The sequence below is a fragment of the Peromyscus maniculatus genome, chromosome 5 (assembly GCF_049852395.1).
Source record: "Peromyscus maniculatus bairdii isolate BWxNUB_F1_BW_parent chromosome 5, HU_Pman_BW_mat_3.1, whole genome shotgun sequence".
NCBI lineage: Eukaryota > Metazoa > Chordata > Mammalia > Rodentia > Cricetidae > Peromyscus > Peromyscus maniculatus.
The window spans coordinates 79,400,574-79,529,221 of record NC_134856.1 but is presented as its reverse complement, the minus strand read 5'-3'; the positions used below and the strand labels follow the sequence as shown (position 1 = coordinate 79,529,221).

The following is a 128,648-nucleotide window of genomic DNA, read 5'->3' as shown; positions in this document are numbered from 1 at the left end:
GATTATTTAGATTAGGTTATCCTCTAGGATGCCTGTGGGGGATTATCTAGATTAGGTTATCCTCTAGGATGCCTGTGGGGGATTATCTAGATTAGGTTATCCTCTAGGATGCCTGTGGGGGATTATCTAGATTAGGTTATCCTCTAGGATGCCTGTGGGGGTTATCTAGATTAGGTTATCCTCTAGGATGCCTGTGGGGGTTATCTAGATTAGGTTATCCTCTAGGATGCCTGTGGGGGTTATCTAGATTAGGTTATCCTCTAGGATGCCTGTGGGGATTATCTAGATTAGGTTATCCTCTAGGATGCCTGTGGGGGTTATCTAGATTAGGTTATCCTCTAAGATGCCTGTGGGGGTTATCTAGATTAGGTTATCCTCTAGGATGCCTGTGGGGGATTATCTAGATTAGGTTATCCTCTAGGATGCCTGTGGGGGGTATCTAGATTAGGTTATCCTCTAGTGTAGTGGGTAGCTGTTACAACTTTGACCTTGAAACACTGCCCCTAGTGTAGTAACAAGTAAGTGCCACACCTGCCTATGACCTGCCCCTAGGATGCGGTCCAAATAAGACCCTTTAATAACCCAGATGCATACGTGTTTGCTCTCCGCTCTTCGTGGACCTGTAGGCTGGATTGCAGACCAAGTCAGAGTTCTCCAGAGAACTATGCTGGACTGCACCTCATCTCTCCCAGATCCCTTAGAGGCTGTAAGTTACCCCTGAAATAAACCTCTTTTAATTACCAGATAAACCACATGGAATTGCCTCACTAATTGTCGTTATAACTGGCGCTTGTGTGGGGCAAACTCCAAACCCCCCGGGTGGCCTCCACCCTCAGCCTCTCTGGCTGCTGAGGCAAACTTTCCATGCTTCCCCATCTCTTTTAAAACTCCCGCCCCTCCTGAGGACCCAGCGCTTACCCTGTCCGCCTACAGCCACGTGGGTACCGCTGCTCCTTCCCTGCCTCCCTCCTCCCCAGCTCGCAGGCATGTAGCAGGACCCCCACCCCCAGTTCCATGTAGCCACTGACTACACCGAGTGTGTGCCAGTTGACATGCACATGCGGGCGCCAGGGAGCATCTCCCTGGCGAGTGTGGTTTCCATTCGCCGTACAAGGGAGCAGCTGTGTCCCTGCCACGCAAGGGAATGGCTGAGTCCGGTCCTGTGGCAAGCTTAGCCCCCAGACGGGCGATTCTGCCCAGGAGTGAGCTGCTGAGATCGGCCCCTGGCCAACAGATTGCAATCTCCCCCACTTCACCGCGGGTGCCTGACCGCGTGGCTGCGCAGTCTTCCACGCCACACCACGGGGTGCCTGCTGGCGTGTACCTGCAGCTGCCCCATTATTGAACTTGCTCTGTAGACTATTTAAGCAAAAACAGGCTCAAGTCTTCGATGGGACCCACTTTAGCGTCACACCAGCAACACCTGCTGGCCGAACTGCACGACTACACCAAAAAACCATCGCGAGGACGGAATCACAAGCAGGTGAGAGTACTCGATAATTTTACACTTTAAAACTGATTAATAAACACATCAATAAAATTTTCTTTATAAATTTTGAATTTTTCTCAGAATATGGCGGATAACATTATTTCACAAGATTTAAGAACCTTTTTGCTTATATGATGGATGAAATATTACAGGAAATATAGGATCTTCATGGGGGTATATTTAGCGTACACCATTCTGGCATTTACCATAATAATTCACATAGCACTGAAAAACTGGTTTAATAATAATAACAAAGGTGAGTCATTACTGGGACTGATACAGGCTTTGCAAGGTGGCAACAGAGACTTACATAAAAAAGATTCTTTTTACAAGGTACCAATACAGACTTGAATAAACAGATTCTTTCTCTGGAATCTGCTAACCAGGATTTACAAGGTAGTAATAGAGACCTACATAACAGGCTCCTTGGTTTGGAATCTGCTAACTTACTACAAGAACTTCAGCCCATTAATAATAAATGTAAAAAGAGATTTTATTTTATTTTTATAATTATGAATACTTGTCGGACAGAACAATAGCTCTTCAGGGTGATGTTGCTGCTCAGACACTTTATAAGGAAGAAAGATTATCATTAACTGATAAAATAAGGTCTATGGAATCATGTATATTAGAAGAACGTAAAAGATTGCATGATGCCATGAGGAATCTGGAATCCCTTGCAACAGAGGAGGTTCACTCACTGGGACAGAGCCTAGGTGCTCATTTGCAAGCCCTGGAAAAAGCTCTCAGTAAAGATGAGAAGGGACCTAATAAGCAGAAGGGCAAGACCATATAGGTTGTAACATCTCCAGATGGTTCTCATACAGTGGCTTATCCTGTCATCATCCATGAGAGGCCAGCAGGTGAACACACCCTGAGCCATATGTAGAATATACATTACAACCTTTTTTTGTTTGTTTTTTTAGAGACAGGGTTTCTCTGTGTAGCTTTGCGCCTTTCCTGGAACTCACTCTGTAGCCCAGGCTGGCCTCGAACTCACAGAGATCCGCCTGGCTCTACCTCCCGAGAGCTGGGATTAAAGGCATGTGCCACCACCACCCAGCTCATTACAACCTATGTTGATGAGATATTTTTTAAAACTATGAAAGAACTGGTAGTCACTTATGGCATACACTCAACATTTGTAAGACAGATGTTAAATTCATGGTCTACCTCAAATAGAATCATACTAGATGACTGGAATCAGTTAATTTCAGCTGTTCTGGAATATAGCCAGCAGTTACAATGGAAAAGCTGGTTGAGAGAAGAGGCAAGGAATTTGGAACAACAAGGTAAAATCAGAGGTTTTGAGATCTCCCAAGATCAAATCCTTGGTGAGGGACATTTCAAGGATACTAATGTATAAGCCACTTATGATGAGCATACAATATCCCTATGCCATACAGCAGCTCTAAATGCTTGGGAAAAAATTCCAGAACCAGGAAAACCAACAAAGATATTTCAGGGACTGAAAGAGCCTTTCACTAATTTTTTTTTACAAAGGCTGACCAAGGCTATAATGAAAGCTGTGTCAGATAAAGGGTTAAGGCAAGTATTAACTGAGTCCTTGGTGTTTAGCAATGCTAATACAGAATGCAAAAGAATATTTATGCTATTAAAGGTCAGATCAGCTCCTTTGGAAGAATGGATTCAGTATACTAACAGTGTTGAGTCTCTTAGCCATAATAATGAGCCTTGGATAGGAGAGGCAATTTCCAGAGGTGGAAGAGGGCCCTGGGTACCAAATGCTTTAAATGTGGTACACCAGATCATATAAGTAAAAACTGTACACAGGGTGCTTCTAGAAGTAATACTTCTTCTAGAAATAACCCAAACAGGAGACCCCAACCTTCTGAATTATGTAGAAGATGCGGCAAAGGCTGACATTGGACCAATGAGTGCAGATCAATAATAGATATACGAGGCAACCCTTTACCAGTGGGAAATGCCTCAGGGGACCTAAGAGGCCCCCAAATTGAATGTGGTCCAAACATTTCCAGCCACTGTGGAGGAAATTCCTCTCTAGGACTGAGGAGTAGGAAGAAGTGGAGGAGGAGGTGGTGGAGGAGGGGGTGGTGGAGAAAATGGATGTAGAGGAGGTTGTAGTGGAGAAGGAGGTGATGGTGGAGTTGCTGGACTGGGACGTAGTGGTGAAGGAGGTGGTATTGGAGGAGGTGGTGAAGGAGGAGGCTGTGGTATTGGAGGTGGTGGTAGTGGTGGTGTTGGAGGGTTTGAGGAGGTTGTAGTGGTGGTGGTTGGCATGGTGGAAGATGTCGTGGTGGAGGAGGTGGTGGGGGTGGAGGTGGTTGTTGTGATGGTAGAGGAGGTGGTAGAATTGGAAGTGGTGGTGGTGAATGAGGTGGAGGAGTCTGTAGTGGTGGTGGAGGTGGTTGTAACACGAGTTGCTAAACAGTCTTATTAATAAAAAACCCAGAGCCAGATATTGTGGTGAAAGCTCAAAGATCAGAGAAACAGAACAAGCTAGCCACATTCTTACCTCTACGAAATCCTCAGCCTCAAGAGAGTGAGTTCCTGTTTCCTCGCACATTATATACCTTTTTCTGCCCTGCCATCTTACTTCCTGGGATTAAAGGCGTGTGTGCTTCCCAAGTAAAGTCATGAGACCTCAAGTGTTGGGATTAAAGGTGTGTGTCACCGTGCCTGGCTCAGTTCCCGGTGTGGCCTTGAACTCACAGAGATCCAGATGGATTTCTGTCTCCCTGAGTGATAGGATTAAGGGTGTGTGCCACCACTGCCTGGCCTCTATGTCTAATCTAGTGGCTGGCTCTGTCCTCTGATCCCCAGATAAGTTTTTTGGGGGTGCACAATACATCACCACAGGTGGTGGTGGTGGTGAAAGAGGTGGATGAGTTAGTGGTGGTAGTGGTGGAGGTGTTGGTGGTTTAGTAAGAGGTGGTGGAGGAGGTGGTGGAAGAGGAGCTCATGGTGGAGGTCATTGTGGTTGTCGAGGAGGAGGATGTGGTTTTGGAAGAGGTGGTGGTGGTGGTGGAGGTGGTGGTGGTGGTGGTGGTGGTGGTGGTGGTGGTGGTGGAGGTGGTGGTGGTAGAGGAGGAGGTGGTGGTTTAGGAAGAGGTGGTGGTGGTGGTGGTGGTGGTGGTGGTGGTGGTGGTGGTGGAGGAGGAGGAGGTGGTGGTTTAGGAAGAGGTGGTGGTGGTGGTGGTGGTGGAGGTGGTGGTGGTGGAGGAGGAGGTGGTGGTGGTGAGGAGGAGGAGATGTTGGAGGAGATGGAGGTGATACTGGAATAGGTGGTGGCGGAGTTGGAGGTGGTGGTGGAAGAGGTGTTCGTGGAAGTTGGTGGATGAAGTGTTGGTGGAGCCAGAGGTGGTGGAGGTGGTTTTGGAGAAGGTACTGATTGTAACACAAATGGCTAAAATTGTCTTGTGATCAAAAACCCGGAGCCAGATATTGGTGTAAAAGCTGAAAGATCAAAGAAGCAGAGCCAGCCACAGCCACTTTTCCACACCTTACCACAGCCTCTTACCTCACCAACTCTTCAGCCTGAAAGAGCTCTAGCGGAAAGGGACACTTCTGCCCAAAAGCCTTTAGTTCCTGTCGCCTCACACGTTATACACCTTTCTCTGCCCAGCCATCACTTCCTGGGATCAAAGGCGTGTGTGCTTCCCAGTACTGGGATTAAAGGTGTGTGCCACCACTGCCTGGCTCTGTTTTCTCTCCTAGACTGAGTCAATCTCATGTAGTCCAGGGTGGCTTTCAACTCACAAAGATCCAGACAGATCTCTGCCTCCCGAGTGCTAGGATTAAAGGTGTGTGCCACCACTGCCTGGCATCTATTTCTAATCTAGTGACTTGTTCTGCTCTCCGATCTTCAGCCAAATCTTATTAGGGTACACAATATATCACCTCAGGTGGTGGTACTGGAGGAGGAGGCGGTGGTAGTGGAGGAAGTGGTGGTTGAGGAGATGTTGGTGGATGAGGTGTTGGTGGAGGAAGTGATAGTGGAGGTGATGGAGGAGGTGGCGGAGGTGGAGGAGGTGGTAGTGGTAGAGGAGGAGGTGTTGGTGGAATTGGTGGTGGTGGTGGAGGCAGTGGCGGTGGCAGTAGGGGTGGAGCTGGCAGCCATGGCAGTGGTGGTGGTGTTTGGGTGGTTGGTTAGGATCATCTTTCTGCCAACAGTTTCTTCTATATATTAGTCATGATACCTCTGGAGTTTAGCTCTCCCATCTATTCCCCTACCTTAATACTGCCTTATTTTTCACATTTCATGTGTTTCTGTGTGGCACTTTGTACATATGCCAGATAGACAGCTCTGGTGGCTCTCTTGGAGGATCTTCTTACTAAACAGCCGAGTCTTTCAGGACTCAGCGCCCAGTGTTACTTCTGGATGGGGCTTATATTTCTCTCCCACCTCAAATCAGGAAATCACAGCTGGGGCTGCATGTGTGTGTGGTTTCGATACTGTGGGTTGAACCAAGGGCCTCATACATGCAAGACAGTAGCTCTATCACTAAGCTAAAGCTTCCAAAGTTACTCAGGCTGACCTTGAACTTATTCTGTAGCCCGGGCAGGTCTTGAACTCATAATTCTCCTGCCTCAGCCTCCTGTGAAACAGGAATCACAGGCCTCTGCTGTTAGGCCATCCTTGCTGTACTTATTTCTCTTCAATGCAGCTCTCTGTTTTTCTGCACATTTCAGCAGTCCATAACTTCCAATAGGATTTCTGATAATTTTGTAAATTTTCTGTCTTTAGAATAGTATCATTTGTTATCTTGACTCTTCTCACTGATGGTCAGCTCCTAACCTACAAGATTAACGTAGGAAAACTGAATTTTTTTTCAATTCCGAATGCCGTTTATTGAAGGAGGGAGGAGGTCTTAAATACAGGCTTACAGCACAATGGGAGAACCCTGGAGAGCAGAAGTTTGCTACCAATGTTTTACAATCTTGTATCTAAGCTGTTAACACCCATTATGCAGGATACACACACAAGGAACTTCCCTTAAGCATTCAAGAGGAATTAGCATAGGGAGGATATCAAGGTCAAGGTCAGCAAGCAAGGCAACAGTTACCCAAAACAGGGGCCAGGACCCTACAGGTTCCCCTTTTACTAAAAAATGAGCTTCTGACTTAGGTTGCATGGGACGTCAGCAGGTCACCTTACCCGCCATCAAGATGCCTGCCCAGGCCACATGGGCGCTCTATCTTAGGTTGGTAAGTGCCCCCCAGGCATTACCCATCTCTGAATACTCATTATCATACAGGCTCAATAGTGTGTGAGTTGCAGAGTTAACTGCTGCCAAAGATCACAAAGTGGCGTTGAGTTTGCAATCTGTGTGTTCAACACATAAAAGACCAACAGAAGTCCTAACCCACCTATAGTTGTGAGACCAAAATGAGCCATCTTAGAAATAAGACCAAAATGCTTTCACCCTAAAACTAAGGCCTAAGATTTCTCCTTTTAGGAATAGACCATTAGTTACTGAAACCAGTCAGTTCAGATTCCAGAAACCAGGAAGTGTAAAAGTACAGAGTCACAAGATAGTCATGAGGTAATGCCTGCCAGACTATGGAATGTCCTCTCCCTGGTTTCCAGGGTAACTGACCACAGAAATGCCCCCACCTGAGGGCAGCCAATGAGAAATGGTGGCGGGCAACCACTCCCTTAGAAGTAATTTCTAGAAGTCCCTAGAAGCGAGCCAATCAGAATTGTATCCATATTAGCACCCCTAAATGATGTAACCTTGTGACTTTTCCCTTTAAAAACTGAGCTTGTAGACAGGTGGGCACTTCCTCCAGCCTCCACTGCATTGAATGTATTGGACGAAGTCCCTGCCTAGGCTTGTATTGCTTTTGGATATCCAGAATTAAACCTTGCTTTTGCATTCCGGCATGCTCGTCTTTGGTGGTCTCTCTGGGGGTCACGATCTGGGCACAACATAGTCAGTAGGCTAAAGGCAACTGAGTCATTCCCTTCCTTAACGAGCCTTACTGCAAATTGGAGTCCTTGTAAGATGGTATCCCAAAAGCAAATGGAACTTGAGTTTATAAATTTATAATTTTCAAAGCCAATCAAAATGTATATAACTATTGAATTAAATTTATCATGCCCAATAGAATGAAAGATTAACTAACTGTGGTAGCTACTTTTGCTGCCAGGGTCTCCACTGTGCTAGCTGTAGTAAGCAATTATGAAATGGTAATCCCAGAAACAGTAGCAGTGGTGGCCACCACTGCTATAACAGCAACAATGGCAACAGCAATGTCAAATTCTCTTCTGGAGCATGTGGGCATCCACTGGCATGGATACAACTCCAGGAACACAAATTGCCAAGGCCCATTAGGAAACCTGAATTCTTATCCAATTGGAAACTTTTTGGGTCCAGCCTCTATAGTCTCCTTCCCAGGGGTCCAGAAGAGATGCTACCAATGGCGAGAATAATCTGAGGGAATTAATCCAAGTACACTGAGCTCTATAGTCCATTTACTTTATTCCTTTGAGACAAGATTCTATCTACACAGCTTCAATTCTGTACTCATACTTAGATCCTCTATATCCTTTTTTTCTCCTGTTCTCTCATAACTCCAAGTTCTTTTCTGTCTCCATCCTCATCTTCATCTTCACTCTTCTCCATCCTAATTCCTTCCCGTTCTTCTTCCCATGACTTGGCTTCAATCCCCTACTATATGCAAACTCTGCCCTACTGCCTTCTGGTCTGGTGAGGTAACTCTGCTCAGAGCTAGTAAACCTGCCTTATAGCTTCACTGCACCTGATATGCAAAAAAAAACCCTTTTGTTCTGAGTCAATTGCTTGTAATGCCTTCTGGGTCTGAGCTTCATTTGCACAAGAAACAAAGCTATGCACCTAATTCTGCCTGTCTCCTAGGCCTAGGAGACAGGTGGTGTCTCTGTAAGGGTGTTTATTTTAATTCAAGAGACTAGCAGTTGGTCCTTCTGTCTGCCATTTGTCTTGGATGCTTGAGAGCTATTTCAGATAAAATACATTGTTATAAGTCCTTGGGGAGCTATGGGAACACACATGAAATTCATAGCAGGAAACAAGCTAATATAGTAAAAGCAAAGTAACACCAAATACTCCCTGAGATTTGGCCTTTCCTCTGGAAGAATTCCCTGATTCTTCCAGGTATAGTTTTACTATATTCAGCTGAATTCTTACTATGTTCCTGCAGTTTGTAACATTACCATAGAACTCAGAAATTCCCTTTAACTTATCACCCCAATACTCCTTTCTCTGAGAGGAGAGAAGGTGCAATTGCCGCTGGAAACTTTTAAAGAAATTGTTTTGTGTTTTTGTTAGAAGAGAGAGGTCAGCAGGAAACATGTGGCATTCATAGAGCTAATGTGGGTGGGGGCAGGGAGCTCTGTCCTCCCACAGTGAAGGACTTCTAAAAATTCATCCTTTGATAATTTCAGACACAGGAACAACACATTCTGATTATGTCACAACCCTCTGTCCCTCTCTACTCTTCCTAGGTCCCCTTCCCAACTTCATAACCTCTTTTCACAGCTCACTGAATCCTATCACTGCTGTTCTTACTTATGTTCATAGTTATGGGGCCCTCAACTATGAACAAGGGCATCCTATGTTCATAGTTTCTTAAAGGACTTCTCCTTTAAGAAACGTGGTGGTTTGATGAAAATGGCCTCCACAGACTCATAGGGGTGGTCCTATTGGGAGGTGTGGCCCTGGAGCATGGGCATCCTAACAGGAGCCACTTTAAGAAAACTGGCTCTCCCTATCCCAGAAGCCCTCAGTGTGCAAAACTTCTTGGCTAAGTATGGAACTCCATGACTCCCTCTCCAGTCTGTACTGGCATGTTGCCGGGATTGAGATTGTGTAGGTCTTGTGTTGGCAACCACAGCCTCTATGACCTCACTAGCACAATAGCCTGGACTTGTTCAGAAAACTGTTTTACATCAGTCCTCCTTAATTTCTGTCTCTTACAGTCCTTTGTCTTGTCTTCCTCAAGGTTCTTTGAGCCACGTGAGGAAGGGGTATAATATCAATGGCTCACTTAGGGCTAAGCACTTCACAGTTACTCATCAATGAGGACATTTTTATAGAAACCAAATAATGTCCTAGCAGAAGACTCTGTTCTTTATGAAGTTTATCATCTTTGGAGTTTTTCTGATGGGCAAGAAAAAGAACCAAGGAACTCTAAAAGGAAAGACAGTAAGAGAGAAGACCAAGACCCTACTGGTCTTGGTTTTAATAGTAGGTTGCTGCTGATGGTGAGAGAAGTCTAGCCATATGCAGGTTGTAATGAAGGTGGAAGCCACCTTGTTCTAGCATGTATATCCCAGAATAAACTAAAGAACAATAGCCTTGGAAGCCCATGCTAAGTACCCCATGACTTTTGCTAAAATCAGAACATATCTTAAACAGCCTGGAAAGAAGCACCCGAGTATAGGATCAGTCTTCCAAAATGAACCTGATGATGAGGGTGAGGACTAATGAGATTACTAGTGGATAAAGGCCCCTGCTGCTGAGCCTGACAACCCAAGTTTGATGCCCAGGATACCTAGATGATAGAAGGATCAACTTCTGAACGCTGTCTTCTGCCTCCCATTCCCCGCCACACACTAAATTAAAATGTAATAAAATATCCTTAAAGATGGTGGGGATGAGAGTTGTTAGCTGTACCTCCTAGGAGAGAAAGCAGTGGAGGTGGGGCAGGTGTACTGTAGGAGCATGGGGAAACAAAGAAAAGGAATGCACAACATAGAGAAGGTAGGCAGACATTGAACTGTGGCATTCACAATCCTTGGAAGGCTACAAAGGACATCATGCCCTTTGCTTTAGCTATAATTCTGAACCAAGAGCTTTTCATGCGTTCTGTTTTGCTGCATTGGGATGCCGTGAAGAGATACAGAAGAAGGACTTCTCCTTTAAGAAACGTGGTGGTTTGATGAAAATGGCCCCCATAGACTCATAGGGGGTGGCACTATTGGGAGGTGTGGCCTTGTTGAAGGAAGACTGTCACTGTGGGAAGGCTTTGATGTTTCACAAGCTCAAGCCAGGCCCAGTGTCACTCTCTTCCTGCTGCCTGCCAATCCAAATGTAGAACTCTCAGCTACCTCTCCAGCACCATGTCTGTCTGTGTGCCACTGTGCACCCTGACCTGATGATAATAACCTAAACCTCTGAACTGTAAGCCAGCTCCAATTAAATGCTTTCCTTTATAAAAGTTTCCATGGTCATGGTGTCTCTTCACAGCAGTAGAAATCCTAACTAAGACAGATGTTGGTACCATGATACAAATTTTGTCCCTCACCAAATAAAAAGTGATAAAAATACTTGCCCTCCTGCCAAAATTATCAGCCCATAAAACAGATAGAAACGAATGTTCTCTATTAAGGATTTGAAAGGGGAGAATGACAGACCAACCTGACTCCATCTTAAGATTAAAAGCCATTTTGTTACAAGGTCAAAATAAGTCCATTCCTGTTTTATGTAAAACTTGGGTTTGGTCAATATTTTTTTTTTTATTTTTATTTATTTATTTATTTATTTTTTATTTTTATTTTTTTTTTTGGTTTTTCGAGACAGGGTTTCTCTGTGTAGCTTTGCGCCTTTCCTGGAACTCACTTGGTAGCCCAGGCTGGCCTCGAACTCACAGAGATCCGCCTGCCTCTGCCTCCCGAGTGCTGGGATTAAAGGCGTGCGCCACCACCGCCCGGCAAGTTTGGTCAATATTTTTAATTAGTTTTTTTTTTTTACATACTGATCAGTTTCCCCCTCCCTCCTCTCCTCCTTCTTCCCCACCCCTTCTATTCTCCACTCCAACACACTCCTCCTCAGTTTCTGTTTAGGAGAGGGCAGTTCTCCCATGGGTATCAACAACACATGGCATATCAAGTTGCAGTAAGACTAAGCACCTCCCCATGTATTAAGGCTGGGTAAGGCAACTCAGTATGAGGAGTAGGGTCCCAAAAGCCAGAGTCAGAGACAGCCGCTGTTTTCACTGTTAGGAGTCCCACAGGAGGACCAAGCTACACAACTGTAACATATATGCAGAGTGCCCCGGTCAGTCCCATGCAGGCTCCCTGGTTGTCAGTTCAGTCTCTGAGCTGTGATGAGCCTCGGTTAGTTGATTCTGTGAGTTTTCTTGTGGTGTCCTTACCCCTCTGGCTCTTACAATCCTTCCTCTCACTCTTCTGCAGGATTCCCTGAGCTCTACCTAATGTTTGACTGTGGGTCTGCATCTGTTTCCATCTGTTTCCATCAGTTGCTGGATGAAGCCTCTCTGATGACAATTGGGTTAGGCACCAACCAATCCCAGCACATCCCATAGGCAGGACAGACTGTAGGTGGAAGGTTCTGTGGCTGGTTTGGTTTCCCACTCCCACCACATCAAGTCTTGGCTGGGCACCCATTTTCTGGAATGTAATATGTTCCATACCCTATAATAGAAATATAGGTTTATACTCTGATAGCATGTTCTGGCAAGTAATCTTCAGAAGTCCTGCTAAGTTCCTACATGACCAAAGACACTTGGAAAACCCCTAGTCTTGCAGTTTTTTTACGTGACAGTTGAGAGACTGACATGAGGCTCAAAAGAGACTTTGAACTTTGGACTTTTAAACGGGGTTGAGATGGATAGACTATGGGGACATTTGGAGTTGAACGGAATGCTTTTTGCATTATTACATGACTGCAAGTGCATGGGGCCAGGGAGTGGAATGTGGTGGTTTGAATGAAAATGGCCACCATAGGATCATAGGGAGCGGCACTATTGGGAGATGTGGCCTTGTTGGAGGAAGTGTGTCACTGGGGATGGGCTTTGAGGTTTCAGAACCCCAAGCCGGGCCCAGTCTCTCTTTCTCCTCCTGCTGCCTGCCAGTTCAAATGTAGAACTCTCAACCACCTCTCCAGCACCGTGTTTGTCTGCATGCCACCATGCTTCCCACCATGATGATAATGGACCAAATCCCTAAACTATGAGCTGGCTCCAGTGAAATATTTTCCTTTATAAATGATGTCTCTTCACAGCAATAGAAACCTAACCAAGACGAGGAAGGGGAGCAAGAGGATGACTTGCCATTTCCCAACTCAGAAGGTCACTAAACCACAGGGTTTATAGCACACATGTTGCCGTTCTTGTGGCCTGACACCCTCTGGCCTCACACCAACCCTGGAAGTGGTGAGAATCCAAGCACAGGGCTGTCTGTCTGCGGTGAGAAATCATCTAAGAAAGAACTACACAGGAGCCCTGGGGAGGCCTCAGCTCAAAGCCTACGTACACATGGATATCATGTCATTGCCTTACATTACATTATGATCACAATGGTTTCCTGGAAAGCTGAGTCCTCTATGACTTTTTAAAAGATTTGCTTTGATTTTTAATTACATTTATGCCAGCGGTGGGGTTGTACACACATGTGCAGGCACCTTCAGAGGTTAGGAGAGAATGTTGAATCCAGCCAGAGCTAGAATTCCAGGTGAGCTGCCCAACATGAGTGCTGGGATCCAAACTTGGGTCCCCTTCAAGAACAGTATGTGCTCTAACCAATGGTCCATCTCTCCAGCCCCTCTATGACTCTTTGATAGTAAGATGTATTAGTTACTCATTGAAAATGCAACTATTGGAGCCAGGGCCTATATGTGGGCTGAGCTGATATGTTTAGTGTCCTCCTAGATTGTACATAGCCTTTTTCATGAGCTCCCCTATGGTCCTAAGTTTCCCTGTGTCCCGGCCAGCTGGCCCAGCGGTCAGGACAAATCTCGCCCACTCGCATCCCCCAAGTAAAAATATAAAGGCTTATATTAATTAAAACTGTTTGGCCATTATCTCAGGCTTATTACTAGCTCTTACACTTAAATTAGCCCATAATTCTTATTTAAGTTTAGCCACGTGGCTTGGTACCTTTTCTCAGTTCTGCCTTGTCATCTTGCTTCCTCTGTGTCTGGCTAGCAACTCCTGACTCTGTCCTTCCTCTTCCCAGAATTCTTTTAGTCTGCTTGTCCCACCTATACTTCCTGCCTGGCTACTGGCCAATCAGCATTTTATTAAACCAGTGTACAAAAGCATTATCCCACAGCACTCCCCACAGGTGACAGTATCTGAGAAGGGCAAGGGATGGTATGAGAAATCCTGCATTGACCCAAATCCTCTACATTTGGAGTACAGAGGGCATTGAACCAAGTAGTCTCATCATTGGACACACTGCTCTTTATATCTTTGGGAAGAACTTCAACCCAGAAACCAATATAGTGAAGTGTGTCTTCTGTGTTGGCAAGATAGAAAGCCAAAGGCTAGGCACTTTGCCAGATGGATCAGGAAATACATTGTCAGAGTCTTGGGCAACTGGAGAGATGTAGGAGATATCAGGAGTAAAGGTGGGTTGTGTTAAAACTCACTGGGGAGGAATGTGGGAAACAGAGCATATGGAGGTTCTGTGACCATTAATAATTTAAAGGATGGTAAAAAAGTTGTCCTAAATGCATGGGATTAACTTCAGCATCTTGATTGATGGCAACTCATTAAGAAAAGCTGAATTTTCTCATGTCTCCATAAGAATAACTTCATAGGTGATTTTTGAAGTAGTGAACCAGCTCTCCTACCATTGTCTTTCATTGAAGAGTGGAGAGCCAAAGACCTTACCTCTGGTTTGAATGAAATCAAGTCTCTAAACTCACAAATTGATCACTTTTAAGGTGAGAACTTAGTGAGGTCATTAGCATTAGCAAATTGATCAGGTTGACGTCTCCAGGAGAAACCTGAGATGACCTATGATGGTTCTGTATGGTCCTACTTTGTTTTACTCTAATAAAGTTTGCCTGAAGAGCAGAGGACAGATTAAACATAGAAGTCAGGCAGTGGTGGTACATACCTTTAATCTTAGCACTCCAGAGGCAGAGATCCGTCTGGATCTCTGTGAGTTCAAGGCCAGCTGGGCTACATGAGATTGATCCAGTCTAGGAGAGAAACAGAGCCAGGCAGTGGTGGCACACACCTTTAACCCCAGTATTTGGGAAGCACACATGCCATTAATCCCAGCACTAGAAAGGTTGAGACAGGAAGTGATATGGCTGGGGAGAAAGGAATATAAGGCATGAGGAGACAGGAACTAGAGACCCTTTCAGCTGAGGACTCGGAGGCATTCAGTCTGAGGATTCGTGGAGTTGGCGAGGTGAGAAGTGGCTGTGGCTTGCTCTGCTTCTCTGATCTTTCAGCTTTCACCCTGGTATCTGGCTCTGGGTTTCTATTATAAGACCACGTAGGACATGCAACAGTCTTGCTACAGTCTGCCATGCTGTGATGGCGAGAGAGAACCTTTTCCAGACCCATGAGCTAAATAAGCCTCTATTCTTTATAAATTACTCAGCCCAAGATATTTTGTTTTAGCAAACAGAAAGTGGAGTAAAACAGAGCCTGCATGTTCTTTGTCTAGGAAGAAGGGGAGTTATTCAAGAGCTGGCCAAGAGCAATACTGTAAGTCAGTGTGGGAGAGAATGCCTGAAGAGAGAGCCCCCTTGTCTCTGCAGCGGTGAACAAACATAGCCTTAAAGCTCATTTCGCATTGAGTTGTAGAAAGAAGAGTGTCCTTTAGTATGGTGTGTTTAGCAGAATTGCTCCTTAGCTCTTGAGAAACTGAGAGTCTGCAGTGTTTATGTGTTGTCTGTTGTCTTTAACTCACTTTGATCAACCCTCAAACTTCAAAAGCTTTATAAGGTGCCATCAATATTATTTTGATTGCTTTGATCAATATTTAGAGGGACCTCACCTCCAAGTCTCAAAACCTGAGGTTTTAACTTGTTATTGCAGGTGCCTCATGACAATTTCTTCACCCACCCACCCACCCTCCCTCCCTCCCTTCCTTCCTTCCTATTGAAACTTGCTGTTTATTTCCATTACAAGTTCCAGCTCTGAGACCTGTCCCCTGATGGTCAGACTCCATTTGCTGTCATTTGGTATTCTCTAGTTACACTCCCGTGGTATTTTCTGTCCTCTCAGGACATCCTTAATTCTTTTTTTTTTTTTTTTTTTTTTTTTTGGTTTTTTTTTCGAGACAGGGTTTCTCTGTGTAGCTTTGCACCTTTCCTGGAACTCTCTCTGTAGCCCAGGCTGGCCTCGAACTCACAGAGATCCACCTGGCTCTGCCTCCCGAGTGCTGGGATTAAAGGCGTTCGCCACCACTGCCCGGCCACATCCTTAATTCTTGCTCTTCTTTGGCTCTCTGACCTTCTGACCTGCCAATTTTCAGGCTCATGCCTCCATATATATTCTGTTTCTTACTCCAGAAGCTCCAGAAACCTGAGCATCAGTAAGAGATGCAGCCTTGTAGTTCCAGGGTATTGGCAACTCTGAACTCAGCCCTTTTAGTCCCCCTCAGTGAAGAATGTTAGGAAGAGAGAAAAATTTAGGGGGATGTGAGAAGAAAAAGAAGTCCCTTCCTCTAGAATCTGGTTACATCTCAAGCCAGCTGAGAACCAAGGAGTTCAGGCCCCTGTTGTGAGTGTAGCTGGTGGTGAGCCTTTGACCAGAATGCACAAGGTCTTAGGTTCAATGCTCAGTACTGTTAAAAAGCATTTCAACACAGCTGATAAGATTGGTAAAGATTTCCTAGCTAGGGACGATGCTTATTTTTCTAAAGATAATTAAGGATGCTAGAGATGGCACATGGGCCTGGCAAGACAGTTCAGTTGGTAAATGTGGTGGTTGTGCAAGCCCGATGGCCTGAGTTCCATCCCTGGGACCCATGTAAAGAGGAGAGGAGAGAAAAGACCTCACAGACATGTTCTTTGATGCCCTCCCCCATGCCACATCATGTACACACACACACACACATACACACACACACACACACACACACCCCAAACAAATAAATAGAACAAACAATTCCGCATCGATGTTGCCGTGGTAAACTGCCTATACACCAGTAAATAACTTCCCACCCGTGTCCCCCAGCAACTCTCATTATACTCGGGCTCTCTCTCTCTCTCTCTCTCTCTCTCTCTCTCTCACACACACACACACACACACACACACACACACACACACTAAACCAAAAACAAACGAAGGAGATGAAAGCAGGAAGGGGCTTGAGGAGAAGAGGGGTTCAGTGCAGGCAGAAGGGGGTGAGAGGGTAACGGGGGCATAAAATGACAAAAACACACTGTACGCTTTATGAGAGCATCAACAAGTTAAAAAAAAAAAGAAACTGAACTAGAAACAAATGAACTGTGCTTACTTAGGAACAGAATATGTATGATCTGAACTTTATCACCACTCCTCTCGTATCCCTAAAGCTGAGCGATGTACTTCCTAAGACTACTTGACAGTTTTACTGAAATTATTTAGGATAAGAGAACTAGTTTATATATTCTATACTTACTTTTGAAGTTATTCTTGGGCCTTTATTTTTTTTCATAATCTTTGAACCTGATTGTAAGTTATATCCTTTAAGTGGTGTAACTTCAAAAGCCACAAAGTTGGGCATAAAGCTCTCGCTAAGTCACTAAGGTGTGACCCTTTTCCTCTTGATTAGCCCATACCCATGCTGTGGGTGTACACTGTGTTCCTTTTCTTAATGTGTTCTCTCTCTGCCTCTCTGCCTCTGTCTCTCTCTCACACACAAATCTAAAGCATATTCTATCTTGTCTCTGCTTTATAAACCCACTAATGCTGCTTCAGTTGAACACAGCCAGCAGCTCTCTTCTGTGTTGTATGTAGCCCAGGGCCTGGCGTTGCCTGATCACGCTCTAAGGTGGGAATTCTCCGCGTACAGGCAGCAATACCTGTACCCCACCAGAGAAGCTGTTGTTAGCATCCCCGACTCACCCTAATCATCAACCTCTCTACGGCTCCTGTGTTTTCTTCAGCTTCACTGAGCAGAAGGATCACAAATCTAATCCCTAGCTTTCTTTTCTCCAACCTCAAAATGTACCCATGTTTCATGCTTTCCATTTTCCCTTCTCTCTTATCTAGAGAAGTAGGCCTCTGTATAGCTGGAGTTTTCTCCAGTTCCACCCGGGCCCGCAGCCACTCAGACCCAAATAAACACACAGAGGCTTATAGTAATTAAAGCTGTATGGCCTAATGGCTCAGGCTTCTTGCTAGCTAGATCTTACATCTTAAATTAACCCATTTGTATAAATCTATACCTTGCCACATGGCTCATGGCTTACCAGTATCTTTACATCTTGTTTTTCATGGCGGCGCCTAGCAGCATCTCTCTGTTCTGCCTTTCTCCTTTCTCCTCTCTAGTTTTAATGTCCTGTGTAACCCTATTCTGTCTCACCATTGGCCAAACAGCTTTATTTATCAACCAATCAGATATTTATCAACCAAACATATTTTCACAGCATACAAAAAGACACTCCTATCATTTCCCCTTTTTTCTATTCAAAAGGAAGGTTTTTGACTTTAACATAGTAAAATTACATATAACAAAACAGTTATCAAGCAAGAATTATAGTTATAATAGCTAGTCTATTTATATTTGGCAAAATTAAAGAAGTTATCCTATCTATCCTATATTTGTGAGTCTAAAGTTTCATATCTAATTTATCTTTTATCATAACCAAGGAAAATTATAACTATCTACTCTTCAACTACATCAAAGACCTCAGAACGATATAATATTACCTAAGTAAACAGGAAAAGCATTGTAAGCAACTTCCAAAAATCTAGAATGACAGAGACAACTGGCTACCTGGACAGTCACCCAAAGTTCTTCTGCAAAGTTGGGGCATCTGTTCTTCAGCCCACAGGCCTAGAGTCTCTCAGTTGCTTCTTCCTGTGTCCTGTAGAATGTCTGGCAGTTTCTTCTGTGAAGCAGGAACCTAAAGGATCATCTTGCCTTGTAAAGTTCAGTGGTCACCTTCCTTTAGGTCCTGCATGTCCAGTTTATACAACATTTTGTCAATAAGTCCAGGCAAGAACAGTTTCTTGCCCAAATGGCTATTTGGCCAAGAAGAAGATAAACTCTATATGGAGTGTCTTCAATGCCCATCTTTCTCTCAAGTAAAACAGTGCTACCAGGAGCAGATATGTCTCACTGTTCAGAAAGTCTAAGTTTGGTTTTGGTTTTGGTGGTTGTTGTTATTGTTGTTGCTGTTGCCTTTTGTTTTTTGTTGTTTTGTTTTTTGTAATTCTGAACAATTTTATTAAATAAGAAACACAGAGCCAAATGCAGAGTTAAAAGCACAAGAGGTCAGAGCACCGCCAAGAGCTAAGACCAAGACTGCCTTCTTACCCCTCGCTGTCACTGTCATCCTTCCCCTCAGAAAGAGCTGTTTTTAAAACATTTTAAATGCCATATTCTGCAGGTCTTTGAAGTGTTTGAAGATTACCTACCAAACTGAATGATCTACGTATTCCTAGAAAACTTAAGATGACTATAAGTTTGACTAGAAGACTAATTGAAGTCTAATCATAGAAGACTAATTGTTAATCTGTATTTCTCAACTATACATTACATTTAAATGAGTTATATAAACATAATATCTTAAACAAGAGTGGAAAAATATATACAGTATAACAAAATTAACTTTAAATTTGTATCAATAAACTAAAAATTATACCAATATAAAACATTTCAAATAATTTGCTCCTTAAAAGTAAGTTCAACAATCCATCCTTTTATCCTATCAGATCTATATCCTATGTCTCCATATCACCTCTGTGTCCTTTTCTCATGATAACCAGGAAACCTGCCTCCTAACCTACGTTTTTATTGTTCATTCAACTGACCGCACAACTCCGTGGTAGAACGCAGTGAAGAACACCACAGTGAAAGAGTTCACAGAGGCCTTTACCTCCAAAGAGTGTGCCATCTGTCAGGGGAGAATAGCAATAGAGACTACAAAATCCTCCCTTTATTCAAGGACTTTTCTTCATCCACTGATTCCTCTTGCTTTCAAACCATGGTTTTCTTTAACTCTGCCTCTTTCGTAAGTACCTTCTCCTTCCCTGGACCATCAAATTATTGTAGGTTTTGTTTTGTTTTTTTACTTGATCATGTAAGTGTCTGATCTATTCTTCTTAGCTTCCTAAAATGTTCCTTTTAGACATAGTACTCAGTATTGGTGCTCTACCCAATCTTCTTCTTACCCCTTTCCACGTGTGTATGTGAGATGAGGGTGTGTTTGGGAGCCAGGCCTTCAGGTTATTGGAGCTTTGCCCGTGAGCAAAAGACTAGCACCTAAAACCTACTTCCTTCTTTATCAGCATCACAATGGAGCACTTTCAATTCTTGTTGTATTTGATTTCTTTGAATTGTTAAATGAACATTACAGGAGGCCATTGTTTAAAGTTAGGCTCCTGCACTGGTCCCCAACTGACTGAATTAAAGGTTAAATTAGAGTCGCTCATGCTAAGGTTCCAAGTTATTAAATGAAAATCAATTTGTGGTTTGAGCTTCCATGATATCAGGAGACAGAGGTAATAGCCAGACTTCTGCCTTCTTTTCCTAACTCCCCCTCAACTTCCTCCAACTTTGCTCCCTTCTGCTCTCTCTCTCTCTCTCTCTCTCTCTCTCTCTCTCTCTCTCTCTCTCTCTCTCTCTCTCTCTCTCTCGGCCTCACAGGTCTACTTTAGTTAGGCAATCATGCTTTAATGTTTTCAAAAGAAATGATGGTGAATGACATGATAGTGTTCAGTACATTATTCTTATATTGCTCTGTTTCCTGTCCTAGTTTTACAAAGAAAACTTACAAAATCAGACCTGTTTCCACCTTGTAGCTGTTTATTATTGACCTCTCAGTGATTTCTTATGCTCCCCACTCCTATTGCTGTGGATAAAATCCAGGGACTTGTACTGCTAGGTGAGAATTCTAGCAAAGAAGAACATTCCTCAGCTCCTAGATTCTCCCCATTATTTTTTTTTTTTTTGGATGTGTATGTAGTTTATTTTTTTTCAAATTTATCTATCTATTTATTTATTTATTTATTTATTTATTTATTTATTTATTTATTTATTTATTATGTACACAGAAGAGGGCACCAGATCTCATTACAGATGGTTGTGAGCCGTCATGTGGGTGCTGGGAATTGAACTCAGGATCTCTGGAAGAGCAGTCAGTGCTCTTAACCTCTGAGCCATCTCTCCAGCCCTGTAGTTCATTTTTTAATTAGTGCATATTAACTTTACAAACTAAGGTGTCAGTTCCATACATGCACGATCTATGTGTTGACTATATCTTGACTATATCTAGCCCCTCAACTACTCTTTCTCATCTTTCCTTTCTTACCCCTTCTCCCCTTTCCTGTCCAGATCCGTGGTGTGACTACCTTTTACTTTCCCTAGGAGGAGAAAATTGTGTCTTCTGTATCTGGCTCATCTCACTGAACATGGTGAATTCCAGTTCCAATCATTGTTCCTATAACTAACTTGATTTATTTTTTTCTTTATGGTTGAGTGAAGCCCCAGTGTGTGTGTGTGTGTGTGTGTGTGTGTGTGTGTGTGTGTGTGTGTGTGTACCACTTTTCATTAATGAACACCTAGGATAATTCCATAATTTGACTATCATAAATAGTGCCATGATAAATATGGGTATGCAGGTATCTCTGACATTTTTATTCTTCTGGTTGTGTACCCAAAAGTGATGTGGATGATCATACAAAGAGTCTATTTTTAATGTTCTGAAGAACCTCCATTGTGTCTGTACTCTTGCATTTCTGCCAAGAGTCTGTAAGGGTTCCTTGTCCTCACTATCCTCACCAGCATTTGTTATTGTCTTGTGTTTTTTTTTATTTATTTATTTCTTCTTAACAACCATTCTGAGTGGGATGTCATGGAACTAAGTAAGCATAGGTTTAATTCACATTTCCACACTGGCCAAAGATCTTAAACATTTCTTCATGACTTGGAACTCTTATTAGTTACTTTATCATTGCTATGACAAAGTCCCGGGGGGCGGGGGGAGAATCCACTGAAATCAAGAAGGAAAGATCTATTTTTGGCTCACAGTTTGAGGGTACAGTCCATCATGGCAGACAAGGCACAGCAGCAGGGGTATATGGTGGCTGGTATACTGCATCTGAGTCAGGAAACAGAGAGAGGTGAACTCCAGTACTGAGAGTGATTTCTCCTTTTTCTTTTTATTCAGTCTAATACCCCACCTCATGGAGTAGTGCCTCCCATATTTAAGGTTTATCTTACTAATCAGTTAAACCTTCCTGGTAATGCCCTTACAGACATTTCCAGAATTGTATCTCCTAGGTAATCCTAAAACCCATCAAACTGACAATCAAGATTAACCATCACAAGTCCACTCCCTGTCAACCTGATATCCACAGGTTCACAGCCATCTCATAATGCAAAAATATATTCAGCCTACCTTCAAAAGTCCTCCCAGTCTTTCAATAGTCCCCAAACTGTTCAAAAGTCCAGAGTCTCTTGTAGCAGGAATCTTAGAGAATCTTATTAATAAAATCAAACCTGAGGCCAGTTATTGGGGTGAATGCTGGAAGATCAGAGAAGCAGAACAAGCCACAGCTACCTCACCTTGCCAGTTCCTCAGCTGATCCTATTTCTTCAAACTGGATGCCTCTGAGTCCTCATCCAGAATGAATCTCAACTGAACTGCTGCTCAAAAGCCTGAAAACTTAACCAGCCAAATGCTTCTAGTTCCTGGTCTTCACGCCTTATATACCTTTCAGCTATCTGCCATCACTCCCTGGGATTAAAGGTTCACTTCTTGGGATTAAAAGCGTGTGTCACCATGCCTAGCTGTTTCCAATGTGGCCTTGAACTCACAGAGATCCAGAGGGATTTCTGCCTCTGGAATGCTAGGATTAAAGGCGTGTGCTACCACTGCCTTACCTCTATGTTTAATATTGTGGCTGTTCTATTCTCTGACCCCAGAAAAGTTTATTAGGGTGCACAATATTTTGGGGAACACAGTACCACTACATTTCCCATTTTTTCCCTAAAATTTAAAAAAGCTTATAATTAATACAAGAAAAACTATTCAATAAGTATATACAATATATAGTCAAGAATTACATTAACAATGTTGAGTCCATTAACATTTGACAGATATAGACGAATAACTCCATTAATATATAACAATGTCCAGTCCAGTAACATTTGATAAACTCAGACAAAAAATTTCATTACTTATCCTATTTAAAACAAGTAGTTCCTTTTTAAAAGTAGATTCAAAATTTGACCTTTTTATCTTATCATATTCAGTCTCTTCTGAGACTCCCAGCAAACTCTTAGCTGTGAACCTCTATAAGATGAAAACCCAAGTTATATACTCCCACTTATACAAGGGCACAGAATAAGCATTCCTATTCCAAAAAGAAAGAATAGAAAAATATCAAGGAAGGATCAAACCAAAAAAATACTGAAACCCAGCAGGGCAAACAAAAATCCATGAAGTTCCATATCTGGCATTAAGGACTTGTGTTGGAATCATCTTGGCATTATCATCTAGGTGCAGACCCAGTTATAGCAAATGTTATGCTCTTCATGACTGCAGCTTTCATGGGTGGACATCCCATAGTCCCAGAGTCTCCAGAATCCTGGGGTTTCCATTGTAGCTGGTGTTTCACCTTCACCGCTTCGTACAATGACCCCTCTAGGCCTCCTTCCAAGGGATTCCACTCCACCACATATTGACTGTCCTCAGCTGCATTCTAGAATCTTCATGCAAGCCTCCAGGATTCCCTCACATTTTCATTTTCCTATTCCTGAAAAACCTTTTAGCATGTGGATGATGTTGCCAAATCCTATTGCCAGTCAGAATGTACCCTGGTCCCTTGGACTACAGCTGCAGGATTCTGTGTGCCTTTGAGATTTACCCTGGGAAAACACTTCTTTAAATAGCCATTTTTGAGCAGGGAACTCCTGTGGTTGCACTCTCGGTTCAACTATGCCCTCCCAAATGAATGTGTACTGGTGTAAACTAGAGCTTTTGATAGGATCTTGTCCTCAGCATGCCTTTGAATATGGTCCTGCTATAGAGTATGAGATTTCTCCATAATGGTACCAATCTGATTAACAATACAGCTGTTCTCTCTGAACCTCCTCCCCCTTGCCTGCAACTTTAGACTTACAGTCCTTTCCTTACTCAACAGCATATTTTTCGTATCTTCTGCTCTTTCTCACTGGAGCTCTCACTAAGAGCAGTAAATAATAACCATGCCATAGCTTGGATGGTATGCTCTCTTGGATTCTCTCTGCCAAGCCACTTATCAAGCAATATTTTTAAAACTTATATTCCAATAAATTGAAAAAAAAAACTGCAATGGATGGAAAGATCCTAGAAACTTCTTTTTAATAAAAACAGCAATCATTTCTCTTTGCAACTGAAACTACCATTTATGCTTCCTGAAGCTTTCATCTCAGTCCTTCTGCTCCCTGGAAATCATTTCCCCTCTTTTGACACTACTCAGTGTCTTATAACTGATCTCATGGTTGGTCTCCCACCAACTTACCTCATGTTTATTTTCTACCTTACATTTACTCTCTGGAACTGGAAACCCTAAAATCTCCAGGAAGTCACACAATAATGTCTTTGTGACTCTTCCCTCCTGAAATGGGTCATAGGCTTGGGGTGTGAGGTTTCCAGTTTTTGTTGCCTGTTAGTGGAGTCTAGATGATTCATGGGCACTGTTTTTAAAAGGAAATTGGTAGCAGCAGACAGTGATTGGTACTCCAAAGTCATCATCATCTGAAGTTTTATAGCTTAAGAGTCTAGAAGACATTGTTTGACAAACAGGTTGGAGTGTGGGTCCCATGTCTCTAGAGATAAGAGACCTATTCTTGTAGCTGAAAGTTTTCCTGTGTCCCACCCGGACCTGTGGTCACTCAGACCCAAATAAACACACAGAGGCTTATATTATTCTCCAACTATATGGCTGAAGGCTCAGGCTTCTTGCTAGCTAGCTCTGCTGTTCTCCTTTCTCTCTCTCTTTAGTTGGAATGTCCCACCTAACCTTATTCTGCCTCACCATTGTCCAAACAGCTTTATTTATCAACCAATCAGAGCAACATATATTCACAGCATACAGAACGACATCCCTCAGCACTTCCCCTTTCTTCCTAATCATAAAGGAAGGTTTCAACTTTAACATCAGACCATTTTCCATCTCAGTTATAGAAAAGATCTCCCTGAAGAGCACTGTTATAGTTCAGGTTGCCTTTAAGGGAACGTGCTTCACTGTGCTCTAGATAGTACAGAGACTCAGATGTCACAAAAGAATAAAATTTGGGGGGGGGTATAGGGGTTAAACATCATATAGGTCTCAATTCCTTGGGATGCTTCTTAAAGGGGTGTCCACTGGTACAGAAAGCTGACTTCCATCTGGAAGAACATCAGGGATAAAGCTCACAGCTACCCTTGAGTGCCATATTGGTCCTTCAAGTTGCATCTAGTTCCTACTGTAGTTTGGGCTTCTCCAGAACTGGTTGTGATAACTGAGATGCCTGTGGGATCCCAAAGGTCAGGAGTAAGCAGTTTGTCTGGTCCCTAATTCCTTCCTGTACTTCCTTAGTGGCTTTCAGAAGATTTGTGTGGCATAGAAGCCACTTTATATTCTGCAACTCAGCATCTGGGGATTGGGCAGTTCAAAAAAAATACTTCTTCTTCTTTTTTTTAAAGATTTATTTATTTATTATATATACTGCATGTATGATTGCTGGCCAAAAGAGGGCACAAGATCTCATTACAGATGGCTGTGAGCCACCATGTGGTTGCTGGGAATTGAACTCAGGACCTCTGGAAGAACAGTCAGTGCTCTTAACCTCTGAGCCATCTCTCCAGTGCCCCCCCCCCAAAAAAAAAAACACTTCTCATGATGCTCATCCCCAAGTGAATTTTGTTAATCATGTATTTGGACCAAGGGAGGAGACTGACTGGGAAATACAATTCAGATCTGAGGGTTTAAAATGAACTGCTAGGATTCTCCTCTTAGAGCTCCCCCGCCCACTCTCAGGAGTCCTTTCTTACTTCTCCTGAATAAGTCTGCAGTCATTCTGATAAACAAATGAATAAATAAGCTGATGAAAGAGAGGAGTCAGTACAATCTCATAGGAGGGCAGCTTGTGTGAACCAAAGGTGACGTTCCCATGTTAAGCAGTTTCCTCATTCTTTCTGCTCATGTGGACAAATGAGGTCTTTCCCCTTAATTTAGTATTAATTTGGTTGGTATTCTGGTCCCATAGAGACATCTTCAGCTTAAACAAGGACATCTAGGAGATTGGAACAAAGTAAAAGCAGGTGTCCCTAAAGTTTCTAAAACTGATATGACAAAGTCTTACAGGGTCATGGGACACCTCATACCAACAGGGCAAGCAGAAGGAGGCCTGTTCCTGTGAGTAGTGTGTGCCCCCCCCAAAGATGTTTTAAAACACAACACAGTTCCATCTTTGCTTGAAAAGGAAAGAAAATATTCAAAATTCTTGTCTCACACGCCTGTGGCAGAGGCAGCTTTTAGAAGAGGAGGAGGAGGCACCCACAAAGCTGGAGTTGGCCTTGGTGAAAGTTGAGCGAACAGGAAGAGCCCGAGGCTAGAGGAACACAGGCAAGGTGGAGGATGGAGGAGTAAACAGGGGAAAACAGTCTGAGGCAGCCACTGTCAACCACAACAGGGAGGGAGAAGACAGAAAGCATCAGCCATAATTAAGGAACAACAGAGGCAGAGCCATCATCCCAGAGGATGGCTTGCCTGTGGCCCTCACTAGACACTGAAGGGGTTTCCAGTAGGAGAGGGAAAAAGAGTGGAGAGAAAGATGTAAAAGAGATTCTTGAACTAGAAAAAGAAGAGTAAGCGAGCCTTAGTTCAAACAGATATATAGGCAGATCTCTACTCATGGAAGACAGATTTGCCTGTAAGTGATTTGAATCCTGACTCCAGGGTGCCATGGGATGCCTTGATGCTTGCATATTCAACAAGAGGAATTCAACAATATAAAAAAAAAGAAAAAAGAAAAGAAAAAGGGAGGAAAGGGAAGGGGAGGGGAGGGGAAGGGAAGGGAGGGAGAGGGAAGGGGAAGGGAGAGGAGGCGAGGGGAAGAGGAAGGGAAGAGAGGGGAGGAGAGGAGAGGAAAGGGGAGGAAAGGGGAGGAAAGGAAAGGAGGTAGCCTGTCATCAGCAGGATTGGCCCCGAGGGCCCCAGGCTCCTCTCTTTGGTCTATTCTACCTGCTCTTGCTTACAGCCCTTCTTTTTCGGCCTCCCAATGGATGGCTTAGAATATATTTCCCCTCCCCATGTTTACTTAGAATAAACTTCAACTGGAAATTGTTTTTTCCTTCTGGAGCCTGGTCGTGGTCTTGTGACTGGCCTTGTGGCCACACCCATGTCCATCTTCTGCTTATCCAAACCTCAGTGCTCGCTCGCCCGAGTTCACCCGTCTTACAGGAGAGCAGCAGGTGCTCACCATCTTGAATTCTCATTCTTAAGATCAAGTCCAAACCTCTTAATGTTCAGGGAGGAGAATGGGGCCAAGCATGAAGTCTGGAAAGCTTTGTGTAAAGCTGTATACAGTGTGTGAAAAAAAAAAATCAAGTTAGCCAAGAGGAAGAAGAGGAAATATGGACACCTACTCACCCCAGGCCAACCATGCAGACTATAATGTAGATTTCAGATGCTAATGAACCATGTGATACAGGAGCTTCTACTTGTAACAGAGCTTGCACAGAAAAACAAAACAACACAAAACATGTTATACAAAGGAGGCAAAAAAAAAAAATTCATGCTGTACAAATGAGCCAAGCTTATGCTGAGGTAGCTTTAAAGCCCTAATTCTTTGTGTACCAGGGGCATCTCGAGCTAACCCTATTCTCTTTGCTATGACCTATTTTCCTCACTGGGGAGCACATTTTTTCCTAATGAGTTGCCCTTGCTTCGTCTACTGTAACTATCTATGTCTACTCTATTTTTTTTTTATTCTAGAATTCAAAAACCAGAAGCTCACACTGTACCATTATATCAGCCAATATCAACACCATGTGCTTTCCAAGTTATTATAAGAATTCAGTTGACATGTCTGTAGCCATCTTGAGTCATTAACATGGTTACTTGGAGTAACTGGTTGCTCCCCCCGTCTAGTTTCACAGCACAAAATCATCAAAGTGCGATGTGGAGCTTCCTGACAGTCAGGAGTTCTTGATGTTAGAATCATAGATGGCTATTTTTACTTTCTCCAAAATGTCAGAACTTATTGAGTAACAATGAATTCAAAGGTAGGCTGTTTTCATTAGCTGCAACTTGCCAAGCAGTCCTGGTTTCTCTGCCAAATGGCCGTTGGCAGTCATACTTTATCACAATCTTTATGGCCAACATAACTCTTAGGCCATCTTACACAAGGAAGGGATTATGCTGATTCCAGAAGTAAAAAGATCAATGCTAGATATGGGATACCTCCCTCAAGTTGGTGAGGTGTCTCAGAGGACCTCAAAACGACACAGGCTGGTGCCGTCATTCTGCTGGACAAGGCAGGATAGCTGCATTCACAGCTTCACAGCAGCTGTGGTTGCTTACGTAAGACTGCACAAGATCAGACCCACCAGCATTTGAGCATAGAATGGGAAGGAACTCAAGAGCCCCCAGTCCTAAGTGAGGCTCTATGGACACTTAATGGCTTCTGAGAGGAAGGAGAGTTAGTTTTCATTAAGAGTAAAAAAAAAAATTAACTCTTGGACTACATAATCCACAACATACAGTAATATGTATGTATATGTAGGTCACAGAATGACTACAAACAGGTTAAGAAGGCCACAGCAGAATTCAAGGAGGCTTTAGTGGAGCAGAGGGAGAGAGCTGGGACTAGATAAGATGTCAGCAAATGCAGCTGTTACAGATCCAAGCCAGGAGGTTGCAAGTTTGAATTGAGCATCAAGGTTGAGTTGAGGTGAAAAGGCCAGGTGTAGAACCATGGAGTCCCCAGGTATAGAAGGCAGGTCCGTAGGACCATGGAGGTGATGTGCAGGACTGGATCCAGAGAGACAAACAGGTGGCAGCTGAGTAGGCCATATTAACAACAGAGACCAGGCCAAAGGTGAGGTCCACAAACGTTGTGGCACCTGAACATACACTCCTCCCACCCCAGACACCCACACACAAGTAAATAAATGTAACTAAAAACAAATGACCTGGGGAGGTGCCTCAATCTGATATTAACTTCCTTTCATTTTTTAAATTTTGCTTATTATTATTACTGTGTGTGTATACACATGAGTGTGTATGCAGGCTTAGTGTGCCATGTGGCCACGGAGAGGTTAGAGGACAACTTTGTGGAACATTCCTCTCTTACCTTTCCATCAGTTCCAGGGATGGAATTCAGGTTTAAACCTGATCTTGGCTTGGGCTCTCTATCCCTTTTACCCACTTTATGTTTCTTCTTCCTTTCCCTTTTGACTGACTAAATATTTTTCTCTTCAACTTTTGGTGACTTGTCATCTTTTGTTGTTGTTTTGAGGGCTTGCTTTAGAAATGGAAACTTACAAACTTACCAAAGTCCAAATATTTTATAATGTAGGGAGGGCTCTTTCTTCAAGTACTACTGACTTACATGTTTGATCTGATATTTTAAATGCAACTTAGACTCGGTACACATTACCATTATAGTTTACGCCGTCACTGTCCCCAGTCACTCAGTTATTTACCACTGTTCATGTCTTTCATTCCTCCATGCATCTCACATCGTTCCTGAGTTACTTTGCCTTCAGACCAGTCTTCCACTTAGTGACAGTCTAGTTTCCACCGCTGTGAAAATGTTTTTATATTGGCTGGGTTTTTTGTTTTATTTGTTTGTTTGTTTGTTTATCCTTTCAAACAAATGTAATTTTCTTTTTTAATTCCCCCAGTGTTCTGTTCTGTTACATTTGCAGTCAGTTTTCAATACTTCACAATTTCTTCTAAACTACAATGAAAATTATAAATTATATTTTAAACTAGCATTATTTTGTGTAGACAATGGTTTACTATTCCATGTGTTTATTTTAATTTTTTTCTTTATTATTAAAATTTCATATAGATATACAATGAAATATGACCACCATAAACGGATGATTCTCTCCCACCCTCCAGTTCCTGAATACCCATCAGCCACTTCCCAAATTACAACACAGAGGCTTATATTAATTATAAATGCTCAGCCAATAGCTCAGGCTTGTTACTAGCTAACTCTTACACTTAATTTAACCCATAATTCTTACCTATGTTTAGTCATGTGGCTTGGTACCTTTTCTCAGTATGACATTCTCATCTTGCTTCTCTGCATTTGCCAGTAACTCTCTGACTCCACCCTTTTCCTTCCCATCATCCTTAGTCTGGTCACCCACTTATACTTCCTGCCTGGCTACTGGCCAATCAGCATTTTATCACACCAATTCAAGAGACAAATCTTTACAGTGTACAAGAGGATTATTCCACAGCAGACCACATCTGCCCCCATCATTTCCCCTCTCCAACTCTCCCCATATTCCAACATCTCCCTCTCCCAACTTCATGTCTTTTTTGTTGTAACCCACTAAGTCCTGTTAGTCTTCCCATATGTGCATGACTGTGGGACCAAGCATGGGAACAATGGAATCCTACCAGTTACTCAGGTTTTTAAAAGACATTTTTGCTGGGTCTGAGAACTCCATGTTGTCTGAGATGTTTTTGTAGCTGAGTGCTAAAGCACTTAACATTAGCAAGGCCCTGGGTTTAACACACACACACACACACACACACACACACACACACACACACACACACACCCATGTGGTTCTCTTTTGCTTGAAAATTAACTACTTTTTATTTCTATGGCTCTTCTACATTCTAGCAGCTTAACTGCTGCTCCTCCAAGATAACATCTGTACCCTGTGTCCTGTTCTCGCCTCCTCTGTTCACTTTACCTTTATCAATATCTGTTGTTGGTTTTGTCTTCAGTTTTCCTGCTGTACAGATGTAAGCAGATTTCCTTCTTGTCTTCCTTAAAATCTGCTGGGCACGGTTCACTTTTAGCCTGGTGTCATGTATCGGTCCTGGTCAAATCCAAGCTCTGGCTTCTTGAGCATAACCCACCTGCCTTTGTTCCTCCACTGCGGCCGCAAACAAATATTTCCTGGGGTTTCCCTTACAGAGAATCCTTATTGCTTTGCCTTTGGATCCTGACACTCTTGAGAAATGATGCATCCGAATTTGACTTTAGGAAAATATTTGTTGAGTCATAAATGTGAGCCCCGAGGAACGCTTGATCTCCTCAAAGATAGCTCTTTTGCTTTTGTTTGGAGATAATCTTTCCCTCTAGCTCTGGCTAACTTCACACTCACAGTCACTATACTTCAGTTTCCTGTGTGCTGGGATGGCAGGCAGGCACCATGCCAAGCTGCATTTCATATTGTTATCTAAGGAGCAAAAACTTCCTCACAGAGTCAGTGACTGCCTAGTGAATTATCAGGGTGAGTCATCTGAGACCTTAGGATGACTCTGAGTCCTTACAGATAAAAGGCTAGCTCTCTGCCCTCTGTGAGCAGGTTCTCTGTTTCTCTCAGTGCCGTCCTGTCCGCTGTAAGGAGCATAGCTGAAGGCTGAGTCTCAGTTCTACCCAACATTCCTGAGGATCACCACTGAGGCTGTGAATTAAACCATAGGCTTAACATGACTGCCAGGGATTCAGGGGACTCCTAGGAGGTAAGTCATTTAAAAATCCTTATTAATTATGTGTCATTTATATGTTGATAAACTACAGTAAACTTTATGTTCTTTACTGAATGAGGGAAGCTTAAAAGATTAGAAGTTTGATATGCTGGCATTATCTGAGTCTTATGCTAGCATTACTGGAGTCTTAAGGATAAAACCCAGGGTTTCAGGAGCCCAGACAGGTTAGGCTGTACTATCAAAACCACTGTGCCAACTAAAGCGACAGTGAGAACTGAGTGACACTGAAAGGCAGAGGACGGAGATTCCACTTATGTGGACCAAAGGGATCCAGTGACCCCATGTCCGCCTTCAGGGTGCCGACAGAGTGTGGTGTGTAAACAAAGGAAGAATTGGGGCAGGGAAGAGACATGGTAACAGGGAGTTCTGGTGAGGGTGCTTGTTCACCGTCTCCATTCTGGTTCTTCCAGACAGTTCCAAGAAGTCACTTGCATTTGGCTGAGCAGACCAGCTGGCTCCCTTGAGATGGCTGCAGCTGCTTCCCAGTAGTCCTCACTGGCATCTAGTTCTCCTCGATTGGCTGCCATTCTGTCCCGTGGGCTTTGCTGGTTCTGATGCCCACAGACTGCTGGTTTCAAGCAATGACTCTCGCGGCCGTCAGCCTGGGAGGGAGATAAAGTGGTTTAGTTGGCCACAGATTGTAAATGGACACTCTGAATGGTTAATACAGTTAAATGCTTATGCAGCCAGGTGGGTGTAGGACCCGAAGGAAAGAAGGTAGACACAAAGAGAAGGTGGAGGCGCCAGGTCTTCTGTTGTGGTGGTTTTTTGTTTGTTTGGGTTTGGTTTCGTTTTGTTTTTAGAGACCAGGTTTCTGTATGTAGCTTTGGCTGTCCTGGAATTCACTCTGTAGACCAGACTAGCCTTGAACTCACAGAGATCCACCTCCCGAGTGCTGGTATTAAAAGTGTGAGCCACCACAGCCTGGCAGTTGTTTTGTTTTTTAATCTTGTTTTTAGTTATCTTGGGGACCCAAGTAGTCAAAGTATCAGATCTAGTAATAAATTTCCCCCTACTCCTTTTAAAAGAATTCCTAATACTCTCTTACTATTTAAAAGGGCAAAACTGCTGGGCGGTGGTGGCGCACGCCTTTAATCCCAGCACTCGGGAGGCAGAGGCAGGCGGATCTCTGTGAGTTCGAGGCCAGCCTGGTCTACCAAGTGAGTTCCAGGAAAGGCGCAAAGCTACACAGAGAAACCCTGTCTCGAAAAACCAAAAAAAAAAAAAAAAAAAAAAATAAAAGGACAAAACTTTGTAAATACCCAGAAAGCTAAGACATCCATTTTCAAAACAAGTATCTCTGTTCCCACTTCCCAGTAGGTTCCGAGTGTTTTCTATCTACTGACCTGGGCACTGTTTAAACTGTTCAAAAGGATGAGTGTCTGCCTTCATGGACATCATCTGAAAGTCCGGTTCACCTTCGCAGTGATGGCCGTCTATACGCAGAGGCCACTAACACCAGGCTGCCATAAACTGTGCTGCCTCTGATCTGTCTTCCCTTCCTTCCTCTTCTTCTTCATACATTTCCTCCTCCACTTCTTCCTTTTCCTCCTTCTTCCTCCTGCCCTCCTCCTCTCCTTCATTGCCTTTTAAAAGCAGGTTTTGGAATGACCACCATAGTCAACGGGTTTAAAAGAATTCCGGTCACTCTGTGCACATAAAGCTTACTGGAGATTTTTATGCCTAGGGGCGAGTTGAATTCAAGGACACAGCAGATTGCTGAGAACAGCAATTTCTAATCAACTCACAGCATGGAGACAGCAAATTATGACAAGAGAACCAGGTAGGCTACTTCTGGGAAGTACTCCTGGCTCCCCTCACCACATCTTCGGTGCATCAGCACCCCGACTTGGTCAGATTGCCTTGTTAGTTGAGAGAGACTCTTCACTGAAATTGAGTTTGGTGCCCAATGCTTTTAGTGCAAGATGGTACCAATTACTTGTATATAAAATGCTACTTACTTGGGGTTTCAAAAATTTACATTTAATGAATGAATTGATTGATGATTGCGTGTGCCACTATGACTATGTGGAGGTCAGAGGATAACTGGCAAGCGTTGCTTTTCTCCTATCATGTGGGTCCCGAGGATCAAGCTCAAGCCATTCGGCTCGCCGTCAGGTGCCTTTACTCACTGGGCCATCTTGCTGGCCCCTTGGCAGCATGTTTTGTTTTGTTTTTTGTTTTTTGTTTTTCGAGACAGGGTTTCTCTGTGTAGCTTTGTTCCTGTCCTGGAACTCATTCTGTAGCCCAGGCTGGCCTCCAACTCACAGAGATCCGCCTGGCTCTGCCTCCCTAGTACTGGGATTAAAGGTGTGCGCCACCACCGCCCAGCAGCACTTGTTAAATTGTATATCTCTGGCTTGCCTGAAAAACCTGCAGGGTTTGGAAGAACACACTAACATAAAGTACCCATTCTTGCCCCAACCCTAATCCAAAGCTTCTCAGATATGTGCCCTACTTCCTGCCACTTAGTGACGTTGATGGTGAGGATGTGGGGAAAGGGTTAATAGACAAAGAGCTTTACTAATGCGCAGGATCCGTGCTCTGATTCTGATTTATCACTAACTGGTTTGGTGACTTAATGGTTTGTTTGTTTGGTTTTTTTTGTGGTTTTTTGAGACAGGGTTTCTCTGTGTAGCTTTGGCACCTTTCCTGGAACTCGCTCTGTAGTCTAGGCTGTCATTGAACTCACAGAGATCCTCCTGGCTCTGTCATCCGAGTGCCACCGCTGCCAGCCTGACTTAGTGTCTTTGAGTCTCATTTTTGACAACTGTTAAGATGTAACAGATAACAAGTGCCTAAAACTATGAGTGGGAGTCTTAGTGCTTTGCTTTCACAATTAACTAGCGAGGAACCTCAGGCATGGTCCTCTGCGGTAGGAGGTGTATTTAGGATTGAAATCCGAGTCTTTCTTTCCTCTGCTGCCTTGATCACTACACTGTACAAATGGATTAAATTCTTTCTCTGGTCACTCTCAACTCTAAAGTTGTAGATGATTTAAATAAAAACATAGAAGGAAGAGAAAAAGAAGGTGTATTCAGTTGTCGGTGGTCTTTGGGTGTCTCTTTAAAGTGGCAGGACGAGGCTGGATGTGAGGGGCATAGGCAGAACCTCCTCAGGGGGGGAGTGCTTCTGTAGTCTAGGCTCAGTCACACGGGGAGCAGCCATTGGCTCTACCCTGTCATGAGAGCTTGGCCATGCGGCCACTGTTGGTATTAGTGCCTCATCATGGTGAATTCTGGAGATTGACATTGACTTAAACCAACTAGTGGCAGGCCCTGACCTCACTGCTGACCTAGAAATCATGGTTTTACTTTTAAAAACTAGGGAGTCAAAAGTTTGGTTCCTAATTTTGTATTAGTAAAGTTGTACTATTTTTCAAAGACCCCTCCCCCATGCTCTCAAACTCACAGATAAGCTTGTCCTAACACATTTTTTTTGTCTATTAAAATATATATAGTTAAATCATTAGATGGAATCTTGACTTTAAAACATTTTTTTTAAGCTGGGCATGGTGGTGCATGTCTTTAATCCAGCACTAGCCTAGTCTGCATAGTGAGTTCCAGGACAAGCAGGGCTACCTAGAGAGACCCTGCCTCAAAAAGCCAAATAAATAAATAAATAAATAAAATTTAAAGAATTGTTAGACTCAGTTAGTTCTTCTTCTACAGCCCCCAAAAAATTAGAATCAGAAAACTCGTCTCTTTCTTCTGTAGTTTTTAACTGAGTTGAGGGCAGGCTCCACAGAAGGTTTTCATCCCTAGATTGAACAGCTTTGGGATTTTTTGAGATGCTATGTGTCCGGCAAATTCCTATTCAGGGTCCAGCTAGTCTCTGTGAGTTCGGTGCAGATGGGGTTGATGAGTGTGAACACAGCTCCAGGAGGAAACGTTCTTTCTCAAAGGGAAAAACTTTGATCTAATTTTAAATGCTCAGCTGTAAGTCAAGCAATGTTTCTTGGCTGGGAATGCAGCTCAGTAGTGGAGAGTTTGCCCAGCATGTTTGAAGTCCTAGGTGCAATATCTGATAAGTCCCAATACAAAAAAAATTCTTTTTCTTTTAAAACTATCTTTATCCCAAAGAAACTTTCACCCGTGACCATGTATTAAGTGTCACACAGTATGCATGTCCTTAGTTATTTTATTATAAAGTTAAAAGTCTCCTTATGAGAACAGAGTATGTAGAAAGACCTCAATCTGTTTTTTTGTTTTGTTTTGTTTTTGTTTTTGTTTTGTTGTTGTTGTTGTGGGGGTTTTGGTGTTTTTTTGGGGGGTTGGGTTTTTTGTTGTTGTTGTTGTTGTTTTGCTTTTTATCAAGATCAAATGTCAAAACATAAACTTAAAGGAGGAAAGATTTGACTGGGGGCCTGGCGGGGTGGCTCAGCAGTCAAGGGCACTGTCATTCTTGCAGAGAAGCCAGGTTTAGTGCTCAGCACCCAGATAATGCTCAGAACCTATGACTCCAGTTCCAGTAGTTCTGATGCCCTCTCCTGGCCTCTGTGGGGACTGCATGCATGTGGCACACATACATGCAGGGAAAACATTCATTCATATCAAAATCATGGTTTTTTCAATCCATAGTCCTTGAGTCCTGCTGTGTTGGTCCTGTAGGAAAGTGGACATGCCAGGGAATGCATGGCAGAGTGAAGGTGCTTAGTTACAGACCCCTTAGGAGGGAGGAAGAGGGAGAGGAAAAAGGCTGAGAAAGAGCAGGCCGAAACTCCAAGACCCCCTTCAGTGGAATGCTCCTAGTCACCTCACTTTCTTCTGCCAGTTCCCACTTCTCAAGTGTTCCTCCAGCTCCCACTAACACCATCAGTTGTGGACCAAGCCTTTAATACATGAATTGTGAGGGACACTTACAACCAAAACTATAATACTGATACTTTTTAAGAAGACAAAACAGACTTAAAATCATTATCATATGGCTTATGGTTTCTCATTTGGGACGCTTCCATATCTTTGTAAGAAATTTAAGGATCAATTTGGAAACTTGCCAAGAGAGGTTTATGTTGTGGAGAATACAAATACATCCATACAGGATGGCTGTCTAATATCGATTTTTTTTTTTTTTTGGTTTTTTCAAGACAGGGTTTCTCTGTGTAGCTTTGCGCCTTTTCCTGGAACTCACTTGGTAGCCCAGGCTGGCCTCGAACTCACAGAGATCCGCCTGGCTCTGCCTCCCGAGTGCTGGGATTAAAAGCGTGCGCCACCACCGCCCGGCTCTAATATCGATTTTTAAGATCAGTTGTTTTTAATGCTGGATCTTGGTATAAAATTTCTAATGACACCATGCACAGATTCAAAAGTATTTGTTTTTCAAACACTTATAAAAGAGTAAAATTTTGCCGGGCAGCGGTGGTGCATGCCTTTAATCCCAGCACTCGGAAGGTAGAACCAGGCGGATCTCTGTGAGTTCAAGGCCAGCCTGGTCTACAGAGTGAGATCCAGGACAGGCACCAAAACTACACAGAGAAACCCTGTCTCAAAAAAACAAAACAAAACAAAAAAAGAGAGTGAAGTTTATGTTGTGGAAAATTTGTAGATGATTTGAGAAGTGTCTCAGTAATGGAGACACTGAGAGTGAAGCCTATGAAGTGCTTGAATAAAACTATTTCCTCAACTGTGAAAGAAGGTATGTCTGAGTTAATAGCCATATCATTTTTACTGGACGCACAAAACACATAGACACTTCATCATTCCATCTGTGTCCCTAGGAGTTCCATCTATGTCCCTATAAATTCAAATCGTAAAACACAGTATTCAAACCTTTGGGGCCTTGCTTCTCGGAAAAAGAAAGTAATTTCTTCATATTTGAACACATGCACTGTGTAGGTAAATTGAGAATTATCATTAAAACGCACCTAATTCAGTTTTGAACTTTTATCCCGTATCACCATGTAATGCTAAATATATTTGAATTTTCCTCCTAGGAATGAAAATATTTTGAACTGCTTGTATCGAAAGCCCAATGCAGTTTTTAGGCTGATTTGCTTTCCCTGGGCTGGAGGCGGCTCTGCTCATTTTGCCAAGTGGGGTCAAACAATTAATGACTCACTGGAAGGTATGTTGACGTTCATCCTAATCTAAGTAAGTTAAGAAGCCCAGTAGCAGCCATGTAGAGAAACTTGAGTTCATTAGGTTTCCTGGATTTGTGGATCTAACCTTTATCAAACTGGGAAATTTTCAGTCATTATTTCTTCAAACATATATTTTTCACCTGTCTTCCTCCCCTATTATTTTTGATATCATGGGACGTTGCACCATGGGTCATCAATGCTCTTCAGTGTCTTGGGCCACCTCTCCATGCACTTCCGTTCACAATCCTTGATCTGACTTCTTAGGGTTCTCGGTGGATTTTATCTTGCAGCCCCATCTTCTCGGTGACTTTCAGTTCTATTTTCCCTCCTGTGATTTCTTCCTAAAACAATTCTTTCTTTAATTGGTCTAGATTTAACTGTACAGTGTGGCTCCACTACAGTGCTTCCCTACATGCGAACAATGCTTTGATCATGTCCCACCCCTTCTCACCCTCTCTTAGTCCTCCACCCTCTTTCCACAGCACTTACAGTTCCCACTTGCTTTTGTGGGGGATCTCCCATTCTAAATCCCACATATTAGAGGAAGCATAGGGTACTTCTTTTCCTCAATACATTAAAAAATGAAGTGCTTCTGCGCTGCGAAGGAAATGAGAGTCAACCTATTCTGTCTCTCTATGTGTGGGCATGTGTGGGCAGAAACCAGAGGTCAGAGGGTAACTTGCAGAACTCAGTTCTCTCTTTCCACCATGTGGGTGTGGGGGATCGAACTCAGATCATCAGACTTGGTTCAAATGCCCTTATCTGCTAAGCCATCTCACCCGAATGTCGTCATTTACAGGAGAATGTATGGACCTGGAGACTCTTGTTTCCTTTGAAGTGCAGGAGCACTTTGTTTCAATGTAATCCCATTTGTCAAATTTCCTGTTATTCATGGAGGTATTAGAGTTGCATTAAGAAAGTTATATTTAAGCCGGGCGTTGGTGGCGCACGCCTTTAATCCCAGCACTCGGGAGGCAGAGGCAGGCGGATCTCTGTGAGTTCGAGGCCAGCCTGGGCTACCAAGTGAGCTCCAGGAAAGGCGCAAAGCTACACAGAGAAACCCTGTCTCGAAAAACCAAAAAAAAAAAAAAAAAAAAAGAAAGTTATATTTAGAAGCTGGGTGTGGTGGTGCACATCTTTAATCCCAACACTTGGGAGGCAGAGACAGGTGGATCTCTGTGAGTTCGAGGACAGTCAGAGATACATAATAGAGGCCATGTCTCAAAATAAAATAAAATAGAAAGGAAGAAATCTGTATTAAAAAAATAAGAAAGTTACATGTCTGAACCTAGGTCTTGAAATGTTCCATAGTTTCTTAGGAGAGGTCCCCTGTTTGTGTGCTGGAGTTCTTAAAGTTCTGATCATGGTTGTTTGCTTTTTAAATTTTTAAATGAATGGGATAACACCTCAGCCTCCAATCACTAATGTTCACTGATGATGCTTTCTACTGAGGGGTTTTTTTTTTTTGCTGTTGTTGTTGATTTATTCTATTTGTTTTTTCCTTTTTCATTTCCAAAATTTCACACACATGCAGAGTTCCAACATCATTACCAGTGTTCCTTTGAACTGTCTTCCTTGCTCCATTCATCTGTTTATGTACGTATTCTTTGAGATAATTTTTCTGCAGTAGACTTTGAAGTATTTGTCTGGCATGCCGTCTTAGTCAGGGTTTCTACTGCTGTGAAGAAACACCATGACCACGGCAACTCTTATAAAAGAAAACATTCATTTGGGGCTGGCTTATAGTTCAGAAGTTTAGTCTATTATCATGGGGAGAAGTGTGGTAGCACCCAGGCAGACATGGTGCTGGAGAGGTAGCTGAAAGTTCTACATCTTGATCCATCGGCAACAGGAAGTGAACTGTGTACTGGGTGTAGCTTGAGCATAAGACCTCAAAGCCCACTTCCACCATGACACACTTCCTCCAACAAAACCACACCTCCTAATAGTGCCATTCCCTATGGGCCAAGCATTCAAGCACGTAAATCTATGAGACTATGGGGGAGGGGCATACCTATTCAAACCACCACACATTCCAACTATTTTGATACATTTTGATTTAATTATTGAAGGTTACATGCTTTTTTAAAAGTCGGATTGCCTTGCCTTTCCTATTTATTCAATTTCTACATTGCAATTGGGCATCTTTTGGTATGTGTGTTACTTTCAGTTTTAGGTCTCAGTCCTCACTGCCATTCAGAGGAGACAATGTAGATCTCAATAATGACAATTGAGAAACAAGGCCAATGTCTAAATGTGATAGAAAAATAACTAAAGACATCAGCTGCATCTCCAACAAGCAACTAGGGAAAAAAAGAGTGAGAATAATTCTCAGGTGAACTAGGAGTTTAAAAATTAGTAAAGGTGAAAGCATTAATAATTAAATTAGAAGAGAAATGGAGAGAGGGAAAAGAAACAAAGGGAATCAAGGTGGGAAAGATTACAAAATGAAGGTATAAGAAATCAGTGAGGGGCTGGAGAGCATGCTCAGGAGTTAAGAGCACTGGCTGCTGCTCTTCCAGAGGTCTGGAATTCAATTCCCAGCAACCACATGGTAACTCACAACCATCTGCAATGAGATCTGGTGCCCTGTTCTGACATGCAGGCTTGCATGCAATGCCCTCACACATAAAATATAAGTAAAAATTTTTAAAAGTTTAAAAAAAAAGAAATTTCTGAATTTAAAGAAAGAACAATGAAGGGAAAACACAGTAGAAACAATACAGAGCCAGAAAAAAAAAAAAACCCACATTATTATTCCTTTGCTGAAAAGAAAGAGGGTTTGGATGGCATGCCTTCCCCCAGCCAACGTCTCTTTGAAGTTTACTTGGTGTAGGAGGCACACAAGTTAGAGCCAAAGGACTGTTGCAGATTGTACTCCACCCTGCTGAGGTGTGCACTATGGTGACAGCCAGGCTGACTTCCTGTCAGAGTTCTCCATATTTATTCCCACAGAGCTACCAGGGGTGTGGAGGGGCTGCCTTGGGCTGTTGTTATTAGCCAACGTGGAGGACCAGTTACTTGGGTTTTGCCCGACAACATCAGCACTCTGCCTTTATGGTCATGGGAGTGGAAAATGCCCAAGCACGGTGTTTCCACATGTAATCTCTGGGAGTCTGAGGATCAGAAGTGATCAAGCTGAATCGGGTTCTGCTGATAGAGCAGGGTCAGACTTGTACTCTCAGTTCCTGGCCGCGCTATTCTCAGCTCCAACCCTTGTTCCATTCTGTGTGCCGTTCGCCTTGATCCCCTTCCCAGAGGTAAGGCCTCAGTCCCCACCTGTAAGCATCCTCTACTCCCCTCTCAGCTTGGTCCACACTTCCCAAAGCAGAGTGTCTACAAGGCGGTGTGGAGGGCACAGCCAGTCTCCTGAGTCTTGGGCTATCACCCACTTACCTAGTGGAGAAGAGTGGCTTTTGGTACTTGCGAGGTCTATACCCAGGGGCTCCTGCTGAAGGAGTGTTCTTCATTGTAGTGTCAGTGGGCATGCTGGAAGTGGGCATGCTGGAAGCACAGGGGACCTTTGCAGCTCCTGTTGCACGGGTCACAGATACCCTCTGCTAAACTACATTTTACAGACTGTGTACCCATGCCGGCTTCTGTTTCTTATTTGCTAATGTCTCACTGGGGAAATGTCTCTTCCCTCTCTACCATGCTGTCTGATGTTAGACTCCTGTGTTCACTGTAGAGATCTAAGGTTTCTGGGTCTCACCTAGTCTGTCTGTATTGTTTACAGTTATACTCCTGTGCTGTATATTCCATGTTACCCATCCCTCCCTACAGCTCTGCACATTTGTTATCTTTCAGACTTGTGGAGATTCGGGTACGTTCTGAGTGTCTAGAATCTGCCATCTTCTCTCTCTGTAAATTCCTTTCTAAAAATAGATAGATAGATAGATAGATACATACATACATACATACATACATGCATACATACATACATAGAAAGATAGGAGTCTTGTTATGTTACTCTGGACAGCTACTAATTCATGACCCTCCTTCCCATCCCTCTGAGTGCTGAGAATTACGGATGTGAATCACTATGCCTTGATTACCTATACTTTGTTCTCCTTTTGCTGTTGTCTTTGAGACAAGGTCTCACTATGTAGCCTTGGCTGGCCTACAACTCACTATGTAGATCAGGCTGGCCCCAAACTCATTGGAATTCACCTGCCTCTGCCACCCCTGGCTATTACCTCTATCCTCTTAATATCTTGACATATTTAGTGTAGTCAAATGATTAAAAAAGGCAGGTGAGAACGTTTTATGTTCTTGCTGCAATCTTGCCCTTCTAATTTAGGATTGTTTACGGCTCTGTGTTGCAATTTTGTACTCTGGCTCTGTGAGAATGCCAACACAATGTGGCTTTTTGTTCTCTTAAAAGTAGGTCTCAGGAGCTGGCCAGATGGCTGAGTTAGAGCACTTGCCTTGCAAGCACTAGGACCTGAGTTTTATCCCCAGAATACACCTAAAATTAGCAGGCTTTGTGGTACACACTGGTAATCCCCGTGCTGGGGCAGAAGAAACAGCAGGATCCCTGAGTCCACAGCAAGAAAGTCTAGGTGACACCCTGTCTCAGAGGAGGTAGGGCAAACTGCTGAGGATGACACCAGAAATGGTCCTCCGGCACACACACACATGCACACACATGCACACGTACACGCAACCCACATGCACACACACACACCTTTAGAAAGTACATTTCAGTCAGGATTGAGAATTCTGGACTGTACAAAATCACGGACACAGCTCTAATCCAGGAGGCAACTGGAAAAACTCAGTTCCTTCGTTACAGAATTCTCAGCCCTCCCTTCCTCGCTGTTCCCAGATGCCTGAACACTGACCTGTGTGTGTAGCTTCATAATTCCTACCTTTGTTTCTGTTTTTGGTAAGTGTTGATATACTACAAGGTACTTCTCTTTAAATAACTGGTATTTTAAGCTCTCATGCAAGTCTATTTTGTAGGTCATGCATATTCCCTTTTATATCCTCTGCCTTTGTTCCACCCCCAACCCCAAACAAAATTCCTACTTTGTTCCAGTAGGAAATTCTACTGCTGCTGTGGAGACATGTATGATTTAGATACATGTGTGGTTTTCCATATCTACACAGAACAAAGAATCACAAATGGGAGAAAACATGCACCATGTGTCTTCTGAGACCAGCTGAATTCACTGAGCATGCTTATCCCCAGCTGTATTCATTTTCCCACAAACAATACGACTTCCCACTTTATGGAAAATGTTCCCACTGTGTGTGCAGACCATGTTTTATTTTCCGTTACTCTTTTGCTGAACACCCGGGTTGGTTCTACAGTTTTTCTGTTGAGAATGGCGCTGAAAAATACACTGATGTGTGAGTGTTCCAGTGAGGGGTATGCTTGGAGCCTGTGGGGCACACACCCAGGAGTGGGACAGCTGGAACCTGTTTACACAGTGGGCGGGCTGTAAACCAGTCCAGTCCAGTCAGTTCAGAAGACGGAATGAAGATTTTAGAAAGTCCTCAATGGCCACAAGCAGAAGGCTGGTCATATAACAAACTATCAGGCATTTCACATATTACATTTTGACATATTTAGATTATTTCTGTCCTTTCTTTCTTTTTTTAAAGATTTATTTATTTATGTATACAGTGTTCTATCTGCATGCATGCCTGCATGCCAGAAGAGGGCACCAGATCTCATTACAGATGGTTGTGAGCCACCATGTGGTTGCTGGGAATTGAAATCAGGACCTCTGGAAGAACAGGCAGTGCTCTTAACCTCTGAGCCATCTCTCCAGCCCTAGATTATCTCTATTTTTGATCAAGGTCTCTAATTTTGTATCTTAAGGGTAATTGAAAAGACTAATTGTATTTTTAAAATGTACATGAGTGTTTGCCTGCATGTAGGTATGTACACCATGTACGTACAGTTCTCATGGAGGCTGGAAGAGAGCATCGGATCTCAAATTGTCCTCAGGCACAGTGTGGGTGCGTCAAACAAAGCTGGGTCCTCTGGAAGAGTAGCAAGGCCACTGTGTCTGCTGCCTCAAGCACTTCTGGGAAAACACAAGACAAATTCACTTAAAGATCCCCAGTGTGTTCTCTTTAACACATCTCACGCACCCACTCTTTCTGCTAAAGTGACTCATCCACCTAACTCGACCTGCCCTTCTTTGCTTAAATTTCACAATTTAATAAGTCATAAAATGAATGGCAGACAAATTCTTGCCATTGGAACTTGTAGCTCATCCCAAATCATAAAACGGGTTCTAACAAGCGAGAAAGTCTTGCAAAATTACATAACGACTCTCAGTGTTAACTTTCTCAGCTGCAGGAGACTTCAGCCTGGGCTTCCTTCTCATGATTCTGCTTCCACTTTGTGGGATTTTCTGTGATATTTTTTCCTCCTCACTATGGTGAGTGGTCACAGATGTTCTGTGACTGTGAATATATACATTCTCTATATCAAGTACAAATTTTATTATATAGCTACAAGATTTACATTGTCAAGTTTATCTTTTTCTCCATTTCACATGTGAACTCTCAATGGTGCACTTGTCTCTTTTTCTTGCACATCCTGTATTTCTATGTTACAAAAATGAATGCAGTGAATAGACATTTGTAACTGAGGCTGTTTATTCATTAAAAATCTTAGTGGCAACCAGGAGGTGATGGTGCACGCCTTTGGTCCCAGCACTTGGGAGGCAGAGGCAGGTGGATCTCTATAAATTAGAGGCCAGCCTGGTCTATAGCCAGAGTTCCAGGGTAGCCAGGGCTACAAACAGAGAAACCCTGTCTCGGGGGGAAAAAAAGAATCTTGGTGGCTTGTGACTTTTCCTGGAGAGATGTAAACTAATGTCAGATCCAATAAAAAATTCCACCCAAGTCTAATTTAATCAGCTAGTGAGTTTTGGGGAGTTGCTTACATGAGTGTGAGAGGTTACTTTCTAGAACATGCATAACATGTTACCAAAACACTCATTGCAACATAAACGATGAAAGATGCATATCTGGGCTCCCTCTGTGGCTCACAGGGAACTCTGCTGGCTTAAAAGTCTCTTCTTTTAGCAACAGTAACTGTTTATAGAACCTCTGGGACAGGCCTTCTGAGTCTTGCAAGTTTAAGGAACTTTATGAGACTTGTGAGTTGCTGACCTTCTCCAGGATGGAACATTTTAATCTAGAGGCAATTGCTATGTGACATGTAGCCTTTGGAACCACTGAGTCCATTGTGGTTGTTTGATGTTTTCTGTCTCCAAATGGTACCTTGTCAGAGATTAAAACACAACCCATGATTTCTTCTTATTTCCATCTATATCTTTATATTAAGCTTCTGTTCTGTTTTGCTCCCTGTTGCTGTGATAAACACAATGACCAAAAACAACCTGGGGAGGAAAGGGCTGATTTTAGCTTATAGGACTCTATAATCTATTACCAAGAGAAGCCAAGGCAGGTACTTGAGGCAGAAACCTCCGGAGTGAAGCTACTTCCTGGCTTATTCCCAGGCCCAGAACAAGGTTTAGCTACCTTTCTTGTACAGCCCAGGCTCACATGCCTAGGAATGGTACTGTCCAGACTGGACTGAGCCATGCTACAGTAATTAGCAATCAAGAAAATGTCCCACAGAGACACCCACGGGCCAGTGTGATGAAAGCAAGTCCTCAGTAGAGGGTCCCCCTTTTCAGATGCGTCAAGTTGATAACCAAAATCAGCTACCACACCCTCCATTTATATTTTGGTCGACTTCCCCAACTCTTTCAGAATCACTGCATGTCAAGTGAGACTCTACTTTTTGTTGATCTTTTCTTTGTTTTTTTTTTTTTTTTTTTTTTCCAAGACAGAGTTTCTCCGTGTAGTTTTGGTGCCTGCCCTAGATGTCGCTCTGTAGACCAGGCTGGCCTTGAACTCACAGAGATCCTCCTGGCTCTGCCTCCTGAGTGCTGGGATTGAAGGCGTGTGCCACCACCAACCGGCAGAAACTCTTCTATTACAACATAGAACTTGGTCATGTGGTATTCCACCATCTAAAATAAAAGTCTTTTCTTGAAACTATAACCCTCCAAATAAATAAAGAATGAAAACCGAGCAGGCGCTGCCTGTTTTAGTATACTGCTTAGACCAGTCAGGTCCCTGCTGTTGTGTTCAGTTCACGTGAGTCCCTGGAAGAAACTGGGTCACTCTAGGATGAATTTTAGCCTTCACAGCCACAGGGGAGTCAGCCTCTGGCGAACTGACCAAGTGTAGCTTTGCAAAAGGCTTTTTGTTGTTGTTGTTGTTGTTGTTGTTTTTTGGTTTTTTGAGACAGGGCTTCTCTGTGTAGTTTTGGTACCTGTCCTGGATCTCGCCCTGTAGCCCAGGCTGGCCTCGAACTCACAGAGATCCACCTGCCTCTGCCTCCCGAGTGCTGGGATTAAAGGCGTGTGCCATCACCACTCGGCGCAAAAGGCTTTCTTTTTATTGTTACACAATTTACACCTTTATCGAGTCAATTTCCACATACCAAAACCTCCTATCCGAAGCTCCCCAAAGAGACAAATGCCAAAGCAATTCTCAGTCACAGGACATCTCAGTTTTCTGAGTCCTCTCACAACCAAGTCTTGCATAGATTTTGAGCCTCTAGGAAACTCTCAGCTAAGATTCACATACTTCAAAGGGAAGGTACTGGACACAAAAGGCAGCAGTGGAAAAGGCAGGTCAAAGCCAGGAGCTAGCACTCTGGAATTGAACCAGCTACAGAGCTCTGCGCGAACTCTCGCTACAGCCTTCCTCTGCAGAACCCGTTTGCACACTGGGCATGCGTTACTGCTGTCTGTGCGCTACCTGAGGTCCTTGAAGCGTTTGCTTTGCTGTTGTCCAGCTTCAAATTTGTCAGCAACGTCAAACAACACCCTGATTGTCTCTCTCTTATAAGTGATGTATTAATTTGAGTTTTTTTTTTTAATTTTTCTATCTTTAAATTTCAACATGTGCTCGTGTGTGTGTGTGTGTGTGTGTGTGTGTGTGTGTGTGTGTGTGTGTATGTGTGTGTGTGTGCCAGAAGTCAACCTTTAGGTTGTTCCTCAGAACTGTTCCCCTTGTTTTTGAGACAGGGTCTCTCATTAGGACCTGGGGTTCACTGATTAGGCTGTGCCAATAGACAGCGAATCCCATGGATCCTGGGTTGCTGCCTGGCTGGCAAAGCACACCGAGAACTTTACTAAATGAACTATATTTCTAGCCCCTAGATCTAACAGTGTAACTTAACTGTCAGGATTCAGTTTTCTCAGTACCTAGAAGCATGATCTTAGATGCCAGGCAATCATTGAAGAAGGCTTCTTTTGTTTTTACTTTTTTTAAACAATTATTTTTGGGGAGTGCACCCACAGCAGAGCTTGTGTGGCGGTCAGAGGGCAATTATCAGGAGTCACTTCTCTCCTAACACGTGGGTTCTGGGGTCAAACTCAAGTCATCAGGCAAAAGTTGCCTTTACGCTCTGAGCCATCTTGAGGACCCGGGTGTTCCTTCTCTGTGAAGGTCCCCGTCTTATTCCAGAGAAGTTTTATGTGATTTCTCATGATACGAGTTTTTCTGACTTCCATGACTGTTTTTGTTTTTTCCATCTTCCTTTTGGTTTAAGATGTCTTTTTATTTTATTTGTATGGGTGTCTGTGTACCCATGGAAGTCTGAAGGGGGTGTTGGCTCCCGTAGGACTGGAGTTACAGATGGTTATGAGCCCCTGTTCGGGTGCTGGGAATCGAGCCTGGGTCCTCTGGAAGAGCAGCCGGTGCTCTTAACAGCTGCGCTGTCTCTCCAGCCCCCTTTCTTTTCCTTCCTTCTAGTTCCTTCATTCCTGTTCCCTACATCCACAAATGCTTTGCCCTGTCTTATCACAAGGAAAGGATTTTTCTTTTTCAGTTTTAGAATAACTTTTGTCTTTTTATTCAATTTTTTTTCTCCTGGCAATCTGTGCAATTATTTGTCTCTTTCTAGTCAGCATGTTAAATGTTCAAATTGCTTTCTCTTTCTGTGATTATTTTTCCATTCCTTACTGGAGTTAATTCACTTGGGGGCATTGTTTTTTCTCCTCCATGAGCTCCTTAGTAAATATTTTCACTGGCCAGAGATGTCTGATCTACCTTTTCTGTATTCTGTGTTAGGTTTTGCCCTTGATGTTGGATTTTCCTCCTAAGCAGCAGGGCTGGGGATGGGGTGGTACTTTGCTGGTGCCCTCTTGTGTTGATACCGTGAAGTGCAGCTTAGGGAAAACATTGGCACCTGGTTTGTGTAGGTTGCTGATTCTATAGTCTTCTTATGCTTTCGTATTTTCATGTGTCTATAGAATGTTCCCTTTCTTCAGACATTTTCTCTTTATAAGGTGTCTCCTTGGAACTGTCTCCCCAGCTTTTCTCTGTCCCCTTAAGAATTTCAAATCCTTCTGGGCAGTGGTGGCCTATGCCTTTGATCCCAGCACTCGAAAGGCAGAGGCAGGCGGATCTCTGTGAGTTTGAGATCAGCTGGGTCTACAGAGCTAGTTCCAGGACAGCTGGGACTACACAGAGAATCCCTGTCTTGGAAACCCCCCCTCCCCCACAGACACACACAAAAATCCTGAATCCTGTTCTTGTGGCTCCGGCCATACTTACCTCAGCTCTCAAATTGTTCATTCACTAGAAGAAGAAACCCCCTGATTCATGCATGAATGGATTTTAATGACATCGTCGTAAGTACCCTCATTTATTTGAGATGAGGCCTGTTTAGTTTGCTTTCTCTTTCTGTGATAAAGACCATGATCAAAAGCAACCTGGGAGCCGGGTGGTGGTGGCACACGCCTTTAATCCCAGCACTCGGGAGGCAGAGGCAGGCAGGTCTTTGTGAGTTTGAGGCCAGCCTGGTCTACGGAGCAAGATCCAGGAAAGGCCCAAAGTTACACAGAGAAACCCTGTCTCGAAAAAACAAAAACAAAACAAAAAAAGCAACCTGGGGAGAAAAAGGTTTATTTAGCTTATACTTCCTGATCAGAGTCCATTGTTGAGCAAAGTCAGGGCAGAACTCAAACAGGAATTCAGGCAGGAACCACAGAGGAAATACTGTCACATGCCCATCAGAAGTATGTCTCTTAGCGGACCCCAGATCCAATCAAGTAACAACCAAGCTTGACCTCACAGCCGTCATGGCGAGTTTGACCACGATTATTTGCTTCTTTGAAATTAGTTGCATCATGTAACTATAAGGTCTTTTACAACGGCAAGGCATCTCATCCATCCCTGTTAACCTGTTTACAGCATCTCAGGGTCTTCTTTGTGTGTGAGTGACTTGTCTCTTAACTTCCAGTTCATGCTGTAAGGCTGGCTGGAAGAGAAACTCGACTTCATGAACCATTTGCAAGCGACATCTACCAGATAGCTGATGAGATTGTATCTGCTCTGCTCCCCATCATCCAGGATAAAGCGTTTGCATTTTTTGGCCACAGGTATTTAAATTTTGTTGTACACAGCATGTGTGGGTTTTAGGATGGGCATGATAGAGCACTTGCCTATCACATGCACCGCCCTAGAGGGGTTCTTTAACCACAAGTGTGTGTGTGTGTGTGTGTGTGTGTGTGTGTGTGTGTGCGCGCGCGTGCGCGCGCGCGCTTTGTGTTTTGTGAGATACAACTTCTTCTCCTGGTTAAACAGAATGTTGAGTAGTTATCTCCAATCAAAACTTTTACAGTTCTCTAAGTTGTGTAGGAATTACACCTAACATGAAGAATCTACCAGAAGCTTCTATTTACTTTTCAAATTAAAAAATACAGAAATAGTATTTATTTCCAAGGGCCTAGACCTAATTGCAGACCCCCTCGAAGATACATGGCCATGACCTTGGGCAAATTTCTTAGGCTTCTAAACTAGTTTCCACCTCCATGAAACTGGAAGGAGTAGTTCTTACCTACGGTGATGAAATGAATAGAGATCACGCGACTGGAGAGAGAGCTCAGTAGTAAACAGGGCACACTGCTCTTGCTTCAGACTTGAGTTGGGTTCCCACCACTCCCATCAGGCAGTTCCCAACTGCCTGTAACTCCAGCTTCTAGGAATCTGATGTCTCTGGTCTCCATAGGCACCTGCACTTCACGTGAGCATGCCCCCATACAGATGCACATGCACACACATACTTAAAAGCAGATAAACCTTTTAAATGAATAGTGATCACAAAGAACTGTGGTGTGCGGAAGTGCAAGACACGTGTGCCGTGGTGTGAATGTGGAGGTCAGAGGCCAACCTTCAGAAGTTGTTTCTTTCCTCCCACCGTGGGAGGCAGAGATCAAACTAGGTCATCAGGCTTATGTAGCAAGTGGTATCTGCTGAGCCATCTCACTAGCGCTACAGATAACATGTTAGTATTGGTCAGAAAATACTGTTGACCTCATCGAATGGTGTCTTCGATTACTATTGCTGTGACGAAACACCATATCCAAAGCAACTTGGGAAGGAAAAGGTTTATTCCACTCATACTTCCACACTACAGTCCATCACTGAAGGTAGCCAGGCCAGGAACTCAAACAAGGCAGGAACCTGGAGACAGGAGCTGATACAGAAGCCATGGAGGAGCACTGCTTACAGGGCTTCCCCCCATGGCTTGCTCAGCCTGAGTTCTTATAGAACCCAGCACCAGCCGTCCAGGGAAGACACCAGCCACCATGGGCTGGGCCCTCCCCTATCAATGCCCTACGGACGCATTTTCTTAATTAAGGTTCCCTCTTCTCAAGTGACATTAGCTTGTGTCTAATTGACATAAAACTAGCCAGCACAGATGGGGTCTTGGAAGTCCCTGGGTGCCCCCAGAGCACAGTTTGAGAACTGTTGATATCTATCGTAAGAACAAAGTAACATGCAGCTTTAGCGGAGAAAGGAAACAGAAATTAAGCCGTTCCTTGTGTTAGTCAGCTGCCCACTACTGCAGCCAAATACCTGACCATCAGTTTCAAGAGAGAGCAAGTCCCGTGCCCCCGACCCGTGTGTGTGTGTGTGTGTGTGTGTGTGTGTGTGTGTGTACACACATGTGTGTGTGTGAATGGATGGGTGTATGTGGTGGGGGAAATACACGGGAAAGTCAGAGAATGACCTTGAATGTTGGCTCTTAGTCCCCATCCATCTTTTGTTCAAGGTGGGGGTCTCTCAGTGGCCTGGAACCTGGCCACATACGCCAAGCTAGCAGGCCCAACATCTTTCAGGGATCTTCTTATTTTTGTCCCTCATTTTTGCATTGTTGAAATTTCAGGCCTGAGCAGCAGGACTGAGCTTTTTACATTGGTTCCAGGGATCAGAACTTGGGTCAGCGCATATGTGCGGCCAGTGCTTTCCTGACTGAGCTGTCTCTCAGCCCTGGAACTCTTACTATGTGACATATACTTTTTACAAGCCAGTGATCAGCCACTTAGCTTTTGCCCGACCCTCGGTCGCCGCTGTGCTCGTGACACCTGGTCCCCATGAGGTTTGCCTACCCGTTTGTCACGTTGACCTCTTCCCTGGTTTAGTTTGGGATCCTACATTGCCTTTCTGACCGCACTGCGCCTCAAGGAGAAACACAAAATGGAGCCGCTGCACTTATTTGTGTCCAGTGCATACGCCCCCCACGTAAGTGCTCTGGTTTTCTTTGGGTGGGGGGATGGAAAAGAGGGAAATGGGGTACTGATGACTGAGTCATTGTGCTCCTTTGGGATGAAGACACGGATACCATGTGCTATTGAAAACCCCTGTGATCTTTCCCTGTATTTCTCGTGGTCCCTCTGAAAGTCCCTCCGAAATGAACTTTGGCTTCTGAGTATTGGCTCATTGTTTCTGCCCCTCTGAGTGGGTGCTGTCCTTCTCTGCTTTCCGTCCTAAGCATGTTATCTGAGTTGGGAACTTAATCAACTTTCAGGAGAGGAACCAATCAGTGCTGGGGAAGAATCTTAAAATGATGCCAAACTTTTGGATCAGCTGTGGCTTTTGAAGCTAGTTCCGTGATTCCGGGTCCCTTCTTGCCAACTTCGACCTTCTTTGCTTCCTCTGTACAGACTGGAACGGGCCTAGCATACTAAATCGAGAATGCCATTGGAGTGGCTTTCTGATGCTAAGGTTATTATGACACTTTCCTCTCCCTCTTTGATTTAAGGAGGCAGGTTTGAGTTTGGGGGCTAGCGTGTCTCATGAATGATCAGCCTTGTGTTTGTTGATGTTTCAAGTCAAAATCCCGGCCTCAAGTTCCTGAAATTAACAAACTGTCAGAAGAACAAATCAGATACTTCCTTAAGAATTTTGGAGGCACCCCCAAGCATCTCATAGATGACAAGGATTTTCTCAATCAGTGCATTCCCATTCTGAAGGCAGATGTTATCGTTTTGAAAAACTTCGTGTAAGTAATTTCCTCCCTCCCTCCCTCCCTCCCTCCCCCCTCCCTCTGTGTTGATATTTATAGAAAAATATTAGCCAGACGGTGGTGGTGCATGTCTTTAATCCCAACACTCAACAGTCAGGGCCAGGTGGATCTCTGTGAGTTGGAAGCTAGCCTGGTCTACAGAGTGAGATCCAGAACAAACAGGGCTACACAGAGAAACCCTGTCTCAAAACCCCATCCCAAAAGAAAAGAAAAATATAGACTGGCAGTTCACAGAGACTGTGTATGTGAGATTCTAAAGGTTGCAAGGTGTTTGTTTCTTCTGAGGCCTCCTGTGATATTTTGACTAGCTTAGAATGGATTTTGGGCACAGAAATTGTGGCAGATGTTTTCTTTAAAAATATTTATATATTTATATAAATTTATATATATTTATAATAAAATGTATTGAATAAACTATTACAATTCCCAGTCTAGGTATCAGCAAGAGTGGATGGGCTACTTAAGTGTGGAAGGCACAGAGCAGGGAGCAGAAGTTGGCCAGGTTCACTGTTCAGTGAGTGAATTGCAGAACTCCACACCACCTCTCCATCCCCTTCTCTTGGAGGGCATTTGTCTCCATGCTTGGTTTTTCTGATCAGACTGAAATGTTAAAAAGCCAAATCCTTCCTGAGACCCTGAGTCAAGTGGGGGCGGGGCTTCCTAGTCTTAGCTTCCCCAGAGAAATCACTTTGGGGTCAGCATTTAGCCTCCTGTATTCTCATGCCTGGCTAGGCCTGGCTCCCCTGGGCTAGGACCTTTAAAAGCATATTTGTTTCTCTCTCTTTTTTTTAATTTTTTATTTTTTTGGTATTTTTTGAGACAAGGTTTCTCTGTGTAGTTTTGATGCCTGTCCTGAATCTCGCTCTTTAGACCAGGTTGGCCTCCAATTCACTGAGATCTGCCTGGCTCTGCCTCCCGAGTGCTGGGATTGAAGGCGTGTGCCACCACTGCCTGGCCATATTTGTTTCTTTTGCAAAGCCCAGAACTAGCATTGGGACAGTGTGTGTGTGTGTGTGTGTGTGTGTGTGTGTGTGTGTGTGTGATGCTACTTGCCAGTGGAAGTTGACAGTTATAAAAATGGGGCAGTCATCTTGAGAAGCACCACAATTCCATCATTCTTCGGTCTGCCACAAAGTTCACAGTGTCACCCTCCCATCCCCCACCCACCCACCCCTGCAGATATTCCAGGTCCATCCTCTTCTCACCGTTTCTATCTGATTGATCATCTCACCAGGATAAGCTGTTTTGTGTTTCTGAAAAAGGCCAGAATAAGAGAGAGAGAGAGAGAGAGAGAGAGAGAGAGAGAGAGAGAGAAGAGAGAGAACACATTTTTGAAGAGCTAGTATGCAATAACAATCTAAGAAAATCAATTTAGTGCCCATTAACATTCTAATGATAGTCTTCATAGGAATAGAGGAAAAATTCTTAAAATTCATATGGAAGCACAAAAGACCAAATTGCCAAAGCAATCCTGAACAAAAACAAACAAACATCCAAACAAACCAAAAATACCAAACAGGTATCACCACACCTGACTTCAAATCATACTATAGAGCCATAGGAAAGAAAGCAACTTAAAAACAGATGCAGACCCCTGGAATGGAAAGAGGGCTACAAATGAATCCTCGCAGCTGCAGGTATCTGAGTTTTGACAAACCGGATATCCATATGTGGATAAATAAACTAGGTCCTTCCTACATTGCCTGAAAAAAATCAGTGAGAGGTGGATCAAGACCAAAAATGTTGAAACTGTGTAGGAAGCAGGCCAGACAGATCTGCGTACAACTCCGTGCCAACGGCGGCTGCGGTGGGTAGCGATGTGGTCGCAGTCTTGAGGGTTGCTAAGAGCAGTGTTTTAAATTGTTCTTGTCACAAAAAGACCAGTTGGTGTGCAGCTGTCTTCATTTAGCCGGTTTTATTCGTCAGTTCCAGCAGTAACGTAAGAAGACACATTCGCAGGGATAGCAAAGGCTGCCAGGAGCAGGCGCACGTGAGCCAGCTCTGGATGCTAAGATTTCCTTAGAATAGAAAAACTCTCTTAAAATGTATTAATTGAAAACTAAGCTTTAGGGAGTGAAACAGCATAGAGCAGGTGTAATAAGAGACATACCAACTAACATATAGAATTAGAGAGCTCACAAATACAGTCATGTATTTATGCTAACTAGCAGAGTGCCAAGAATATACTCTGGGGAAAAGGACATTCTCCTTGTTTATTTAGAGTGGAGGCGGGGGCTGAGTGTAGAGCATGCTAAAGTGTTCAAGTGGAGGTCAGAGGTCAGCTTGGGGAGCTGGTTCTTTCCTTCCGCCATGTGCGTCCCAGAAATTGAACTCAGGTAATGAAGCTTGGCGGAAGCGTCTTGGTGGCTAGCATCTTGGCCCATTGAGCCATCTTTGGCCCAGGACAGTCTTTTTAATTAATAAAGAGTTTTGAGAAACTGGATATCCAATGTAAAAAGAAGGAAACTGGATTTTTTTTTAACTTTACACACACATCATACAATAATATAGAGTGTATGTTTATATGTGTACAAAAATCATCATATGAATTATATATATGTAATTCAAAATGAATTAAAGGCAACCATAGATCTGATGCTATAAAACTTCTGGAAGGAAATATAAAGGGAAATTTCCTGACTTTCTCTAGGTGATGAATTTTTTTTATATGATCCCCAAAAAGAGCAAAGAAAATAATCAACAAAGAGACATATAGATTTGGAGAAAATATTTACAAATTATACATCTGATAACACCACACAGCCTCACATATATGGAATCTATAAAAGTCAACAGATAGACATAGAGAGCAGAATGGAAGTTTCCATTTGCCAGAAGGGAGGGGAGGAATGGGGGGGGGGGGTACTAGGCAGAGCAGGGTTTCGGTTGTCGAGAAGACAATTTTGAGATCCATTGGGCATCATGGTGAGTTGCTAATAGGACCGCAGCTTCTAAATGTTCACACTGTCAAAAGAAGTAACCATGTGAGATAGTGTATAGCTTCCCTTAATCACTATACTCTTCCTAGTTATCAAAATATCACACTGTGTCAGTTACTCTTGTCAATTGAAAAGGTGTCGTTGATATGGTAGGTACAGAACCCAGGGCTTTGTGCAGCCTAAGTAGGTGTTCTACTACTGTGGTGCTTCTCCAGCTCTTGGAATTTTGAGATATGACCATTTTCAAGTTCACTGATTCTCTCTCCAGCTGTGTCAAGTCTGTTGACGAGGCTGCCAAGCAAATTCTCCTTTTCTGTATACATTTCTAAAAGTTACATTCAAGTCTAGCGCTCAGTTCATGATTGGAAAACAGTCTGGCCCCCATGAACCTCAGGTCATTTCTAGTGGAGAGACAGTCCCTGTGAACATCTTCCTTGTGGGGACCAGTGGAAGACAGACAAGAAGCAAGGCTATGCACCCTGTTTCATTTCAGTGAAGCCAGGGAGAGGAAAAGACTGGAATGCGGAGGATGCAATGACAAATGAGTTCTTTCACTTTGCAGCTTCGACACACCCTCAGAAGCCCTTCTTTCTCGGGACATAACATGTTTTATTGGATCTGAAGATACGGTAACGGACATAGAAGGTGAAATTGCTTTTATAATTCTGGGAATTTTGTTGAAATAGGCATTGGATGGTTCTCAGCAAATGTCAACCAGTAGTCACTGAAACAGATAGAAAAACCAGCCCAGGTTTTGCTGGGTGTAAACAAAGAGATGTTGGTCTCCTGTAAAATTTAAGATACAGGTCACACCACTGACAACTGATCTGTTATAAAGAGATTAAACAACACAGGATACAGAGAACCTGAGACCCGGGAAGTAACTCTATCACTGAGTGTCAGCTTTTGGTGAAATAATACCTGGAAGTAAGTCTTTTGTTGTCATTGGCTGAGGCCATCTATTGCTGAATAAAATTCTGTATATTTCTTAGGCTGGGAAGACATAACCAGTGGGAAGACTGATGTCCACACGCTGCCAGGTGATCACTTTTATCTGTTTGAACCCAACAACGAGAAATTCATCAAGAACTACATAACCAGGTGTCTGGAGCTGTCGTCACTTGATTGCTTTTAGATGGGCTTTCTTCGGTCTTTCCAACGTGCAAACAGATCACAAGTTGTGATCATGGGGTCATGGAGATGTAGCTCTTTATTTTTCAGAGACCAGAAAGATGCATATTAACGAATGTCTTCATGGAACATTTCTTTATCTGGGGAAGAGACGAATGCTAAAAGCCAGGGAGGCAGAGGAGCTATTGTAGTTGATAGGTGCAGCAGGGAGAGGGTTTTTTTTGGGGGGGGTGGGATGTCACCACTAGTATGTTACTCATGCTCCAGTGAATGCCACTGCACACTTGTGGCACATGTAGGCAGCAGTAATTGGACTTAGTGAGCTATTTAAAAAGAAGAAGAAGAAGATGAGAAGAGGGTAAAAAGTTGGGAGGGGCACATGGTGGAGGACGTCTGTCAGGGGGGTTGGAAAGGCAAGTGAGGGGTGGATGTGATCAAAACATAATGTATACATTTAGGAGAATTTCAAAGGATAAATAAAAATATTGTTAAAGGAAGAAAACTTCTGCTAGAGTCCTTTATCTTATTAGAATCTAATTTGATTGACATTTATACAAAGCTTTTCAGCCAAGTGCCTCCAGGTGGGGTTACACTGGCAGCCTCTCGCACTATTTTAATGGCAAGAGTGACTGACAGAGGGAAATTATCATTTCTCCAATACCACACTGTGGCTCAAAGTTTAATCGTTAGAAATATACATTAGACCTATTTCATAAGAAAGAATAATTGCTGCTTTATCAAAATACAATGCTAAACAATTACTGTCCACTGTGATAGGAAGACCTCAGGGTGCTTACAACCCCAGGTGTCTTGTGGTCCTGCTGCCCTGGCAGTGATTGGCTGGAACTCAGAGCCTCTCCATGGGCCACTAAACCACAGCCTGGTTAGGTAACTTGTCCATATCACATAGGAAGTCAGGAAGCGGCCCGGAGGCGAGTCTACCTGGCATTCCGCAGTGCCCACATTCGTGGGGGTCCAAAGCTACATGGTGCGGCAAAGGAAGTGAACTGTTCTGTTTGTCCAGCCCACTCACCCTCGCCTTCCGTTTCAGGCTTTTCTTTTTTGAGACAGGGTATCACCACGTAGCCCGGCTGTCCTTAAACTCATGACCCCCCCCCCTCCCCCTGCTTCACTTCCTGAAGCACTGGGAATAGTCTAGCTGCTATTAATTCTCAACAAACTGTTCTTGTTGCCCAGTAGCACCAACTCATTGTAGAAGAACAGATTAAGTCAAGCAAACAAATACTGGGGCTGGGGAGATGGCTCAGTCAGTTAAGTGCTTGCCTCATAAGCATGAAGACCCGAGTTCAAGCCCCAGATCACCAAGCATGGTAGAACACATATGGAATCCCACTGCTAGGGAGGCAGAGGTAAGAGGTATCTGGGGCTAGTTGGTCTAGTGTACTTGCTGAACTCCAAGCCGATGGAGACCCTCCCTCACAGGAAGTAAATAGCATGCCTTAGAAAAACCACCCAAGGTTGTTCTCTGTCCTCCACGTGCATGCAAACACATGTGTAACACACACATATGAACACCCATACACAGACACAAATGCAAAAAAAGGAACAGATATTTATTCAAGTTTATATGCATACTACAAAACAATTTTTGAAAAGGAACTTTTAAAAAGTCACCTTGCACAAGCAAGTAAAACTAGGTAACTATGTTGACACAGTCCTAAGTATTAGAATTCATGCTAATAGGAAAAATACACATGATTTTTAGAGTTACTAATGCATTTTCCCCTAAATGTCATGATGCTGTGTGAAGGCTTCCAAAGGAGATCTGTCTCCCCTGTCAAATTCTAAATCCCATATTTCTCAATCAGCTCTCTTGCTTTAGAAATATAGGCACTCATGGCGTCTTCCTTCGACAACCCTAGAGAGAGACAAACACGTTATCGCACTGATGGGTACGGTGGGATGTGAAAAGGGTCTCTTCTAGCCTTATTTAAGGGTTAACAACCTTTCTGGAGGCTCCATGCTTCCCACTTGGCCTTGCCCTTCAAGTCTAACATTGCTGGACACGCTGCCAAAAGGAGAGAGATTTAATGTTACTTCTCACTGTGCCCGTCTACAAACACTGTGCAAACAAGTATATCGATCTGTCTAAAACAGGGATTGGGTACCACCAATGTTGATGTCTCCAATGATGGACTGTTTGTAGAGCCCATAGAGTTCTTTGAGCTCTTCATCTTCAGGTCTGCTTTTCAGCTTCCTCACGTCTTGTGTGGCCTGGTCAAAATCAGCCTAGGGCAAAAGACATCAAGGACACACTAAACACACACATGTGGTGTGAACACACACCTGCAAGTAAGACATACCCATAAAATCTAATTTTTTTTTATCATAAGTCTCATGTCAACTGATTTCCGGTAGAGAGAAGTTGGTTAGCTTACTCTGGAAAAATGGTTGTAATCTCTCCCTCTCCTCTCCTCCCTCCGTGTATAACAAATGCTGAAGAGAAATCACTTTACCAAGAGAAAAGCTGGTGAGCAGCCATGGGTGTGATCACAGAGGTGGATCGGTAGCTAAAGAGAAGCATCTCTGAAGGAGCCTGCCTCAAGAAGCTGGTATTGGCAATGCATCTTGGGTAAGAGTGTGCAGGTATCCAGTTGGAAGACACAAGCTAGAAAAGCTGCTCCTGACAACCCAGGCAGAATTCACTAGTGTTGAACATACAGGGTGGGTCAAATCACATCAGTTTCTTTTCCCCATATATTTACAATCAACGGCAGGCATAACTAGTCACCTTAATCCCTATTGTCAAGTCCTTGTCTACTGACCCATGGCAAGAGCCTGAACAAGGACCGTTAGGTATATCCTTGGTGGGTGGATCAGAACATTATCACAGTTGGCATGTCTTTACATGTGAAGCCGTTGACAGTGAATTTCAAAACATTCTGGGCAAAAGGAATGCCACCTTCCCTAATTCCTGTGCCCTGAGAGCTGGGCTCCTGTGGCAGGCATTTCTGTTTTGGCTAACTGAGTTTTCAGCATCCTTGTTGGATGTTTGTCCTTGTGATCTCCCTCTTTCTTGTGAACAATGCCTTCCCTGCTCATGACTGTGCTCCAAGGCCCTCCTGTTCCCACTCGTCCTGTGGCAGGGAAGAACCCACAATGAGCACAGAACACCATCTCAAAGAACGGCTTGGGGCCTCTGGATACTTCTGTTCAAATCTCACCCCTCTGAAGATAGCCTCTGAGGGTGACTCACAATTTATCTTCACTTTCTGGAGAAAGTGAATTGAACAGTCAGTCAGCTTACATACGACCTGGATAAAGCCCTTTGAGCAATTCTTCCTTGTTGAAGGACTCAATTAGGAAGATAAACCCCTCAGTCAAGGCACTGAAATTATTTGAATTGTGTGTGTGTGTGTGTGTGTGTGTGTGTGTGTGTTCTGACTGTAAAATCACCCCCTCCTTCCGCCTCACCACTTTCTGTGGTGTTTTGGGATCAAACCCAGGGCCTCTTGCACGCATTCTACCGCTGAGCTGCATCTCCAGCCCAGAAGAGACACATCCATCACCCAGTCCACTGCGGTCCCTTCACCACCTAACAAGGAAATGGGTCTAAGTGAGATGACTGTCAGGCCAGGTGTGAAAGTGAACACCTGGAGTCCTAGCACGAGAGAGTCTGAGGCAGCAGGGTCAGCTGAGGTTTGAGGCTAGCCTGAGCTACATAGCAAGACTCCTTAAAAAAAAAAGTTAACCCAAACAAAACAAAAGGCCTATATTACAATTTGCAAACAAAGTGGGGAGATAACTGAATTAGGAGTTCCATCTCTGTCTTCACTTCCAGGACAATGGTGAATGTGCCCTCCCTGTCACTTCCACTTGTGAGCCACTAACAGCACCCAGGAGGTTCATGATTTCCATCCCAATGCCATTTCCATTCTGAAGAGAGAAGAGGTTTGAATATACCTTTTAGTTTTACTATAAGTTAAAATTTTGATTTTTGAAATCATTTTAGACCCAGGTACAAGTCATAAAAATACCTCATCTTTTGTATCTATCAGGCTTCCCTGGGTATGGTCTTTGTAACAAGTACTTACACTTCTCTCGGTGTGCAAATGAATCACCAGTATAGATTGCTGCGGGCCGCGGAAATATATCATAAGAACTCAGCTGGTTATGGCAAAGTCACTACCTGGAGGGATCAGGGAATTCCTCCAGAGGAAGTCAAATCCCAAGGAGTTTTTGGTGTTACTTGGCTTGTTATATATCAGCTGTCTTCTGTTATGGAAATCATGTGTGCCTTCATAGTTTTTCCAATTGACTTTCTCCTAAGAAGGACTAACAGTGTAGACTGATCACTCTCTGGACATACACATTCCAGGTATTTGGAGAACAGCCTCAAGAAAGGCTTTCTCTGGAATCAGATTATCTCCCTTAGCCACTTTCAAGGACTACAGGAAACACCACCCAGGTGGGTGCCCAACTTCCGAGGACTAACAATGATAACAGCCCACCTGCAAGACTCCTGACTTACGGTAAATTTCACAAGGAGACACCATTTAGGAGAGGTGGACGTTAAGTAATAGCTTTACACAATTTAGCTCAGACCCTCCTTTTATATACTGGGACTTCCAGGGCACAGGTCAGAGAAGAGAAAAGAGAATGGAAGAACTAGATGGGTAAGAACTTGAGAGAAACAAACTGAGATGGGGAAGAACTAGACTGAAGGGCTAGAAGAGAGGACTAGAGGAACGAGATGGAAGATGAGGAAGAGCCAGATGGGGAAGAACAAGATGAGGAAGAGCCAGATGAGAGAGAAGGAGACGGGAGAGGAGCTGATAGGGGAAAGAACTAGATAGATGAGAACCTAGAAGGGACAGAACTAGATGAAGGAATTAAGATAGAACCTAGAGGGGACAGTAGATAAATATAGAGAGAAATCAGGCAAGAAAGGAGCTAGGCATGAGAGCAGAATAGAAGCTGTGCAGAGAGAACTATCACAGAATAATAAAGTGTATGAACTAAGGAGTTTCGTGTACATAGATTCATTTCTTTTCACCAAAGACTAATTATCAGCTGATTGTAGATTCTTCCTGGACCCTGGGAGGGGACTATCGAGGGGCTGAACCCCTATAGTCCACAATAATAGGTGTGTGTGTGTGTGTGTGTGTGTGTGTGTGTGTGCGCGCGCGCGCGCGCGCGCGCGCAAGTGTGTGTTAGGGTTTCACTATGTTGTCCAGGCTATCCCGGAATATTCAGGCTTAAATGTGTATTGTGTTCCCCAAAATATTGTGCACACTAATAAACTTATCTGGGGTCAGAGACAGAACAGCCACTAGATACAAAGGCTAGAAAATGGTGGCACTCACACCTTTAATCCTAGCACTCCAGAGGTAGAAATCCCTCTGGATCTCTGTGAGTTCAAGGCCACATTGGAAACAGCCAGGCATGGCAACACACGCCTTTAATCCCAGAAAGCGAGCCTTTAATCCCAGGGAGTGGTGGTAGAAAGCAGAAAGGTATATAAGGCGTGAGGACCAGAAACTAGGAGCATTTGGCTTGGTTAAGCATTTGGCTTGGTTAAGCATTCAGGCTTTTGAGCAGCACAGTTCAGCTGAGACCCATTCTGGATGAAGACTTAGAGGCCTCCAGTCTGAGGAAACAAGACCTGCTGAGGATCCAGCGCGGTGAGGTAGCTGTGGCTTGTTCTGGTTCTCTGATCTTCCAGTTCACTCCAATACCTGGCTCAGATTTGATTTTATTAAGAACTTTTAAGGTTCGTGCTACACTTAGATGATCCTCCTACTTCAGTTTTTCCAGTGGTGGCAGTGAATCCAGGATTCCCACATTCTAAGTAAGTGCCCTACTGACTGGTCCACACATGCCAAATCCCCTTAGTTTCTTAAATGGACTTCCAACCTGCCTTTGTCCTTCTCTGCTTGAGCTACTTTTTGTTTTGGTATGTTTTTTTCTGAGACAGGGCCTCATGTAGCACAGTACTGCTTTGAATCTGCCATATAGCTAAGGATGGCCATGGACCCCTGATCCTCCTGTCTCCACGTCCTGAGTGCTGGGATGACTGGTGTGTACTGCCATACCTGGCTTGGACTATCCCCCTCTAGAATATATTGTATTTTTTTATTATATTATTTAATTAGTAAGAATTTAAAATTGAAATAATAAGCATATGTTTTAAGAAAAATTTCATTTGTAACACCTACTTTATTCTTTAAGTATAAATAATTGCAGTGATTATAAGTCAAACCTTCCTTGATCTGACTGATGCTGAATTAAGCAAGCATATTCTTTAAAACTAGAATCCTTTTTTTTTTTTTTTTTGGCTTTTTGAGACAAGGTTTTCTTTGTGTAATAATCCTGGCTGTCCTGGATCTCACTCTGTAGACCAGGCTGGCCTCAACCTACAGAGATCTGCCTGCCCAAGTGCTGGGAGGTGTGTGCCACCACTGCCTGGCTAAAACTAGAATCTTATTTTAGCAAAGTGAAAGTTTTGTCCCAGCAATAATAGGCTTACTGCATTTTAACATTGATCATACTGGAAACCCATGCCCTTGTATCAGTTCTGATTCCTTGAACTACTTTTCCAGCGCTGCCCTGTTGTCATGGTCACTATTCACATGCCTTAGTCTCTTGCCCCCTCGTGATGTTCCTTAACCTTTAAATCCTCAATGAAAATATTTCTAAGGCAACCAAAGATACTCTTACCCACTGTTGTTTTAGACGCCGTCCATGCGGCTCATCTAATGGCCTCTCTCCTCTGCTTTTATTTACTCTACATTTACTATTGCGCGTGTGCGGGTGCATGCGAGGTTAGGGAACAATTGCGAGAGTCAGCTCTCTCCATCTATCATGTGTGTGCCGAGAGTTGAACTTAGATTACCTACCAGGTTTGCTAGCAGGCATCAGGCCCCTCTCCTCCACCCGGAAATAAGACAACTGAGGCACACACAGAGAGAAATTAACATGCTACAGACTAATTGGGAGATGCAAGCCTCCATGTCTCTGGGGTATGTCATTCACCCATGATAACATCTTGCCTGAAGAAATAGTTAAAGAAGTTGGCTATACTCTTGATATAAAATGTTAAGCGTTAGAGATGTGTGTCTTAGAAGGTGATCTAATGAGAAAATGCTCCTAATAGAACTGTTACATATAAAAACAAATCACGGATGTATTATGCTCACATACCTATAATTATATACATATGGAAAAAAAGACATATAAGGAAGCGATCTATCATGTGGTTATCTACCAGGGGAGGTTCTCCTGGTTTTTAATTTATTCATATTTTTTTTCCACTTCTATCAATAAAACGGTAAGGTCAGAGCTTCATAGAGTAACTAGTTCTGCTAGTCAACAAAACACTTGCCTGTGAGAACCTCCCAAGAACCCAAGAGCAAGGGGACGTGGAGACCCCAGTGGATGTCACCTGCCCCCCTGAGTTGTTAAGAGAGTGATGGAGGAGGGTTGCCAGGAGCTTGTCAGTTTTTTAGATCTGGGTAATTTATACCATCCCTGGGGCCCAGAAGGGTTGCTATGGGGAGCCTGGGTCTCTGTCAACAGATAATGCGGTTCAGTCTGCGGTACAACAGCAAGGCGCTTTGGCAGGTGTGATGAGTGACTGCAGGGTCGCAGCCAGGCGCTGCGGAGCGCTCCACTTACCCCTGCCCTGCCCCGGAGCTATCATGGCTCTTCTCGCCCCATCAGAGCGCTCCCTTCTCGGAGCATCGCGCCTGCAAAGCCTTCCCAGATCTAGCTTACCTGCAGGGACATAGTGACGAGGTAAGGTATGCTGTGGCTCTCAGGCTCTGGGTCCCAGTACCCAGGGCTTGGCCACTTTCTTAAAGAGAAGTGCACCTCCTCCGGTCTCTCCTGTAGGTCAGGCTCTGGGCATGAACAACTCTAATTGGTCACGGGAGCTGGAGGGCGGAGCCGGGCGGTGGCCTGTACCCGCCCAGTCTCTCTCGGAGAGCCTGCCTGGGTTGTCTCTCCTTGGAGAAGTTTGCTAGATTACCACTCCGCTCCTGGCTCAAACTTCAAAAAAAAAAAATTTTTTTTTTTTCTCTCAAGAGGTTGTTTGCAGGAAGCTAAGAGAGGTCTCCCCAGGACTTGGACCTCACCTGGGAGTCCTTGATCCTTCCTCTGTGATTTTAGAAATCTGGGGAGTGAGTGGCGATTACTGGGATCTCTCAAGTACCACCTCTCAGACTCATCAGGAGTGAAAAGGGACCAGGGGCTTGTGAACCTTACGAAAGCAAAAATATAAGTTCTAAACTCGAGCTGCACTCATCTCCGCCGGCATTTAAATACAGCAAAGGCTGCAGCCTGTGTCGTGGGACCTAGATCTCCCCGGGTGCGAATTCACCATCACTCGGAGTTTGCAAGGTCCGGGGATGAAGCTGTGAACCGCATTTTGCTATGCTTCCGGAGAACTGGACAAAGATTCCAGTTCAGGAGGAGAATTTTGTGTCTGACGGGTTAAAACAGATTTGTGGAGATGTGGACAGGAGAAAAGACACCCCGTTTTTAGAGAGACCGAGTTTAAACACAGAATAGAACTGGTGATGGAGGAAAAAAGGCCCCCAAGCTTTCTAATTTGGTTTTTGTGTAAAATGTATTTTAGAAAAATTTTGCTACTTCATTTGTGTGAATCTTGCTTTTTTCCCCTTTCTGATTAGTTTTTGGTGGTGACATTAATTTCTAACTACGGGACAAAAGGCAGTTTTGGAGCAGTGTCTGGGCAGCACGTGGTCTTGGACATGGGAAGTGCATGGTGGGATCCAAGAGCAAAGGTTAGCTTCAGAACAGTGAGCATGCTCTGTTAGTCTAGTAGTGGCTGCTCAGTGTCCATCTGCAGCCTCAGCTGAGACCTTTTGACACTGTAGTCGTTGTAAGACATTAGTAAAGGGAATCCACACTGCTCTCTTTTATGCTGGAATGTTTACTATTTTTAAGATAGAGTCTCATGTATCCCAAGTTGCCCTTGAATTCCATCTCAGGCTGCCCTCCACCTTGTGATCCTCCTGCCTCAGTTTCCCAAGTGCTGGGATGATAGGCACCCCCAGAATGTTCGAGATCTCCTTTCTTAGCTGCTGTCCTCCACTCAGATGCCAGAGCCCTGCACGACTCTCCGAGGCTGCCGTTCATCCATTTCTCTAATTTAGGTCGGGCCTGTGGCTGTTCCCTTCCCTTTCCCTGCCGTCTGTTCCACCTTGGGCGTAGTGGGTTCCTGCGTTAAGACTAAAGCACTGTATGCAGAAGTTCAAAGTTGGTTCTTAAACACAGAGAGAATACACGAGACACCTGTTGTCTGACCTCAGGGATTAAGGATATTATTGTCCTTGGGAATCTGAGGTACAGGGAAGTGACATCATGTTGCTTTGTGCTTACTCGAGTATAAGCAGATGGTCTCAGTCTAATCAGGTGCTTTTTCTCCTTTCTGGCCTGATCCATGGAAGGGTGGTACCACTACCATACCATTGCCTGGGAAATGTCCGCACGTGACACCTTCCATTCCCATTGCTGCCACAGACACAGATGTCCATTGGGGTGTCCAGTGGACTTTCCGAGAGCACAGACTTGAAGTCTGTTCTTTGATGTGGCAGCACATCATTAAAGTCCATTCTCAGTTAATGAATTTTTAAATGTTGGACTAATTGAAGACATGCAGGAAAAGCCATAATGAAACCAGTATTTTAGACAATTACTACACACTAATAAAAAAAAAACTAAAAGTTGGCCGGGCGGTGGTGGCACTCGCCTTTAATCCCAGCACTCGGGAGGCAGAGCCAGGCGGATCTCTGTGAGTTTGAGGCCAGCCTGGGCTACCAAGTGAGTTCCAGGAAAAGGCACAAAGCTACACAGAGAAACCCTGTCTCGGAAAAAAAAAATAAATAAAATAAAATCATTATTATTAACAGTTTTCTTTGCAGAAACCACAAAAATCACAATAGCACACAAATAGAGAACAAAGGTCAGGATTCCATGGAAGAAAAGAAGAATCTGGTGTTCACTTGTTGCACTTTTTTTTATTGATAAGGCTTTTGTCAGTCTACTGCTACAATTTCTTACCCAGAATCTGAAACTAATGTTATATTGTTGTAACCTTTTAATCTAACAGTTCAAGAATTAACACAAAAGAAAGCTTCTATAAACCTTCTAAGTTACTAAAAGCTTCTATGAGATGTTCATAAACTTAACCATTATTTTAAAATAACAGCAGTCCCTGAAAAGTAAAATTGACCATTTGGTATAGGATACCAAATATATAGTAATTAAGGAAACTACAGGAAGGATATTTTGAGACATACTAGAAAATGTTTTGTAGAAAATATTCTGAACACAAACTGAATTGATATTACTGTTTTGTTTTGTTTTTTTTTAGCACACATCTATATGAAATGTTAGTAGATAACTGAACAAAAGTATGTGGGGGTGACTGCATCATCACAAAGGATTAAAAAACTTTAAAATAACTTTTTTGTTTTGTTTTGTTTTTTGAGACAGGGTTTCTCTGTGTAGCTTTTCGCCTTTCCTAGGACTCACTTGGTAGCCCAGGCTGGCCTCAAACTCACAGAGATCTGCCTGCCTCTGCCTCCTGAGTGCTGGGATTAAAGGCGAGTGCCACCACCGCCCGGCTAAAATAACTTATTTTTGTTGTAACGTTTGTGTCACACAAATGGAAGAAATTACCTTTGAGATTTAGAATGTTCTTTTGGATAAAATTCTTGTGGAAATGTTGCCAACTTTCATGCAGTAAACAAGGACTAAAATAGTAGAGGATACATTTAATTTTTATGAACTTAATTCTGCCACAGATGTCACATGGTTCAGTCTGCCTGGCACTTGCTATGTGGCAGGACTGTGGTAAGCATCTTAGACAGAACTCTCTCCTAATCCTCAGGACAGGCACTATTTTTATCACTTCATCACTTGCCGGGGCGTAGGCACACTAGTCCCTGGGAAGGTCAGGGTTCGAACTTAGCAGCCTGGCCCCAAAGCCTTGTAATGTAGGAGGTGAAAGGTCAGGTCATGGGTAAACTTTAAGTCTGGAACTTTAGTGAGACACACAGAGCCATTTCCTTCTTTCCCCTTACCCTCTTCTTCTTTTTCTCTCCCACCTCGTGCCTCTCATTTTTCTTGGTTTCCTTTTCTTTCTTTCTTTCTTTCTTTCTTTCTTTCTTTCTTTCTTTCTTTCTTTCTTTCTTTCTTTCTTTCTTTCTTTCTTTCTTTCTCTCTCTCTCTCTCTCTCTCTCTCTCTCTCTCTCTCTCTCTCTCTCTTTCTTTCTCTCTCTCTTTCTTTTTTTCTTTCTTCTCTTTCTCTCTCTCTGCCTCCCTCCCTCCCTTCCTCCTTCCGTGTGTATGTGCCTTATGTGTTTGTGTATGTGTGTATGTGTTTGTGTGTATGTGTTTGTGTGTGTGTGTGTGTGTGTGTGTGTGTGTGTGTGTGTGTGTGTGGCCCCGTAGCTGAGATTGGTGGCCGGAAGGAAGCAGTCCAGGCTGACCTTAAATTCTAGATCCTCCCGACTCAGTCTCCCAAGTGCCAGGATTTTATGTGAACCTTTAGTATTTCAATTTGTCTTTAGCGCTACATGACTCTAAGTTATCATAAAGAACATTTTTTAAACAAAAAGCCTGTCGGTACACTCAGAACCCGTCCTGGCTTCATTCTTGTTCATCTACTTGTGATAAAAATCCACAGCGCGCTTTCCCTGTAAACACTGCAACAATCTTGGACCACAAGCAATCCTTTTTGTTTTAATTTATGTCCACTAGGTGGTGAATAATGAAAATGCTAGATTCTAAATTTTAGAGTGTAAAATGAGCAATGAAGACACCGAGAAAAGGAGGAAGACCGAGAAGGACTTGACTCCTCCCAAATTCATTAGAAAAGGACAGAAAGGATAAAGACATTTGGTCAAATGTAGCCAACAGATTTAGGTTTTAATCTTCAGTTCGTTATTCCATTGTTTAGCCAGTTGTCCATAACTCCCCAATGATCCCATTCATACATTTTTTTTTTCCTTTTGGTTTTTCGAGACAGGTTTTCTTTGTGTAGCCCTAGCTTCCCTGGGACTCACTTCTGTAGCCCAGACTGGCCTCGAACTCACAGAGCGCTGGGATTAAAGGCGTGCACCACCACCGCCGGGCTTCTTAAGCATTGGTGCAGCAGGTACAACAGACACCGCTGGAATATTCTGGAGTACTGCTGTGGAATTGAAAGCAGCCCTTAGTTTCCCTTTGAGTTGGCTCAAAATTCTCCACATAAATTGTAAAGACATCCAACCCTCCCACCCCTATTTATTTGATTTTCGTGGCGCGGCGACACGTGCAGAGAATGGATGGCTATAAAGGCTGGAGCTTTGCGATCCGAGGACGAAAAGAGAGAGAGCGGGCCAGAGTTCCATGCCAGAAGCAAGTGGGCTACACTGGGCTAAAACCAGAAACAGCCAGAACCCAACCACTGGTTAGGACAGCATCTTTTTTTTTCGAGACAGGGTTTCTCTGCGTAGTTTTGCGCCTTTCCTGGAGCTCACTTGGTAGCCCAGGCTGGCCTCGAACTCAGAGATCCGCCTGGCTCTGCCTCCCGAGTGCTGGGATTAAAGGAGTGCGCCACCACCGCCCAGCTAAGGACAGCATCTTTATACTACTAGTCCCGACCGAGAGCGGCTGGTTACTACGGCAACCACAAACTCTCGCGAGACAGATCATACGCCTGAGCGGTGAGGCCCCGGAGCTTTGTCCCGCGCTTAGGGATTCTGCGGCGGGGCCGCCCGCTGTCACCAAGCTGCCGCTCCAGTCCCTTAGTGGGCGTGACGTCATGCAGGAGGCAGGCAGGCAGGGCTAGCCTTCTGCGCAGGCGCAGCGCAAGCGCACGTGGAGCCGGCGTCCGGACCCTCCGTGGTGGCGGCGTCGCTGGACTGAACCGGTACGTCACGCGGTCTCCGCAGGGCGCTCCTGCAGAGGTGGGCGCGCGCCTGCGGTCCGAGGCGCAGCCCGTGGGCACCCGGGGCGCCGCGGGCGGGTCGGGTCTCGGTGCCAGGTGGGAAGGGGACTGCGGACAGCTGCGGCCACCCAGTGCCAGGCCCCCCTGAGGCCCTCCCCGGCTCCTCTCAGTCTCCTTCCGGAGGTTTGCCTCGTGTGGGGTAACGTGGGTACCCACCCCTGCGTCTCCCGAGAGCACCGGAGCTTCTCTGCTGCCGACAGCCTTTCCCAGGGCCCTCCCCAGAATCGAGGTCTTCCCGGGATGCCTTTCTAATCGCGCCACTCCACCATCCTGTCCTTACCGGGAACTCCAACCCTAGCGTCTCTGGCCCAGCGACACTCAACTTGCTTTAGTACTCTTTCCGAGATACCCTGCTGCCCGCTTCCTACTTTGTTGGGAAGGAATTCTTTCCATAGCGTTCATTTCCTCCAGAGAGCCGCCTTTTCCTGACCCTCTCAACTAAGGCCGCTCTTCTCTGCCCCCTAAGATACCTCACTGCCTGTAAAGTGAGCCATTTTTATTACCTGCAGAGGCTTTGGCTTTGCACAACGCCTAATGGCCCGGGGCATCCAGGATAATCCCTAAGAACTTGGTGAAGAAACGATGTGGTCTGTGAGTAGTATCCTAGGCAGGGTATACGGTGAATAAGGACATGAGAAACCAGAGGCTTCATTAGATAGCCCGAGTCTAAAATATGCGTGATGGCTGAGAAATGGGAGGGTAAAAGGTAAACCTTTGAGTTTGCAGATGATCTTGTAGGCAGTAGCAGCTTGCAGACATAGATAGCAAGGCACTTGGCAAGTCCACACTGTTTGTCTGTGAAGCAGTTCTTACTAATCAGCATTTTTAAAAATTCATACTGCAGCCGGGCAAGGGTGGTGGCACACGCCTTCAATCCCAGCACTCGGGAGGCAGAGCCAGGCTGATCTCAGTGAGTTCCAGGCCAGCCTGTTCTACAGAGCGAAATCCAGGACAGGCACCAAAACTACACAAAGAAACCCTGTCTCAAAAAAAAACCAAAACAACAAAAAATTCATTCTGCATGGCGGCTACCTTATGCAGACTTGGCTTTTTTTCATCTCCTCTTCCAGGTTCTGCATCAGAGAAGTGATCCCAATCTTGCTGCCCCTTGGTTGCAGAGCATCTAAGTGTGAATGTCTCTTACATCAATGGGCTAGGCAGAAACAAAACCTGATCTGCAGTTTAGTAACAACAGTGGTGTGCCATGCCATTGTCTTGCTTCCTGGTCATTTTGTCTGGGCCACCTACAGCCAGATACCAGTTTCTGGCAGTCACCTCACTAGATTCTGATGGTCTTTTGTTCTTCAATCTCTGAGCTTGTGGGGAGCATAGATGTAATGAGGGATGGATTGGAAGAGTGCAGTCCAGTGTGGGAAAGGAAGAAGTATTCATAGACAGTGTCAGCACTGATGGGACCAAGGTTGTAGCTCTCACTGGAATTCTGGCATTATATGGAAGGTGACTAGAAAGATCAGGGTCCGGGAGTGAGTCTGCAACAGCATTTCTCAGGGCTGTCCAGTTTGGAAAGGTGACCTGTTCCATACCAATATTTCCAAATGTTGGTTCTTTTCCCAGTTCACCTGGGCATCTTTTTACCATATTATTTCTAAGATGGAGCCATGATTAAAAGGAGTCTTCAGAAAAACTAAGTCTGAGTTTAGGCTGTGAGTCTGTTTCCTGGCTTGTTAGGGAGTTGGGTATGTGGAGCAAGTGCCCTGAATTAGAGGAACCTTAATTAGAGGAGTCTTGCTTAAAATTTGTCAACTGGGTCTTTATAGTTGAACTCTAGGAAGGAGAAAACTGAGAGAAGGAAGTATGTAGCTGCCTTTGGTTAGGACAAACTGGATCTAAGTGAAAGAATGCCCAACTAGAGAGCAATCGAGAGCATCCTAGTAAGTCTAAGATTGATACCATAGTCTCTAGGAAGATTATGAATAGGCCACTGGCTTCTAATATGCTTTCAGAAGGAGCCCAACCCTTTTATTTCTCCCTAATGGATTAATTTCTCAATTTCATCACAAAATTTTCTTAAGTTTTCATGAAATTGCAGGCCAAAGCAGTCATTCTTGTAATCATGTGAAGGGAAAATGTGCCTGTATGTTTAAAATGTTTTAGGAAGAACTTGGGGATCATGGGAAGGAGACTTACAAAAGGATACAAAATAGAAGTTTTAGCCATGGACATAGATTACATAGATTTGGTTCTGAAAATCTGATCTGGTTAATTTTGAATCTCAGAGACTACAGGTAAGCTCTGCAGGCGGACACAGGGTCTTGTTGCCTACCAGCAGCTGTGCCTAGAACACCATCTTCCCAATGGAGGAGCTCGTGATTATGTGCTGTTAACGAATGAATGAGGGGCCCTTGATGGTTCAGAGGGTGAAGGCAGTTACCACCAGGCCTGTGACATGAGTTCTACCCCAGATTCCAATGGTGGAAGGAGAGAACCTAGTTCGATAGACCTACTCTGACCTCCACATGTGCTCTATATATGATCCCCAAGCTTTGTGTTAGTAATTTTAAAAAAATGAGAAGTCCAGAGTTTAGAAGATGCTAACAAATCTCTTTAGATTAACATCATTCATTCTCACATTGCCTGTGTATCATGAAAAGATAGGGAAAATTAAAATCAGTTCATTTTACCAGAGAAGTTATGTGAATGGTTACCTGGTTGGGCATATATAATTAGACCTGCTGTAGCACATCAACCAGGAGTAAAAGACAAAACTAGAGAATATAACCAAAATATTCTCAGAACATGCATTGCTAACTAACATGAGAATTTTTTCATCTTGTTTCTTTCTGAAGGGTTTTCAAGATGGCCGCAGCCCCTCAAGCACCAAAGAGGGGATCTATTCGGAAGACTAGACCTCTGGTTGTAAAGACATCACTGAACAACCCGTATGTCATTTCCTGGAGCACCTTGGAGAGAGAGGACATACATTTTATATTACAGACACTCGAAGACAAGTTTAAATTGATTGGCCTTCAGAAAATTGAAGATAAGAAAAAGAAAAAAACACCTTTGGTAAAAAAGCAAAGGTGCAGCCCTGATGTTGAGACGAGTGAGGATCTGAAAGAGGAGCATGATGGGGACCTGCAGGTGTCAGGCTGGACACCCGTACATGTCAGAAAACAGCTGGTCATTGGCGTTAATGAAGTCACTAGAGCCCTGGAGAGGAATGAACTGCTCCTGGTTCTAGTGTGCAAGTCCGTCAAGCCTGCCGTCATCACCTCACACTTGATTCAGCTGAGTATAAGCAGAACTGTTCCTGCTTGTCAGGTTCCTCAGCTCAGCCAGAGAATTGCTCCTGCCATTGGCTTAAAATGTGTGCTAGCCTTGGGCTTCAGAAAGAACACCACGGACTTCGCTGAGGAAGTAAGAGCCATCATTCCCAGGGTGCCCAGCTTACATGTGCCATGGCTTCAAGACAGAACCCAAGATCCCAAAGACAATTTAGAGACTGAATCTTTGGAAAGCCAAGACAAAGAGATTTTGGACACTTCCTTTGACGACCTTACAAAACTTAATAAAAGAAAGCTTGCTGAAGGTGGGCAGGCTTCTCCTGTAACACTACAACCCCTTAAAATAAAGAAACTCATTCCCAACCCTAATAAGATAAGGAAACCACCCAAAAGTAAAAAATCCATTTCAAAGTAGTTTATATGAACTTGTCATTTCATGAAAGGATATGGTCTGAATAAGCTTTAAAACAAATAAAGTAGAGTATGTTTACATATATTGTTAGGATCCTGCATGGAGGTCTTCTTTCAGAATGGCAAGTCTTTCTAACTGGGTGGGACAGATATGCTGAAACTTAAAACCATGAAGTAGGGAAAACACTCAAAAACAATGATTAACAAAACCGAAGTTTATTGAGACTAATGTCCATGCGTGTATAAATTCACTGCTTTCAAGGCTGGTACAATGTTTGCTTGCAAGAACATCAGTTTCCTACAGTACTTAACATTTCTCTACCAAACTTGGAAAATGGGCCACAGACATGGTCTAATAAGGTGGATGAAACAACTGGAGAAGGTCCTAGTTGTAAGGGAGAGACACTAAATGCTAAGCAGCACACTGTCTTCAAAAGCGGCATACCATTTTTACGTTGTAGTAATTTGGCTTTCTTTGTAGGTAAGCATTGACAGGCATAGAGAAAGGCTTGACTGATACAGAAAAAAAAGCCTGATATGGTTATTTCAATAAGAATTCCCTCCCTGCACATCATTAAGTTCCTTGCAATATTGAACATTATCAAAAGTACAGTAGGGGTACAGCTCTGTGGTAGAACATGTACTTATTAGCACACAATCCCTGGCTTGATCCCCAGCACCAAAACAAAACACACACACCCCAAAAAAACAAACAAACAAAAAACACCCTCCAAAACTAACAGCAAAAATTACAGTAGCAACTTAGGTGAAATGTAGCAGGAGAGATTCAATTGGTTTTTCAGGCTAGGAAATGGAGCTGTCAGTGCTTTGGATGTGAAATCTACCACGTGTCTGGAAAGTCATTCTGTAATTTAGGAGCAAGTACATAGGATATGAAAATGTTGTCACTCCAAGTTCTGGCTGAACTCATGGGCTGTGCCACCTTTGTTCCATTTACTGACAAATTTCCATTTTGTGAAGAAAAGAAACCTTATAGCACATTTTGGATATAAAGACAGGGCAGTGTAACTTAAAAACAACTCTGGAGACTGTCGCATTTATATTTGGTTTTAACAGCTATTTTATATCTGAGCAGTTGCACTGGTTACTGATTTTCTAAAATATCAAGTGGTCATGTGCTTAAGTTATGAATACATCAATGTGAATTATTAGTGTATTTAAAGTGATGAGTTCTGTAACAACTGCAATGTGCAGTAAACAAATCTCTAAAGGGATGGTTTAACATTTTCCTCATGAGGTAAAGAAGCCCATGAAAAAAAATTCCTGACTGGCAATTCTTAAATTGGAAAACTCAATTTGTATAAGATAAAAAAATGAGTGAGACAATTCCCAAAGAGCTGTAAATCCAGATTCACTAAACTTGCTTACCTAATGCTGTCTTTCTAAACAGTGTTCCAATGAATAGGTAGTTTTATTTCCTGAAGGTGTTCTGTTAACAAATGTCACATAGTTGGGCATGGACCATATGAAATGAGAAATCTGCCATGTGTCTTTAGGAACAGTACTGGTCCCACTTCTGCACCACTTGTGAGGGCCATGTGCCCCCCCTAGTGGTGCTATCAGGGATGGCACAATTTGTGGCCTACTTAGTCCACAAACATGGTAAGAGGCCAGATAGCAAATATTTTAACTTTGCAGGCAATACATTCCAGTCTGTCACAACTTGATTTCCTTTCATAGCATGAGGCAGCCACAGGTAGGTCATAAATGAAGATGTGGCTGTATTCTGATAAAACTTGAACTTCATAAGATTTGCATGCTACAAATGTCATTCTTTGGGCCATTTCCCCCAACCATTTAAAACATTAACGACCACTGTCAGCTGTACAGAACAGCCAACAGGTGAGACTCGACCTACAAGTAACATTTGGTGAGTCCTTTCTAGCTGGGAAGGAAATGCTATGTTGTCTGAAGTAGCATTCTGGACTGGAGCAGAGGCACTGGAGTAAAGGCAGGAAGAAGTATCTACTTAGTGGCATCTGACTCAAAGGCCAGTCTATACAATGGCCTTGTTTAGTATTTTATTTTTCCCTTGGATAGTGGCAGCATATACATATATGTACACTGTGAAACTTGTTTTTCAAATTCTAGGTAAAAACAACATCAGTAACAAAATTATGAATACGTATTTACAAGTAAGACATTTTCCATTAGCATGACAATTTTCATGATAAATTAAAGTCAGCATAAAGGAACATGTGCAATTGTGCATAATAAAAACATTCAGACCATCTGTGTGCTGACAGCACTCCTACACTCCTCTGGGCATTAAATCTGACTTTAGAGCTGTTACTTCCTTTCCCTCACACATCCTTGTCATTGCTGAGAAATGAGACTGCAAGCAGCCGCAAGGGCTGGTCAGTCAGGTGTGTACTCTTCAGTGAGTATGCTGAACATTTGCCCCAACTTTGCTTTTGAAACAATCCACTAACCTGCTGAAGAGCAAAGGACAAACCTGCATATTTACTGATTTGGCTACTATGCTTACGGGATAGACCTGTGTGTTTGCTGATTTGGCTACTATGCTTATGGAATAATAAATGTGCTAAGTCACTGGTACATTTTCATATTGCTCCATACATAATTATCTACCACATGTCAATTCTATAAACATTTCCAGTAGCATGTAAGGTGATATACATATGGATCCTTGTTCTGTTATACGAGTATATCACCACTTAACAAACAGAAAAGCAGCAGTGACTCTCCTACCAGCAAAGGTTTTCTTAACATGATGCCACCACTTCTGTTTGGTTCATAGAGAAGCAGTCCCACTTCTAGAGTGGAAGGACAACATCCTCTCTTTACCATGAGAGCTCTGTGGACACCTTCATCCCTCCCACACATCAGTCAACAGCAGAGTTGGCTTCGACATCCTAACTAGAAATGTGTACTATTGGCCATCTGTTCTGATTGTTAGCAACTACTGCAATCTCACTCAACTTGTGCTTTTATTCTTCTTTGGAATGGCAGTTCCAGGACTCACTAAATAGAGTATTAACAAATGAGAATGTCAGCCTTCTAGAAGTAACATATCCATCTACTGTAGAACAAGTCCAACCTAAAGAAAGGAAAAAACAGGATAAGATCAAATGGAAGAAGAAACTGAGTTAAAATACTCTGTGTTTTAAAAAGTCCCCTTGGCTGCAATGCTGGTTATGAGGGTAAAGGCACTTGCCACACAAGCCTTGACCTTAGTTCAGTCCCTGGAGTCCTGGTAGAAGGAGTTTACTGACTGACTCCTCAAAGCTGTCCACTGATCTCCATATATGCTGTAGCACATATGTGACTACACATTATATATACATACAGGAAAAAAAACAAAAAGCCACCACCAACAATGACAACAAAAAACAAATAGAAAGTCCCCTTCATCCTATAGTAGTAGGGATTGTCTGAGTTAGCAGATTCCATTTATAATCTGTCTCTCACACCCACACACACGTACACACAGACACACCACACACACACCCCTGACACACACATACCCAGAGAGAGAGATTAAAAACACTAGAAATAGATAAAAGCCCCTTTATCTTGAAGGAAGCTGGTATGGGGCTATCAAAATTAAGCTTACTCACTTTTTCCGAGTCTGTCCCTGGACACCTCCAGTTGTACAAATAATACTGTAAGTTCCCGTCTCCTATACCAAACTTGAGTTTTTCCAAGAAGGTCTTATTTTCCATCAAGTCTAGTGCATTGAATACATCAAATCCTTTCTGCCAATATAAAAAGTTTAAAATACCAAGGGCTTAATGTATTGCGTATATATTCCTGTATAACATTCAATTCCTCTCCAGTAACTTAAATATACAAATCTACAGACTAAGAACCATCTTAGAAGACTATTATGAAGACATCTAGGGAAGGGAGCTAGAAAGGTGGCTCCATGGTTAGAGTCACACTGCTCATGCAGGGGACCTTTCTGTAAGTTAACTTGCTTAGGGAGAACCACGCAATAGAGAAAGCAATGACACTCACCAACTTGGCTATAATGAGCGCATCATTCATGAGGTCCAGCAGGGGTGTCTCTGTGTGAATGTTGTAGAAGGAATAGGCAGCCTTGAGGCTCTTGTGAGCTGGGTGGTGCATAACCGTGGAGGGGAGTGTGTAGAAGCTCAGGAAATCAGTCAGCTTCCCGCTGGGGCTCTGAGGGACAGAGGTAAGCAACAGCAAGTAAATGTTTCCTCGAACAAGCATTCTTTCTTTGGCTAACTGATGCTGACTTATGACTTACACCCAACTTTCTGTCCAAATAAGGAGCAACAACTGAGATTTTCCTCTCTGTAACCCAGTTTGAGCCCTTTATGCTGGGGAGAGACCAACAAGTGGACAGAAGTTTATGCAAAGTGCTAGTGGGAGATGTGCAAGCTTCCAAAGCAGGTCCTAATAAAAAGTCTCTCCAGGCCAACAGATGAGTCAATGCCCATGCTGACAGGACAGTGACAGAAACAGATTTGCAGCCTCTAGCTGCGGACCAGAGGCTGCCTTCCCCACTCACACTGAAGCATATATGGGTTGCTAACAGGAGGAGACAGAGCTGTACGCCGAGCTGGCTACTCAGTGGTGAATGGAACACCATTTCAAAGCACATGGTCACTCAGCCTTGGTATCTGGCACCTTTTCTTAAAAGCGAATAATGAGAGCTGGTTACTTTAGGAAAAAACTGACAAGACTTGTTTGTTAATAACATTTACTTGAGTTTTCAGGGTCTATGTTGAAGTTTTAAAGAAGGAAAAAAAACCATCATATCCTCTACCATATGGGTACCTTATAATTTTTCTGATGACAAAGGTCTTATCCATGAATGTAATTTTTAAAATATTATCTAATGAAATGTCAATATTTGAAAGTTCTGTGAAACCCAGTATGTCAGTATTTCCCAAGTGGCCAATGCATGATGTTGCAACCTTGTATGTAAGTAAAATTCATTCGAAGAACCAGACTTAAGTTAGTGGTAGGGAATCTTCTTAGTGTGTATAAAAACTGTGCTGGGGAGCAGGGGCATAGAGAGGAGGAAGAGGACAAAGATGGGAGACGACATACCAATGAGTTTTGGATCAAGAGAACAGAAAGTTCACTGATAATCAACAGTATTTATAATGATCTGAAAAGAGTTGTGTGTGATAGTGCACATCACTAATCCCAGCAACCAGGAAGCTCAGGCAGGAGGATCAACAGTCTAAAGCCAGAGGCCCAGGTTTTCTTCTCAGCATCCACATGGAAGCTCACAACCCTCTGTAACTCCAGTTCAGGGGATATGATGCCCTCCTCTGGCTTTCAAAGGCACAGACATGCACACAGGCAAAACACTCACACACATAAGATAAGAAGAATATAAAAGTCAGCCTGAGCTACACAGCTGGCCCCAGTTAGCTATATACTGAGACCCCATCTCACAAGGGAAAAAAAACAATTATCTGAAGAGTTAAAATTACTCACTGATTTTCAAATCTTCAGTATTTCATGGGATTTTATGTAATTCAATCAAGGCAGTATGTCACAATGAATTGAAAGCAAAACCGAGGAAAGGGCACACTATCTTTAGGTAACATGCAACAGATTTACTATTGTTGTATTACTGAGTATGGTAAAAAGCTACTGATATAATCCATCCGAGTAGAAGCTCTGAGTTCTGAGTAATTCTTTAGATAGTAAGTCCTGAGATTGGACAGTTCATGAGGCTCTGAAGACACACAGGTACAAATAGATTTGTGTACAAAGAGTTTTTAGAAATATAACTATTAAAACTGCCTGTTGCTCATTTGGTTCTTCAGAAATGTCTTGTGGATCATCCTTACCATGGGTCAGTCTCTCCGAGAACTGCCCTAACTGGACCTGTCATCCTAAGTTATGACACTGCTTGACAGTGCTAAGTAATAGTTCTGTTTACAAGTAATGTAAACACACCCCTACAGTCACTTCTAATTGGCCTTCTCCACTGTCTTCAAATTGGTTGCCAAATTAAATTCCATTTTCTCAGTTCAACTCCACTTCAACCCACTGGGCTTCCAAGTGAGACATCATCTAAACAACCAAGTCCAAGTTTTGTAAAAAAAGGTTGAAAAACCATGTTATGTCCATCTAAGTAACAGTCAGAGTATTTAGATGGCTCCTTTTCCTTCCCTCCATTCAACAGAAGTTAAGGGGCTCAGTCAACTCATGGCAGTTCAGATCCAGCCAGCTCTATAAAAGCCCCAACATTCAACTCTGGAACATAGCTATCTAGGAGGAGGCACAGAGTAATTACTAGCTTTTCAAAATGAGAAGAACAAATGCACAGCAGACACAGAAGAGCACCTTAACTTCCAGGTAGCAACTGGTGAAAATGCTCCATCCAGGACTAAAGCAGCTGTGCAGGGCCAGCAGAGGCAGTGAGTCATGGAGGAAAGCCACCAGCACAGCGGGCTTCCTCAAAGCTTTAACCTGTTCTCAGGACTATTTTATCAGCTATCTTTACCTCCACCACAAACGTGTCAATGATGTGTTCCCTGGGGAGGAACCAGTGGGCCACTTCCTCTTCATCCATCACTGGAGCTAGATGAAACTGCTTCAAGTAGCTGTTGATGAGTTCTCGGACTGCTGTGATGTCTTTAGGTTCCATTGGTCTCAAACCTGAAGTCTTTGTAACCTTGTTAGAAGAAAAACAAAGAAAAGGCACAAGCACAATGAAGAGCAGTAAAATGATGTTACTTTGTGCTCCAAGTGTGGCCCACAGGCCTGCAGCACCTTTGGGAACTTTTTAGAACTGGAGGCTCCAGACCTGCTTTAGTGAATCAGAACCTGAAGTATACCATGACTCCATTAAAACCCAAAGCTGGTCTAAAGGCTGGGCCTACAGAATCCCAGCTACTTGAGAGGATGAGGCATGGGAATTAATTGCAAGTTCAAGGCCTGACTGGGATATACAGTGAATTCAAAGCCAGTCTGGGCAATTTAATGAGTCTGGCTGTCAAAATAAAAAGTAAGATGATGAGGGCTGGTGAGATAGTTCAAGGGGGCAAAGAAGCCCACTGCCAACTCTGAGCACCTGAGTTCAACCCTCAGGACCCACATGGTGGAAGGAGAGAAGTGACTCTCACAAATTGTCCTCTGAATTCCACCAGTGTACCTGGCAAATGATTGACAGCCTACACTTCCACAAAGATAAAGTTGATAAGCAATGTGTTCTATCTTCTTTTTTTGGTTGTTGTTGTTTTGGTTTTTTGAGACAAGGTTTCTCTGTGTATTCCTGGCTGTCCTGTAACTTGCTCTGTAAACCAGGCTGGCCTTGAACTCAGAGATCTGCATGCCTCCCAGGTGTTGGGTCTAAAGGCATGTGCCACTACTGCCCAGCTTGCGTCCTATCATCTTATTCAAACAAACCAAATGGAACATTACAAGCTCTTATACCAAGAATTTAACAGATAGGAGTAATAGCATCAAACCTTATGCTTTTTCCCCTTGAAAAAATATTGGATAATTTTAAGAAGTAGCATAAATACTGCTAATACACTTTTTTGCTCTCAATTACTTGTAAATATTTTTAAACTAAAAATCCCTAGAGCCTGGGAGAAGACTCAGCAGTAAGAACACTTGCCAAAGAAGTCTGCCAACCTAGATTTGATCCCCGGAACCCACATTTTCCTAAAAATCAGATGTAGTGGTGTATATCTGTAACCAACTCTACAAAGTTGCTCTCTGATCTCTTTGCGCGCACACACACACACACACACACACACACACACACACTAAATAAGTAAATTAAAAAGAAAATCTAAACAATAAAACTCCTAGAATGATATCATTATAATTTCTGAAGGACCCTATGCAGAAGTCCAAGAAGGAAAACCAGCTACAATCAACTACTACTGGGGGGGTGTTTCCAAGGCTCTGTGACCAACAGTGTTGACTGATTACTGGTTAGTAGGGGAAGGCAGGGAAGCTAGCAATGCATGCTTTACACTCAGGCCCAAGGATTCTCAGCTGAGCATTTACAATGAACTGTTCAAGGATGGGGTACACAGCTTATAAATATACAGAACCTCAACTAAAACACCATTTCATTATCTAAAGCTGGAGAACTAAATTTCCAATACTGAATAAACTGCTCACACTTATCTGAAACTTTTTGTGACTCTCAAATTATTAGAAATATCCAGTCCAGTCAAGTGCTGGCCTAACTTGCATATAAGACCCTGGATTAAATCCTAGTACTGCAAAAAGAAACATCCAGTCCCACCTGGAAATAAGTAAGATAAATATGCATTTCTAAATGCTAGTTAAAGACCAAAATCATCTAAAATGTGCCTTGAGACCAAAGTCACTTAAATTTACTTTCTCTTGGGCCAGGTTATTCACTCAGTAAGAAGGCTTGAACAGCACAAAAAAGGCCCTGCTTCAGTGGCACAGAAAAACAAAGTATTTTCAGCTATGATGCTTCATAGATGAGACAATTATAGATGTCCTCAAGAATAAGTGGGGATACCCAAACTGAGGTTAAAAATAGGATGGTTTTGTATAACTGAATAAAACACTTGTTTTTAGGGGGTTCAATATAAAGCAATTTTCCTGGTTAATGGGAGCATGTTACATTTCCTAAGCAAATTCTGTGTCTGAATCAGACACGTTCTCAGCGTCAACTAGCATCAATTACTTTTTGAATTCCATATAATCTGAAGCTTGTATAATTGTATAAGGAAAACTCAAGAGTTCCACTGAAACACAGAAGTGTTATCTGTCAAACATGCCATGTCGATTTAGAGCAGAGGTGGCTGCAATGGTTATGGTTACTAATATGATTAAGAAGGGAGCTTCTAAGTACTAAGATCATCTGGTGTTATTAAACATACAACACGCCACATGCTTTACTGTACCCTAGAAAGCATATCCCTTTTAACAGCACAAAGCATAGACATGCTGGTTGATTAACACCTGCTTTTTAACTACTTCCAATTCCTTTATTTTTAAGCCTCCTCCCTCTAACTTTGTTAATATTCAATTTCAAATGAACAGTCACACTAAAGGGCAGGGAGACATATAAAGATATATTTCTTGGGTAAGCCTAGCCTTTGGGGAATAGTAGCCACAATGAGTTATCAGGCTGGCTCTGCTCCTACAAAGCAGACTCCACATGTCAATCTTGTATTTCCATGTCAACTTCTATGATAGGGAAAATAACCTGCCATCCTGTGACTGCTCAGGCAACTGCATGAGATTATAAATGTTCATTCTCTAGCACAATGTTGGCCTGATAAATGTCAGTACCTAGGTTTGGAAGTCTATGCCTAAAACACAGAAACAAGAACTGTAAGAAAATGGTCATGAGCAGGGCAGTGGTGGCACATGCCTTTAATCCTAGCCCTTGGGAGGCAGAGCCAGGCGGATCTCTGCAAGTTTGAGGCCAGCCTGTGCTACAGAGTGAGTTCCAGGAAGGGTGGTGCAAACCTACACAGAGAAACCCTGTCTGGGGAGGGGTGTGTGTGATGGGAATGGTAAAAATGAAACAGCCATGGAGCCAGTTTTACTCCAGAAGGCTCCCTTATGCTGAGCAGTACAAGTGGCATGACTATTAGCAGCTGTACTATCTATCTTTAATCAAGAGGCTCCAGGGTAACTGCCGTTGTCATCTTTCAATTTTCTATTATCTGTACTTTTATCTCTTTTGCTCTCTTCCCTCTTTTTCTACCAACTACTATGCTAATTAGTTTATATGATCAACTGGACACAAGCTAGAGTTACCTGGGATGAGGTAACCTCAATCAAGGAATTGCCCAGATCATGTTGGCTTGTATCTGTAACTGAGGGATTATTTTGATTGATGACTGAGGTGGGAGGGACCTGACCACAGTAAACTGCGGGCAGCATCATCCCCAGGGAGGCTGGCCTGGGCTGTATAAGAAAGCTAACTGAACATGAGGCACAGAATGAGCCAGTAAGCAACATTCTTCTATGAGTCTTGCTTCAACATTCCTGCTTCAAGTTCCTGCCCTGACTTTCCTCAATGATGGGCTGTGACCTGCAAGTCTGAGCAAATAAGCCCTTTCCTTCCAAAGCTCTTTCTAGTCAATTTTTTTTCCGCAGCAACAGAATGAAACTAGACTACTCTTCATTCCTCTTTCCTATACCTGAAAAAGAAGAAAGATGCTTAGACCATGTATGTCAAAGAGATCTGCCTGGACCTTGAGAACTGTTCTTTTCTGTTCTAATGTGTACAGTACTGACTGCACAGTAGGACATCTATGGGCCTGGGCCATAGCACCCTACAGGGCTATGTGAGTGAGGGCAAGCAGCATGAGGAAAGGGGGCTAACGGAAATCTTTGCAGTCAAGGACGGGACATCGCCGGTCTTACCCTTTTTGGTTTTATGGCCTGGGCTACATGTCAACCTTCCTGAGCCTCAGTTTTTCATGTATATGACAGGAATAAGAAGTACTAACTTTCTGAAGCTGTAAGAATAAATTGATTTATGTATGTAAAAGCATATTATAAACCTAAGCTTACTCGGCAAAAAGGCCAACCCTTTGAAGACATGGCTGCTACAGAAAGAGCCTTGCCAACTGTAAAGAACATGCCAAAGCCTGCTTTTAGAACAAAAGCTTCGCTAGTGATTCAGCATCATTTACCTAACTTTGCTATCTGTGTCATTTTTGTACAAAAAAATATAAAGGCCAAGTTAGTCTAAAGTATTTTCAACACCTTATGTTTTTACTAGCCCACCCCCCCAAAAAAACTTGGGCTAGGTAACAGAATTGTTTTTCCTTTGTTTCATTTTAGGCAGCCTCCATGTAAGTGACTATTTTCCTTCCACATATGCTAGACTGCTTTGTGCCTAATTCAGAGGCCTGGAGACTAATGTGGAACAACATTTCTTCCTGGTCAAAAATATCAGGTATGGCTGCAGTTTTAATTTCAATTCACATATAGCAAAACATGAAACCGAAGAGCTTATCCACAGCTGACCGTGTCTGGACAGTCCACTTCTATAGATCATGCCTGGTGTGAACTGTTCCTACTAGGCACAGAGGGACTTGTGATTTGCTACTAACCAATCAATAGTAGTGACTGGAGGTCTCTTTCAGGACTTGGCTGTACAGAGTTCTGGTTTTCATCTAACTGGCAGCCCCCACTCCCCCTTTTCTAAACTGTTCTTACTGGCTTTGAGATAAATAAGCTGCCAGGCTATGGGGTGCACTACGGAGAAGACCCCGTGGCAAGGAACTGAGAACAGCCCGTGGCACCTGACAAGCAAAAATAGCTCTCAGCCCACCAGCCAGAAGGTTGAGTCAATCCTTGTAACAATCCTATGAGCCAAGAGAGAAGTGGATCTTTCCCCAATGTGTATAAAACTCTGGCCCTCGCTGACTGACACCCAGATGGCTAGAAGAAGATTCAGTTAAATGATGCCTGCTCCTTAGACACACATGAAAATCAATGTGCGTGCTGTTCTATTTAGACAGGACAGTCTTTTTCATTAATTGTTTACATGAGGGTTTTGCCTGCATGCACTATTTGTGCACTATGTGTACGGCAGCTTCAGAGGCCAGAAGTTAGATGGCCATGCGCTACCATGTGGAGGCCAGTGCTCTTAAACACTAAGCCATCTCTCCAGTCCCAAAACATGGTATTTTTATGTAACCCAGGCTGGCCTTCAACTTATTTTCTTACCTCAATCTTCTGAGTGCTAGGATTACAGGAATGTGTCACTATGACTGGTTTAAACTTAACTTTTTTTTTTTTTTTAAGATTTTATTTATTATGTATAGTGTTCTGCCTGCATGTATGGCTGCAGGCCAGAAGAGGGCACCAGATTTCATTACGGATAGTTGTGAGCCACCATGTGGTTGCTGGGAATTGAAATCAGGACCTCGGGAAGAGCAGCCAGCACTCTTTTTTTTTTTTTTTTGGTTTTCCAAGACAGGGTTTCTCTGTGTAGCTTTGCGCCTTTCCTGGAGCTCACTTGGTAGCCCAGGCTGGCCTCGAACTCACAGAGATCCGCCTGCCTCTGCCTCCCGGGTGCTGGGATTAAAGGCGTGCGCCACCAACGCCCGGCCGCAGCCAGCACTCTTAACCTCTGAGCCATCTCTCCAGTCCCTAAACTTAACAGGCAGTGGTGGCGCACACCTTTAATCCCAGGAGGCAGAGAGGCAAGCAGATCTCTGTTGAGTTCTGTTGAGGCTACTGGTCTACAGAGTGAGTTCCAGGACAGCCAGGACTGTTACACAGAGAAACTCTGTCTCTGAAAAACAAACAAAACCGTACTGTTTGTAGCTGCTCAGTTTGTGACAATCAGCAAAAATGATACACAATATATAATTTAACTATAGTTAAATTTTTTATACTATGACAATCTTTAATATTGTGACTCTAGTAGCTTAAAAGGATGAAGGGGAAGAGCGTAAAGCGCTTGCTGAACAAATCTGAGAAGTGGAGTTTGGTGACTCGGCACCCCATGTGTCTGATGGCCCACTTGTAATCCCAGCACTCAGAAGGCAGAGATAGGGAACCTCTAGGGTAAGCTTGCTAGCTAGTCTAACCAAATGTGGGTTCAGTGAGAGACTCCCTAAATAAATACAACGGGGTGACAGAGGAAGACAATGACATCAGTCCCTGACTTGACATGCATATTTACTCCATGGGCACCCAAAGACATTATGAACATGTTCGCACACTACATACACCAAACAAAATAAAACAAGTTAACTTCCAGGAATGGTGCTTATGCCTGTGACCCCAGCCTGAGACACTAAAGCAGATAGATTTTAAGATTTTAAGTCTAGCATAGGCTACACAGCCAGTTCTAAGTCACTTTGAGCTATCCAGAATGTCTAAAAAGAGTTTTTAAAAAATTACTAAACCAGAAAAAAAGAAGTAAATGAATACATTATTTTCATTTCCCAAAACTTTTCTTTAAACTTGAACTCTGAATTCTATGGGGCAAAGTGGGGCATGGTGGTGCACGCCTTTAATCCCAGCCCTTGGGAGGCAGAGGCAGGTGGATCTCTGAATTTGAGGCCAGCCTGATCTACAGAGCAAGGTCCATGACAGCCAGGGCTACACAGAGAAACCCTGTCTCGAAAACAAACAAACAAAAACACTAAGAACAATTTAAAAAAAAGTCAGGGGCGGCTTGGACTTTTCTCCCTCATTAAGGGACAACACTCAAAAAAACGTCAAACTCCCTTGGCTTGTATTTAGTCACATACAACTCTAAACCCACGAACTTAAAAAGGACTGAAAAACAAAGCTTTTCTGAGTAAATTCCCCACTTTCCTAGCTCTGGAGTCCCACATTGTCCATTCTTGTTACGGCATTCTCCTTTCCCAGATGTAAGTACTGCTTCAGTCTGACGTTAATACAGCTCTTCTGCATTCAAAGCTTCAGTGGTTACAGACTCAGAAATCTGAACATGCCTCTTACTTACATCCGGAAGTCTGTACAGCTTCATCGTTCTCTGTAAGGTCATGTTTCTACTCAAGTGAGAAAATTTCACCTCTACCAGTTTCCTGGGGTTTAGAGATCGGTGCCAATACCTGGAAAACAATGGAAGTTTCACTGTCTTAGCTGTTCCAGAAGCATCTATTTAATACTTATGCTATACCAGGAGCACTAATGGCACTGACCATTTCCTATGCATTAATTTGAAGCTTTAAAGAACGACAAAAACTGATTAAAATTGACTTGCATTGCTAGTTATGTTCCTTTGGAGTTTGTGAACTTTCATCTCTTCCCCTAAATAAGAATTTTTTTATTTTTTATTTATTATTATTATTTTTTTTTTTTGGTTTTTTGAGACAGGGTTTCTCTGTGTAGCTTTGCACCTTTCCTGGATCTCGCTCTGTAGACCAGGCTGGCCTCGAGCTCACAAAGATCCGCCTGCCTCTGCCTTCCGAGTGCTGGGATTAAAGGAGTGCACCACCACCGCTTAGCAGAATATTAAATTTTTAATATTTTGTATTTTATTTAAAAAAGAGGTATGTGAATTTTTAATGAGCTTCATCATTTTATGTGAGGCAAACCAAACCAAGAAGTTTAAGATCATGAATATACTCCTGCAAAATAAACAGTATCTGTTATAACAGATACCCATCAAAGAAAACTACTCTGAGAAAATTCTTGAATTTATATGATTTCAGTTTTGGTATACAATACATTATTTGTCCTGAAATATACATGTGATGCCCTTTTCTGTTTATTTACTAATATAATAATTTATTAAGTTATAGTAATTTTATATTTTGGTACCATGTTCATTTCAAGTTTCATCCTACTTGAGTCAAGACAAAGTGTAGAGGGATTCTTTTTTGAAGTCTTGAAAGCAGGTTTAATCAGTAACAGTCTGATTGCATTCCCTCTAGAGGAACCTCTGAGAGCCTGGTTAGTTAAGAAATCATGAAAATAGCTTCAACTTTCTTAGCCTGGACTCCTAAACTGATACGACCCATCACATTCAGCAGTGCTGTGAAGCAGCAGAGAACGAATGGAGTTTAGATGCTCAAAAAAACAGTGTGACAGTGGATGGGCATTCAAGACTGCAACACCATAGACGCGTACAGACATCAAATGGAGCAGACATAGAAATATAAACCCAGCATCATTAGTGGGTAAATTTTACTTTTAATACCCAAGAGGGCTCCATGGTACAATGAATACTGGACTCAGTGGTTCTAGTTTTGTCTCCATCTCAGTTACCAACAAACACCTATCCTTGCAAGCCCAATCCATGTGGACTGTATCAGAGGAGAACATTTCTAGCAAGATGGTAGTAAGCTCATCACCTCTGGCAAAGGGGAAACTTCTGATGTTTATGTGGTGCTATTACCTGCATGTGGCCACAGGCTTAGGAAGAACCACTCCGGCAGTATACACAGCCTGAAAGATTCCTTCTAGGTTCACTCTTCTAGTTATTTCTCGAATTAACACTGGGGCTACCCGTTTTGATCTCAGTTTCTTATGGACACAAAGAAAGTTGATTTCTACCATCCTCTTCATACTGATAAGCAGATAGGACAATTAGAGCACACTTAAAAAAGCAAGGCAATACTTCCATAAAGTTCCAAAGAATAAGAGTGTAAAAAGCATCCCAAAACATATATTCAAGAAAAATACTGCATTGTACAGGCATTTCACAAAATCAGACCAGACACCATTTTCTAGACCCACTGTCAAAATGATCAACTCTAGGCCAGGGAGACTTAGCCTCTTGAATTCATTTAGAATTTGAAACTTTGGTCTATTATTATAATTTTAGATGTTAGATCTGATATGCCTCAAGTGTTCCTACATTTGTTTTTTCCTGCAACACATAAAACTATGTAAAAAACCTCAAACCATAACAACCCCCCCCCACACACACAAAAACCCAACTAAACAGTATCCCACCCACTCTTGGATAACCCAGTGTAGAAATGGCAAAGTATTGTTCCAAACATGACACAGATTGCCCAAGACCCCTGGAGAAGGGCCTTGATCAGACCAGAAATGACACTATTTCAAGCTACCCTAAGCGTCCCAGAGCTTCAAAGCTCAATTCTGACTCTGGTATGCATGCATTTTATTTAAAATCACAGTGTTCTTGAGAGCAAACGCTTTTATCAGTCAGCTTGGCAGTCCACTATGGTAAACAGACACATTAGCTATTGGACCTCTGGCTTTCATAGCTGGATAGCTGACTTTTGGAGCTGACAACCCAGAGCAAAAAAATAACACACTTATCCTCTGGAGAGAGTTTATGATATCCTTTAAAATTGCTATTTTTTCCTGAAATACCTGTTGATGGTTTATTTATTCTATGTACATGATATATACATAAATACAGGTGTGTGCAAGTATAAGATTGAGAGGCAGAGAGAGTTAAAGAAAAATAGAGAGAAACAGGAAGGATAGGAAAGTGGAGGGAGGTATAGTAGGACAGATGGAGGTATAGAAAGACAGCACTGTCCTCTCATCCCTGGTCCAAATTTTCCTTTACCTTTAAAAAAAAAAAAAAGACTAAATAAATCTAATTATTAGAATTTTTTAAGTTTTACAGCATCAGTGTACAAAAAGCTCCAAAACAGCTCTCCCAAGCAATCTTACTATCAACAGCTACATTGAGTTATCACTGAGTTACTCACTTTGGCACCGGGGGCCTAAAGCCACACACGTTAGAGAGGTACTCTACAATTGAGCTCCATCTCGTCTTTTGGTTTTTGAGTCAGAATTTTACTACACAGCACAAGCTGGCAACACCAAAGGTAAACATCTAGTGTCTTTCTCAATGGCTCTCCACAATTTTTTTTTTTGTTTTTTTTTTTTTTTGAGGCAGGATTGAGCACTGAACTTGGAGCTTGCTGATTCAGGGAATTTGGCCAATTAAGAAGCTCCTGGTACCCCCACCCTCTTGTCTCTGCTCCCCTAATTCTAGGATTACAGGCATCTATCATGGCACCTGGCTTTTAATACGGGTGGTGGGGATCCAACCTCAGGTCCTTATGCTTACATAGCAAGAGCTTTTTACTGAGCTCCATCACCTTAGCTCTGTACTATGTATTTTTTTAAAGCCTGTTTTAATTGTATTTTGGAGGGCGCACACAGGCTTCAACCCATACCTGTCATAAATTCGGATGTTTGCTGGAATGGCACTTATGAAACCTACTAGCTTTTTATTTGAAGACACTCGGACCCCACAGTGCCATTGCAGAAGCCACCCTGGGGGACGCAGAGCCCTGAGGTAGAGAAAAGACACAACAGTCACTATCCAAGAACACAGGAACAAAACAAGAGCTCCTGATTCAACAATCCATCAAGGACCCATGACCAGCCAGGCATACCACAAGAGAAACTCAGGTGAATAGTCGAAGCGAAACATATTGTCATCATCTTCCACATAATTCTCATTCAGCAATGTGTACAACTCCTTCAGCTACAAGAAAAAGCAAGTGTACTGTCTAAGGTGTCTAAGAAAGCACCTTAGACACAATGTTTGTGAATGCAGGTGTTGAATTCAAGTCTTACCACTTCAGCATTACTCAAGTCTAAAGTGTCCCACATAAAACCTTGTGGCAAAGAATACGGTTCCTGGCGGATATTGTCCTTGTCTGGTTCAATTGCACCATGAGATGTTATGACTTCATCTAGAGAAAAAAGAAAAGGAGAGGATATTACATTTCACAGTAGTCTGAGAATCCCACAGTCAGCAACAGAGGTTAAAGGACACTTTAAGACTTAGGACATTTGGGCTCAAAATAATCCAGTTAATAATAGTAACAGTAATAGCAGCTGTATTAGTAGTATATGCTTTATTATATAACAATAGCATTAACTTTATTAATAATCACATGTAGAAATAACTAACACATTACTATTGTGGATTCCTTTGGACTGTTTATCTCATCAGTTAAAATGAAGGAGGAATTGAATGTCACCTAGTGACATTATAAAATGATTTCTTAGCCTGAGCCCTAGGTTGCAGTCCACTACCACAACTCTAAGTGATAGATAGAGGCTTGATACAACAGCTTTGGAAATGGTCTCTCTTTTTTATTTCATTTCCACAGATTGAGGGTGTGGAGGCCATAGTTGACTTCTGACCCTCTCAGCAGCAAAGCCTAACACAAATTTCTAAATTGATTATTTTTTCCATACCTATCTTAGTTAGGGTTTCTATTGCTTTAAAGAGACACCATGACCAAGGCAACTCTTATAAAGGAAAACATTTAATTGGGATGGCTTGCTCACAGTTCAGAGGTTCAGTCCATTATCACAGTGAAACATGGCGCCGTGCAGGCACACACTGTGCTAGAGAAGTAGCTGAAAGTTCTACATCTTACAAGCAACAGGAAGTAGTCTGAGACACACTGCCCAGTATCTCGAGCATCTATGAGACCTCAAAGCCCACTTCCACAGTGACACACTTCCTCCAACAAGACCACACCTACTCCAATAAGGCCACACCTCCTAATAATGCCACTCCCTGAGATTATGGGGGCCAATTACATTCAAACTACCACACCACCTTTACTGCTAGCCACGTCTGTACTACAGTCCATGTCTAGTAACTTCTGAGTTCTCCTACTCTTTTGGGGGGAGGGGTAGTGTCTCATGTATGCCAGGATGGCCTTGAACTTGTTATGTAGCCCATGATGACCTTGAACTTCTGATCCTCCTGTCTCTACTTATTGGGTGCTAGGATTACAGCCATATACCATATCTAGTTGATAAAATGGTAAGAATCAAACCCAATGCTTTGTTTGTTGCAGGCAAGCGCTCTACAAACTGAGTTAAGCCCAGCCCTTAACTTCTCTTTTCCAATTCTTTTTTTACATTAAATGTCTTGAATTGGAATAAAATGCACGTTTCCCTGTGGCTCCAGCCTGCCTGGCATCTTCTCATACCCTCCACAGTCCTTGTTCCCAGTATTATAGCCTTTGTATTGTTTATCCTAGTTCAGAGCATTCCCTTTTGCTGAGGCCTTGTCCTCTGGTCATTAAGATGTTGGTCCCTGGGAATTTCTTAGTTCACAAGTCATTTTCTCACAGCATCTTTCAATAACTAAAGCCTTTTCCTATGAAAGATCTAAAAGCCCTCTGCTGTGCTTGATTACCTTATACAACTCCTTCCACCTCTGTCCCGCTTTCCACCACCACTTCTTGACCCCATGCTGTACCCGGCATTTACCATCTGCTGAGTAAGGATCTGGTACATCTGGTCACAGAATCCTTCTAAAAGAAGTCCACAACTTTCACTAGCTCCTCAGACTTTCTCCCAGGAGCCCATATGGCCCAATTCCTGGTCACTCCTATACAGTGCTCCCAATGAAACTTGTACAACACTTGGTTCTTACAAGATGAGCCATGCAGGTATAACTTGGAACAGCTGGGTGTGTTTAGCCTGGACCGTGCCACACCCCAGACAGAACTAGAGAGGCATCTCTATGGCTCCCTCACCAGTTCAGTCTTTGAACTGAAGTGCACTGAGCTCTAGCATTCCGAGAACCTTGAAAAGATTTAGAGCAAGAAGGGAAAGCAGGATGCACCCCAGGCAATCTTTCCCAAAAGCAGCCCTGTGGTTAGGTGTTTTCTCTGGAGGGCAAAAAGCTTAGTGAACCACATTCACCAAAATCAATAAATCTAGATCCTTCAGCTAATACTCATTTAATTAAGTGCCATTAAAGACTTTGTAAATTCATTCTAAAGAATATTCCTCCATTATCAGACACATTTCTAGACACTGAAAGAAAAAAAGATGCCCACCCCATCCCACCACAAGGGATGAATCCAGGGCTTCACACATTCTAGGCAAGTGCTCTAGCACTGAGGCATACCCCCAACTTTTCACTCTTATTCCTTTCTCTCCTACTTAGATGCCATCTCTTTTAGCTGTTGGGGTGGATATATGTGGGTAAGGATTGGAAACATATGACTGATACTTCAATGCTCAGAAAAACATTACTCTTGTGTTATCACAATAAAATGGATTATCTGTATATAACTGGGCTGCTTAGAGTTTTAGATGGTAAGTGACCCTTTCTATGCTGTTTGGAACCTAAATAATCAAAATGTAAGTAGGTACAATTCTAAATCAAAGCATACTGTCATGTAATTTGAACACTTTCATATTATTTATAATCTCACCTTTGCAAAATGGGAAAGAAAAGTAATTAATAACGTCTGTAGCAAGTTAACTGGGAAAAGTCTTAAGTAGAATTTGATGGAGCATGCCTGGTGCTAGGAAAAAGACTCCGTTATTTCTTTACATGAACAGAGACCCATAAAGGCCTTTACTTTCAAGGGTACCCTAACTCGCATATGATACTGAATTAGTACACCCTAGAGTGTGTTCAGAATCCTGAAGAAGTACACAATTATCTATTTAGTGAGATATTATTGGGAACTTTTTCTCTGAGTCCTTTAGAATACCTGAGGTATAAGAAATGCTAAAAAAAAAAAAAATAATAATGTAGTGGGAGATAGAGGGGGTTGCTAGAGTGGATGGCTCAGAGGTTAAGAGTACTGGCTACTCTTGCAGAGGACCCAAATTTGCTTCTCAGTACCCATATGGTACTTCACAACTATCTTTAACTACTGTTTCAGGGGATCCATTGCCTTCTTCTAGCCTCCATGGACACCAATCACGCATATGGTTCACATACATGCACGCAAGTTAAACAGTCATTAAGCATCCAATAAAAATTTAAAAAATCTTAAAAATACAATAACACATAGGAAAAAACAACTTCATGAAGATCAAAAGCGAAGAACAGGAATGAAGAGAAAAAACCCAAATCTCTTTCTGTACAGTATATGTAGGTTATATATTATATATACCATATATATATTAGTCATACTATAAGAATATAGTATATATAGTTATGTATCATATACAGCATATCCTAGCATACGGTCTGTTGTATATATTACACACATACACATAGAAAAGTTTAATAGGAAATTATAATATATATAATACACATTTCAAATTCAGGAAAACTGGATAATGTAACAGAAACAGCAATTAGGCTACAATCAGTGTTATTGAAAACACATGTTCCTATCTAGTATCTATACTTTAAGAAGACAGATACTAGCTTTTGTGTCCAATTTGAGTGTATGACACAAGACTAAGTGAGGTCTCTTCACCCTGGGTTGTGGAAACACGCATATGAGCTTACTCAATTTGGGCACTGGCTGTGTGTCCCAGAACTGGTATCTGCGCTTTGTGGCCTCATCAATGTTCCTGGCTGGGCCTTGGCATGCAGACAGCAGCTCCATTGCTCTCTGGATGTCCTGTAGCTTCTGAATAGGTATGGTGGGATTCTAGAACAGCAGAGACACAGAGACACATGATATGAAGAAGCTGTCACCACTTTCGAACACAGGGCAACTTTGTGTACTGACCTCAGAGGCTGCAACACCTAAACACTGCCCCACCTCCTGGAAGCCTGCTGAAGGCTGTCTGTGAATACATGGAGATGAAACAACTGCACTGTTGCAGATTATCACTGTGCTGTGGTGTCAAGGGGACTCTGGAGGGTTGGGAATGCTAAGTACACAGAAGCACCCTTTGCTTCAGGATCCCGCCCATCTGTGCCGGTCCCACTGTTCCTTTGGGAAAAGAAGGCAAAGAGTGACATGCAGGGCATGCATTACTGTCACACAGCAGCCAGGCAGCCAGGAGCCTCGGTTGCGCTGTTAGCGTTAATGCTCTGCGGCAGCAATGGAGGGGCAGAGGAAACAATTTCTAGAACAGAAACTAGACAGACAAGAGATGATTAGAAGGGAAAGAGGGAAAGAGAAAGAAAGAGAACCTCAGGGCTACGCTGGGAAGGAAATGGTTAAGAAGAAACCACTAACCCGGATACTGATCCCTCCTGGACTACACCTAACCCTTCTCACACTAGAGGAACCCTGAGACAGAAGGCAGAAGAGAAGCTTTTCTCTGCAAATCATGATCCTTAACAACCACTGCTTGTTCTCCCAACAGAAGTGTGGGAAACTAGCCTCATTTTTAGGTAAAACATATTCTTAGCAATAAAGTGGGCAATATTTTTAAATTCCAAAATTCCTTTCTCAAAGCCAATATTCCTGGTTTTCTCTTGCAGATTCTCCATCTATTTAATCTTCAATTGTAATAATACACTGGGACTACATTCAAAATGAGACACTGGACCTGAGACTGGATATAGAACTCAGTGCCCCCCCATATGTAAAACAACTGAGTTTAAGGATTTTGATACCACTCAAATAATACTTTCCATTGTGATTGTAAGAAACTTCAGAGTCGTTAGGTTTTGCTATGTATCAGTACTCTGAACATGAAACAAAGGGACAACAGACTCTCCATGATTTATAAGCAGCAACTTTGGACTTCTGCTCAATTTTGAGTCTGAAGGCTGTGCTCTGAACAAGCCCTTTACAACCCGGGAAACTTCTCTAATTAAAGTACAAAATAAAGGCTGTCCCGTGGTGGCCTTATTTACTGGGTTTCTTCAGGTTCTCGACATTGACATTACCTAGTAGACAAAGCCATGAAGTCTAACTGGAGCAGGCCAACAGCTTACTGCCTCCACTCAGCTCCCACCAGCACAGCTCTATTACTGCTGAGTCTGGAAGCTGTTTTTAAAAATAGAGCCATATATCTTAATGACTCATATAAATTAAAGAGAATACTTTCCTGTTCTAATCATTGTATTCCTTCTCTCTCTCCTCTTCCTCCCTCCCTTCTCTCATTTTTGGAAGTGGTACTAGGAATTGAACCCAGAGCTACATACATGTTAGACAAGCAATGCTCTACCAGTGAGCTCTAGTCTCAGCCTTTAAAAACAATTAATTTGAGACAGGTTTCACTAAGTAGCTGAGGCTGACCTTGAATTTGAGATTTTGCATCAGCCTCTCAAATAGGAACTGTTACAAGCATGAACCACAGTACGTGGCCCTGCCTGTTTTTTCAGTCTTGTTGTTCATTTTACTGAGCACAAATACTCAAATGTAATGTAATTCTCTTATAACCACAAAATAGTACATATCTAGCTATTCTTAGCTGATGTATGTAAATTGTTTTAATTTCAAATCCATAACCTCATGTGAATTAGTTTTAATTCAAACTTTTCTTGCATTAAAAAAACAACAACTTGGGTCTGTTTTATTTTCCAACACTTTATAAGTAACTGATTTCTAAGATAAGAAAATTAATAACCACTTGAACTTCCACCAGTCTACTAAGAGACCTACAACAGGAACCAAGCTTATAACATAGTTCAACTAATAATGCTTGAAGATATATTTAACATGACTTGAAAATGCAAAGTAGAATCTAAGCTTAAAAAAATACACCTGTCTACAGAGCCTGTACTGACTTTGTTACAGTGAATTTTCTTTTCTGACAGTTGAGTTAAATCTTCCAAAACACACCAAAAGGGAATTATTTTGCAGTAATCATGAAGCAGCATCTTGGTTCTGAAGGAGCCAATGATATTCCAGCTCCAGGAAGACCCTAGAGTAAGTAGTTTATATGTGCTACCTACTCAATGTTACCAAGCTGACTCGTGCTAAAATAATGGCCATTTGTGACACATTTATATCCCAATGCTCACTATTTAAGTGCTTTCCAAAAATAGGTACAAGTAAGTACAATTTTCAAACTTATGTCAAAGTAAGGAAATTCACAGTCAATCTTTTTTTTTTTTTTTAGGCCTTCTGATCATTTCTGAGATGCCAGGGAATAAATGCAAAACCTTGCACATCATGCTTGGCAAATACTCAACCACTGGGCCACACCCCCAGCCCTAGGATTATTAATCTTTTCTTTTTTGAGACAAGGTCTCCCTATGTAGCTCAGGCTGACCTCCAACTCACAATCCTCCTGCCTAGGCCTCTTGGGTGCTGGGATTACAGGCGGGCGCCACCACGCTCACCTTATGATACATTCTTAAATCTATCCATTCACCTTCCATAGTATCACCACCTGGGGAGAAAGGCGAGAATTTGCATTAGCCCCCAATTAACTGCCCACTATTATGTTCTTACCTAAGAGGCAGGAATTCCTCTTTCTTTCCATATCTGTTTCCTAAAGAATACTAAATATCAGCTACATTCTTTGTCTATTATTTTCCATATTGAATACCTTAGGAAAAATCTGTCCAAGTCTTCTGCCACTAGAATATCTGTAACCAAAGTGTTGAGGTTGTGGCTCAGGCGGTAAAGTGCCTGCCTGGCATGCACAAGGCCCTGGGTTCAATCCCCAGCACCATATATAGAAATCTGTTAAGAATCCAGATAAATATTTTAATTTTAATCCTTGAATGTAGACCAGATAATTCTCTAAATATAGTCCACTGTAATAGTATGGCATTATGTATAGCTGCCATAAATTTACAGGGAGGGGGGAGGGGGGAGTGAGAAACCCCAGCTTAAAAAAAAATACAATAGACGAAAGCCCACATTAAAACACTGTTTTATTAAACATTAGCTTCTAATGTTTAAAAAACAAACTCTCTACCATATACACTAGCAGTAGTTCCTCCCACTCAGTTGGCTGTAGTTTCAGTGCCCAGAGTGGAGGTGAAGTGCTAAGAATCCCTGAGGGTAAAGGGATGGGTAAAGCCAATGGCATGGTAGAAGCAAAGAGCTGCCCACAACTGCAGGTAAGTGATGCATTTATCTGCTGAAGCAACACCAAGAAATGGGGAAAATATTTGCAAGCTGATGGCTGTTTCCTGATATACCTTGGAAGTTATGTCTAGTGGAACACTGTCACCTGAGACCAAGAGGAAAGCTAGGGAGAAAGATTCAACTTTGTTTTCTCCCTCAGTCATTCAAGGCAAAACTGGGGCAAGGCATTACCCTTCGCAGAGACTCCTGGTCCTTTCACATAAAGCAGGCACCACCACCAACAAAAATACCCGCAGACTGATTTATACGACATAAACTTCATATAAAAAAAACTGAAATCCACAACATTTGCAGGTGCTGCCTCCTGCCATGTGCTCTGTCCTTCAGAAAACGAGGCAACCTTCCTTAAAAAGGATCTCACTTTAACGTCATGACGGCTCTGCAGACTGGGGGGGGGGGGGGGGGGGGAAGGATGGGCTCTCCAGGATAAGGAAATAGGCTCAAAGAGATGCAGTACACTGTGAGTAATGGAGTTAAGGCCATGTGCCAGGTCTTGGTGCTACTTGCCCAGAAAGATTTACTTAAAGCTACAGCCATCAAAGTCATCTTGTTATTTTCTATTCAGCTCCATTGGCTCTGGTTTCCTGTACCACCAGGGCTGTGTTCTCCTGTGTGACAGGAAGGAGGAATCTCCACAAACAGGGGTAACTGCCAATTGTATCACCAGACCTATGTACAGCACAACTAGCCCTCTGTTCAGCAGGCTATCTGCCAACTTGGGACCCAGAGAACAAAAAGTTTGGTCTAAAATAGGGGGGTCCTAAGGGAGAACATGAGGAGGTGTTCCCCACCCTTAGCAATGGCATGAGGGACAGCCACTGCAGACCAGGCTGATTCAAAGTCAACAGAAGACTTACCCATGGCTGCTCCCGCTGAAATCTGCTGCCAGATGGCGTTGTGCTATGCAGGTAATTAGACAGACACCCAGAAAAATTAAAATGTGAATATCTTCTGAACTAAAAGTAATCACAGATTAAGTGTAACAAAACAAAACCAAAACCAAAACCAAACAAAACAAAAACCTCCTACCAGGCTCCCAGGGAGACATTCTTCTATGACTATGATCTATAGACTACTACACAGAGAAGGAGAAATGAGGTGGCTATACACATACAGAGAAGCCCAGTATGTACCTCTTGGTTATGTGGGTGCCACATTGAGCTTCAGGGAGGCTATAAATACCCTCCAGTTACTTAGTGCCATTCAACACACAGCCAAACGAATCACTAGCTACACATCTAGCCCAAAGGGCTACCCTGCCCAAACCCATCTTCTCTTCTGCATTGGGAAGCAAAACTGTGGCAAGAAAACAGGCTCTCACTTTTGAAGACTGCTGAATTTTAATCTCTTGGGAGTCAGATGCAGAGTCGGACTTGGTACCCCCAGAATTCGGCTTCTCCTTTTTTCTCTTCTGTTTCTTCTTTTTCTTTTTTGCTCCCAAATCCCCTCCAGGGCTTCTGTAGGAAATGTAAGGAGGATAAAACAAACCAAAGGGAGAAAAATCATTATATAAAACTGAGTTGCATAAAAGCCATTCCTTAGAAAAACATATGTGATCTGCACTGTGAAGGACAACTATGCTAGGATGTGTGGGATAGGAGAGTGTCAGGTTGAAATGTCTATGAGCAAACACTCGTTCTCGCTCTGTCACATGGCTGGTGCTCGGACGCCTTCTAAACATAAAAACTGTAGATACAAACCACACTTATAACTGAAATCAAAGAACATCCACAGCTCCTCCTACTCTACTAACCCACTTTTTACTTAGCCCTTAAGAGATACATGTGGGGTTCGAGATGGTTCAGAGGTTAAGAGCACAGGCTGCTCTTGCAAAGAAACTGAGTTTGGTTCCAAGTATCCACGTGGCATTCACAACTGCCTGTAACTCAGTTCCAGAGGATCCGATGTCTTCTTTAGGTCAGTAAGGGCACCGACATGCATATGGTGCACAAACATATAAAACACTCATAGGTATTAAAAATAAATCTTTAAAAAAAGACCTACATGTACAAAAATATAAATTATAGATACCTCTTTGAGATGACACTATTCACCCTTTTTGTTTATTTGGTTTTGCACATACTAGACAAGCACCCTACTACTGAGCTATATCCCTAGCCCATCAAAATATTTACCTTGAAGCAACAGAAACTGCATTTCCACATGAGGAAGTTTCTTTTGATTAAAAACTTTACAATAATCAATAAAAACCTTTAAGGTTTGTGTCAGTGAAATGACTTAGTAGGTAAAAGCACCTGCTACTTACTAAGCCTGATAGCCTAAAGTTCAATCTCTGGGATTCACAGGGTGGAAGAGAGAAACCGATATCCTCCAGTTGTCCCGACTTCCACAGGCACACTCTAGCATGTGCGTGCGCGCGCGCGTGCGCGCACGGACACACACATACACACACACCCCACTATCACCACCAAATAAATAAATAAAAACGTAATATATTTTCAAAAATTCTTAAGTATCAAAAATATTACTGGATAAAATATTTTTGTTTGGAACCCTTTCCATCCTGTATTCTGAAAAAGAAAAAGAATAAAAGACACAAGATTAAAAATTTTCACTTACTATCTTACTCTACCATAAATTTCATAGAAAGTGTATTAAAATTTAACATCAGAGATTATCATTTTTTTTTTTGCCTATGTAGGGAAAGGAATGGCAACAACTGATTTTGCTCCACTGTTGTAAATCAATTTGTCCCTGATTATTTTCTTTCCTGATTTCTATCTAATTAGCATATATACAGTCATCCTTCAAGATTTAATGCCATTAATGTATACTCAAAGCCTTATGATACTGGCTCTCAAAGATAGTAGGTTTTTTTGGTATATTCACTTACAAAAGTGTATTCTTTAATCATATTTTCATTTTGCATACCATTTAGTAACAAAAACAGATCAGAAACATGAAACTGTGAAACCTACTCTAGTCTTTCTAACCCATTTGGGACCAAATATATACACATGACATACTTTTGTCTTCAACATCCCCAAAATACATAACACAAACAGGCCTATAATTTCAGCTACACAGGGAGCTGAAGCAAGAAGATGGCAAGTTTGAGACCTGCCTGAGCTACAGCATAAATTCAATGCCTGAGCTACAGCATAAATTCAATGCCAAAGTCAAAAGTAAGAGGCCATCTCAAAAGAAAAAAAAAAAAATTACAGATGGGTATGTATCTTGCTGCAGGCCACAGAAATATGTAGTAGGAATTCAGCTAAATATGACAAAAGCTATTACCTGGAAGGTCAAGGACTTTCCAGAGGAAGCCAAGGCTCAAGGAGTATTGGTGTTATTTGGCTTTTTTAATATAACAGCTGTTTTCTGCTATGAACTTTATGTGTGCTATCATAGCTTTTCCAATTGATTCTTTTTCCTAAGAACTTCTAAAGAGTGTGGATTGATCATTCCTTGGGCATATACAATTTAGGTATTTGGATAGTCACATAGGCAAGGCTTCCTGCTTCCAGGCTTTCTATTTCTTCTTTTTAATGTTAGAATCAGATGTCTGTCTTCTCCAATTATCTCCTTTAGCAAGCATCCAAAGTCAGGGCCAGCTCTGGACAAAAGCATCCAAGGACAAACAAGCAGACAGAATAAGCTTTCCAGACCACCCACTAATCTCCTGAATTAAGGTAAATATCCATACAGAGACACTCACTCGGCCAGATGGACATTAGGTACATAGCTTTGCTTCTTGTGCAAATTAAGTCAGACCCCCTCCCCCCTTTCTCTCACAGCCTAAGTGGCACCTCTAGACTTCCCCTCAAGCAACTTAGAAACAAAAGAGCTTTTTCATACCAGGTGATTCAAGCTATGATGCAGGTTTCCTAGCTCCAGCAGACTTACCCTGCCAGACCAGAAAGCTGCAAGGCCCGAGTATTGCTGATTGTAGGTGTATGGAGACCGGTCACAGGGAGAGGAAAGGAAGGAACAAGGATGGAGAGAGGAATGAAGACAAAGATGAGAACAAGATGGAAAGAACTTAGAACTGTGAGAGGACAGAGAGGAGCTATGCACTAGAACAGTATTAAAAAAGCTGTGTAGATAGAATTTTGTCTTAGAAGAATAAAGTGAATGGACTAAAGAGTTTCGTGGAAGTAGATTCATTTGTTATCCCTCAGATTAGTAACCACACCACTCATGGCGTCTTCCCCAGGACCCTGGGAGAAATCTCCTCTTGGCAGGCACCTGAGGGGCTTTTGATAGTATCTCAATGTACAGCACCTGTCTAGCATGCACACAGCCATGGGTTTAAAATCTACTGCTGCAAGGGGGAAATGTTATAAATACAAGAGGCCCTCATACAATAGAACATGTTAGTCCAGGAACCAAACTGTAGTATCCGAAGACTGGTAGTAACGGACAAACAGAATCTGGCACCTCTACTCACTGACACTCACTCACACCTTCCACAACTCCATAATGAAGTCCATATATCTCTAGATGCTGCTGTAGCTGGGAGCAGATTTAGAGCAAGTCCACAAATTTTTTTACAGCTTTCATGGAGAGCTGGAGCTTGTTCTCCCTTCCCTTGGATCTAGATAGCCTTTTACTTGCTCTGACCACAGTGGAAGTGGCACTATGTGACCTCTAGGTCACAAAAGGCCATGCACCCCTTCTTCTTTTATAACACTCTCGAAAGCCTGGCTCCTTTAAGAATCTGCCATGATGGTGAGGCTCGTGTTGACTCTCTGGTTGACTCGGAAACTGAGTTCCTGGCTCAGGTCCAGCATAACTACCAGCTATGTAAATGAATCACATAAATCCAGCTCAGGGGTCCCCCCCAAGTCAGACTCCAACTGTGTCTTTGTAATAGTTATTTTTGTGGTGCTGTTATGAAAACATCTTACAACACATAAGGGAGTAAAGATTTGTTTGGGCTCATGGTTTTAGAGGGTTCAATTCATGGCTATTTGGCAACCATGCAATGTAGGTAGGCAGAACACCATGGTGATGGGAATATCTGCAGAACATTTCAATGGCCCACAAACATACATAGAGGGGAGAATATGGGAAGGAGCCAGGGCAAGATATTATCCACAAAGATACCCTCAGGCCATATGACCAACTTCTTCCAACCAAGTCCCAACCCCTACCTATCAGCACCTCTCCACCACCTTAGGAACCAGTCAAAGGTTCAACCATTAGGTAAGAGCCTTCAGACACACTAGAAGTGTGTTCTACTTTCCCACTTCCTTTTCTTTCCTTCCCTTTTGTTTTCAAGACAGGATCTCAGTATTTGGGCTGGGCTGACCTCAAATTTAATATGTATCCCAGGCTGGCTTTTCAGCTTGTGCCTTACAAACAGAACCATATATTCTCTTTTGGCTGTTCTGACTTTCGTGCCAAGCAGCCTTGTGTCCTAGAGCCAAGGTCTCTGGGTGAATCAGAAGCTGAAGGGCTGGCTCTGCCTTTGTGCGGTATGAGAGCGAAATACACCTTCATTGGCCAAAGCAACAACTGTGAGGTTGTCCTTTACTACGTCATACCCTAGCACACTGTAATCTTTATGCCCAACATCAAGGTTATAGAAGGATTCCTTCTTTTATCAGTTATTCATGTGTTAAAGTAATAAGCATTACATTTTAAATGAACAATTCATTTTTTCATAAGTCCAAAATACAAAAACATATACAGCTATAGATTCATGTTTCCCTGTTCCTAACCCTAAAATAGAAAGCAGTGCTCACTGCTGAGGATCTATTAAGACCTTGTCAAGTGGTAACCTAGTGGCCTAAAAATAGTAATGCATTCCCACCCCAAAATGAGCTGTTTATTTTCATCAGTAGAATCAAACTGTACAATCACCATGTTTATATTTAAAATCATCTGGTGACTAAGGGTGCCCATAAATATCTGACTGGCAACTGGGCTGAACCGAGTTTATCAGAGCCAGGTACTGGAACTAGAAACATGCTGTGGATCAGCCTGGTTTGAGATATTCTGAGTTGGAACAAGGATACTTTAGGTTTTCCTTACAAAGTGCTGACAGTGCTGTGCTGATGTGGGAGTCACATGTAGATATGCATGTATATGTGCATGGGGTGAAAGTAATCAATTCATACTGGCATCCCAAAGGTCCCTGATGCCTCTCACTATAAGATGGAATAATGAATACCTTCTGAATGAGTGACTGGTGCATAATTTTGGCTCCCAGGGTGGCTCTAGTCACAAACTACCAGACAGTAAAACACCTCTCAAAAGCAGTAATTCCCCTACCTTCGTACTAACAATTACTGAACCTAACTAATACCAAATGTTCTCTAAATTTTTACTTAAGTGTTCAACACTGTTATGTTCATAGCGAGGCTGAAGTCACTAAGGACACAGTCTTGCTTCCTAAGACAGGCAAGCACCTTTCACCTGCCAGAAGCCTTTCTAGAAACCATTGGAAAGCCAGTCTGAAACAGCCCAGATTCCTAAAGCACTTTCTTATAGCAGGATAGGGAATGAGTAGCCATGACTGGTGGGCATGCTTGGAACTTAATGAAATTATTTTCAATGTACAATCCAGAAAATTTTGTCCTAGTGGCTTTCTAGCAAATATATAGTTAAGGCATTGGAAAGGATAGAAACATTAGTAGCAAAACCACCAGATTATTTAATCAAAAATTCCTTAAATAAGTTTGTATCACCTATAATATAAACTAGGATAGATATGTGATAAAATTTTGTATTATTCTGAGAATTAGTTACTACTACTCACCCAAACCCCCATCCCTGAACTCTACTGCTTAAATTCTTCTTTTTTAATTTAGAGACAAGGTCTCTACTGTATAGCCCTGGCTGGCCTTGAACTCACAATGGAGACCAAAATGGCCTCAAACTTACAGAGACATATCTGCCTCAGTCAGACTCATCCTGAGTGCTGAGATTTAAAGAATGCTACCATACCCAGGTTAAAATTGTACTTTGGTATAATGAAGAAAAAAATATACTCAACTTTTACTAGGCTTAGTTTATAAAATTCTCCCTTCCCTTGCTTATCTGAACATCAAAAAATTGGCAAGGAACTACAAAAAAAAAAAAAAAAAAAGAAAGAAAAGAAAAGAAAATGGCACCAAATACTTTATCTCTTCTTCCAAATTTGTATTCCAACCTTCCCAACCCTTACTAAGGACAAGCTACTATTCTATTTTTCAGAAGCCTTAAAGAAACTAGGTAAGATAGGGAGTGAGAGCTGACAGGGGTACAGTCTCATATTACTAAGACAACCACAATAAAAAATACAGAGAAGGGCTCAAAATGGTGTGACATACCTGTAATGCAAACACTCAGGAGGGCAAGGCTGAAAAAAATCATGCGTTTGGGGCCAGCCTGCTCCTCAAAACATGACGACTGGCAATGACAGTAAGTAGAGGCTGAAAAATAGCTCAGCACATTAAGAGCCCTTGCAGAAGACCCAGGTTTGGTACTAGCACCCACACTAGGCAGTTCATAACCTTCTGTAAGTCCAGTTCCAGGAATTCTGACACCCTCTTCTGGCTTCCATGGGCACCTGCATGTATGTGGTGTACCTACAGACAAACAGTCAGACATATACACCGATGATGATGATGATGATGATGATGATGACGACAATAATAATAATAATACAAGGACAAAGATAAACTGGACTGTAGAGAATTCAAAACAATAATCCATTTTGGGATTTTTTGAGTTCTTTGGAACTGATTTATTTGTGTGAGTGTGCATGTATGTGTTTGTGACTGTGTGCTCTTGTCTAAACACACAGAGGCCAGAAGAGGGTGTCAAGATGTCCTTCTCTAGAACTCTCTGCCCATTCCTTTCAGGCCAGGGTCTCTCCCTGTACCTGGAGTACACATTTTCTACGTTAGGGCTAGAAGCCAGAAAAGCCCCAAATCCTCCTGTTTCTTCCTCCATGGGAGCTGTGGTTAAAGATGTGCAAGGTACACCTGGATTTTTATGTGGCTTCTCAGCAGCAGGCCCTGTTAGCTACAAAGCCATCTCTTTAGTCCCTCCTCAGAACTTTCAACAATAATCTAATGTAATTCAGCAATTATACTCTCAGGTTTCTAAACAAACAAACAATTTATCTATACAGAAATTTGCATATGAACATTCACAGCAACCAGACCTCAAATGGAAACAATCCAAATACCTATCAACTGATAAACAGATAAGAAAAATATGGCATATCCATAATAGATTGTTATTCAAAAATAAAAAATGCAGCACTTATACACATAACAAGGAAGAATTCAGTGTAAGAAGCCAGTGTTATAAAGCCCACATATTATATAGCTTTATTATATGAAATAGCTGAACAAGCAGACCCAAGAAATACAAGACAGATTCGTGGTTGTCAGGAGCAAAGCAGGAAGTTAGGATGGCTAATGCTGTCAACTTGACATGGTCTAGGATCACCAAAAAGACAAGCCTCTGAGCCTTTTTGTGAAGGATTAAATAGATTAGGCTAAATGGGGTAAAAAGGCCCACCCTAAACTCTGCTCCATGGACTGGGGTCCTAAATTGCGTAAGGAGGAGAAGCAAACTGAGCACAAACATGCAATGATCTCCTGACTGTGGATGCAGTGTGAGCAGCCTCCAACTGCTGCTGCTGCCTCCCCTTCCTCACAATAGACCACCTTCCATAAACTTTAAAAAGAAAAGCTGTCTTGAATTGCTTTTGTCGAAAGGAGAAAGTGACTAGTAGAGTGAGCCTAGGGGATGGACTGTTGTGGGATCTTTGTACACTGTATGAAATTGTACTGCTGTGATTGGTGTAATAAAAAGCAGCAGAACGGCCAAGAGCTAGACAGGAGGTACAGGCAGGACTTCCAGGCAGAACTTCTAAGTAGAGAGAGAACTCTCGGAAGAAGGCAAAGTTGGAGGAAGCAGCATGGGCAGTATGGAGTGTAGTGGATAGCTGTTCTGTCTATGACATTGAAGTACATGCCCCTGGGGTGTGACCTCTTGTGACCCTTAAGACCTGAGATGCAGGTAGGTATGGCGCTCTCTTAGCTCCCTCGTGGGACTTGGATGTGGGACCAATCCAGGCGACCAGAACAGCGTTCCAGAACCTGTGTCAATTCTGTTCTGTACAGTGAGTTTTTCTCCTTAATAAATTCTTTGCCCTTTAAACAGATTACGTTGAATTTCTTGTTATAATGGAGAGATGAGGTAACAAGCAACATTGCAGAATGAAGATTTAAAAAAATGGATTAATTTAAGTTATAAGAGCTAGTGGGACAAACCTAAGTAAGCTGAGGTCGAGCTTTCATAATTAAGAAGTCTCCGTGTCATTATTTGTTGAGCTGGTAGCCCAAAGAAAAATTTAACTACAATGGACTGCTGAGGGATATGGGTTTCATCCTGGGATAATGAAAATCACTTCCAAAACGGACTGTGGCGATGGTTGTACAACTCTGCGGATGTTATAAAGCCACTAAATTGTATGCTTTCAATGGACAAATTGCATGGTATATAAATTTTATTTCCATGAAACCTTTTAAAAAATATTAACTAGTGAACTCCTATGCCTGGGGTAGCAGGATGAGGGAGGCCTGAACAGACCCAGAACCATAAGAGCTGCTTAATTGGAATTTGCTTCCTACAGAAGGCCACAGGCTCTGAAAGAACACATATGGCAGAAGGAGATGTCACAAGCCTGGGTGGGCAAGATGCTGAGCAGGCACCTAGACAGTAAAAGAGAAACTGTCTTAGGAAAAGGTTACACATGGAAATCCAGTGGAGTATGATTTAGACTCCTGTTGGAGGTGGATTACCTAGTCCAGTAATGCAATTGTGGAAATCATGTTGCCTTCACAAAAATCTCTTCAGCTTTAAGAAGGGTCCCATGTCCCTCTTCTCTGAGATTACTCATAAAAGATCCAAACAAGTCCTAAAATTTGTTTTCTTGAGCTGGAAAAATGTGGGGTGGGGATGGGATTCTGGGCCTTGTTCAAACCTGCCACTCTGACATTCCATCTCTGACATGGAAAGACCAAATACTGAACTTTCTATTCCAGCAGATTGTAAATGACAACTATAGGCAGGACTTATTAGAAGAGACACTAGACTAGAGAGCTTCAGAAACATTTCAGTGTGTCCTAGAGAATGCCTGCCCACAAAACCCCACCCTGCTTCTCTCTGAGTCCCCAGCAAGTTCCCAGCCCTGGCAATCAGCTATGGCCACTGAGTTCTAGTCCTAACATCACAACCAAATTGAGTGTATTATTTCACTCCTCTGTGTCTTAGTTTACACATCTGCAAAAGGATGACATTTTCAAAAAACAGTATTAGAAAAATCCTAAGGATTAAGTGAGCTAATGCATAGAAGAATTGAACTTAGTAGCAGGACAGAAGTCACTCAGCATCTACTTAGCTATCATTGTGATAGTCCTACTTTTATTTTATTCATGTAACACAATGCTAGCTCAAACTGTACTGTCTCCCTCCAACTAGACACAAAAACCATAAACACAGGGTTTTGCATTTATTTTCTGCACCTAAAATAGTATCTGGTACACAAAAGAGCCTCAGTGAATATTTTCTGGATGAATGAGAAATCAATTTTTAAAATCATTAAGAAAAAGACAAAAGTCTGACAGAATCATGGGCTGAGGATATGAATAAGCACTTCACCAAAAAAAGCCCTGGCAGCCAATATTCTTGAAAAAAATGTGCTCTACTTTGTCCATTGATCTGGCGAGTATTTTTAAGTTCAGTAACATCAGAAGTATGTGAGAAAAGACAACCCTCACATACCTCTGGTAAACGTAAGCTAGTGCAACCACTGACAGGGAAAGTCTGTCATGGCTCCTGTCATCGTCGTCGTAACCACCACCACCACCACCAGTATCGACACTGTTATCACTGACATCACACATCATCTTTGTCATAACCATCATTACCACTACCACTGTCATCAACTTTAAAATAAGCTGACAAAATATAATAACTATCACTATTACCAACATCACACATCTTTACCACAACCAAAACTATCATCACCACCATCACAGCATATCATATCACACCATCACCCATATCGTCAGCATCATTATCACAGCCACTAGCATTACAACCCCCTACCTACATCACTATCTCTGTAATATCATCACTACCGCCGTCAATTTTACCACTATCACTGGCATTACAATTACCACCAACAACAACAACTACAACAACCTCCTGTCACTGTCACAACAGCTAAAATTTACAGAACCCAACGCAAACGCAGAGTAGTAGGTGCTGTGTGAAGTGCCTTATATCTGCTCTTATGAACTGTCATAGTAAGAACACATTATTTCTACTTTATGGCAAAGGAAACTGAAATATAGGGCCACTCAGTAACTCACTGAAAGTAACACTTTTAGTAATGACAAAGCCACGACTTAAATCTAGCCAGTCTACACTCAGAATCCACACCAGTACTATATTGTATTGCTCCTTATTTTTGCATTTCTTTTGACTATTTCTTAAGATATTTATTGATGACTTCTGGATCTTCTTCATGACTCCACTCATGACCTCTGAATACCTTTTTATGTCAGGTTACTATACATCTCCAGTACTCATAGGTATACATGTGCTCTGGTGCCCTCGTTAGGAATAACAAATCCCTTTACTAGAAAAGGGCAGAGAACCAAGGTTCTCATTCAGCTTAGAATAACAGGAAAGATAACTGTATCACATTGCCCTGGTGATGAAAAAGAACTGAAACTCAGCTGGACAAGTCGGCTAAGGTTCAAACAAATGATCATCTGTCCAGGCTACTAATATGTACTCATCCTGAATCAGGGACATTTTTGTAAGTTATGTCATGGCACTAAATTCAGAAATGAATTTTATTTTTTTTTTTTTACTTTTGCAGTTCAGGTTCTTGAAAAAGTAATGTGGGTTTGCTTTTGTCAGTGGCACACCTGTGCATTTCTAGCATTAATTTCTTCACTCTGTTCCCCTTGGGTACCCGCAATCTACAGCAGAAGCCAACCTCCCAGCTGCTGGTGCTGGGCTAGGTGATGGCCTCATCTACAGACCTTATCTTCAGTGAGATTTCACTGTGGATTCTGCAGCTTTATCTCCTCTGGGGACTGGTGTAGGGAATATTGTTAAAGCCACACCATCTGTGGTCATAGCAGCAAGCTACTGATAAGTCCTAGTTCCAGAAGGCTAGTAGCCCACAGTTACCTCCTGAAGGCCAGTAAGGAATGGAGATACATATCAAGATCTTGTCTTAGAAATAATTAACTTTTTAAAATCTGCACCTATTCATAATGCACACAGGCAAACATCTTCCAACTCTAAAATGAATTTGTCATTTGGGGTTAAAGATACACTGGAAGGCTGTGGAGATAGGTTTGTGGGTAACAGTGCTTCCCAATGAAATCTAGCAACGTCAGTCCATTCCCCAGAATCTACATCCAAGTGTGGATGTATGTGGATGTTCACTGACAAAACACCCAGGTCCTCTTCTCTCCTCCCGCTTCACATAGTCACATATTCACATTCCCCCCCCCCCCCCTCTCTCTCTCTCTCTCTCTCTCTCTCTCTCTCTCTCTCTCTCTCACACACACACACACACACACACACACACACACACACACACACATTTAATTGTTTAAAAAATACTGAACTCCATTCGACCAATTTTTATTAAGCTTTTAATGCATATGAGATACCAGACAGTCTAAGACTCAAAGGTGCAAAGTGCTATCTCCACACCTACAGTCTGCCTATGACTCCACAAACACATGTTCATGCTTTATAGATTTAATAGTATATTGTTTTAAGTAGTATGTTGTTTCTCATAGTTTTAGGAGCTAAAGTCCATTATGAGGATGGACCAGGTTGCCAGCATGATTGAGTTCCAGTAGACAGACAAGAGCTCTTTGTGTCTTATTAATCCTACTGAAGTGACAGCTTCCCTCTCATGATTTAATTACCTTTCAAAGGCCCTCCCTTATCACTATGGTAATAGAGATTTAGGATTCCATAGATTAATTTGGAAGACACAAACTGGTCGAAGGCCAGTTTCTGGTCTACTCATATATCCTCTAATAACTACTCTTGACCACTGTGTTAGCTTTTCATTACCATAACAAACAAAACCTGAGAAAATTAGCTGTTAAAGAGGGAAGGATTATTCTGGGTCATATTAGTGGAGGTTCGGCCCATGACCAAATAGCCCAGTTGCTTTGAGCCTGTGCAACGCATCATAGCAGGCATGTGTCCAAGACTGCTTAGATCACAAGCCAAGAAGCAAGAGGGAGTGAGGAGGGGAGCCTGGTTCCCCAAACCCCTTTAGGAGCATTCACTGATGACCTAGAGGTCTCCCTCTAGGCCTGCTTCTGAAGTTCCTACAACTTCCCAGGAGTGTCATCCCTAGGGTCACCAATCCTTTAACACATGAGCCTTTGGTTTGCTCATGATTCCAATTATAATAAACACAAATCTCACCTAAGGTGCTTCTGAATAGCCATGCTATGCCACACAACAATGCCCTCCCCTTACCTGCTGTTTCTCCACCACATCTGCCTGATCGAGCCTGAATAATTTTCCTGCTGCCCAGGAACCAGTGAGGTGTGTTCTGGAGAATATGAGTTAAGAAACACCCTTTGGGCAGTGAGGACTTAACTGAAGAGGCAGAACAGGAGAAAGATACAGAGATAAAGAGACCTTGGATCCTCAATTCTAATGAATACGCCCTACTTTTCAAGTCACACATTGCTGTTTAAACAAAATCATCTTTTACATGAGTCAGTTTATACAAGTAAGACACACATTAAAGGAACTATGCTGCACCCCACTTACCAGCTATGTGACCCTGCTCAAGGAACTTATCTTTAGGAGCCATGGCTACCTTGGCATGGTAAAACAAGGGCCTGCCTGCCTGAGCAGACAACGTGGGGGATGATAGCATGGGAGAGAATGGAGGATAGATAACACAGAAAGGCTACATCTTGTAAGGGCTCCAGGGCCTTGACAGGCACCATCACTTGAGGTCATTATGACCATGGAAAGCTTCATAACATAACACAAATTTGCAATGGCTTTGAATCTGGAGAAGTAGAAAAACATATAAGTGCTCATTCTCCCAAGGAGAGGACATGGAGGAGAAGCAGCAATGAGGGCTTATAGGGAGTCACAGAGACAGATGAATTCTCTCTGCTGAGCAATAATGTCTGACCATGAACTTGGGAGTTGTTCTCTTTCATATGCTACAGTTCTACATGCCATTATGCACAACACCTTCAATAAATGCCGTGCACAGTAGCCCTTTTAGGGAGTCCTTGATGGGAAAATTCAAGAGAACTGTTTCACATAGATTCAAATGCTGGTAAGGAACCAAAACCATTAGGATACCATTAAAAGAAAAGATGGTAGCAGCCTGGACAGACAGACTTGAGATCCATGGAAATTTAAGTACACAAGAAAGTATCATTCATTAATTAAGTGTGCGCCATTTTATTTAGCTTTAAAAAACGAAACAAAAGAATGGTGAGCCAGAAAATGAAATATTCAAACTCTTTGGTTATAGTGTGTGGTAATTTGAAAGAAAATGTCCCCTGAAGATAGTGACATTATTAGGAGGTGTGGTCTTGTTGGAGGAAGTGTGTCACCGTGGGGGAGGGCTTTGAGGTCTCTTATGCTCAAGCTACTCCCACTGAGACAGTCAAACAATGTAGAACTCTCAGCTACCTCTCCAGGACCATGTCTGCCTGCACGCCACCATGTCACACCATGATGACAATGGACTGAACCTCTGGAACTGTAAGATACCACCTCAATTAAATGTTTTAATTATAAGAGTTGACATGGTCACTGTGAAACCCTAAGACAGGAGTTGGTACCAGGGACTGAGGAATTGCTTTGATGGGCCCGATCATGTTTTTGTTTGGAGGAATTTGGACTTTGGTGAACATGGAAGACAGAGGTGCTGAGAATGATTTGAACGGGGGTGGGGGGTGGGGGGGGTTAGGGGGAGCTCAAGAGGTTTCAGAGGAAAAGAATTTTAGTATGTTGCCTAGAAATCATTCTTGTGTTATTTTGGTGAAGGAAGTGGCTGCTTTTTGCCCTTGTCTGAAAAGTCTGCCTGAGGCTACAATGTTTTGGATTAATTCCGTTGGTAGAGGAAATTTCAAAGCAGTCTAGTATAGACTCTGTTGTGTGGCTATTAGTGGTAACTCGAACGAAGACTTATGATGCAAAGGAGCAACCTGAACAGGGTAAATACAAGATGTAAAATTTAAGGAGGAAAGGAACACTAAAAAGTAAAATGGTAGAATGTTTTGGATAGTGGTTTAAATCTTGTTTTTATTTTTCTAAGATAAGGTTTCATGGAGCTCAGGCTGACCTCCAACTTACTATGGTGCAGATGACCTTTAATTCTGGATCCTTCTGCTTCTACCTCCTGAGTGCTGAGATTGCAGGCATGTGTCACTATGCCTAGCTGGGAGTGGTTAAAATGTGACAATGATAGAGAAATATGGTTAAAACATGCTTGTTAAAAATTTAAAGAATTCCTAGAAGAAAAATTGAAAATGCTAAATTCTGCAAAAGAAAGGGAAATAAATGTTTAAGTATATAAAAACAGGAAATTCAAAGGTACATATTATTTGAGTTGTATAATATGACAGTCACCATCTGTGGAAGGCTTTTTTTGGTAAGTTAATTTAAATGAATTGAAATTTTAGTTTCTCAGTCACTCAAGGCACATTCAAGTGTCCAACAGCGCCATGTGAATAATGACTACTGCAATGGGCATTTATACTGCCTCAGAACATGCTAGCAAACATTCACAGTAAAAAAAAATACAAGGCTGCTAATGAACCACATAAAACATGATCTTATTTATGTTGATAGGGCAAATACTAAAATGAGAATCAGTTACACTGTCAATTAAACTGGGTATAAAGAAATAGGATAGGAGCTAGAGAGATGGCTCAGCAGTTAAGAGCACTGGCTGCACTTCCAGAAGTCCTGGATTCAATTCCCAGCAACAACATGATGGCTCGTAACCATCTCTAGTGGGATCTGATGCCCTCTTCTGGCATAAAGGCATGCATGCAGATAGAGCATTCATATACATAACATAAATAAATCAATCTTAATAGGATAACCAAGGAATTTTGCTCTCTGTATACTTTATTTTTAATTTTAATCTGCATGTTTTACTCATATAACCAGTAAAAGTGATAAAAATATTTTGAAATGGAATGGTGACAAACCAAGTGGTATTTTTGAACTTGAATAGCTTGATCCTGTTAAAGTGATATGCATTTGATAGTGATTAACAAAGATGGCAAAGTGTGCATCCCGTCCTTAGAAACTCTGTATTTCAGCCAGCTTCTGGGGAAAGTTTGCTCTGGGCCAAAGGTGATGTCACCACCTAAGATGCAACTCTTAGTGGATACCTGATCACTGCTTTAAGTATTTCTTGAACGAGAATTCTTTGGACCAGGGCTGTTAATCTATCTTTCCATTTAAATTTATATGTTTGACAGCAGATCCTGTTTCAGAAAGAGCAGCTTTGAATTATGCCCTGAATTTCCTATGATGAGAATGTGGAGTTACAGTATGCTCCTGCATTTTCTCACTGATTCCATGTAGCTGAGGAAGGGAAGTAGTCACAGTTCGTTTCCACAACAGCTAGATACACTGTGTTATCTTCAACCCCTCCCCCAATTTGAGGGTGGTTGTTTTATTGTTTTTGTTTCTTAATTCCAAGTTATGTGACAGTACATACCTGGGGGGTATGGAAGGAAGGCTGGGGGCGTGGGGGGTGGTTTCAGTCCGTGCTACACAGTAAATTCCAGGCTAGGCTGGCCTGGATTGACATTGAGACCCTGTCTCAAAAACAAAACAAACAACAAAAGATTCGATCTTCCTAACATATTGGGTCTTTTATTTTTATAAAGGAATTTTTAATGTGTTTTACCAAAAGCAACCTACAGATTGAATGCAGTTAGTGTCAAAATTCCAACATTCTCCATAAAAACAACAAAAATCCAAAAATTCATATGGAAGCACAAAAGACACTGAATAGCCAAATCAAGACTGAGCAAAAAGAACAGTACTGGTGGTACCTCATTTCAAGATATACTACAGGCCATGATAAAACCAGCATGGTACCAGCACAAAAACAAACTCGGACATCGGTGGAATGGGCAGAGGATACAGAATAAAACCCACAATGACAGCCACCTGATTTTTTAACAAAGATGCCAAAAGCCTATTTTGAAGAAAAGCCAGCCTCTTCAACAAATGGTACGGGTAAAACTGGATATCTACATGTAAAGGAACAATATACTAGATCCGTACCTCTCATTTTATACCCCCCCAAAAAAAATAAAAATCGAAAATTTTAATGTAAGATTGGAACTTTGAAATTGCTAGAGGAAAATGTAAGGAAAGTACTTCAAGGTGCTGGCAAAGGCAGGACTTTCTGAAAGTAGCTCAGCAAGAGCTGGCAAATGGAACTAATGAAATTAAAAGGCTTCTACACAAGTGAAGAGACAGCTTACAGTGGGAGAAAATCTTTGCTAGCTATGCATCTGACAGAAGTATCCAGACTCCATCAAGAACTTAAAAGACCACCAAGAAAACAAACAAGTCAATAAATGGGCTAAGGGAATGAACAGGCAGCTGTCAAAAGATGAAACACCAACAGCCAATAAATATTTTTCAAAAAAAAAGTCAGCATTCTTGGCCATTAGGAAATAGAAATTAAAACACTGAAATTTCATCTAACCCCCAGACTGAGAGGCTATTATTTAAGAAAGCAAATAAAAAAAATGGTAGCTAGGATGGGGGGGGGGGATGACAGCCTGTATTTTGTTGCTGGTTGGTATGTAAATTAGCCTAATCAGTATGGAAATCAGTATAGAGGTTCCTAAATAATAATAATAAAACAGAAACAGAACTACTTTATGAATCAGCTATATCACTCCTGGAAATAGATACTCGAAGAACTCTCAATCAACATAAAACCACTTATTATTTTGTTTCAAGATCCCCCCCACTTTTTTTTTTTTTAACAAGACCTGGCTATGGAAGCCAGGCTAGTCTCAAACTCAAGGTTCTCCTCAGCTTCCTTAGGCTAGGATTACAGACATGTGCCACCATACTTGGGATAAAACTTTTGTGGTAAGCAGGGATCAAACCCAAAGCAAAATGCACAGTGGGAAATTGCTCTACCAGCGAGGTAAATCCCTACACCTGCCACCCCCATTCCTGATAGCCACAAGGTGAGCAACTCTGACTCCTTCAAATCATTCTGTCCTAAAATACTGAACTAACAGACCATGGCCAGAAAGCCATGGAATTTCGAATCAAAATTGATCTTTCAACCTTAAACTGTTTCTCTCAGGTATTTATCACAGTGATTAAAAAGCTAACTAACACAGTACTCAGTGTAGGGTGAAGCTTAAGGAACCCTCTAGGATGTAGTTTACAAGTGGAGAAAACATACCTCAGTGGGGCAAGACCCTGAATTTTAATGGACTTAACATTGTGCCCCATTTTCAACTGTTTTACCAAGTTCCTTCAGAAATTGAGAAGGGAGAACAAAAGAAGAACGAGTGGAGTATTACCTCTGTAGGCTCACACCTGGGTTGGCAAATTCCTAGTCATGTTGCAGATAACCTCTTTCCTGCCACTGCTACCCAGGACAGAAATGGAGTCTTCAGTCATCTGGACTCTTTAATTTGCCTGGAAGTTTTCAAGAAGTTTTTCAAGCTCTTTCCTGATACCTATTTATCTTACCCCAATTTTAAATCACATGGTAAAGCAAGTTACCAATGAGATCTCTTTTTAGGTAATCTTCAATTATCCTACTTCTAATTTCTCCAAATTATTTGAAAATATTAAAATTACACTGAGCTATCCTCTCACGAGTTAAAAATGGCAATCTCTCCCTTTGCCAATGCTTTGAGAATGCATGTAATTTTTAGAGTGATATGCTGTTACCATATTTGGGTGAACCAAACAGTTAAAGAGCACATTTTCCATAAAAATAAAACACAAAAATGGTGACATTCAAGTATTTTATACTTATGCTATTGTTTTAAACATAAAATCTCATGGGACTTCAATATTACCCATAAAGTGAAGTAAAAAGGTCAATAAAGAAACTTTTACAAAATCAAAAGCATAGTAGTATCTTATTGGGTAGCTTTCCTTTATTTGAACCTGTAGTTTCAACACAGTAAGCTAAAACAACTCGTAAATGCACTACACTGAATGCTGGGTGTATATTAATCCTATCAAGCCACAGGGGAGCTATTGAACAAATGACTGTTCCAAGTACTGACCATTGTCTACTGGCTCAGAAGCAATACTTTGCCTATTAGAGGTAAAACATTATATCTACTCACTCTCTAAAGGCTCATTATTCGTTGTTTATTTAAACTAGTGGAGAAGGAAGAGACCAAGAGGGGAAGAAAAAGTTTTCCATATTTTAACACTGACAAACTTGAGCTACTTAACATAGCTCTGAGTTGCTACAGAGCACTATCAAATTCGTGAGCCAAATAAAACAAGATGACTTCCTCAAATTGTGCTAAATTGCAATTTAAAAAAAGCATTTCAACAAGAAAAGAGCGGCAACTTGAGTTTTACTAATCTTTCTGTATTTTAATAGCTAACAATCTATTATATTAATCTTTTCCAACTACAAGTTGTTACCACATTGCCTATCCCTGGTTAAAAACCACCCAATCCACTGGGCAGCTCTAAATTTTGATTAAGCATCGTAACATATAATTAATGTGCTGATGTATAAATCTGGAAACCTCTGAAGAGGGCCCCAAAATGCCTCTGGATGCTCTTCTGGGAACTTCAACAGCCTATAGCAAGGTATCAGATAGTCCCATTTCCACACGAGTAATTTTTTGTATCAAGGGTATCCTCGACTGTGTAGGCAAGGAAACTTTAATTAAAACCCCAACCTAGAATATCGAGCAGACACAGAACAATAAGAAACTGGAGAGACAAGTCCAGGATCTCCCCAGAAAGGTAAGACAGGTGCTGAAGTTACTTGAGGTATCTATCGGCGCTCATTTGGACCCATTTCTGGCAAGAAAGCCAGTGTTTCAAAAATACATTTTTATATTTGGCTATCACAGGCAAATTTCTATTACTCATAAACAGAACTCAGGCTCAGATTTCTGTAGAATTTCCTCTTCTGGCTTAAAAAAAAATCTAGACTTGAATGATAACATTCAGTACTTGCAGCTGCCACTGAACTGTTCGCTGAAAAAAATTAAAAAGCAACGTGCCAAGGGGAGATATACGCAGTCAGCTTTTTTCTTCATTTGTCATTTAATATTTTATAACATATTCAAGACCAATAAAGCCTCCTTTCTTACATAGAGCTTAAAGTAAACGATGAACAAAATACAAATACTTGGAAAGATTCTCCATGAACTGAATAAATAAGCCATCTGTGACTCAGGCTCCCCTATCGTGTTTTTGGGTTGACCTACTTCTACACAGTCACCATGGTTCGCAGAATCTCACTTCTAAGGGGCAGCAGTAACGGCTCTGTGCCAGGGCATAGTTTGAATCCAACAGGGTAAAAGGCTGAGGCAAACAGTACCTACAAAAGGACACGGGTCTTCAATTAAAATGATCCCCCGGCCCCCGCCTCTAAAACACAACTTCAACACCAGCCTTAGCCAGAAGCAGTCTTTTCTCCAACAGAAGAACAAATCAAGTCTGCAGGGCAGAAAAGAGGGCAGGCACAGACTGAGAAACAGATCAAGTGTCTAAAAGTACTTGGTCCATTTGGCTTTGGAGCTCAGACACCAGGTTTGCAGTCGGGATAAGGTCGGGGCCGCGGGAACTCCGTTCCCGGGTCGGCTCTGCTCTAGAAAGCTCCAGGGACACGCTCAGAGGCCGCCAAGCTGAATGTCCTCGGGCGTCGCGGCCGGGACCTGGATCCCCCTAGGCGTCCTTTGCCGGGCCTAGGAGGCAGAACTTTGCGCAGTTCGGCAGCTGCGGCGCCGAGACCGCCAAGGGCGCATCCCTATCCCACCCCCCACGACCGGCCTGGCGGGTTTCGTCTCCACGGGGGGTTAGCGGCGCCTGGGGGCGGGGGGGTGGCGAGAAAGTACTAGAAGGATGCCGAGGCGCAAGCGGCACTACTTGCATCCCTCCCGCTCGCCCCTGCGGCCCGAGGCGCCGCCGCCACAAAGGGAAGGGCCTTGCGCCCCTGCTGGGTTCCCACCCTCCCCACGAGCCACACGCCGTGGCTGGGTGAGGCCGGCCGGCCGGCGGGGGCGCGCGGCAGGTGACAGCCCAGACGCGGGTCCCCGGGCCCGAGTCGCAGTCTCCCCGCCCACCCCGGGCCTCGCCCACCCCGCGCGCTCCCAGAGAGCCGGGAGACCTGCACCTCACAATGGGTCTCGGGACGAGGCCACCGCCGAGCGGGGCGGCCGCGGGGCTCCCCGCGCGCCACGAGCCGGCGCCGCCGGAGCCCTGCGGTGCCCGCGGTCCCCGCCCTGCCCGTCGCGCCCGCGCGCGCCACCTCCTACCCTTTGGCGTGTTCCGTCTCCTCCTCATTGTCTCCGTCTATCCCGCACGTGTCCTGGTCGTCCAGCTCTAGGCTCTGCTGGCTGGCCGCAGACTCGCTGTCCTCCGCCATCGCGGCGGCTCCGAGCGGCTGGGGAGGCGGCGCTCCGAGCGGCAAGCCAGGCGCGACAGGGCGGGCGCGGCCGCAGCTCCTTCTAGTGCCGCCCACCCTCGGGCTCCGAGTTTGGAGCCGGCGGCCCCGCCCATCCCGCTGGCCCCGCCCACCACCGCGGGCGCAGCCCCGCCCCCTCGCTTGCGGCTCCCGCCGGTCTCGGCCGTCCCGCCCGCCTCACTCAGCGTCGGCCCCGCCCACATTTCCGTGCCCGCTCCCGCCCACCTCATCTGTTCGCCCGCCTCGGCAGCCACCGGCCCCGCCCACCTCTCCCGTCCGCTCCCGCCCACCTTTGCCGCCATGGCCCCGCCTATCTCGCCTTCCTACTTCCGCCTGTCTTAGCGGGTGAGGCGCCGCTCCGCTCGCGATCGGGCTTCCGCCTCGGCTCAGCGAGGCCCCGCCCATCCCGCTTTGGCCCAAATCGGCCGGCAGGGCCCCGCCCACCTCGCCGGCCGGCCGGCACGGGCCCTTTTCGGCCGGCGCGGCCCCGCCCACCACGGCCGGCGGGAGGACCAGGCGAGGCCGGGAGGTCTGGGTGTGCCTGGCCGTCTGCAGCGCGGCAGCCCCAGGCTGGAGGGGGTGGGGCGTGGCCTGCATGGGGATGCGCTCGGAGTTTCTCGGCTGCACCTGGCATCTCTAGGTCACTCACTGCACGTTGCAGCTCAGTGCCGTGCGTCAGCGTTTGCGAGCACTGCTTACGCGATTCTGTACGACTAGGTGGTCCTCGGCGCTCTCGACGTCGGCCCGGGGTTTTGTTTGTTTTTTTTTCCACTCCGGCCTGCGACTTCCCGAAGCCCTCCCTGCCTCCTCTCCCACATGGACTTGAAAATTTTCCATTTCGTGTTTCGCTGTCTACTGCTTATCCAGCCCAGAGTCAGAGTGCTCCAACCTCCCCACCTCCCTGTTGCGAGCCACCTTAGACCCCCTAAACAGAAAATTGCCAGAGCCGTTTTTATTTTACCTAGAGGAGTTCAGCTGGGAACGGAACGAACATTTTGTGAAAAATGGTAAAGACCTCCAAACTGGGGGGGCTGGGTAATTTCAGGCAGGCCATCTGCCTTCTCCTAAGTGAAGGTCATGACCTACACCTCCCAGCAAACGTGTTTGGATGGTGTTGAAATCATCCTCTTCTCAGGACACAGGAGAGCAAGGAAGCCAAGCAAGGTGGCTCAAGTTTCTTGTTATCTCAGCACTCCGGGAGGTAAAAAAAATAAGGAGTTTTCGGGGCCAGCATCCACTACAAATACAATTCAAGGACGGCTTGGGCTGCAGGAGATTTGTCTCAGGGAAAATGCAGGGCTGGGGATAGAGGATAGACTCTCCTGTGTGTGCCAATTTGCAGGTGAAATTCACACTGCTGTTAAATGGGTCCCACAGCAACCCTTTGCTTTCCAGAGATAGGAAGAATTCAAAGGTCCTGCCAGACCACCGGAAGTCTGTGAAGCGGTCTTACCTTGGCAATTGCTGAGAAAGTTACCAAAACTCTTTTATAGAGTTTTATAGAGGGAAAAGTCCTTAAAAGACACCTGAAAATTTTAGTGTAATGAGAGGACCACACACACACCCCACACACACACATAAGGGAGAATATGGTTAAAATGCAATGAGCTAGAATGACCCAGAGACAAAAATTGCAGAGCAATTTCAAAATCCAACATTTTGTCTGATGTTCTTGGAAAAAGTGTAAATGGGACCCAAACATGGAGAAAATGCAATTTTGCCCTTAACAATTGCAACTATTTCTGAGACAAGGTCAATGTGGCCTTTAGATTCAGACTTTAGGATAAAAGCAGGCACAGATGAGTGAAGTTCCTGCCCCTCATCTCAATGACCATAAATACCTAAATAACTAACCTGACAGAGACCTAACCAGGAGGTAGCCTATGAGATCAGCCATTTTAACCCTTCAGAGGAGTTTGTGGCAGAATAGACTGGGGAAATCAACATCAAGATTAACATATAAAGGAAACCAGCAGGCAGAGAAAACGTGGAAGCCTTTCTTCACCTTAGCTCACAGAGTATGGAATAGAAAAGCACATTATATTCAAATATGTGAGAGTCTGGTGCTATGTAAATGTCCTGCAAAGGGCCATGTACCTTGTGGCCTAGTGCTTGGTGGCTTTTTCCTTGGCCCACTTGCCCACTGTATTCTTGGAAGTGCCTTTTTTCCCTCTTAATAAACTATTTCTAACCGTGTGTCCCTGGTGCAGTCTTTTATCCTGGGACACAAGGGTCAGGTATTCTCTGAACTCAGATCCGTTACTATAACATGTTCTTTCAAGCATTTTTCAAGCTCCAATGCAAAGGAAATACAGCACACTTTTATTTCAACTTTCAAGAAACATTGCCTGGGGTGGGGGAGACTGAGAAAACAATCCTGGAGAAATAAAGAGGGCATCAGAAACCAGTAAACATGAGGAAATAATGACAAGCGGGGAACATCTGCTCTGCAGAATGGAAAGGAGCCGTGCCAGATGCTTGCACAGTGCTAGATTGAAGCCTTATATAATTCAAACGTTTCTTGGCAGAATATTAATCTTTTGTAGGAGATAAAAGTTGGTGGACAACCCTGGAGGAGTCCTAAAGTCTATCGTCATGTACAGAAACAGCGTCTCCAAAGTGATTTACTTCTCTCTGGCTCCAGCCCGGAGGCCAGGGAGTCAGAGCCAACGGGCGGCTCTGGAGGATGAAACCCAAGGTTTAGCTGAGGGGAAAACACTTCTGTAGAGTGTTCGCCAGTGTGTTAAAAGTGGCCCTTGGGACTTTCTCCTTCCGCTTGGCTCATCTTCTGTTAGAAGTATAAGACCACGATTGTGTAGTTGGTCTTGTTTGTTTGGTTTTTGAGTGTGTTTGTAAATGTCATTAAATACACAGCATAGAACTTACTGTCAACCGTTTTTAAAGTATATGATTTGCTTTCCCTTCACACTATGATGTCTAGAACAGTGGAACTGCACCTCTATCCCGTTAAGCAGTTCCCTGTTTCCATCTTCTGTGGGAGCTACTGTTCTACTTTCTGTTTCTACAAATTTGATGACTGTAGAAAAGTCATGTAAATGCTTCACCTTTCTTTAGACTGATTTATTTCACATACCAGAGCGGCCTCAACATCTTGTATGTTAAAGCATTTGTTGGCTCTTCCTTTCCTTTGGAAAGCTAAATAATATTCTGTTGTGTACTTGCTTTATGTGTTCATCCTTTGGTGGGCATTGGGTTTCTCCCATGCTCTTGGTACGGTAAAAGCCAGACCTTGCTTTCAGTTCTGTTGGATAATACAAGCAGAAGTAAAGTTGTTGAATCATATGGTGTTTGAGTTTTTGAGGAACAGTCGTTGGTGTCTATAACAGCTGCTCCATGTACATCACCAGAGACATATAACACTTTTAGATCTAAAGTACATTTTAAAGCCAAAACAATTATAAAGATTAGGTACACGTGTCCGTGTTCGTGTATGCAGATGCACATACATACAGGTGTGCCTGAGTAGTTGGAGACCAGAGGACAACTTTGGGCCTCGTTCCACAGATGCCATCCACCAGTTCTTTTGAGACAGGGGCTCTCATGGGCTTGGAATTCAGCTATGTAAACGAGGCTAACTGGCCAGTGAACCCCAGGATCTTCTGCTCTCTGCTTCTTCAGCACTGCAATTGTAAGAACGTGTTACAATTCCTAACATGTTTTTATGTAGCTTTGGAGGGTCATACTCGGGTCCTCATGCCCGGAAGGCAAGTGTTTTACTGGCTGGGGTTATCTCTCCTACTAATAATCAAGTTTTTGATGCCATGTAGAATGCATAAAATGCATGGAGAATATTCAATAGGAAATGTTCAAATGTGTTATTGAATATTAGTTAAAGATGTGTTACATTCTTTTATGCTATGTAGTTGGAGTTTTTCTCTCCGGGGTTCTGCCAAGACCCGGCAGTCCCGCAGTCCACTTATAAAATAAACACACAGACTCTTATATTATTTAAATTGTTTGGCCTAATGGCTCAGGATTTTAGCTATGTAGTTTTTACATCTCAAATTAACCCATTTTTATAAATCTATATCTTGTCACATGGCTCGTTACTTACTAGTATCTTACATGTTGGTACTTATGGCAGTGGCTGGCAGCATCTCTTGACTCAGCTTGACTCACCTTTTGACACCAGGAATCCTGTTCCCAGAATTCTCTTTTCTCCTTGTCCCGCCTATACTTCCTGCCTGGCTACTGGCCAATCAGTATTTTATTTTTTAACCAATCAGAGTAACTCATTTAACATACAGAACATCCCACAGCAATGCTGTGTAATATTTGTTTAATGATGCAAAGATGTGTTATATTCTTTTATGTTGCATTTGTTTAATCTGTGAAGCTGTGTTACTGTACCTGTCTAAAACACCTGATTGATCTAATAGAGAGCTGAACAGCCAATAGCTAGGCAGGAGAGAGAAATAGGCAGGGCTGGCATGCAGAGAGAATAAATAAAAAGAGAGAGAGGGAGGAGGAAGAAAATAAGAAGGAGAAAGGGTGCCAGGGTCACCCAGCCACATAGCCAGCTGTGGAGTAAGAAGTTAAAAAAAAAAAAAAGGTATATAGAATAGAAAAAGGTAAAAGCTCAGAGGCAAAAGGTAGATAGGATAATTCAAGAAAAGGTGGCTAGAAATAAGCCAAGCTAAGGCCAGACATTCATAAGTAAGAATAAGTCTCCATGTATTTATTTGAGAGATGGGTGGTGGGCCCCCAAAAAGCAGTAAAACAAAACAAAACAAAAAACAAACAAACAAAAACTAACCTCGCAAATGACATTAATGACAATGAGAAAAAGTATACAAGCGAATCTATGGGAGAAAAGTACATATTAATTGTAATGCTACATAGTGCTGGAGCTCAAAAATACATTTGAGTGTTTTCTCCTTTTTTTCCTTCTCTGAAACTATGTGAACAAGAAGCAGGTTTGGTGGGGGGTGTCTAGGATTATATAGAACCAATTAAGAGGTATGACAATAAGAGACCAAAGGAAATATCTGATTAAAACTAGAAATTTAAAGATGCATCTTGAGCCTACAGGTTAACCAAACTAACTTGTTTCTCTAGAAGACCGGAAATATTAAAACACCTGAAGAGAAGTTTAGGGAACTGGAGCCTAGAATGTGAGAAAATGGTCCAGAATTCATTGAGAGAAATAAGAGTATGAAAGTTGAAAGGAAATTAAGAGGTGGGGTGACTGAGACCTTGCACGCTTCTCCTCTGTCTTTTGGAGTACTTCCCTACCATGAAGAAAAGCTTGGCTTAGTCACATCTGGTCTCCAGTTCTTGATTAGTCCACCAGCTGACCACAGGTATATGATAGAGACCAGTAGAAGTCAACATAAGTAGGCATGGCATTAAGACATGGAATTTCTGAGTATCTTATTACATAGCAGTACCCGCCATCCTAAGTCAAAGCAAAGACCAAGAGGAACTCTTTTTTAAATGTCTCACTTCTTGCTACTAACTGTGATTGCTCTCTGGATCCCCGAGAATGTCTAAAAAACTCATTCCAATCAACAGTTTACTGACCAGTCCTGACAACTGATCTTCTTTGGACTTGTGTCTACCTTCTTCATCTCTTTTGAAAAGTTATTCCACACCATACCTGCACTTCTGCAAATTATGTGTTTAACCTAAGCCTTGGAGAACATACCTGTAATCCCAATACTAGAGAGATTGAGGAAAGATTATTAGTTCCAGGCCAGCCTGGGCTAAATAGCTAGAAGACCCTGTCCAAAAAAAGAAAAAGAAGCCGGGCAGTGGTGGCGCACACCTTAATCCCAGCACTTGCGAGGCAGTGGCAGGCGGATCTCTGTGAGTTCGAGGCCAGCCTGGACTACAGAGTGAGTCCCAGGAAAGGCACAAAGCTACACAGAGAAACCCTGTCTCGAACAACCAAAAAAAAAAAAAAAAAGATAAAAAAGGAAAGATGAAGATGTACATTTGTCAAAGTCTGGCTTTTACCTCATATTGCTTATTATTCTGTGTATATTATTTTTATTGTTAGTGCCACAGTAGGTAATACAGACTAGCTACACTATAAAACCCCAGTGCTAGTGTGTTCCTAGTTAGACCTTCATTGGACAACTTCAGGCCTAAGCATAACCTCACTGAAAATTCTAGAAGACACAGAGATGATGCCATGGAGAAGGAAGGATGTTTTTATTTTGGAGCTGGGAGGTTCCTTCCTTCTGTAAACAAGGCCACTTTTAAACCACACTTCTCTCTGATCTTTATAAATACAGACATTGTCCACCAGCACATCACTGGGTACTGTGTTTCCAAAGCTCGCATTTCAAAATAAATACATATGACATACACAAAGCACATGGTTTCATTACAGTTTCTTGAAAGCACATGGTTTCATTACATTTTCTCGATAGAAGTACTAGAAAGCTGCCGAATGGGTGACTCTAACTTCTACCTCATTTCTCTTGGTTTGTAAGCACAAAACCATAGTCTAGTTGTAGAGACATTGAGGTCACATTTCTCTTACCGTGGATTTTCCTGTGAGTTCACGGTACAGTGATAGAAAAGAGAGATGCAGTTTGCTTCATTTCTTAAATGGAAATTTCTCCAAGGAATTACACGTGAGCACCCGGTTCTCCAGTCTAGTCCTTCAGGAGCCAGAGATGGGAGGCATAGCAGGGAGAAGAAGCTTGTCTAAGAAGCCATAGAGACAAAGGTGTTTCTTCCTGGCAGACCTTCAGTTGGTGTGTGACAGGATGCTGTCTTTGTAGCTCTGGAGCAAATGATAGGATGGATTTGTTATTCCCAGGGAAGGAGACTGAGTATGGTACCTGCTTGAGTTACTCTGAATAAATGGGACTTTTGGCTGTCCCTAGAAGATGGTCTTAAAGGGGGAGATAACCATGAAGGAGGGAGGAGGCATGGAAGACACTCAGCTGTCTTCATCTGAGACACTTATGTCTGCAAACTGAGAATGGAAAAGGGAGCCAGGGTGCCTCTCAGTTGTAGAACACTTTTCCAGCATGCATGACGCCAGGCTCTCCCGCCTCCCCTCCTCAAAAAACAAACAAACAAGCAAACAAACAAAAAACACATTTTATGGTGCTGGACAAAAGCTGACTCAGCACAAAGCTAGGACACACCAGTCTCTTCCCAACTGTGAGTTCCCAAGATGTGGTGTTGTAGCTTGATAGTGACAATCTAAATGACAGAAACCAACCTTTGCTACAAATCAAGGCTCCCACCCAGTGGAAGCCGGTTTTCCACCATTTAACAACACATTGCTTCTGTTGTGCTTTAAAAATCCACTGGTCCTGGGTGGATGAGGGGACAGCGGGCAGTCATGTGATAAAGCCAACAGAGCCAATGTAACGGGTGGGTCTAGGGAGGCTTCCTGTGCAATGCAGTTTACTTCCCTTTATTGGGATTTTTCCCTATGAAAGTGCTTCTAAGGACATAAAAGACAGCTAACCAGACCCTGAACTCACAAAGGAGTAAATAATGTCCTTTTAACAATTCAGATTCCATGTTCACTGGTGCTGTCCCCCAAACCAGACACAGGAGCATCCAGCTTCCACAAGGGAAGCTAGAAGAAGCTCTCCAACTTGGACGTCTGGGCCAAACCTCACATCTAAACCGTGATTAGAAGGTGACTGTGATCAAGAAGGGTCTTCCACCGGCAGTCAGAACAGCCAAATGCAGACCCTGCAACAAGCACCAGCTCCTGGTGTGTCAGTTTAGAACAGAATCCCTGCCACGGGAGTTGTTGGCTAATCTTGACCTTGCTTTCTATCTTGACCTTGTTTTCTATCGAAAGATAACCCAAAAGAAACAAAACAAAACCCTTTCTTTGTGGTTGTTTTGTTCCTGAGACAGGATCTCACATATCCCTGACTGGTCTTACAGTTTGCTCTGTAGCCAAGGATGACCTTGAAGTTTTGAGTTCCCACCCATCTAATGATTCCAAGTGTGCACCACCATAGCAGGTGTTATTCCATGCTGGGGTATTAAATACAGGCCTTTGTGCAGGCTAGGCGAGCACTCCATCAATTCAGCTACATCCTCAGCCCATAAAACCAAAATTTAGCAGTAACAATATCTAACTACTGCTCACTTTTAAAGTCCTTGGTGATTCAGACATCTATTTTGTACATATTACTACTTGAAATTTTAATTGTGACAAGAACTCAATATAAGATTTCCCACTTAATCTTAAAGTGCCCAGTAAGGTATCATTAACTCTAAGTATAGTCCTATATAACAGATCTCTAGAACTTCCTCTAAACATGTTGGAAAATATGTTTTGCATTTACTTTGCATGTACTATTTTCCAATGAGAAAATGGAGAGTAAGAGATGTTAAAAGAATTTACCCACACTCTAGTGCAATCTTGTACAGTCACTATGGAAATCAGTGAGGCAATTTCTCAGGAAGATGGGAATCCATCTACCTCAAGATACAGCTATAGTACTCTTGGGCACATACCCAAAGGATGTTTCATCTTACTAAAGAGACACTTGCTCATTGCTGCTCGATTCACAATAGCCAGAAACTGGAAACAACCTAGATGTCCCACAACTGAAGAATGGATAAAAAAAAAAAAAAAGTGGTACATTTACACAGTGGAGTATTAGTCATCCATTTAAAAAAAAAAAACTACATCATGAAATTTGCAGGCAAATAGATGGAACTAGAAAAAAATTATCCTGAGTGAGGTAACCCAGACCCAGAAAGATAAAATGGTATGTATTCACTTATATGTGGGTTTTAGCTGTTAAATAAATGATAAGCAAGCTACAATCTGCAGGCCCAGAAGGATTAGGCATAGAGGAAGGGACTGGGGGTAGGGCAAACACATGAATCTTCCTGGGAGGGGGAAATACAGTAGATGCTACGGGTGGACTGGAGGCAGGCGGCACTGGGACAGGAGGATCAGGAAGTGGGGTGGGTGTGAGGTGGGGATGCAGGGAGAAACAGAATTCATGGGAATTTGAGGGATGGTATGGGAACAGTGCAGTGGAAACTTCTTAAAATATATAAGGCAATCCTAATGAAGTCTCCAAATAATTGAGGAGACAGAGTCACAACTGGCCATCTCTTGTCACCAGATGAAACTTCCAGTACTGGGACTGGGTTACATCCAATTGAGTTGTTGGCCAAAGGGGTTCCATGAAAATCCCTGAACAACCCGGGCTGTGGCTAAGACAACAGGTTGCTCCCCACAAGTGACAGCAAGGCCCAGTTGTTGAAGACAATACCCATACAACCCATTGAACATGGAGTGGTTGAGCTGGTGCCTACATAGAATGTTCATGCCTGTGTTCTAGTGTCTTCAGTATGGGAAGGTACTCTGCAGGCTACCAAAACAAAAACATAGACAACCAACCCGGCCACAAAACTTCTGATCTACAGCGCTGTCCTGACTGCAAAATATGCTAGGGCAATGGTAGCACAAAGCTTGTGGGAGTCACCAACCAATGTCTGATTTGATTTAAGGTCCACTCCACAAGATGGACCTCATATCTGATACTGCCTAGGTGACCAAGAATCATAGACTAGATAGTCCAGAGACCTAGGGTAAAATCAAATGCTACTCATCTTTAAAAAAAAAAAAAAAAAAGTCGGGTGGTGGCGGCGGTGGTGGCGCATGCCTTTAATCCCAGCACTCAGGAGGCAGAGCCAGGCAGATCTTTGTGAGTTTGAGGCCAGTCTGGTCTACAGAGCGAGATCCAGTAAAGGCGCAAAGCTACACAGAGAAACCTTGTCTCGAAAAACCAAAAAAAAATACTCATAGATGAGTGCCTTGCCCAGGCATCATCAGAGAAGCTTCCTCCTGAAGCAGATGGGAACAAATACAGAGACCCACAGCCAGACACATACATGCACACAAACATATGCACGTGCACAAACACACACACACACACACAGACACACACACACACACACACACACACACACACACACACACACACGAGAGAGAGAGAGAGAGAGAGAGAGAGAGAGAGAGAGAGAGAGAGAGACAGAGACAGAGAGAGAGACAGAGAGAGAGACAGAGAGAGAGAGACAGAGAGAGAAAGAGAAAGAGAGACAGAGAGAGAGAGAGGGGAAAGGAGAGAGTGTGTGTAACCATGGAACAAACAGCTGTAAATGGGATGTCTCCTTCAAATCCCCCCCCTCAGGGCTCAGGGACCCTGAGGAAGAGGCTTCCAAATGAGTGTGAGAGTCAGAGGGGATGGAGGACACCAGGAAAACAAGGTGCTCCAAACCAACTGAACCAAGCTCATGTGAACTCTCAGAGCCTGAAGCAGCACACACAGGGCCTGCACAGGTCCGCACAGGTCCTCTGCATACACAGCACGGCTTTCAGATTAGTGGCTTTTGCTTTTAGTTCAGGGACTCCTGAGTGTGTGAACGAGTAGGTCTCGGATTCCTGCTGGGCTCTTTTCCTCCTGTTGGTTTGCCTTGTCTAACTTTGATATGATGGGTTTTGTTTTATCTTGTTATGTTTTACTTTGTTATGTTTTGTTGTTATCTCTTAGAAGCCTGTTCTTCTCTAGTGGGAGACAGAAAGGGAGTGGATCCGGGTGGGAGGGGAGGTGG

At 43.0% G+C, this 128,648-nt stretch overlaps 4 protein-coding genes across 17 annotated transcripts; 2 read left to right on the top strand and 2 right to left on the bottom strand.

Annotated features, from left to right (window-relative positions):
- The first annotated feature begins 30,841 nt into the window (after positions 1-30,841).
- Positions 30,842-56,106, top strand: Olah (oleoyl-ACP hydrolase). Of its 2 annotated transcripts, XM_006985934.4 has the most exons (8): positions 30,845-31,066; positions 32,781-32,876; positions 37,026-37,156; positions 48,466-48,604; positions 50,651-50,750; positions 51,341-51,510; positions 55,036-55,118; positions 55,466-56,106. In XM_006985934.4, the coding sequence occupies exons 2-8, from the start codon at positions 32,845-32,847 to the stop codon at positions 55,606-55,608; spliced, it is 798 nt and encodes a 265-aa protein (XP_006985996.1). In that variant the 5' UTR covers positions 30,845-31,066; positions 32,781-32,844; the 3' UTR covers positions 55,609-56,106. The 2 variants fall into 2 exon arrangements, with proteins under 2 accessions (XP_076428831.1, XP_006985996.1); XM_076572716.1 differs by lacking the exon at positions 37,026-37,156 and having other exon boundaries at positions 30,842-31,066.
- A 1,051-nt stretch (positions 56,107-57,157) lies between these two features.
- Acbd7 (acyl-CoA binding domain containing 7) lies at positions 57,158-63,619 on the bottom strand. 4 transcript variants are annotated; one of them, XM_016004512.3, is made up of 4 exons: positions 63,342-63,619; positions 57,734-57,854; positions 57,571-57,633; positions 57,158-57,483 (listed from the first exon to the last, which is right to left on the bottom strand). In XM_016004512.3, exons 1-4 carry the CDS (start codon positions 63,351-63,353, stop codon positions 57,410-57,412), a joined length of 270 nt encoding a protein of 89 aa, XP_015859998.1. In that variant the 5' UTR covers positions 63,354-63,619; the 3' UTR covers positions 57,158-57,409. The 4 variants fall into 4 exon arrangements, with proteins under 4 accessions (XP_015859998.1, XP_006985981.1, XP_042134032.2 ...); XM_006985919.4 differs by having other exon boundaries at positions 57,737-57,854; XM_042278098.2 differs by lacking the exon at positions 63,342-63,619 and adding an exon at positions 62,286-63,259.
- Positions 63,620-68,339: 4,720 nt separating this feature from the next.
- Rpp38 (ribonuclease P/MRP subunit p38) lies at positions 68,340-72,327 on the top strand. 6 transcript variants are annotated; one of them, XM_076572715.1, is made up of 2 exons: positions 68,340-68,545; positions 71,394-72,327. In XM_076572715.1, exon 2 carries the CDS (start codon positions 71,404-71,406, stop codon positions 72,244-72,246), a length of 843 nt encoding a protein of 280 aa, XP_076428830.1. In that variant the 5' UTR covers positions 68,340-68,545; positions 71,394-71,403; the 3' UTR covers positions 72,247-72,327. The 6 variants fall into 6 exon arrangements, with proteins under 6 accessions (XP_076428830.1, XP_006985982.2, XP_042134030.2 ...); XM_006985920.4 differs by having other exon boundaries at positions 68,341-68,508; XM_042278096.2 differs by lacking the exon at positions 68,340-68,545 and adding an exon at positions 68,611-68,815.
- Positions 72,328-72,442: 115 nt separating this feature from the next.
- Nmt2 (N-myristoyltransferase 2) lies at positions 72,443-118,676 on the bottom strand. Of its 5 annotated transcripts, none has more exons than XM_042278093.2 (14): positions 118,355-118,550; positions 97,713-97,848; positions 97,249-97,291; positions 95,635-95,684; positions 92,893-93,037; positions 89,238-89,356; positions 89,054-89,145; positions 88,832-88,948; positions 87,064-87,234; positions 85,666-85,774; positions 78,724-78,894; positions 76,245-76,412; positions 75,845-75,982; positions 72,443-75,324 (listed from the first exon to the last, which is right to left on the bottom strand). In XM_042278093.2, the coding sequence occupies exons 3-14, from the start codon at positions 97,250-97,252 to the stop codon at positions 75,304-75,306; spliced, it is 1,305 nt and encodes a 434-aa protein (XP_042134027.2). In that variant the 5' UTR covers positions 97,253-97,291; positions 97,713-97,848; positions 118,355-118,550; the 3' UTR covers positions 72,443-75,303. The 5 variants fall into 5 exon arrangements, with proteins under 5 accessions (XP_042134027.2, XP_006985983.2, XP_076428825.1 ...); XM_006985921.4 differs by lacking the exon at positions 118,355-118,550 and adding an exon at positions 117,916-118,148; XM_076572710.1 differs by lacking the exon at positions 95,635-95,684 and having other exon boundaries at positions 118,355-118,676.
- Between the last annotated feature and the right edge of the window lie 9,972 nt (positions 118,677-128,648).

Excerpts from the sequence above, each read along its gene's own strand:
- Olah (XM_006985934.4), top strand. The coding sequence starts at position 32,845 with ATGGAGACAGCAAATTATGACAAGAGAACCAG. Across the intron at positions 32,877-37,025 it reads AATTATGACAAGAGAACCAG|GAATGAAAATATTTTGAACT; the intron begins GTAGGCTACTTC and ends TTTTCCTCCTAG. Across the intron at positions 51,511-55,035 it reads ATCGTTTTGAAAAACTTCGT|CTTCGACACACCCTCAGAAG; the intron begins GTAAGTAATTTC and ends TTCACTTTGCAG.
- Acbd7 (XM_042278098.2), bottom strand. The coding sequence starts at position 62,384 with ATGCACCCGCACACGCGCAATAGTAAATGTAGAGTAAATAAAAGCAGA. Across the intron at positions 57,855-62,285 it reads GGCGTCTAAAACAACAGTGG|GCTGATTTTGACCAGGCCAC; the intron begins GTAAGAGTATCT and ends CTTTTGCCCTAG. Across the intron at positions 57,634-57,733 it reads TGGAGACATCAACATTGGTG|CGTGTCCAGCAATGTTAGAC; the intron begins GTACCCAATCCC and ends TCCTTTTGGCAG.
- Rpp38 (XM_076572713.1), top strand. The coding sequence starts at position 69,267 with ATGGCTGAGAAATGGGAGGGTAAAAG. Across the intron at positions 69,293-71,393 it reads GAGAAATGGGAGGGTAAAAG|GGTTTTCAAGATGGCCGCAG; the intron begins GTAAACCTTTGA and ends TTCTTTCTGAAG.
- Nmt2 (XM_076572710.1), bottom strand. The coding sequence starts at position 118,661 with ATGCAGGCCACGCCCCACCCCCTCCAGCCTGGGGCTGCCGCGCTGCAG. Across the intron at positions 75,983-76,244 it reads CGCTCATTATAGCCAAGTTG|AAAGGATTTGATGTATTCAA; the intron begins GTGAGTGTCATT and ends TTATATTGGCAG. Across the intron at positions 75,325-75,844 it reads CAGGGACAGACTCGGAAAAA|GTTGGACTTGTTCTACAGTA; the intron begins GTGAGTAAGCTT and ends TCCTTTCTTTAG.